Below are 142,473 nucleotides of genomic sequence, written 5' to 3' on the forward strand. Positions count from 1 at the left end.
TGAGCACAGACCCCGCCTCCAGAATCCTGGGACCAGGCTGCAGCCTCCTCCTGGGCAGGGCCGCGCCCTGCAGGCTGATAGGCCTGGGCAGTGGTCGGCTTCCCTCCCTGGAGGGCGTGGCCGGGCTGCTCTGTGTCCAGCACGGTCAGGGGACAGGGAGGGCGGCCTCACAGCTGCCCTCTGAGGCTGCAGAGGAGCCAGGAGCTCCCAGGAGAACGCGAGGATCCCCACCCCAGTCAGAGCTGGTCCTGGGGTCTTCCTGCCAAAGCTGGCCACTGGGGGGTCCCTCCATCCTTTCCTGGGACCCCAGGCTGCTGCCTGGCCAGTCTCTGCCTCCCGAGAATGGACCCAGGGACTTGTGGGAGGCAGCGGCTTTCACACCAATTGCCGTGTGTCCATCCCCGGGCACAGCCTGCTGTGTGGGAGCTCATGATGGCCCCTGAGGGTCCCGTGTCCCCTCCTGGGCCAGCTCAGTGCCCCCCGCTCAGCAGGCAGCACGGCCAGGGACAGCTGTTTTCCCCCAGCCCATGGAGCCCACAGCCAGGGCTGGCTGGGCCCGGCCTTTCTGGGGAGCATCGCGCTGGGCAGAGGGCAGTGGGGCTCTTCTGTGCATCCCTGCATTGTGTGGTTTCTCTTACTTATGCACCTGCAGGCCCCAAGCTGGACGCCATAGCCACTGCCCGAGCTGGGGACATCCCCGGTGACAATGAGGTCAGTCCCATGTCTTCATGCTAGGCCCTGCCGCAGGTGAATCCCTGGTTTGAGATGGGCTTGGGGTGGGGGCGGGGCTCCTTTGCATCCTCGGGGCCCCTCTCCTGGGTGGGCCCGGGGGATTTCCCCAACTCTGAGGGATCCTAGTCCAGGGCCCGCATGGCCCTGCCCGCTGCCCCTGTGCTGCTGGGCCCTCCCCCGGCGCCTCCCACCTCTATGCCGCTGGTGCAACCGCATCCGCAGCAGGAGACGATCACGGTGGGGCAGGTGTTTATGGGGGGCGGTGGCGGGGGTGGAGGCGGTGGGGGTGGCGGGAGTTCTTCTGGCTCCTAGAAACAGAAACACCAACGTGTACTCCTTGCCTGTTAGCCCCTGGCATCCAGGGACAGGGCGTCTTTGTCCCAGGGCCTGGCACAGGGCTGGCCGATCTGCTATGTTTTGGACTGAGTGGACAAATATGGGGAGAGCACGGAGGGAGTCATCTGGGGACGTCCCTGTGTGTCCCAGGCCCTGAGACCTCCCCCTCTCTGACCCTTGGGTGGGAGATGGTGAGCAGGGGCCTCAGGATGCCATGGGTGAGGGTCCCCGACCTCCCCAGGCAGGGGACGAACCAAGACCAAATCCACACTCACCTTTTCTGGAGGTGGCAGCGGTAGTGGCTCCTTAACTTTCTAGAATGGTAAAGATACAAACGGGGGCTGCATGGGACTGGGTGGGAGCCTGGTTTGGGGTAGCAGCACAGGGTGTGGCCTTGGGGGTGTACAACTGGCACCCCGTGCCTGTGGCGCTGTGCCCAGCAGGCCCCACCTCCCCTGGGGGCTCCTCATCCTCCCTGGCTGCCTCCCCCTCCATCTGGGGCCCAAGGCCTTCCCAGAGGACCCACAGAGGTCACCTCCTGGGCTCAGGGGCTGGGGTGTCCCCTCTCCAGGGACGAGGGTGGGTGTTGGGCCATAGCCCAGGTGTTCCAGACCAAACCCCTGGGACCAGCCTGAGGCAGGAGACCCTGAGGGAGGCCAGGCTGTGTCAGGTGCAGCAGCGCGAGAACAGGGTCTGGGACTCCATTGGCTCTTGTGATGACTGTGGAGCGGATGGGAAACTGGCCAGAGGCAGGTTCACGGGGCTGTCATGGGGGTATGTGCCTGGTCCCTGGGGCTGGCAGGAGCTGGCACTCACCCTCCGACAACACAGCCGCCAGCAACACCACAGCAGGCAGGGGATCAGCAGCAGGGCAGGCAGGAATGAAAAATAGATTGGGTTGCTGACAACACCAGCTCGCTGTGGGAGAAGAGGTAGCAGACAGCATCAAGGCCAAGGCCCGCAGAGGGCCTGTGTATGCTCCTCCCGGTGCCAGCTCCCTAGCATCCCATTGTCCACGCCCCTTCTCCCCAGGCTGCCTGTCCTCCTGCGGCTGGGAGACAGGCGGACCCCACCTCTGCCCCTGCTGTCGCAGTTCCCCTGGGCTGGGGGGAGGGGCCCTGTCCTCCTGCTCGTTCTTTCCTGATGGGGACCTGGAGCTGTAGTCGGGCACAGGCCCTTGGGTCCTCCACTATGCAAGTGCTGTGCTGAACCAAGGGCTGCGGGGGGGTGGGGGTGGGGTGGAAGCGGGGCAGAGAAACCAGTGAGCCTGGAAGAAAAGGGGAGGCCGCGGTGAGGATGACCAAGGTGCCCCCAGCTGGCTTGGAGCCACAGGGCTGCAGCTCCCGGGACTTTGTCTACAAACACCTGTTGCTATGATGACGGAAAAACTCTGAGATGTCCTCCATGTAATTAGAAGGGCTGGGAGGTGGAGGAGGGGGTGGCATGAAGGAAGTCCCTCTGTTACAGCCAGAAAAGATTGCATTTGTCGAAATCTTGGCTTAAATCTCACGCAGGGAGATAACCAGGGCTGCCCCGCCCCCATCACACACACACACACACACACACACACACACACTGCACTTCCTGCTGCCAACCTGGACCAGCCTGAGCAACCCTGACTTCTGCTTCTGCGCTGACTTCCTGGGCCTAAGCTCTCCCCACGCACCTAACCCCAGCCCTCCCGCCTGCTTTATCTGTGGACAATGCAGGCTCCTCCACGCCCTACATTTCCATAGTGACATAGTGACTGATACTCTCAGTTCTGGTCTGGGGGAGTGGGGTGGGGGGACCCGTGTTTAGCGCTGTGTAAGTTGCGGGAAGTGTCCCAGGACCTGGTTCCTTTTCTGGCTGGCACCTCTAACGCCTCAACCAGCCCTCTCATTTCAGGGGTCCTTGGCTCTAAGGGGCTTCTGTTCAACCTGAGGGTGGCGGTGAAGGGATCTGGTCTCCGATAGGGCACAAAGGGCCATGGCTCCCTCAGGTCCTTTCTTGATTAAACTTGTCAGGAAACAGGCCCACGATTTTGGGAGAGCATCAGTGGGGCCAGGAGGGGACACCTCTGCCTCTATTCCCAGGCCTTAGGGTCGAGCATCGCACACCGTGGCCCTCACACTTGGGCCTTGTGGGGCTCCCTCCTCGTCTCTGAGGATCCCTAAGTGGCTGCCCTGGGCGTCTGTCGTCTAAGGGACGATCTGGGAAACCAATGAGCTGAGGGGACGCCCTCATATTTGGCCAAGGGACGCCTTTCAATCTCTATGTTTTTCAGGGATGCCTCAAAGTGGGTATTACAATTTCTTAAAATGCAAACCCCACGCATTTACTGTTACTGTCTTTTTTTTCCTGGGTGGTTTGTCTGAAATACTTTGAGCTCATAGTGACATCATGTGGCCACTTCGTGTCACTGCAACTCAGATTCTGCTGGCTCTCAGAAAATACTCTTGTCAGACCAGGGTGAATTATAAAAATTCACTCTGGAAGCAAGAAACAAATTGCTCTTCCTGGCTCTCTTGGGGTTGTTTCCTGATGGCTGGATGCCTCACAGAAGTGCTGGGACACAGTCCGTGGTGAGTAGGGGTCCTATAGGGCCCCCAACAGGAGAGCGCACCCCGTTCCTGGGTCAGGTGGACACATCTGGCTCACCCAGAGCGTGCATACCGGGCATGGCTCTCCAAGGATCTCAAGTATCCAGATGCTGTGTGGGATTCGTGATCCCCCAGACGCCCAAAACAGCATCTGGTGGGTGACTGGTGACACCGTGGTGACATCCCACAGAACAGCCTACTTCCCAGGGAGGTGGGTGGGGGGACGGGGCCCTGGAGCAGCCCCTCTAAACGATGGGGAACGAAAGTCTTCAACCTCCCCCTGCCTCCTTGTCGGTCCAAGAGCAATGGGCCTGAAGGGCTCACACCTCATGAAAAGGGGTCACCCTGGCTGAGGAAGATGGCTCCAGCCATGTAGCAGAGTGGTTTGTTGCCATCTACGTTAGAACTCAAAGCTACTGGGCAGTTAGGACTGGAGGCTCCCTTCAAGGGGTGCACGGAAGCTGGCAGCTGGTGGGGTTTGCAGACGCAAAAAACACTTCCCTGTGCATCTGTCTTGCTAAAACAGTTAAGTGAAGCGAGAGGAGGCCGCACAGCGCTGGACGGCTCTGAAAGGGCCGTTCCTCCCCATGCTGACTCTCTCCCCTCCTTCAAACCCAGTTTTCAACTCTCCCTTCACTCCAGTATGCAGAGGACTAAGGCCAGCCTGGAACATTTGTATCAAGGCTGAAACCCTCACTCGCTCACACGGGCACAGACAATGCTTTCTGTGCGTGAAGTCCACCATGGCTCCTTGGGAGGGCATCTCCCGTGGGCACTGAGTCCTATAACAGAGAAAGGCCCACGAACTTAAAATCCACCCAACAAGCCTTACCTTGGACCATTTTGTCTTACCTGGGCTTTTTTTCGAGCCCCTCTGTGTCTCGGCAAATAATGGTGTTTAGATCTAAGTGCTGTGTCTCTGAGGTGTAAATTCTCTAGCTTTTTTCTCACCTACGAGTCAGATGGTTGGAAATGCAAAGTTAAGGTTGCCTAGCTTTGTCCATATTTTTCTGCATGTACGAGTACATATGTGTATTGTAGTCTATGTTTACATGGACGCTTGTGTCTATACATGTGGCTGAAAACATTTATTTTAAAGGCAGAGACAGAGACATACAACACAGAGAGAGAGAGAGGGAAAGAGGGAGAGAGAGGAAAAGAGGGAGAGAGAGAGAGAGAGGGAGAGAGCGAGCGCACTGAATCTCCCATCTGCGAGTTCACTCCCCAAATGCCTGCAACAGCCAGGAATATGTGGGGCAGAAGCTGAGAACGCAATCCAAGTCTCCTACGTGGGTGGTAGGGACCCAGCTGAGACAGCGAGGCAGAGAGGCAGGGAAGCTAGTTTTCCTGAGACCTACAGGGTAGGTGTTTAATTCTCCTTGTCCTGAATTACACAGACTCATTGCCTGGACCAGGCTCACTCCAGTTTAGGGGGCCAAAGCTGACCCAGGTGGATCTCCATGAAGTTCAATGGAAGACCTTAGCATGCTAATGTCCCACCTGGGTGTTGGATGACGGGAAACATCAGACCATATGTGGAACAAAAAGGGGCAGTAGATGCCGGGAAATTTCCGCTGACTTCCTAGGGAAATCGTGAATATTCCTCCTCCTCCTGGTTAGAATGAACATCCCCTTTCATTAAAGGACCCTTCTAACGTTAAACACGGTTCCGACACAGGGCCAGGGCCATTCCTCTCCAAGGCGGCCCCACGCCATGCAGTGTGGATCTTTGCTTTCCCAGTCAAATACTGGCGGCTCTCCACTCCCTCCTGAATCTCTTGCTGAAGAGAGGTCAAGAACCCGGCTCCCAGGCTTGCCACGGTGGCTCAGCCATCAGCCGCTGCCTCCAGGGCGGGCACTGGGAGGAAGCCGGGGAGGGAAGTGAGCCAGCACTTGAGACCAGGCCCTCCAACCATGGGATGCTGGTGTCCCAGGGCTGCATTTGTTCACTGTCTACACAGCACCACATTGACTTAGAAACCAGTGAGTGCCCATGAAGTAAGCAAAACGAAGGCCAAAGCTTCCTACAGTTTATATGACTTCAGAAAAATCCCAAGTAAGTCTCATTTAAGATTGCTGGTTTCCTGAAAAACTCCTGTTTTCTGAGTCATGAGATATCTGCAGTAGGGAGAGTGCTCGCTTAGGTGACAAGTGCTGTTAACGGGAATGACTTAGCTCTGCGCGGCGTGACGGCATGTCCATGAGCAGTTCAGACATAATTGTTCAGCATGAGTTCATTGAGTACATGCAGCTGGGTTAGACATTTGTCAGTGGGCTCTTCATAGTTTGAAAAGTCTCAGTACCTTGACATCTTAAGGTTCTGTTATATTAAGCCACATATTTGTTAGATGTTGAAGCCATTTCTCAACCACTTAACCGTCAATTATTAAGCAGGTTTAACATTTATATATTTAGGCGTTTTGCTTGTATGATATTAAATGTGCATATTTGAGTCTGCTAGTTAACGTGTCCAGTTTCCACATTTAAAAAATTGTGCTAAGAGAAGGCCTGCATTGAAGAAAGTTCCACAGTGGTGTTAGGGTACAGAATGCGGGATCACAGTTGCTAAGGATGGCAACCGAGAGCTAAGACAGAAGCTAAGGAGGAAGCGGCTGTGTGTGAGGAAGGCAAGACAGGGCTTACACAGGAAGTTATGAGGCTTTTTATAAAGGAAGCTATGAGGATTTTATAATGGATGTTATAGGGATTTTATAATGGAAGTTATGATGACGTACTTCTGTTGAGAGAAAATGAAAATAATTTTTTTTTTTTTTGTTCTAAAGGTGGCCGCTTGTTCCAAGATAGGAGGTGTGTTAGACAAAAACCCAGGGTCTGGGCAAGTTGTGAAAGCTTGAGGAATTCAGGGAAAGGAGTGGATCTTGCGGAAGTTTCTGTGTGATCGAGTTGGCCAAAGTGACAGTTTTCTGGGGGTTGAGCGCAGGCATCGAGGTCACCCGGGTGCGAAACTCAGCTCCGAGCTCTTGTGTTGCAACAGCGGTGTTCCCAGGAACCTCCACCTGCCTTCACCAGGGAACTCCAAGAGAGCTTTTCTCTACCTTTTTGGTAACTGGTATGGAAAACAAAGTTTCTGTAATCTCCTGTGCTTTTGGCCTTTAAAGTGTTTTGGTCACTTTGATTTTATTTCAAAATTATTCTATTTAAAAAAGCAAATTTTTGCTTATTTATCTGAGACACAGAGATAACCAGGAGGACAGAGAGATCCCATTCACCAACTCACTTCCCAAACGTCTGCAATGGCTGGGTCAGGGCCAAGGTCAACTCTGAAAGGAGCTGGGAACTCCATCCAGCTCTCCCACAGGAGTGGCAGGAGCCCAATCCCTGAGCCGTCACCGTTACTCCCAAGGTGTGCATTCACACGAGGCTGGAGTCGGGAGATGGAGCTGGGCATGGAAGCCAGGTATCCCAACACAGACGCTGGCGTCTCCACCAGCAGTCTCCCCGGAATGGTCCTATTTAACAAAGTGTTTTAAACCTTTGACAGACTTAAAAACGTCCTGAAACTAAATTCTAAAATTAGTTCTTTAGGGCCTAGAACTAGCTTTGACATTTCCAGGTAGCCCCGGAAGGAAAAAAAATAGATTTATGAGTATTTGATGTGAATTACATGGAAAGCATTATCAAATAAAAATGTTGTTTTTAAATCTTGTTTGAGTTATATTTGTATGAATGCATTAGTAATGTGTGTTCTGACACTGTAAGAGATTACTGGTAACCTAACGTGCGTTGGTCATAATTCTTTTAATTTTTTGTTTGTTTATTTTTTGACAGGTTGAGTTATAGAGAGTGAGAGAGAAATAGAGAGAAAGGTCTTCCTTCCATTGGTTCACTCCCCAAATGGCCGCCAGGGCTGGCGCGCTGTGCTGATCCCAAGCCAGGAGCCAGGCGCCCCTCCTGGTCTCCCATGCAGGTGCAGGGCCCAAGCACTTGGGCCATCCTCCACTGCCCTCCAGAGCTACAGTAGAGAGCTGGACTGGAAGAGGAGCAACCGGGACTAGTACCCAGCACCCCAACCGGGACTAGAACTCCGTGTGCCGGTGCCACAGGCGGAGGATTAGCCAAGTGAGCCGCGGCACAGGTCCACTCATAATTCTAATCTCAAGTTATTATCAAATTCCATTGTCAACTGTGAACGATCAGCCGGTCATTAACAATGGATGCTTTAGGTCTTGCCCACAGTTCTGTGCTTTATTCTGATGCTTTCCTGGGAGCCTCTTGCAAGCAACTAGGAGCCTACACTGTGTTATCTTTGAAGAGTTTCACAAGGGCTGAAAGGAGTGCTGACAGGCAGACGTGCGGGTTTCCAATCGCTTAGGACTGGGTAAGGATTTTCTAAGACTGATGAAGGAACTGAAGGGTGTACGGAATCATTCACCAAAATCAGGCAGCACAAGGGCCACAGGTGGAGGGGGCCACAGGTGGAGGGCGTTTGGCCGGTGCTCACGACTAGACCTGACACGGGAGTGCCTGAGTTCCACTCCCAGACCCAGTTCCTGGCTTCCACTTCCTGCTGACATGGGCCCTGAGAGGCAGTGCTGATGGCTCAAATAACTGGGCTCCTACCACTCACAGCAGGACCTGAATTCAGTTCCTGGCTCCTGGCTTCAGCCCCCTGCGTATTGTGGGCATTTGGGGAGTGAACTGGGGAATGACAGCTCTCTCCTTTTCTCTGATTTTGTCTCTGCCTCTTTAAATCACTTTTTTTTAAAAAAGAATTAATTGCAGGAGATTGGATAAATGAAGGAAAAAGAGTTATGGTTTCTGTGGCCGCCTTATTTCAACCGCAACTCACTCTGAGGTCCCTAGAAATGGGACAGAAGGGACTGGGAGGAACGAGGGGGCTGCTGCTCCTCCCTCCTCTGACTCCCTTGGGAGAAACGTGCACTTAGCTGCACTTGGCTTTTACCCCACCTGAACTCCTATCCTTGCTGTTCGCCCTGCCTCCAACCCTGGGCAGTCCCAGGGGCCTCCTCCCTCAGAGTACGAAACAATGGAGGCTGTGGGGAGTGAGGCGCGTCCTACCAAACTGCTTTCCAAGTCAGCCCCTTCCGCTGGGACGGCAGACTGCCACCCATTGCTTCCTGGTCAGTCCTCCTGCCCCCGCGTGTATCTGAGGCTGAGATTTTTTTTTTTCTACAAAAAACTTGGACCAGAGTGAGGTTTTCCTCTAAGGGGGGCATAGCTTTAATGCTGGGTTATATCTCCCCAGGCCAAAGTAATGGCAACGGGAGGAAAAAAAACAGTTTGTTTAGCTATTCTTTCTTTTGAAATGAACATGAGGTCTGTAATGGATGACCCCCTTGCTTGAACTCAAAGGCCTTTCTGGAGCTGCATAGGATCCTCTGGCACTGCCATACAAGAGACCTGGGCTGCCCCTCCCACCTTAGGCAGACTTGGGTAGGCCCTCCCCACCTTGGATAGACTCGGGCTGGCCCCTCCCCGCCCCTTGGGCAGACTTGGGCTGCCCCCCGCCTTGGGCAGACCTGGGCAGGCCCTCTCCACCTTGGGCAGACTTGGGCAGGCCCTCCCCACCTTGGATAGACTCGGGCTGGCCCCTTTCTGCCCCTTGGGCAGACTTGGGCTGGCTCCCCCCTTGGGCAGACTTGGGCTTCCCCCCCACCCCCTTGGGCAGACCTGGGCAGGCCCTCTCCACCTTGGGCAGACTTGGGCTGCCCCCCTCCTTGGGCTGGCCCCTCCCCCTTGGGCAGACTTGGGCTGTCCCCCCCCACCCCCTTGGGCAAACCTGGGCAGGCCCTCTCCACCTTGGGCAGACTTGGGCAGACTTGGGCTGGCCCCTCCCTTCCTTGGGCAGATCTGGGCTGGCCTTCCCACCTTGGACAGACTTGGGCTGGCCCCCTTTGAAATCACAGCAGAGAGCTGTCTGCATGTCTCTTACTTATTGTTACCTATTGTCAAGAGCTCACTGAGGCGGTTAACAAAAGCCACTCTTCAGTCCAGCCATGCCTTACAGGGCCTCCACCCCTCAGAGCCCAGCCTGGCAATCTCCACGAAACACATCCTTGGAAGATCCCAGTGGGGAAATCTTTTCCAGGCGCTTCCTGGGAATCCCTGGGAAGCCAAACATGCGGGAAAGAGGTCCCGGACCCACATTTCCCACCTGCAAAAAGACGAAGCCCCTTGGATGGCCCCATGCCCTTGTCACCAATGTCGAGTTTTGTCTGACCAGGAAGAGAAGTCCCTGGTGGAGTGAAGGAACTGCTTCCACCCAGAAGTCCAGCCCGGGCCCCTACAGACCTCCAGGGCTCCATCTTACACAGCTCTTATCCAGGTGTTACAGTTGCTATGGCGATTCTGCCTGTAGGCCTATTGTAGGCTATGCCAAGCTGGTCAGCTTTGTGTTTCATGTTGTTTACTCTTTTTTTTTTTCTTTTCTTTTCTTTTTTTTTTTTTTTTTGACAGGCAGAGTGGACAGTGAGAGAGAGAGACAGAGAGAAAGGTCTTCCTTTTTTTGCCATTGGTTCACCCTCCAATGGCCGCGGCGGCCGGCGCGCTGCGGCTGGCGCACCGCGCTGATCCGAAGCCAGGAGCCAGGTGCTTTTCCTGGTCTCCCATGGGGTGCAGGGTCCAAGCACCTGGGCCATCCTCCACTGCACTCCCTGGCCACAGCAGAGAGCTGGCCTGGAAGAGGGGCAACCGGGACAGAATCCGGTGCCCCGACCGGGACTAGAACCTGGTGTGCCGGCGCCGCAAGGCGGAAGATTAGCCTAGTGAGCCACGGCGCTGGCCTCATGTAGTTTACTCTAAGATCTGTGTTTGTCCAGGGGCAGGGACAGCCCTGCCCCGCCTCCTGCTCATTGCTAATAAAGCAGCTGCAGGTGCAGAATAGGAGGACACTGCCTCCCAGGACATTTGATTGTCCTCTCCCCTCTCTCACAAAAGTCCGGACTCCATCAAGCGGAGAAGCAAGAGGAGCACACTGGCAGATGTAACTCAGTTTCTCATGCGTAGTGTTGGACCGTACCTGACCAGGGATGTGACCAAAAATCTCTCTGTCACCATTTGTCAAATAGCAGAAGACACTGCCCAGGCTCTTGCTTCCCACGCAAGGTCAGCAGACTCTCTCGACTGGATTGCATGACACTTCAAAAGACTCAGCAAAGTGGAGGGAAAAGGTAAGTTAATCTGGGTGCAAACATTTGGAAGTCCATGCGTTGTCTTTCAGCACTGTCCATTTTCAGGAGTTTCTGAAGCCTCCTGGTGCAGGACAACAGAGCTGCTCTGGGGCAGGGAACGTCAGGCCGTGGGCCCTGTGAGGCATGCGACATCCTTTGGTCTGGCTCGAAATTCAATCTGTAGCAGGCTAATTTCTTAGGCTGACAATGCTGTATGGCCCGTGAATGATGTTTTTTATATATATATATATATGTATATATAAAACATCATTCACATATATATGTATATATAAAACATCATTATATACATATATATGTGTATATATGTATATATATGTATATATATAAAACATCATATATATGTATGTATACATATATACATATATATGTATATATAAAACATCATTCACATATATATGTATATATACATATATATGTATATATAATGATGTTTTATATATACATATATATATGTATATATGTATACATACATATATATATGATGTTTTATATATATACATATATACATATATATATATGTATATATGTATATTCAATGTCCCTTGGCAGAAAAAAATCCTCCCACCCCTGCTCGGTGATCTGTTAGCAGAAAAAGGACGAATATTCACAGTGGCTCACCCTGCTGGTTGCACCTGGATTAATACTTCAGGAGAATCATGGGAAGAATCAGCCAAAATGCCCGCTAACTACAAGATGGAAGAAAAACAGATCTTTGGGGCCTGTTTCATGGTGCAGCGAGCTAAGCTGCTATATGCAATGTCAGCATCCTACATTAGAATGCCTGATTGAGTCCTGGCTGCTCTGCTTCTGATCCAGCTCCCTACTAACGCACCTGGAAAAGCACAAGATGAGGGCTTGAGTGCCTGGGCTCCTGCGGGAGACCCGGATGGAGCTCTAGCCTCCTGGATTTGGCCTGGACCAATTCTGGCCATTATGGCTATTCGGGAGTGAACCAGCAGATGGATTATCTCTCTCTCTCTCTCTCTCTGTGTGTGTATGTGTGTGTGTGTGTGTGTTGTGTGTGTGACTCTCCCCTTCAAATAAATCTAAATAAATCTTCAGGTCTTTTGCATGATGTGTTCGGCTAGTTAGCAAATGGAACTGGCTCATTATTTAGAGAAGCATTGTAAGTGGATTTAATAATTCTACTTTGCATTGTTTTGGTGGCTGTAACCTTTCAATAGTGTACCCTTTGTGCTCCCCAACTGTATAAGTCGGTGGACTGAACTGCAGTCAACAATATCCTTGCTAACTGGCTTTCCGAAAGAAGCCACTTGCTAGGGGAAAAATTCCCTTAATATCCTTTAGTGTTTAGCTGGTTGCTCTCTGCCCCTCTCCACCACTCTCTTCTCACCAGTACTTGGGCCAATGCACATCTCACCACATTATCTAGAGTTTTTTCACCTCCATGGGACATGGCCACTAGGGATAAGCATTGCCAGTGATATGGGACACGCTCTGAATCTACCAGGACTAGTGGATTATGATAAAAACATAAAACAAAAAAAATGGGGCCAGGGTTGTGGCACAGTGGGCTAAGTCACTGCCTGCAATGCCAGCATCCCATATGGGCACAGTTCAAGTCCTAACTGCTCCACTTCCCATCCAGCTCCCTGCTAATGGCCTGGAAAAGCAGCAAAAGACTGCCCAAGTGTTTGGGTCTCTGCCACCCACACGGGAGATCCCAAGGAAGCTCCTGGCTTTGGCCTGGTCCAGCTTGGTGGTTGCAGCCATTTGGAGAGTGAACCAGCAGATGGAAGATCTCTCTCTCTCTTGCGCTCTCACTCTCTCACTCTCTCTCTGTAACTCTCATTTTCAAATGAACCAATAAATAAAAAAAACATAATATAAGCATTCATTGGCAATGCTTTCTCCCAAGATCTTGGTGAAAGAGAGAAATGAAAACAAAAAGGAATGTTCTTAGATGTGTTAAGTTGAATAACAAAGGCCTGTGGAAAAAGGCCAAGAAAGAAGTCAGAGAAGTAAATTAGTTAACAGCTGACAGCAAAAGCAGCAAAAAGACTGTTCGTGTGGAAACTTACACTGCAATCCCACCACAGCTGGCCACCAGGACCAGCACCCACTGTGTATACACAAAGAAGCCTTGGGACTGTGAACTCCAACCAACCCAGGGCAACGGGGACTGACAGGTGGCCCAGAGCTGTCTCTGCTTCCTGTAATCTGCACCTCTTCCCTGTAGGGCACGGAGGGTCCACGTCAACCACTTCTTCCTTTCTTCCCCCAGCTTTCCATTCTAAAACAATGCCCTGTTCTGGGGGATGCGTTTCCACCTGCTGCCGGTAGTTTCAGCAGCTGCCCAGGACCTGGTCCTTCTCCTGGCTAGCGTCTGGGATGGCTCATGAAACCTTTCTTCCCAAGATCCCCTCGGTCTCAAGAGAGATGGTGGACCTGCCACAAGGGCTGTCGGTGGGCGGGACTCCATGCATGCACATGTGAGTGCAGCTACTAATGCATGCGTGGATGGGTGGGGTCAGCCAGGCAGACACAGGGGAAGATTCAGGAAGCTCCTCCCATGCTGAGGGCAATGTGGAGCCCAAGCAGGCCTCCCTGCAACCCTGGCACGTGGTCTCATCACACTGCCCTGGGCCAAAGTGCCCGGAAGTTGTGGAGCTCAGAACAGCTACACCTCCACTCCCAGGTGCACCTTCCTGAGCTGAGCACTGGTCCGCACACCTGCCAGCTGCCCCACCACGTGCAGGAAAGAAACCACTGCAGCTCAGAGAGAGCATCAGAGGACACAGTTGGAGAGCACTAGAGAGGAGGAGAAGCAGGACGGGTGGAGAGAGCCACAGAATGACAGCCGGTGCTCGCTAGAGCGTGGCGAGGGCCACGTGAGTGGGTTTAGGGAGGGCTCAGGAGCTGGGCACCGATTCTGAGGCACACCATCCTGGCTACAGCCGGGCCAACCCTCCAGAACTCTGGGATGTCCCCAGAGGGGACTGAGCGCCACAGTAAGACCCTGCTCCCGGTAGACAGTGGCCTGCCCTCCCTACTCACCAAGGCGGAAACCCGGGAAGCAGCTGTAGGAGGAGCTTATCTGCCCACTCTTGGCCCTCTTGCCCTTCCGGCCTTCTCCCCCCACCCTCCGGTGTGCACACAGGGCAGCCCCACCCCGGTACTCACACAGTGGGTGCTGGTCATGTTGAGTTTATTCCCGATGAAGCTTTTGCCATTGGTCAGGCTGACTTCGAGAAAGATCAGCCTAATGCCCAGAAAGGAGAGACAGTGAGAAACAGCCCGGGAGATTCAGGTCTTGCCTTTGGCGGAACAACAGCCCCTGGCTCTCTTCATGGTCAGGTGCCCGAGAATGTGTCCTGAGCATTCATCCGCAAAGCACTGATGGCTCAGCTCTGCAGAAAGGACCAAGGGCCTGTGGATCAGGACGGGAGCTGCCCTCCTGGTGCCTGAAGCCACCCTAGCCATGGTTAAGGGCCAGGGAGGGTTGCTCAGTGCCACTGTCCTCACGCGTCTGTATTCCCCAGGTGTTCTGGCTTAGCTGCCGGTGGGACCAGAGCACAGGTGCCATTCCTTGGGCAACGATCTACATCCCAGCCCTCTCAGCACAGCCTGGGCCACTGCCCAGGACACCTTGGGAGCCACCCAGGAGAACAGGGAGAGTGCCTTTAGCCACCTGCAGACAGGCACTGCCTCTCCTGTTCTGTGCACCCAATGGAGACAAACACGGAACACGGGGCAAAGGACACGCAGGGGCACTTACTTGTTGGCCTCGTCTATGACTGGCACAGGGCAAGTTATCACATTCTCGTCCATACTGCTGGGTTTTTCATCTGAAACAAAATGACAGGAGAAGAATGGCAATGTGCGTGTCCCACCATGCAGTCACCCTGTGCTGCCCTGGGCAGGTGGAGTCACACGTGGCTGACGACCCACTTCTCTCTGCTTGCTACTGCTCACAGCGCCTGCTGGGTGCTGCGGGGGCCCTGGAGCTGGGCAGAGCTTCCTGTTTAACAGGGGCTGGCAGGAGGAGGCCCTGCTGTGCAGGGCGTCACCTGCTAGGGACTGAGGGTGACAGAGACAGGACAACAGAGCAACACAAATGCCCGAGAGTCAAACGCAGTGACAGGGATGAGCACAGGAAGGGACAGGGGACCCAGGGGTGGGGTGGGGGTGGGGGACGGCGGCGGCTGTTTAGTCATGGGTGATCTGTCCCATCTGTCACAGACATGTTTGTCTTGTAGAGAGACTGCAGGTCTGCCCGTGAGATGACGCGACCCCAAGGACTGGCTTCCCCACGCTGTGCAGGGGTGGCGTCAGGACACCGGCAGGGGCTGGTGACTGCAGGAAGCAGGTGATGGGTGTGTCACGGTCACCACGCACTTCCCGCTGCTGCTTTTGTGTACTGCTGACCACAGCCACTGCAAGGTGTCCTCTCTGAGGAGGGGAGGGTGCAGTGACACCACATGGGGCAGCGTGGGGGAGCGCTCTGGAGTGTGCAGCGGCCTGTGTCAAGGCCCTGGGGCAGTCATAGCTGGGCTTGCTGGGGAGGGAAGGAAGGGAGCCGGGAGAGGTGGGCGGGGCCTCCTGGGACCAGGTTGGACTCCAAGTTCAAGTTGGACTCCTGCAGAGGTGGCACAGGTGCTGGCCAGAGCTTGGACAAGAGGCAGCAGGACCCACAGGGAGCTAGGTGTGGGGATGAAGCTCAAGGCTGACATCCAGGACTCTGAGCAGAGCGAGTGGGGGGAGCTGTGCCACTGAGGAGATGGGGCAGCCGGGGGAGGAAAAGGGCTTTCCGTGCTTCTGTTCTGGTTCTGTTCCTTCCTCTGTGGGAGCTGGGGGGTCTCAGGAGATCCTTGACTTGTGGGCAGAGTCTCCTCAGTCCTGAGCCCACTCCCTTGTACCCCTGCGCTGTGCTGAGGAGCCGAGAGCCAGCTGTACACCTGTCTGGCTCTGGTGTCCTGGGGCCAGGGCTCCCCGCTGCAGATTGGAGTGCAGGCCGCAGAGGGCCCCGTGGGCCGGCCCCTGTGCCTGTGGGAGGACAGCCCCTGCCCTGTCTCCCTGCACCTCCCACGCTCCCTCAGGCTCTGCAGTGGCGCTGCCCCTACCCAGACGCCTGAGCTGCAGCTCTGCACTTGCTGATTCCCAGGGAAGACCCAGCAGGGAAGGCTCCTCTCTGGCCGCAGTTCCCCGGCTGGGGTCATCCTTTTTATAGGACAAGGGGTGCAGCTGCAGCGCACATGGCCATCTCCAAGAAGGTGCCACATCACACAGCGCCTGAGTAATGTGCGGCTCAGCACGTGTGGAGCGGTAGGATTCTCCAGGCCACCGGAACACAAGAAGGTACATTCACACCTGGCACCCAGAGCCCCAGTGAGGAGCACCCTGAGGATGTGATGATGGAACCTGTGGCCTACGACTGACGGCTCTGGCTCTTACAGCTGCCTGCTCGCCCTGGACATTCCAAAGTGACAAGCTCATACATTGTGATCAGGGGTCTTCTCCCCGTTCAAACCTACCTTAGCACAGTGCACATGCACGGCCCCCTCCCAAGACACAGGACAAACAGGCTGCTGCCCGCTGCCTGGGGAGACGACCCTCTTCTTAGAACCTCTGCCTGCTGTCCATGTGGGCTGCAACCTTAATTTTCCCCTACCAGGCTGTCCCATTGCCAATACAAGTCTCTTCTGCTTTTAAAAATAGCTGCTCCTCACCTTCTTAGAACCCTAAGAAGTCCTAAATGGGACAATGAGGAGCAGGCACGCTGAGCCTTCTGTGGCGTGGCAGGTCATCACCTGATGGCTGAGATGCTGCACTGCCTGATTTTGTAATGAAAATGAATAACTTACAAAGCACGGGCAGAGTTGAAAGCAACACCCAAGATTCTAATTGTCTAATGTAAGGACATTTTGCACAGAAAATTAACTTTCTTGGCTTTTGCTTTCTCATCGTAGCTCAGGGATGGAGTTCGCAAACTCACTAACTTCCATGTGGCTCAACTGCTGGCATTCTCCCCGTGTTACCCACGAGCTTCTGAACCCATTCACTGCTTCAGCGGCACTGGTCCTAAGCACTCACGGGAAAGCCCTCATTGCTCAGGGTGCAATGGTTGGGATGCACTGTGGCCAGACATCTCACTACACAGAACATGGACCATAGACTTCTGGGCAGGTGCACCTGGCACACTGAGGGCCCAGCAGTCAGGCAAAGCAGAGCAGAGTTTTTAAACCAAGATCAGCTGATGAAGCCCACTGCTTGGCCTGCCACAATAAACATCTTCCTCTGAAGTGATAAAACCCTGACAGAGGCAGAAGAGAGGTCATGAGGCCTGAGCGATTCCAGAAGCTCATGGAGAATGATGAAGGGTGACGAGCAGCTCCCGTGAGCTTCGGAGGGCTCCCTCCGACAGGAACACACGTTTTGAAATCTGCCTTCCTTCTCCTGCTTTCTGGTTTTCTCAAAAATGATACCTGAATGTTTTCCAGAGGATGTTTATTGAAATGAGCAAAACCATCCTTGTCCGTGCAGCTGAGCTCCTTGTAATGAACAGCTGAAAGTGGCCACCTTGGGCCCAGCTGCACGCCAGGAGAAGGTGGCCGTCTGTGGAGGCCCTGGCACTGCAGCCTGAGCTCTCCTGGGGGTCCCTGGGGTGGGCCCACCATGGAGAGAAAACCAGTGACTTCCAGATGCGGACCCAGCAGGCCCATGGGTCCCTAAGGGATCATCTGCAGGGAGCCTGTGGGTGTCGGCTGGGCCCCGCCTTTCCCAGAACCTGTCACCCTGGGGAGGCAGGGAGCCCTGACTGTACTGGCAGAGCCCTGGGTCTCTTCCCAGCTCCAGCTCCACCGCTGTGTCTGGCGCACACTCCTCCCTGGCCCCACCCCATCTCCACCCACACGGGAGTTCCAGGAGGGCTGCTGTGGGCTCCATGGGGACAGGGTGTGACAGGCTGGGGGGGCCTGGGGTAAGGAGGGCTCCATACTCATGAGCTCCCATAGGCAGGGGCCGCTCACTGTCTAAGCCACTCCAGAGCAGTGTGGGCCGAGGGACCCCCAGCTGCTGAGGCCGTGTGCACGGTGCTGCCCAGTGGGAGAGAGACAGTGACAGCCCCTGCACAGCCTGTGCACCCCTGGGGAGGAGGTGGCCCAGAGCCTCCTGGGGGGAGAGGTGTCTGCAAACAGAGTGTCCTCGAGTCAGGGGAAGGCAGCTGGGGGCCACGCTGGGGAGCTGAGGAGGGTGCAGCAAGTCCCCAGTGTCCCAGGCAGTCCCTGGGGAAGGCCACACCCACCTCAGCCCCAAGGACACCAAGTCCCCCTGACCTGTGCTTCCTGAAAACCACCGCAGAGGTGCTCGGAGCTGAGTGCCACTGGATCCTAGGCTCTGACCTGAGTTACTAAACCCCCCTCTGCACCACCACATGGGCTGCAGAGACTCCTGGCTCAGGCGGTGCAGCTGCCATACTGGCTCCACCCACAATAAAAGAACTAGGGCTGCCAGGGGAGCAGGTGTTTGGTCAAGGTCACACAGCCAGGGTGTGCCTGAGCTGGGATCCCAGTGCCCATGCCTGACTGTGGGTACCTCCCCAATCCAAGGTCTGTCCATACCCCTGTGCACCTGGCCAGGCTCAGAGACCTGGGGCTGCAGCTACTGCCCACCCAGAGAAGGGAGGGCTGAGGACAGAGTGGGGCAGACACTGCTTTAAGAGCAGAGTCAGCACCACGCCCAGCATGGCTCCCACAGGACTTGGGGTGCTGGGAGACTTGCTACTTCTCCCTTTGAAGATGCAAGAAAAGGTGGCTGGTGAGCCAGACAGGCCCCAGCTTCCAGTGTCCACACTGCCTCTCACCCACACAGCGTCCACTGGGAGCCACCAGCTGCGGCTGGCATCTTGGCTGGCTGCTGTGGTTTGACTGTCCTCTACAGCCTTTGGCCTCCAGCGAATTGTGTTAACAGTACTAAGAGAATGGGAACTTAATCAAATTGTGTATTTTTGAAGTGAGGGGCCTTTGGGTGGAGTCCCCAAGAGTAGATCTGGTGGCTCTGTGAGGCCCATCCAGAGAGCGGGCTCCCTGTCTTGCTGTGTGATGCCCAGTGTCACCCTGGGTCTCTGCCAGCACAATTGTTATCACCAGAGGCTGCCCCACTGGGGCCCGCTGGATCTGAGCTCAGATAAACCTCTTTGCACTAGCGAGACAGGCTGCCTCGGGTATTTCGCGATAGTAACGAAAGGCTAAGGAACGCACTCGCTGCAGGGAACTCAGACTTCCCAGGGGCTACTTACCCACAACCATGCTCTCTTCCACCGTGAATCTGCAGATGACCTGGTCCTGATCCTTTGCATTATGAAAGCCTTTTCCATTGATGACCACTTGGCTGGACTCTGTAACAGCGCCATTCAGATGTTTGAGTGAGGAAGAGCTAACACCGCACCCCTCAGATATCACCATTCCTAGTGGTCTCCTTCTAAAAACCCCTCCTGGGCAGCTCCCATGGCCAGCAGGTGCGTCTGAGACATCCGTGCCCACGGGCCTTGCAAATCCTCAGATGTCACAGGTGATCGGTGCTTAGGGTCGGGCTGGGACCTGCTCACTTGGAGGCTGTCCCTCTCAGGGTCTCACTCTACAAGCCTGCTTCGGTGCCCCCACCTGGGCCATCTCAGCCACCACCTTACAAGAACTTCCAGTTTTAAGGCCATCATGACCTGTGTTGGGGACGAAGGTGAGGCACCTTGCACCTGCTCACAGAATGCCTCACAGGAGGAGAATCCGGTCTGAGCTGCAGGTACTCAGACCATAGCCTGGTCCTCCTCCCCCGCTTCTTCCTGACCCTCAAGGACCACGCCCACCCAGCCTGGGGCTCAGCAAACCCTTTCCCCTGTGTGCTGTCTACCTGCCCCTGAGTCAAGGCCACAGGGGACACAGGGAGAGCAGGGACACAGCTGGCCCATGGTGACTGGGCAGAATGGCTGCAAATCGTCCAGCCACTGCCCCAACTCCCTTGCTTGCACTGCTACCTCCTGATCTAGCCCTGGTCCATTTCTATGCCCGGTGACGCCTGAGATGGTCCAAGGGACACTGATTCAATGTGGCCAAGGGACACCCCTGGCCCAGCAGTCCTTGCCTAGGCTGCTGGCACCCTGGGGTCTGAATGGCAGCCCGAGGAATCGGCTCCTGGTGATGGTTGGGGGTCAGGCTCTTGCCTTAGCCTTGCCCTCTCGTGGCTGGGACCCCCTGTGTGGCAGCTTTGGACAAGGCCCCCAGTTTCACAGTCAGGCCAGTGACAACACAGCCTGACAGGTAGAAGCCATGGGGGAGCTGGCAGCCGGGGGCACCTGTCACTTGGGCTCAGCACCCCAGGAAGGAGCCCTGACTCCCATCCTCCCTGCCGCCCCAGCGCCAAGGCCTGTGTGTACCAAGGGGCAGAATCCAAGCAGTGCAGGCCAGAAGCAGCAGCAGGACACCCCGAGGAGGCAGCCTCTCCCCACCCCCAGTACTGCGCTCACCCCCTACCCAACCTGTGTCCCACCCAGGGGTGTGCAGGGGAGCCCAGGGCCAGGGAAGGGCGGTGGGAGGACCAGGGGCAGTTCCAGGGGCCGGCACCCAGCAGCCTCTGCGTACCAAACCTCTCACTGCACACACCCATGGCTTCAGTCTCACAGCAGCACCCCGAGGGCCCCTGTGGACTGTAGGCAGGGCGGCAGCCCCCACACACTGGGCACTTGGTTCCCGTCGGGGGCACAGCCCTGTCTGTCCCCACAGCCCAGTGTCACAGAGCCTCACACATGGGAACCCGCAGGCCAGAACCCAGTGCCTGGGCCTGGATGCAGCCGGCTGGGCTGGGCGCCGTCCCCAGCGCGGGAGGACGCCCGTGGCTCCTTTCTCCCTGTGGACCGCAGTGGGCGAGTGGCAGCCGTGTGCCCCCAGCCTGCACAGAGCTCCTCAGGGCGACAGCCGCACCTGCCTGACCGCAGCGCCCTGGAGCAGGGGCCCAGGCTGGAGGCAGAGGGGCCTCCTTGTCAGCTTCCAGCCCTCAGGGACAGGTGCCGGCCCCTTGACCACTGGGGGAGGTGGCTCGGCTGTCTCTATGGGTGTCTCTGAGCTGCCTCTGTGTGTCACTAGCACACAGGTGTGAGAGACGGTGTGCCCATTCTCTGTCTCCACCCACTGAGGCCATGGCCTGGGTCTCTTCCCCACTTTGTTCTCAGACAAACTCCCCTGACACCTCCTGTGTCTGGCATGAGCCCTGACAGTACGGCACGCCCCTCCCTACCCTGTGTGTGATGCTCCATCCCCTTTCCTACTGCTTCCTTCAGTTTTTAAATACATATATTTTCCTAGGCTTATAGTGAAACTTTTGGTAACGAGATTAAAACAGCAGCTTTGCATGCCCACACCCATCCTGGTCACCTGCACCAGATCCTTCTGCATACTTGATACAAGGCCGGTGTAAGGCACACACATCTACTCACACCATGCACACTCAGCCATACACAATGCAAATCCGTATGCACCACATTCGTCCTAGTCACCGCTGTGCACATGCACGCCACAGGCAGCACACACACCACACACGCTATGCTCACCCCCAATTCCTTTCCTCATGCAGTACTTCCACCCTCACCTCCCATGCAACACACAACAGGAACACCTGCCCCTGCACATAGACACAACACACACACATGCCACACACCAGACAGCCTGCACACACACCATAGGCACACACGCCACGCCCAATGCATACACACCGTGCACTGCCATAGGCAAATAGCACACATACCTGGCATGTATGCACCACACACAAAGAACACATACTGCCACCCCCCACACACCTGCACACATATCTGCTACACGTGCTATGTATACGAACCACACACAGGTGTAACACACATTAAGAAGGACCCCAATGGCCACCCCCAACACCAGACACACAGGGCATACACAGAACTTGAGGAACATGCATATCCCACGCACATACGTGTTCCTGAGCCACACCCCTCTGTGCACAGCAGGGCTCCCAGCTCTCACCGCCTACACACACAGTGGAAGGTTCCATTGAGGTGACTTCAATGCAGGACTGGGTAGCCAACTGGAACAGAGAGGTTGGCAGGGGGCCGGGAGTGAGGACTGCGCACCAGTAAGAGGACCCTGCCTCTGCTCACTGCCTGCCCCACTCACCGAGTCCACAATGTCTTTCAAAGCTTTGAATCCGTTGTCTACCCCAAACGCGTAATCTGGTCTGTCTGCGATGGCCTCCAGCTACAGGAGACAGGAGGTGGCTGGACCTTCTCCAGCCAGGGGCCTGGGGAGGCAGCAGGGCCCCAGGCCTGGGACACAGTGCCCACCCTGCTGCCTGTGGTCAGCGATCGCAGGGCAGACCCTGGCTGGCGGCAGCAGCAAGCCCTCCCTGCTCGCCTCCCCGCTCACCTCCCAGCTGGGAGGTCTGAGCCAGACTAGTGCTGATCCCATCTGCAATGGCATCTCTCACTTGGCTGGAAGACCCCCCGAGCTGGGGGCCCCTGGGGAAGCCCCTTTGGACACCTTCCCCGACAGGACTCCACCTGCCGCCTGGTTACCTGCTCTGAGTTACCTGCTTTTTGTTATAGTCCTTCACGCCCACGGTGTAAATGACCGCCCCCATTTCCCGAGCCTTTGCAGCCTGAAAGAAAGAAGGCTTTCAGCATAAACCCCCACAGGACACGAAGGGACCTGAACCCGATGACCAGGGGCGGCACTCACTTCATCTTTAGACAACTCGAAGGGCATTGGCAACAGCGTCCCGTCCGTCATGGCGATGATCATGCTGGCAACCTTTTCGTCTGCAGAGAAGCAAGGAGCAGGTTGCTGGGCCCTGTGCCGGCCCCACGACTGCCCCAGGCTGCCAGGGCCACAGCACCCAGCATGCAGGCTGGAGAGGGGCTCCCGCACCTCGTCCTCCCGACAGAGCCGCTGAAACCCCACTCTCCCACACAGAGCCCCCACTGTGAGAAGGGACCCGAGACCCACCCCCCATGCAGAGCCCCCAGTGTGAGAAGGAGACCCGAGACCCCACCCACCATGCACAGCCCCCACCGTGAGTAGGGGCCTGGCCCAGCCCCTTCTGCAGAGGGGCTCCCTGAGGTGCAGCAGGCCCTTCACCCAAGGCGGCCTGAACCCCACTGTGCACCCCCACCCACAGCTGTAGGAGCTGGGTCCCAAGGGCAGCTCCCTCCACTCCCAGACAAGCACCAGCAGGTCATGGAGACAGCGTGGGGCAGCCAGACCCTCTCAAGGCCCAGGCAGGCCCGGCTCCTGCTCGAGGTGCAGCCTGGGGGCTCCTGCGGGCATCCCTGGGCCCAGCGGTTCAAGACCCTGGTCAGAGGCGCTTGGGCAGTGGACCCCGGGCTCCATCTGTCCATTCTGCCCCCTGCCCAGCCCCTTCTCCTTCTTGGCACCAGTGGCGACCCACAGGGGACAGGGAGGCAGCTCTGGCTGTGCACAGCCTTCCAGCCTGCCAGAGACCCGGGCCCAGGATGCAGGGGCACTGAGGAGGACGAGGCAGGGAGGAGGAGGAGGAGGAAGGCGTGGGCGCCAGGGGGCCGGGCTGTGTTTTCCACACGGGGTCCTCAGGCTGCTCAAGGCCCCCAGGGCTGTTCTGCTTTCCTCCCAGTGGGTCCCAGGGCAGGGCAGGCGTCTCATGCTGTCTCAGACCAACGGGTGCCCACGCTGGGTCCCAGTGATTCCCCCCAGGGCCATGCTGGGGGCAGAGCGGTCTGCTCTCTGCACAGTGTGGGGCCTGAGGCTGGGAGAGGGGGAGTGGCCTGCTCCAGGAGCCAGAGGCAGGAAAGGCCCAAGGGGGACGTGCACCCAGACCTCGGTGAGGCCAGGGTCCTGCTCTGTCCCCTGCCTCAGGACCCTTCGCGGCATGTGCCCAGGATGAAGACGCCGGGCGGCTTACCTCCAGAGTTGGCTTCTTCAATCTGCTCATTTGCCTGCAAGGGAAGGAGGAAATATTGGGGGAGGTCCATGAGGGGCCCAGGAAGGCTCTCAGAGCCTGAGTCAGGGGGACGTTCGGAGCTCTGAGCGGTTTGTACCTTTTTAAGTCCTTCGTGCATGTTTGTGTTTCCAGCAGGGATCACTTGCTGAAGCTTTTCAAGCCCCTCACGGATTTTATCTCTGGAAAAAAAGAAAATGAAACGGATGAATTGAGAGGTTGAGGGTAAAGCAGGCGGGGGCGCGGCGGGGAGGGTTGGAGTGGGCAGGGCTGGACTGGCAGGAAGGGACAGGCAGGGGTCCCTAGGATCAGGCTCATCTAAGGTGACAGCTGAGCGTGCACAGCAAGGCCAGCTGGGGCTTGGGGCCTGAGGGGGGCTTGCGACATAGGCAGAGACCCTGGCAGGGCTGAGTCCTATGCACAGGCCCTGGAGCCCCCACCTCCTCCCCGTGAGCTGCAGGTGCTGCCTCAAGCCTCCACCCTGGCTGCTCCCAACGCCCTTCACAGCAGTTCTGTGCCCCAAATCCCAGCAGCCAAGCGGGCCCTCGGCTCTGTTCTGGGCCCCTGGGTGGACTCCAGGAGCAGTGCCTAAACCTCCTTCAGCTTCCTGCCAACTGGAGGCAGCCCACCCTGGCCTGGTGTCCACCGTGTGGGCACCTGCAGCCTCCCTCACACCCAACCCAGCCTGAGGCTTGGGCCCTCCTGTGAGTCTTCCCACTTAGAAACCCTGCAGGGGCACCAGTTCCCTTTCCCCTGGGGAGATCCTGCCTCTGGCCCATGCACCAGAGCAGGGTGTGCTGAGCTCCCTACTGGGCCTCCACAGGCCGTGGTCATGTGGGGACCACCCATCTGCTCCATCGGCCTCCCTGAATCTCAGGGATCCTCCCTACTAGTTCCTAGGGGAGGAACCAAGACAGGGGAAGAGGGAATGGTGAGCTTTTGGAAGCACAGGGTAGGTCTTTGGGCAGTCATACATCCAGTGGCTAGTGGGGGCTGGCGAGCTGGGCTGGGGGTCAAGTTTGGCACAAAAGGTCCCTTGGTACCCTTGATGGGGCCCCATTGCTATAGTTTGTGTGTTCCCCAAAGGTCTCCAAAGTCTTGTTAATGACAATGTTAATGATTGATTGATTAAGGCGGAAGCTTGATCCATTATGGTGTTTAGGAGGTGGGCCTCATGGGAGGACGTTGGGTCACTGGGGGTGTGCTTGTGGAAGGCAAGCCTCCCAACACGATCAGCTACAGCAGCAGAGTTCAGCTCAGCCCCTCTCATGGCTTCCTGGCCTCACCCCCACCCCCCCACCCCCCACTGGATGCCAGACTGAGAGGGCTGCCCGATCTTGCACTGGGAACCTCCAAAGCCACAAGCTGAAATCCACCTTTGTCCTTCCTTCCCAAGTCGCTCCTCTCGTATGTTTGTTACGGTGAAGAAAAGCTGACAGACACACTCCCTGGGTTCTCATCAAACCCTGCGGCTCCCTGGTCCTGCCTCCGGGTTCAGAGTAGCACCTACCTGTCCGAGGTGAGTGGCATGAGGGTATAGGCATCTCCGGAGTAGAGAATGAAGGACATCCGCAATTTCGGGCTGGAGAGGAAACATGTGATCATGAGAAGCCAGGGCGCAGGTGGAACACGGCGGCCAGAGCCAGGGAGAGGGCCTGCCCATATCCCTCCTCCCTAACCAGTCCCCTCCTCCCTTCCCAATCCTCTCCTCCCTTCAGACACAAGGAATATGAGGGATTCACCAGGAATGAGGGATTTCAAGGCCTATGGAGGTGTGGGGTCCTGTGGAAGCAAGGGTGAATGGACCCCAAGAGACCTACAGGGACACACACACACTCACGCATACATAGACACACACACATACACACTCACTTATGTGTACACACACAGTACACTCATGCATACACATGTACACACACGTACACTACACAGAAAATACACACACTCATGCACACACACAAACTCATACGTACACACCCACACACTCATGCATGCATACACACACACTCCTTCACGACAGCGTGCCCCCAACTGGCTTCTATCCTATCCTCAACTTCTCTGCATCTCGCCCCCTGGCCTCCTCCCCACCCTCCTTCCAGCTCTGAGAAATCCTACTCTCTTGGCAGGCATTTGCACATGCGTGCACACACACACGAACACCTGCTGCACCTCCCCTGTTGACCCTGACCCTCAGTCTCCCCTGTGCACCTGCTGCCCCCACCCTGGCTCAGCCCCACTGCACCTGTTCTTGTGCCCACTCATTTGACCCCAGGTCGTCAGCCCTGTCTTCCTGGAGCTCCACCATCATGGTGCCACTCCCCCTACCCAGGAACCTTCTGTGGCTCCCTGCGGCCCCCATGGGAAATCCCTATCCCTGTGGTGTGGCTGCCAGCTGTCAGCCTCATCGCCCAGCCTCCCCTGGGCACCCCTATCCCCAGGGCACTGCAGCACCCATGATGGTAGCCACCGCCCCGTCTCCCCCCAGCCCTCCCACAGCCACACCACCTCTCCCCATCCCCTGCTCCTCTAGGAGTCCTTGCTGTTCCCCGACCCCTCCCTGGCAATGTCCCTCAGTTCCACGGATCCTGGTGGTCAGTCCCCGAGCCCCAGGCCTGCCTGTTGCAACGCCTACCACCTCGCCCAGCCCATGAGGTCCTGAAAGATTCACTGTTCCCCTGGCTCTCAGGACAGAGCCACCACACTGCAGCCACCCCAGGAGACCTGTGCTTTGCCCTCTTTTCCTGCAACAGTGCCCTGTGCTCCTCACCCCGGGAACTCCCACGACCATCACATCCTAATGCAGCGCCCCCTGCTGGCCAGAGGAAGCGCTCCCTGCAGCCCAGTGGAGCCTGCAGGGCCAAAGTCTTACTGCTGGAATCTCTCCACCAACTGCTCCACAAACACGTAAATGTCAATCCAGTTGTTGTTCACGCTGCCTGACCTGAGAAGAAAGAAGAGGAGAGGGATGTGGGGAATGCACGGAGGGGCAGGTGGCTGAGAGCCCCTGCCTTCCCCGCTGGGCAGCATCCCTCTAACCAGCCCAGCACAGCTGACCCCAAGAGTCAACCTGGGAGGGGATCTGCAGTGGGGTGAACTGTGGGCAGAGGGGGACCCAGCAGAGCTGAATGTCTGGGCCCGAGAGACTCCGGGGACAGGGATGCCTTGTGTCCACCCAGCAGGGCTGACCCTGCAGGGAGGTGCTGTGTGCAGGTGACATGGGGGAGGGCGTACAGGCTGCAAAGGCCCCAAGGGATGCTGACCTTGGCTCTTCTGGCCTCCCCGTGCCCTCAGGCTCACCCCTGCCCAGCTCCCTGTGATCCCTGGGTGACTCTGGCAGTCCTGGGCATCAGACATGTCCCTTAACTGGGGGATCCTTCTGTGCGCCTGACCCACACCCCTTCCTCACCACACCCCAACTCCACTCCCTGCCCCCATTCCACAGCCCTGCAGAGCCACGTGGAGACAGCCCCCGGGAGCCTGGGTCTCGGTGTGGCAGAAAGGGACCCTGGCTGCCTCCTCTGCCAGCCTTGGCACCAGCCTGCCCAGCTGGCCCCGCTGACCCGGAAAGCCTCTGCCAACAGGACTGCCGGATCCCAGAGCACAGTGCAAATTTTGAGACCCAGGTTCTCTGTTTCCAACCAAACTCTGCCAATGCACCCAGGAAGCATGATTACAGTTCCTGCCACCTCTCTGGGAGACCCAGATGGAGATCCTGGCTCCTGGTCTCAGCCTGGCCCAGTCCTAGACACTCTGGTCATTTGGGGAGTGAACCAGCGGATGGAAGTTCTCTGGCTCTCAAATAAATATATAAATCTTTAAAAATTATAAACGTGTGTCATTGGGCAAAGAACATGTAAAGATGTGTGACACTGACAACATACATGACACTCAGTGCTGTTCAGTGGTAGAGGTTTTGTGCGCAAATTGAAATTAAGTTGGTAGCGATTCAAGTGGACTGGCATAACTTTACATACACGTAATCCCCACAGAGTCATAAAGAAACTATCTATAATAGAATACACCCAGAAGGAAATGCTAGGGGAATCAAAACGCATCATCACAAAAAAAAAAAAAAAATTAACCGAACACAAAAGAATAGACATGGCGTGGTAGAAAAAAGCACACACAGGAAAAAACGGCAAAATGGAAAAAGCCAGTCCTTTCATAAAATGACCATTTAATTGTAAATGGATCAAACGGTCTAATACACACACACAGATCGGCAGACTGGATTTAAAACTAAAGGGGAAAGAAACCTACGATCTGACTAAATGCTGTGTACCAGACACTCATTTCAGATCTAAAGGCACAACTAGGTTTGATGCAGAAGGATGGGAAAGATGCTGTGTGCAAACAATGCACAAAGGGGCCTGGGGGGACGGCACTGACGTGAGACCAGATGGAAATGCCACAGAGAAACTGATACAAACACAGAAGGACGTTAGGTACTGTTGGGAGGGTCGATGTGCAAGGAAGATCAAACGATTACAAGCAAATATGAGCCAAAATTCATGAAACACACATGAACAGAATTGTTCTGATCATTGCAGGTCAGTTGAGGGACAACTTCAGTAAAGAAGTGACAGGAGCTCTGAGCAGCACAGACTCCAAAAGCCGCAAGAGAGAGAGGAGGGGCCTGCGCTGTGGTGTAGTAGGCAGTGCTGGCATCCCATACGGGCGCCATTTCAAGTCCTGGCTGCTCCACTTTCTATCCAGCTCTCTGCTATAGCCTGGGAGAGCAGTAGAAGATGGCCCAAGTCCTTGGGCCCCTGCACCCACATGGGAGACCTGGAAGAAGCTCCTGGCTTCGGATGGGTGCAGGTCTGGCTGTTGCGGCCATTTGGGGAGTGAACCGCAGATGGAAGACCTTTCTCTCTGTCTCTACTTCTGTCAGACTGTAACTCCTACCTCTCAAATAAATAAATAAATAAAAGTCTTGAGAGAGAGAGAGAGAGAGAGAGAGAGAGAGGCAAAGCACGCTGCAGCTACTACTCCAGCTCCCAGCCAGAGCAATGCCATCTTGCTGAGCAAATCGAAGAGGAAAGTTCTGGAACCCCTACCGTGGCTGCAGGCCACAGCCCTGACTTCAGGAGAAGACCACAGACTCACTGGCTTCAGATCCACTCTGGAAAGCTGACTGGGGTCTGCGCAATGACTTTGCTCAAAGCTCACAGCCAGCGGCAGCTATGTTCGACCCTAGAGGACCAGACTCGAGAAAGTCCCCTTCTGCATCATGGCTCAGGGTGGCCAAAGCACAACGCGCAGCATCACCCTTGCATACTCCACGAGAGCTGGGGCAATCCCTTCTGTGTCCTGCAGCTCTAGATGTGTGCATGTTGGTTCTACAATCCCCTGGGCACTCACCTGTGGGAACTGGAGCACCCCTGTCTGCATTTCTCTGCTTCAGGTTGAGGGCTTCCAGTCCACAAGCTCCAGCATAACCAGCCCTTGATCTGTAAGGTCTGGGTAAAGACCCCACTGCACCCTGGAGTTCTGGGACTGTGACTACTGGTTCTTTATGTCTCCTTGGGGCCTGGAGCAAGGCCCTGTCTGTATTCCTCTGCTCAAGGCCTCCACCTGCTAGTGCACAATACTCATATAATGTGCAATCACTATCCGGTACCTGGGTAGGGTAGCCTCCAAGCCCTGCGGCTCTGGATTGGCGACTTTGCTCTCCACGTGGCCATGGAGGACCCTACCAGCATCCCTCTGATCTAGGCCTGCAGTGGCTAGTGCACAATCCCCAGAAGAATCTGTGATCAATAGTTGGGACATGAGGCAGGTCCTCTCCAAGTCCTGCAGTTCTGAGACGGAGGTCACTGGAGCTAGATTCCAGAGGCCCCTGAGTTCTCCCCATGGGCCTGGGGAGGATCCTATCTGCACCCCGCTGCTACAGACCCATGCCTGCCAGTGCACAATGCCCAGCATGACCTGCACATGAAACAGGAGACCTGGGCAAGGTCTCCACTGCATCTCTGGGGCTGTGACTGGTTGCTCTTTAAGTCCTAGGAACAACTGTGCACGTCCTGTGGGAAGTGGGGAAGGCTCTGTCTTTGTTCCACTGTGTCAGGCCCATGGTTACAATTGTGCAATTTTCAGCACAACCTACACTTTCCCTGCGGGATCTGGACAAGGTGCCCTTCCTGTCCTGAAGCTCCAAGACTGTGACTACTGGTACTGCAATCCTTAAAGACACAGAAACCAACCCTGCAGGACCTAGAGAAGATCCTACCTGAATTCCACCACCTTAGGCCAGCAGACAATCTCCAGCGTAACCTGTATTTACCCCATGGTACCAAAAAACATCCCCGTCACTCCCCAAGTGTGCACTGGGGTTTCTGGTGCTATACGTCCCAGCATTATCAACTCCCATCCAGCAGGATCTAGGGAAGGTCCTATCATCACACAGACCCACTCACCAGCCACGTGGGCTTGGGTAGGCAGCCTCACCCTTCTCTTCCCCAATCACACAGACCCAAGGCCTCTGTTATCGGTGTCAAAAGCCCCCAGCGTCATTCAGGCTTGCCTAGTGGGACAAGGCAGCAGCCACCTCTGTGCCCCACAGAGCTAGGAACATGAGCACAGCCATCACAAACCCCAGTGTGATCGCACCCAGCTTTCCAGCCACTGAAGATACACACTTTTGGAATCCCATTTAAATATAATCTCAACAGGCTAGACCAACTTGAAGGAAGAATTTCGAATACTGAGGACAAGATTGTGAAATAACTCAGCCATACAACAATAAAGAGAAAAGAGTTTAAAAGAATGGCAGGAAACCTAGGAGACATATGAGACACCATTAAGTAAAGAAACAATCATTCTAGAGATCCTTGAAGGAGAAGAGAAGAAAACAAGGTATTGAGAATGAAATAAGGGTTGAAAAACCCCCAAGTGCTGAGAGAGATATGCACATTCAGATGAAGGACACACAAAGGATCCCAACCAAAAAGCCCCTCTCCAAGGCACATGATAGTCCAACTGTCAAAAAGTAAGGACACAGAATCCTAAAGACAGTGAGAGAAAAATGCTGAGTTACATACGAAGGAGGCCCCATTAGGTTTGTGGCAGCCTTTCCAGCAGGAACCTGGCAGGCTGGAGGAGAGAGAGACAATATACTCATAGTCTGAAAGAAAACAACGTCCAGCCAAGCATGTTACAGCCAGTGAAGCTGCCCTTGAGAAATGACGGAGACACGCAGAATTTCCTAGACACCTGCTGGGCCCTCCCCTTGTAGTGCAGGGAGCCGCCTTCTCTGATTCCCTCTTTGGAAGACCCCCGTTTCAGCACCACCCACCCCTGCTAGGATTGTCCCCAAGGATGCTCATTCCTCCCCACTGGACACAGTGCTTCCTCCTGTGATTGGCTGGTCACCTCTGTCCTAAACCGGAAGTCCCAGCATGGCAGGAGCTTTATCTACTGCTCTTCCCTGTGTCACCCCCACTGCTGGGCAGTGACTGGCACTGAGGAGCTGTCCAGAAAGCCTTCCTGAACAAAGAAATGAATCATGGTGGAATGAATGACCAAGGCCAGCTTTTCCCATGCATGCAAGATCCCAGAGGACCCTGGGGGTGCCTGGCCTGAGCCCCAGCCTAAATGCATTGAACCCCAACCGGGGCAGAGGCGTGTGTGAGGAGAGCCTAGAGCTGTCGCCTCTGAGCCAGCATCAGGGGTCCCTGCAGTGCAGGGAGCGCCGGCCAACGCTTCTCCTCACCTGGTAGTTTGCATCACACTCATTGCACCTGAGCCACAAGCTCTCCCTTCGTCTTTGTCACACCTGGCAAGGTGGGTCTGAAGGTACCCACCTGTCCGATGGGGACATTGGGGAAGAGAAGGGTGAGGCCGCCTGTCCCAGCCCACGTGGCTGGTGAGTGGAGTCTGGCCGACTCCAAACCCAGCTGCCATTCTTTTCCCAGGAGCCACAGAGCAGCCACGTTCTATATCCACATCTAGACTGCCCGGAAGGGGGTGCCTCACTCTCCAGTCCTGAGACATAGCCAGTTGGGGGGAGGCAGCTCCCTGGGATAAGGGTGGGCTACCTCTCTGGGGCTGAGGATGCTGCTGTGGTTTCCCACAAGACTTCCTTGGCCCCCTGTGGCCCACTCCAGCCTCTCACCTCTGACAGCCTGGGCTGGGGAGCAGGGATGGGAGGGAGCTCCCCTCTGTATCCTTAGCACCTCCTCCTACCACCCGTATCCAGCAGGCACCTGTCTGATGGGCAGGGATGGCAAATGTCAAAGCTGGCCCTGAGGGCTGAGGTGTGCCCTGTACAGCAGCCTCAGGCTTAGAGCCTGCTCTGGTGGACAGGGGACCTCCCAGCTCCAAAGCCAGGCCCCTTCCCTCATGTTGCACCCATAGCCATGCACAGCTGCAGGAGCCAGGCCTGGCACCCAGCATGGAGGAAGCCTAAGGATGCCTGCAGGGCTAGGGGTGATGAGTGGGGACCTCTGGCTCAGGAAAACATTTCTTGGTCCTTTCCCAATCCCTGACGTCATTATCCTTGGGAGAAAGAACAGGAGACCACCCTCCCACTTTCGGACTTTTGGCTGGAAGTTAGCTTTGACTGACCTTGGAGAGTTTCAATTTCACCAACCAGAAGGGTGAGATTGGAACTCTCTGCTGAGAGGTCTAAAATGCACAGTAGTGCCTCTGCACACAGCAAGTACTCAATGAATGCTGTTGTATACTGCACCAACTGTGCTTAGAACCCTTTCCCATGCAAAACAGGGCTGAGCTGGGCCTCAAAGAGGAGCCCTATGCAATGGGCGGAGGGTACCTGAGAGGACCCTCTCTGGAAGGGCTGGTCCAGCAAGGCTGTCAGTGCCCACAATGCCCATGCATCCTCCATCCCGGGTGCCCCTTGGCAGCCACCATCCCCCTGGCTGTGCTAAAGAGCAAGACCTGGGGAGGGGCTTCTCCTCCAGTGGGCAGGGGCTCCCATCACTGCTGGCTTTGCTTAGGAGCTGCTGGGCTGGGCCCACATCCCCCAGTCCTCCGTATCTGTGGAGAAAGAGGACGCCCAGAGGGACTCTGGTGTGGTCAGTAGCCCGAGCCGGGTCCGGAGCACAGCCTCAGGGCACGGCACCCAACCCCAGGAGCTCACAGATGGAAAAGTACCTTCTCTCCCCACACCCCGAGAGGGGCCAGAGGGCACCTGGTGTGGGGTAGAAGGACTCTGGGGACTGGGAAGTACTGTGTGAGCAGTGACACTGTCACGCCCAGTAGAGGAAGTGCAACTATCTCACTGGATGTGCAGGCAAAATCCCAGTGAGCTCCAGAGGGCAGCTCCCGGCAGCCACTTCTTTAAGGGAACTGGGATCCCAAGATCCAAGCCCCATGGGTGGTGGGCAGAGAACTACCTAGAATGTTTTCCCACCAAAACACAAGGACCAGGGAAGCGACGCCAGTGAATTCCTCCTGCCTCAGGAAACACACAGCCCAGTCTTGCTTCTCCCCTCGCAGAAGTCCTGTCTCTTTGTTTTCCGGCCACCATGATTGAGGGCCTGGGGACAGGCCAGGAAGGGGTACTCACTTGTCCAGGATTATGTAGAGGTCGAAGGATCCGTGGCACTCCTCCTCTGCTCGGCGCCACTGTGGCTTCCCGCCGGGGCCCTGGCGATGCTGGAAGAGTCTGGACCCTATGCCCAGGCGCTGGAAGACTTTCCAGCCAGGACCACGGTACGGGAGACTCCCTGCTCTAACAAGCGGTGGAAGCAGCAGCAGCAGCAGCAAGAAGAAGAAGAGGGGGAAGCCAGGTGCACAGGGACTATGGCCCCCCATTTTCTTGGCTGTCCCTGGGACCCCACTTGCTCTGCGTGCTGAGAGCCCTGGCTGCCTGTGGCCGTCTCAGCCACCTCCACCTGCTCCCCAGGGACCTGGCCCCCCCCTGCCTGGCACCAATGTGCTCTGCGTTCTCCTCGTGGCACCTGCTCAGAGCACAGGAACAGGGGCAGCCGCTGGCTCCCGGGCCACCTGCTGCCAGCTGCCGCACGGCCCTTGCCCCACCCAGCGGGCAGAACTCCCGGGGGGTTATGACTGATGGGGGGTTGACATGGTGACTTTGTGACCTGCGGCTCTGCTCAGGGCCCTGCACATGGCAATGGCAAGTGGGAGCTGTAGGGTCTTTGGAGGGGATGGGAGACCAGGTGCCCAGTGTCCCCACCCCAGCCCCTCTGGGGTGGCTCTCAGAACACTGAGAGGGAGCCAGGCTTTCACCGGCCATGAGAGGGCAGCTGGCTGGTAGTTGGGAGGGGGAGTGGCTGGCAGGAGAGTGGGCGGGGTCCCCGAGTTTTTTTTACAGGAGTGAGATACTCAAGATTATCCAAGTAAATCTAAAATAGATGTCTCAGAATACGCAGCACTACATGACATGGCTCGGCCAGCATCGGGCGCGGGCACTGGGAGTTTGGTGCTTGGCTTTCTGTGCTGTGCAGTGTCTGAAACCACGGCCTGTCTGCCGTCAGAGGCGTTCACCACTGAGGGGGTCCAGCCTCCTTCCCAGCAGCGCCAAGGGCTCTCGGCTCCGCCTCCTTCAGGACGCTTGGTCACGGTTTTCTGTCTGCGCCTAGTAATTTAATGTACGTTTTAAAAATAAAGGAAGGGAGGTAGAGCGAGATGGAAAGGGGTGGGACGGAGAGACCTACCTATTGGTTCACTCCCAAAATGGCCTCATAGGCTAGGCGGCAGCCGGGAGGTCCATCCGGGTCTGGGACGAGGGTGACAGGAGCGGAGCACTGGGGCCACCTTGGGCTGTTCTCCCAGGTGCATTCCTCAGGGAGGGGCCCGGGAGCACAGTATCCAGGACTCCAAGTGCTGCTACATCCTCACAGGTGGCCACACCAGGAAAGTTCTTAATTTAATGCAGCTGAACAGTGACAGGTGCTGAGGCAGCTTCCCTCCCAGCAGGGGCGGTGGGGACTGGACACCTGCCGGTCCTGGGCGGGGTGGGGGTCCTCGTGGCCTCGTGCTCTGCTGGGCAGGCAGGCAGGGGCCAGCTCCGGAGGGCTGCCAGCGCCCGGGCTCCGCCCACCCCGAGTCTGTCGCCAAGCCCGCCTCCCCAGGGGTCGCAGGTCAGGAGGCCCCGCCTCCGAGCCCAGAGTAGTCCAGGCCTGAGGGACCTGGCTGTCTGGGAGCCTCCTTCACCCGGGTCAAAGGTGCGGACCGAGAACAACCCCCGTGGGGAGTGGGCTGCAGGCGCCCCCTGGCCCGGGGCTGGCGTCCGGGCGGACGCTGGGAGCCCGGCACGCACCCACCCTCACCGCTTCGGGGGCTCTGGCGGGACTGACAGGAGCCGCTGCGGGGCCGCGCAGGCCAGGAGTCCTTGATCCCATGGACCTTCTCCGCACATGGCCTTACCAGGTGGGGTCCGTTCGGGTGGTCAGGGCCAGGGATCCTCCAGGCTGATGTCCTCTGAGCCGCCTGAACTGCCACTTCCTCTTCCGGTTCAGGGGTGGGGAGGACGAGGGAACCGGGTCACTGGGACCCTCGAGTGCCCTTGTTAAAGGCTACACGCGCTGCGCCACGCTCCTGCCTCAGAGACATGGACCGGCCTCTGAGGCCAGAACAGAGCCTGCAGCGAGGAGCCCGCGCCTCCCAGCGCTAGGGGGAGAGCAGCGCTTCCTCTGCCCGGTGCCTGCCCGGCCTGCTGCTTTCTGCGGGGAGACAGATGGCCCTGCTTTTCCTGCTGGCTCGGGTGCCCCGAGCATGGAGTCCCCAGTGTCACAGCCCTCTGTAAAGCTGCAGACGCCGCAGTGGCAGTGAGGTCGTCTGTGCTTGCCACTAGGGGTCAGGCCCGTGGGCGGAGGCAGGAGAGCCAGCAGGCAGTGCAGGGGCGGGCGTCCCTGTCCGCACCCCTTTCAGCCTCCTCTCCTCTGGGGCCACACCCGGGGCAGTGTGGATGGGAGCTTTCCCTCTCTGTCTCTCTGCCTTTAAATAAATAAACCAGAATTTAAAAATACTGTTGGAAGACTCATATAGATTGAGTAGAAGAAAGAATATGTGGGTGTCAGCATTGTGGCTTAGCAGGTAAAGCCATTGCCTGAAATGCCAGAATCCCATTTGGGTACCGGTTCAAGTCCCGGTTGCACCTCTACCTAGCCAGCTTCCTGCTAATGGCTTGAGAGAGCAGTAGAGGATTGTCCAAGTGCTTGGGCCGCTGCACCAATGTGGAAGACCCAAATGAAGCTCCAGCCTCCTGGCTCCAGCCTGGCCCAGCACTGACTGCTGAAGCCATCTGGGGAATGAACCAGCAGGTAGAAGATTTTCTCTCTCTCTGTTTCTCCCTCTCTCTTTCTGTAACTCTGACTTTCAGGTGCATAAATCTTAAAAAAAAAAAAAAGAATATTCGAAGTTGAAGAAGGATACTGTAGAATATTCCAGTCAGCCTTCCCCCTTGCAAAAAAAAAAAAAAAAAAAGCACACATAAACAACAAAAAATTAAGATGGTTTATGACAACACATTAGGGTATTAGGGTCACTATTCAATGAGCAAATAATTGAGTGTTGGGGGTCCCTGAAGGCTAAGAGGAGTGGAAAGGCATAGAACACTTATAAAGAGAAATAGTATCTGAAATCTCCCCCAATCCTGGGGAAGATGTGGGCAGGTCCCTCATCATGTCATACTAAAGGGAAATGGTCGAAAGTGTAGCATGAAGAGAGAAAACTAAAGTTTTAGGAGAAAAGAACCCAGACACCTTGAAGGGAAAACCCATCAGACTAATAGCAGATTTCTCAGCAGCAACCATATAGGCCAGGAGGAAATGGAATTCCAGAGTCTGAGTTCTGAATGGAAAAAACCTGGCCAACCAAGCATATGATCCCCAGCAAAGCTATGCTTCCGAAATGCAGGAGAAACACTGTCCCAGATAGTTGGGGTGAGGGAACTGCGTATCCGGAAGCCAAAGGTCGCTGCCATCTCAGGAAGGTGTGGAGTACAAAGCCCACTAGACGAGCAGATAGAGAAACAGAAAAAGAATCCACCCTTATCAATCCAGTAAGCCACAAAGATTTTAGCATTAAGACTGCTTCAGTAACAGCCTGAATGTAAAGAGACTAAATTCCAAGTTAAAAGATAAATGGGTAACCAGATTACAATGAAGACCCAAAGATAGGCTGCCTACAAGGAACTCACCTCGCCAGAAAAGACACAGTGACTGAGAGTGAACGATTTGAAAAGGTACTCCATGAGAATGGAGACCAACAGTGTGCAGGAGTGGATACACTTATATAGACAGAAAATAAAAACAAAACAAAACTCTGAGACAAAAGCTGTAAAGTGAATCTAAAGACCCTCACCATATATGATCAAAGGATCGATTCAAAGACAGAATGATTGAAATATATGTGACTCAATGCTAAAGCACCCAATTGTAGAAAATAAACACGATTAGAAATCCCATTAAGCTGGGTGGTACTAATGCCATCTTACATGTTAAAGTGATCATATTAAGTGTGCAATTGATCATATATTTAGGATTAAGTGTCAAAGGGGTCACATAAATAAGACCAAGTGTCTGGTAATAACAATAGATAGAATGAAAAGAAGAGAATGTTCCAACATGGGAAGCAGTCCACACAGCAGGCTCATAGAATGACAAATGCCCTAAATAGCACTCTGACCTCTGAATTAGCGCTTAAGACATTCTAATCTGGCTGAAAAGCCCATGAGAGAATTGCAGGCATGGAAAGCCAAGACTGGCAAAAAATGTTCTACATGAAGGAGCTCTGTGAGTGAGACCCCAGTGGAAAGAAGGGGCCACCAAAGAAGGATGTACCTTTCTCTGAAGGGAGGAGAGAACTTCCACTCTGCTTATGGCCCTGTCTGAATACTAATGGAGTTTGTGGACTCAAAAGGCTTCCATAGCCTTGGCAGCTCATGTTAAGAGCCTTGGGTGATCACTGATGTCATAAATAAGAGTGCTAATTGTTTAATCAACAATAGGAGTCACTGTGCACATAATAGCTACAAATAATAAAATACATATGCATAAATTTAATCTAAGGACTGAAAGGCCTTGACAATGGAAATTATTAAATATTGACAAAACTGAAGAAGACACATAAACATGGAAGACCTAATGTTTTTAAAATGTCTATACTTCCCTAAGAAATTCACAGAATCGATGGTTTCCCAACAACAAGTCAATGACATTTCTTCCCAAAACTAGAAAAAAAAAAATCCTGTTAGAAGACAAAAGACCTTGAAGAGCTGAAACAACCTTGAATCAAAGGAAGAAATCTGATGGCATCCTATACCTGATTTCAAGAGATACTACAGAGCTCTAGTAAAAGATCTTTAATTTGGCACCAAAATGTTTTGAAATCCATGCAAAGAATAGGCATATCCCATGAACATTTTTACCTCATGTGCATGGATTTCAAACATTTTTGCACCCAAAGAAACTTATCTTTGAATTCTGTTTTCCTTGACTGTTTTTCCAGTCTCCTAGTGTGATATGGCTGTACTGGACAAAGGGAGAATTACATCCCAGGAGAGAAGGAGCAGGAGGGTGCAAGATTTCATCACCACTACTCAGAAGGACACACGTTGCTAACTTACGAATTGCTTATTTCTAGAACATTCCATGTAATATTTTTAAGATTAATTGCAGTTGACCAGAAGTAACTGAAACGGAAACATGTAAGCCACAGATTAGGGGAGACCACTTTGTGGAAACTAGCGACCATCACCAATCTGGAGAGGTTTTTGGAAGAGAACGGAGGAAGGAAAATGAAGGAAGAAGACCTTAGAGTGTAGAGCAGTTCCAAGGAGTTTCACCTGCTGATGGGGAATGCATGGACTGTCAGGGGCCTGCCTTAATTTCCCTGCAGCACTCACCACTGGCTGGAAGAGGCCTGGCAGGGGTGCTGTATTGGTGGGGATGGAGTGGTGGAATGTAGGGGTGGGGCTACATTCCCAGAATAGCCCCCAATTTTACACCCCCTGTCCGTGGTGCAGGTCCATGGTACTCACGATGCAAAAGCCCTTAACTTCACAGTTAAAGGTCAGAGTTTTCAGTTCTTCAAACACAATCTGCTCAAATACTTTTCCAAGGAGTCCTGTGGAATAGAAGAGGGTGTGAAAACCTTGTTGAAGATATGTGAGGAAGGGCTGGGCAAAGAAAGAGGAAATTGGAGTCTTGACACAGGGAAAACCCCAGTGGAGTGGAAGAGGTTCAGTTCCTGGTGACAGAGGATCCTGTGACTCCCACTGGCTAGTCAATATGCAGGGCACTGAGCAGAGCTATAGGTCACAAAGTCACCATGTCAACCTTTGCATCAATCTCCACACCAGGGAGCTCTGCCCCTAAGGTGGGGGAAGGACTTGTGCAGGTAGCTGTCAGAAGCTCACCCCAGAGCCAGCTGCTCGCCCAAGTCCCCGCACTCTAAGCACATACCTGGTGCTGGTCGTAGGGCACATTGGTGACAGGGTAGGAGGGCCCAAGTCCCTGGGCACAGGTGGAGTTAGCTAAGAAAAAGACCAGCACTTTAGACCACCTGGGCCCTGAAGTGGCAACCAAAGAGCACGTGGGATCATAGGGATGGCCAAGAAAATGGGGAGCCACAGTGCCCATGTGCTCAGCTCCTCACTCTTCTTCCTGCTGCTGTTGCTGCTGCTCTGTCTGCCACAGTTCAGAGCTCAGAGCTTCCTGGACCTCGGCCCTCACTGGAGATTCTTACAGCCCCACAACCAGCACTCTATAAGTGTCCACTATGACCAGGACGATGACCGGGACCAGGACTCTGTAAGTGTCAGTAATTACCATGATGATGACCGTGACCAAGACTCCGTAAGCATCTATGGTAACCACAATGATGACCATAACCAGGGCCTTGCAAGTGTCCAAGATAACCACAACAATGACCGTGGCCAGGACTCTGTAAGTGTCAGTGATTACCAGGATGATGATCAGGACCGGGACCCTGCAAGTTTCCATGATAACCATAATGGTTACCGTGACCAGGACCCTGAAAATGTCCACTATAACGAGGACAGTTACCGTGGCCAGGACTCTGTAAGTGTCCGTGATTACCAGGATGATGATCAGGACTGGGACCCTGCAAGTTTCCATGATAACCACAATGGTTACCGTGACCGGGGCCCTGAAAATGTCCACTATAACCAGGACAGTTACCGTGGCCAGGACTCTGTAAGTGTCCGTGATTACCAGGATGATGATCAGGACTGGGACCCCGCAAGTTTCCATGATAACCACAATGGTTACCATGACCGTGACCCTGAAAATGTCCACTATAACCAGGACAGTTACCATGGCCAGGACTCTGTAAGTGACAGTGATTACCATGATGCTGACCATGACCCAGACTCCGTAAGCATCTATGGTAACCAGGATGCTGACCATGTCCAGGACTCCGTAAGCATCTATGGTAACCAGGATGCTGACCATGTCCAGGACTCCGTAAGCATCCATGATAACCAGGATGATGATGACCATGTCCAGGACTCTGTAAGTGTCAGCAATTACCATGATGATAACCATGTCCAGGACTTTGTAAGTGTCAGCAATTACGAGGATGATGACCGTGACCAGGACTTCGTAAGCATCCATGGTAACCACAGTGATGACCATCACCGGGACTTTGTAAGTGTCAGTGATTACCAGGATGGTGGTAATGGCCAGGGTGCTATTATACATGGCTACAATTACCAGGATGTGCTAGCAAGGTCGGGAATTTCAGATGAAGGAGAGCATATCATGGAGTACTGCGAAGGCACCTTTGACCTGTACTTCGTCTTTGACATGTGAGTGGCCCTGCCTGCCATGGCTCCAGAAACCCCCTGAAGCTCACATCCCCCAGGTCACTACAGGCTGGACATGGCCTGGAGGAGGGGAGGAGGGATGCCAACTACCGTCAGGAGAGATGTGGAACCGCTGTCTTCGCGCGAGGAAAACCGAGTCTTTGTGGCACTCTTGATTCCTGGAAGGAGGAAGAAAAATCCTCCCCAGGGGTTCTGAAAGGCACCCTGCCCAGCACCCATGGGGCTTGGATCTTGGGACCCCACTTCCCTTAAGAAGTGGCTGCCGGGAGCTTCCCTCTGGAGCTCACTGGGATTTTGCCCACATACCCGATGAGATAGTTGCACTTCCTCTTTTGGGCGTGAACAGCGTCATCACAGCCCCTGGCTTGGTGCTTCCTGGTGCCTGCTGCTGTGTCCTAAGTCCTGGGGAACGCATGAGGATCCCTGCTGTTTCAGGAATGCTGTGGTGTCTTGGTGTGGCTCTGGGGCAGCCAGGCAGGGCATGAGGCACCTTCTGGCTCTCAGAGAAGGAGAGAAGGCTAGAAGGCAAAGGGGCGGTCTCAGGCTTGGGGGGCATGCCTTGCTGCCACCCTCAGCTCCTCGTGGGCTGGGAGGAAGCTGTGACAGGGGTAGCACTGCCAGAGCATCGCGGCTGCATTTCCCGGTCCCCAGAGTCCTTCTACCCCACACCTGGTGCCCTCAGGCCCCTCCCGGAGTGTGGGGGAGAGAAGGTGCTTTTCCATCTGTGAGCTCCTGGGGTTGGGTGCCGTGTGCTGAGGCTGTACTAGGGACCAGGCTCAGGCTACTGTCCATGCCGGAGTCCCTCTGGGCGTCCTCTTTCTCCACGGATACGGAGGACTGGGGGATGTGGGCCCAGCCCAGCAGCACTTAAGCAAAGCCAAAGCCAGCAGTGATGGGAGCCCCTGCCCACTGGAGGAGAAGCCTCTCCCCAGGTCTTGCTCTTTAACACAGCCAGGGGGATGGTGGCTGCCAAGGGGCACCCGGGATGGAGGATGCATGGGCATTGTGGGCACTGACAGCCTTGCTGGACCAGCCCTTCCAGAGAGGGTCCTCTCAGCTGCCACCTGGTAACCCCTCCCACTGTCACTGTGCTAGGACTCCTGAGTGAGGCCCACAGGGACCCAGCCCAGCCCTGGGGTGGATGGGAAGGGTTAAGGGCTCAGGTGAGTGATGGCAAAGACGCAAATTGAGCACGTGAGATGTGCCAATCCCTGCTCCAGGGAGCTACCCACGGTGTTAGAGCCAGGTAGGCAGCGCAGGGGTATCCAGCCGATGCACAAGGGTCAGTGCCTGGTAAGCTCTGAGCTCTCCTGTCCCAGAAGCCTTGTGATCTGCCAGCACTCAGTGCAGACAAAGAAAAGATGGGGCATCTCGTCTTTCAGTTCTTGAAGCAAGGCATCGGGATCTTGATCCCACTCCACTGAAAGCTCTGCTCTTGAGAACTGATCTGGACACAGAACTCCTGGCACCCATCATGCAGGCAGTGCAGGGCTGCAAATCTCCACAATGATCTGCTAGGGCGTCTGAGGTGCTGGCCATTGTTTCTGCTGGTGATCCTGTCTTCCTCGTGAGGGCATGGGCGAGGTTCATTGTCCACAATACCGACGGGGACTTGCCACTCTGGCTCCATCGTCCGTGTATCCCACCCCTTCTTCAGATGGGCGTGGCTGTTGATTTCTGGAGGAAAGTTGTCTCCAGAATTGCTCAGGAGACATCAGTGAGTCACTATCCCACCCAAGCCTCACCATCCATTTGATGCTTGTTCGCCTTCAGTTCTGGCACAATCCGTGTTGCTCTGACGGGGGCTCTCCTTGCGTTGAGGTCTAACGCCTCTGAGTGCCTTAATCCAGCTCCCACCCCCATGTGTCAAGTCACTGCAAGGCAATTTTGCTGCAAGAAAGCTTTGAAATACATGCATACTTGTTTGAGAATATGCCCTTCCTGGGAACATTTGGACGACTCTGGCCTCTTCATCTCTTTATTGCTGTCTATTTTTATGACAGTACCACAGAGTTTTGGTCACTGTAGCTTTGTAATATATTTTGAAAACAGGAAATGTGAGTCTTCCAACTATGTCCCTTTTATTTAAGATTATTTGGGGTGTCGTATTTGGGTCCCTTGAGATTTCACATGGCTTTTAAGATGGAGTTTTCTATTTCTACCCAAAAATGCCCCTTCAATTTTTAAATAGTCTAAAATTGAAGCTGTGTATGGTTTTGGCTAGTACTGTCATTTTAACAAGATTGAGTCTTCTGGTCCTTAAGTATATGATGTGTTTTAATTTGTGTACCTTTACACTCTTCTAGCAGTGTTGTATAGTTTTTAGTACATGTTTTTTTGTCTCTTGGGTTAAATTTGTTCCCAAGTATTTTTTCAGTTGACGCCATTATAAATAAAACAGGTTTTTAAATTTCATTTTCGCAATGTTCCTTGTTAATACAAAGAAATTACAATAATTTTAAAAAAGATTTATTTATTTGAAAGTCAGAGTTAGAGAGAAGGAGAGGCAGAGAGAGAGAGAGGTCTTCCATCCACTGGTTCACTCCCCAGTTGGCCGCAACAGCCGGAGCTATGCCAATGTGAAGCCAGGAGCCAGGAGCTTCTTCTGGGTCTTCCATGTGGGTGCAGGGGCCCAAGGACTTGGACCATCTTCTACTGCTTTCCCAAGCTACAGCAGAGAGCTGGATCAGAAGTGGAGCAGCCGGGACTCGAACTGGTACCCATATGGGATGCCGGCACTGCGGGCGGCAGCTTTAGCTGCTGTGCCACAAGCACTGACCACTATCCATAAGATTATAACCTTTCATTTAAATGTTTGCTTGCAGCTATAACTATCTTGCTGAGCAGGGCTTTTACTGGCCCTCAGCTGTTTGATGTGCTTTTTTTTCCCACTTGATTCCGTGGCGATAGGAATTCCGTGGTCTGCGTGCGTCGGCAGCCTCCCATTGTTTCTATATAGCTTCCCTGACTTCACTGACTGCCTTGTCCTTGTTTTCACTCAAATCCACGAGCACACCCGCAATGGCTGTTCTACGCCTGGGCCAGTGTGCCTCTGAGGGGGCTTCTGTCCAGTTCTTTAGTTCCACTGAATGCTCCGTGGTTTTCTGTTCCTTTGGACTTCTTGTGATTTTCATCGTTAAGAATGTTACTGTTAGGTATTGTCATACAGGAAGTCAGAGGCCCACCCGTCCCATGGTGGGCACGTGTGTGCTGAGGGAGGAAGTATATGGCTGGCTCTGTTCCCTGCTTTCTCCCTCCTGGGACCCTCACCTTGGCACCTGAGTGCTGGCTTTCTTCCGTGTTCCGGAATCCAGAGCTTCCTTGAAAAGCATCTCAAACTGGAAGCACAACAGAGTTGGAGTCCATCAAAGATCTTTGTCCCCCATAAACCTCCCCTTGCACTCCAGGAAAGGACGTGACCAGAGTGCTGAGAAGGGAAGGGATCGTGGGGAAAAGGGGCACCACGTAATAACACAGCAGGGGGCCGGCCAGGGCAAAGTCCAGGATGGGAAGGGGTTTTCAATCTGGAGGTTTGCTCCTTAGCAATTCGCAGGCACCCCAGTGCCACCCGGAAGTGCCAGGCACAATGGGGAGTCATGTTATGGGCAGCTGGATCCATGTTCGGAACCAGGCTAGTTGGGAAAATTGTGACAAGCCTATTCACCATCAAGCCTCAGCTTTCTCATCTGTAGAATGGGAATAAAGGTGATGATATATGGAGACAGAGGGGCAGAGTTTACCTTGGGTACCTAGGTGTCACCACATACAAGCACGATGCATTTATGGACACAGGAATTGCTGGAAGGGACAAGAGGATGACAGGGACCGGCACCGTGGCTCACTAGGCTAATCCTCCGCCTAGCGGCGCCGGCACACGGGGTTCTAGTCCCGGTCGGGGCGCCGGATTCTGTCCTGGTTGCCCCTCTTCCAGGCCAGCTCTCTGCTGTGGCCAGGGAGTGCAGTGGAGGATGGCCCAGGTGCTTGGGCCCTGCACCCCATGGGAGACCAGGAAAAGCACCTGGCTCCTGGCTCCTGCCATCAGATCAGCGCGGTGCGCCGGCCGCAGCGCGCCGGCCGCGGCGGCCATTGGAGGGTGAACCAACGGCAAAGGAAGACCTTTCTCTCTGTTTCTCTCTCTCACTGTCCACTCTGCCTGTCAAAAAAAAAAAAAAAAAAAAAATTAAAAAAAAAAAAATTAAAAAAAAAAAAAAAAAAAAGAGGATGACAGGGAAGGTGCCTGGGACTCAGGCCACACAGGAAAGCCATGAAGCAACTATAATGCAGGCAAGGAGCCAGGAAGAGGGAGCAGCCTTTTTACCCGGCGCCATCTGCAGGATGGGACAGAACAGCTACCCTGAGCTTCCAGGCCCAACTCCTTCAGCCCCTCCCTCTCTCCAGGGGTGAGGAAGACAAAGCAGAAGTCATTGCCCAGCCCCCAGTCAGCTTTCCAGAGTGGATCTGAAGCCAGTGAGTCTGTGGTCTATCCTGAAGTCAGGGCTGTGGCCTGCAGCCACGGTAGGGGTTCCAGAACTTTCCTCTTCGATTTGCTCAGCAAGATGGCATTGCTCTGGCTGGGAGCTGGAGTAGTAGCTGCAGCGTGCTTTGTCTCTCTCTCTCTCTCTCTCTCTCTCTCTCTCTCGACTTTATTTATTTGAGAGGTAGGAGTTACAGTCTGACAGAAGTAGAGACAGAGAGAAAGGTCTTCCATCTGCGGTTCACTCCCCAAATGGCAGCAATAGCCGGACCTGCACCCATCCGAAGCCAGGAGCTTCTTCCAGGTCTCCCACGTGGGTGCAGGGGCCCAAGGACTTGGGCCATCTTCTACTGCTCTCCCAGGCTATAGCAGAGAGCTGGATAGAAAGTGGAGCAGCCAGGACTCAAACCGGCACCCGTATGGGATGCCAGCACTGCCTACTACACCACAGCGCAGGCCCCTCCTCTCTCTCTTGTGGCTTTTGGAGTCTGTGCTGCTCAGAGCTCCTGTCACTTCTTTACTGAAGTTGTCCCTCAACTGACCTGCAATGATCAGAACAATTCTGTTCATGTGTGTTTCATGAATTTTGGCTCATATTTGCTTGTAATCGTTTGATCTTCCTTGCACATCGACCCTCCCAACAGTACCTAACGTCCTTCTGTGTTTGTATCAGTTTCTCTGTGGCATTTCCATCTGGTCTCACGTCAGTGCCGTCCCCCCAGGCCCCTTTGTGCATTGTTTGCACACAGCATCTTTCCCATCCTTCTGCATCAAACCTAGTTGTGCCTTTAGATCTGAAATGAGTGTCTGGTACACAGCATTTAGTCAGATCGTAGGTTTCTTTCCCCTTTAGTTTTAAATCCAGTCTGCCGATCTGTGTGTGTGTGTGTGTGTTAGACCGTTTGATCCATTTACAATTAAATGGTCACTTTTATGAAAGGACTGGCTTTTTCCATTTTGCCGTTTTTTCCTGTGTGTGCTTTTTTCTACCACTCCATGTCTATTCTTTTGTGTTCGGTTGATTTTTTGTGTGTGTGATGATGCATTTTGATTCCCCTAGCATTTCCTTCTGGGTGTATTCTATTATAGATAGTTTCTTTATGACTCTGTGGGGATTACATGTATGTAAAGTTATGCCAATCCACTTGAATCACTACCAACTTAATTTCAACTTGCACACAAAACCTCTACCACTGGACAGCACTGAGTGTCATGTATGTTGTCAGTGTCACACATCTTTACATGTTCTTTGCCCAATGACACACGTTTATAATTTTTAAAGATTTATATATTTATTTGAGAGACAGAGAACTTCCATCCGCTGGTTCACTCCCCAAATGACCAGAGTGTCTAGGACTGGGCCAGGCTGAGACCAGGAGCCAGGATCTCCATCTGGGTCTCCCAGAGAGGTGGCAGGAACTGTAATCATGCTTCCTGGGTGCATTGGCAGAGTTTGGTTGGAAACAGAGAACCTGGGTCTCAAAATTTGCACTGTGCTCTGGGATCCGGCAGTCCTGTTGGCAGAGGCTTTCCGGGTCAGCGGGGCCAGCTGGGCAGGCTGGTGCCAAGGCTGGCAGAGGAGGCAGCCAGGGTCCCTTTCTGCCACACCGAGACCCAGGCTCCCGGGGGCTGTCTCCACGTGGCTCTGCAGGGCTGTGGAATGGGGGCAGGGAGTGGAGTTGGGGTGTGGTGAGGAAGGGGTGTGGGTCAGGCGCACAGAAGGATCCCCCAGTTAAGGGACATGTCTGATGCCCAGGACTGCCAGAGTCACCCAGGGATCACAGGGAGCTGGGCAGGGGTGAGCCTGAGGGCACGGGGAGGCCAGAAGAGCCAAGGTCAGCATCCCTTGGGGCCTTTGCAGCCTGTACGCCCTCCCCCATGTCACCTGCACACAGCACCTCCCTGCAGGGTCAGCCCTGCTGGGTGGACACAAGGCATCCCTGTCCCCGGAGTCTCTCGGGCCCAGACATTCAGCTCTGCTGGGTCCCCCTCTTACCACAGTTCACCCCGCTGCAGATCCCCTCCCGGGTTGACCCCTGGGGTCAGCTGTGCTGTGCTGGTTAGAAGGCTGATGCCTGGCTGGGCAAGGCAGGGACTCTGCCCTGGACAGACACACCACACACCCCTTTCCCATGCAAGTCTCCTTTGCTTTCAGATCCAACACCCTGGATGAATGGTCTGGCGTGCACTCGGCTTGGGAAGACATGATGGAGAAGTACCTGCAGTAGGTCCCCCTGGACAGCACGGAGCACCCCTCCGGCCAGCAGAGGGCGCTGCATTTAGATGTGTGGGTGTGGGAGTTTCTGGGTAGGGGGATCCAGAGCCCAGGTGACTGAGGCAGGAAAGGAGGGCAGAGCACTGGCTCCTGGGGGTCTCCCCCCGGAAGCAAAACCAGTTATAGGGGTGCTCTGCAACATCATGGTCAAGGGGTCTTTGTGAGGGGCAGGTCAGGAGCTCAGGGACTGCACACCCGGGAAAGGGAGCTGAGGGTCATCGCCAGTGAGGGGTTGGGGAAAGCAAGGGCTCCTGGAGAAGGGGATGGGACAGGTGGTGTGGGTCTGTGTGTGCTCACATGTTCTCTGCGTTGTGTATGTGTGTAGCACATCTGTATTACGTGTGTATTGTGTATGTGTGTACTATGTGTGTGTGGTATGTGCTGTGTGTGTTGGGTATGTGTATGTGTAGTATGTGTAATGAGTGTGTATGGTGTGTGGGGTGTGTGTGTGTAGTATGTATGTGTGGTATGTGATGTGTGTGGGGGGGTGTGTCTATATGTGGTATGTGGAATGAGTGTGTATGGTGTGTGTGTGTATATGTGTTTGTGGTATGTAGTAGGTATGTGTGGGGTATGTGTATGTGTGGTATGTGGAATGAGTGTGTGTGGTGTGCGGGGGGTGTGTGTGTAGTATGTGTGTGGTATGTGATATGTGTGTGGGGGGTATGTGTATATGTGGTATGTGGAATGAGTGTGTATGGTGTACAGTGTGTGTGTGTGTGTATGTCTGTGTGGTCTGTAGTAGGTGTGTGTGGAGTATGTGTATGTGTGGTATGTGGAATGAGTGTGTGGTGTGCAGGGTGTGTGTGTATACGTGTGTGTGGTCTGTAGTAGGTGTGTGTGTGTATACTTGTGTGTGTGGTCTGTAGTACGTGTGTGTATACTTGTGTGTGGTCTGTAGTAGGTGTGTGTGGAGTATGTGTATGTGTGGTATGTGGAATGAGTGTGTGTGGCGTGGAGGGTGTGTGTGTATATGTGTGTGTGTGCGGTGTGTGTGTGCTATGTCATGTGTATGTGGTATATGTATGTTGGTATGTGTAATGAGTGTATGGTGTGTGTATGTGTGTGTAGACGTGTGTGTGTGGTCTGTAGTAGGTGTGTGTGGGGTATGTGTATGTGTGGTATGTGGAATGAGTGTGTGTGGTGTGCAGGGCGTGTAGACGTGTGTGTGTGGTCTGTAGTAGGTGTGTGTGGTGTGCAAGGTGTGTGTGTATACGTGTGTGTGTGGTATTTAGTAGGTGTGGGGGGGTATGTGTGTGTATGTGGAATGAGTGTGTGTGGTCTGTAGTAGGTGTGTGTGTATATGTGTGTGTGTGGTCTGTAGTAGGTGTGTGTGTGTATACATGTGTGTGTGGTATGTAGTAGGTGTGTGTGTGCATACATGTGTGTGTGGTCTGTAGTAGGTGTGTGTATACATGTGTGCGTGGTCTGTAGAAAGCGTGTGTGTGTATACGTGTGTGTGGTCTGTAGTAGGTGTGTGTATACGTGTGTGCATGGTCTGTAGAAAGCGTGTGTGTGTGTATACATGTGTGTGTGGTCTGTAGTAGGTGTGTGTGTGTATACATGTTTGTGTGGTATGTAGTAGGTGTGTGTATACATGTTTGTGTGGTCTGTAGTAGGTGTGTGTGTGTATACGTATGTGTGTGGTCTGTAGAAGGCGTGTGTGCTGTGTGCTGCTGTGGGTGTCTTGGGGGCATCGTTGACACAGGGACAGGGGAGGATGCATTCAGGGCGCACTGTCCTCCATGGGCCCCATCTCGTAGGCCTCAGAATCCTCCAGTAATTCACCCAAAGTCCAGATGCTGCCAGGCACCGCGGAGCAGACCCGCCCGGGGACGCAGGGAAACGGCCGCCCCTGCAGGCAGGCCCCGGCCTCCGCGCAGGGGAGAGGGAGGCAGCTCTGGCTGTGCACAGCCTTCCAGCCTGCCAGAGTCCACGGCCCAGGACGCAGGGGCACTGAGGAGGACGAGGCAGGGAGGAGGAGGAGGAAGGCGTGGGCGCCAGGGGGCGCCGCCCCTCAGCTCGCTGCTTCCCCCCAGCCCTGCCCTGCGCATGTCCTACATCACCTACTCCACAACATCCCATGTCAGGATGCCGCTCACCGGGAACAGGTGAGTGCCGCTTCGCACTCCCAGGCAGGCCTGGGGTCCCCAAGGCATGGGTGGGGTCCCCATGCACACAGAGGGTGGCCTAGACGGGGGCCCCTCTAATTTCCACTCCCAAACCACGGCCCACGTCCTGGTCGTTGTCCCCCAGGACACCCTGGGGCCTGCAGCCGCAGCCCCCCCACCCCCGCCCTGCCCTCAACACCCACAGCTCCCATAGCTCCCAGGGGAGGAGGGGGAGGCTCCGGGGCCTGTGCACAGGACTCAGCCCTGCCGCGGTCTCTGCCCACGGCGCAAAGCCCCCCTCAGGCCTCTGTTGGCTTGGCTGTGCCTGCTCAGCTGTCACCTTGGACGAGCCTGATCCTAGGGACCCCTGCCTGTCCCATTCCTGCCAGTCCAGTCAGGCTGCTCGCCCTGCCCCCGGCCTGCTTTCTCAGCCCCAGCCAGGCCGCTCACCCCCAGCAGAGCGGCGCTAGGCTCCCTGGTGCTCGGCCTTCGGACCAGGCTCCTGACGTGGGTCTCCCTGTTTCAGCACAGGGGGTCCGGAGACCTGGCTCCCTCACGCAGACATTTGTGACTTCCTTTACCTGGCAATGCGGGGTTGGAATGGAGTCAGAGTCAGGGTTCTGTGGGGTGGGGGCAGTTGGGGGTGTGGCAGGAAGCCCTCAGCTGTGCCTGACCTGTGGCGGCAGAGAGCCCCCAGGACGGAGCCCCTAAGCTAGGGTCAGCATGAGGGTGAAGGACAGAGGCCCTGTGAGAGCGGCTGCCTCAGCTGCACCTTCATGGCTAGGGTTAGGGTCAGCATGGGGTGAGGATTTGGAATGCCTTTTATGCAGGGGTCAGTGGTGCAGTGGCAGCTCCACTGGGTGTCAGGACCATCCCCAAGGGCAGTCCAAGCAGGGCCTTTGGTGAGTTCCCAAGCCTGGAGTGTCCTGCTGAGGATACATTGAGATGGGCCAGGGAGGCCGCAGACAGCCAGCAATTGCGTCAGGTGGAGCTCCTGGGCCTGCTCCCTCTCCCATCCGGCCAGGAAACTGGGATCTTGTCACCTTCAATCTTCCTCACCTGTTTCCCCTGTTCTGCTTATTTTCAGAGGAAACTTCGCTCGAATTATGAATGAAATGAAAGGTTACTCAGTTTCGGGTACAGAGTCAAACTTGCAGGAGGGACTGAAACAGGTACAGGATCAGTGTGCTAGAACCTTCAGGGACAGGTCTGAGTGCTCCTGGGGCCTCTCACTGTCCCCCTCCATGTGTGATCACTTCCTCACAGGCTATTGAGCAGATGGAACGAGCCAATTCCGCTGGTAAGCTTCCTTGCCACTTCCTCCAGGTCAGGTGCTGGGAACAGAGCAGGACCGGGGCCTCCTGGTCTGGGTGCACATCCCACCTGGGGGACTTTCTTGTCTCTGGCATATGGAGCCACTCACTCATCCCCCCTGAGCCTCAGGCTCCACACTGTGCAGGGACCACAGTAGCCATGAATCCCAGCATCGCCCTGGGGGGGTGGGAAGCACCAGGACCCAGCGTGGGCACCCGTTGGTCTGAGTCAGCATGAGGCACCTGCCCTGCCCGGGGACCCACTGGGAGGAAAGCAGAACAGCTCTGGGGGCCTTGAGCAGCCTGAGGACCCCTTGTGGAAAACACAGCCCGGCCCCCTGGCGCCCACGCCTTCCTCCTCCTCCTCCTCCCTGCCTTGTCCTCCTCAGTGCCCCTGCGTCCTGGGCCCGGGTCTCTGGCAGGCTGGAAGGCTGTGCACAGCCAGAGCTGCCTCCCTGTCCCCCTGTGGGTCCCTGCTGGTGCCAAGAAGGAGAAGGGGCTGGGCAGGGGGCAGAATGGACAGATGGAGCCCGGAGTCCACTGCCCAAGCGCCTCTGACCAGGGTCTTGAACCGCTGGGCCCAGGGATGCCTGCAGGAGCCCCCAGGCTGCACCTCGAGCAGGAGCCAGGCCTGCCCTGGGCCTTGAGAGGGTCTGGCTGCCCCACACTGTCTCCATGACCTGCTGGTGCTTGTCTGGGAGTGGGGGGAGCTGCCCTTGGGACCCAGCTCCTACAGCTGTGTGTGTGGGTGCACAGTGGGGTTCAGGCCGCCTGGGGGGAAGGGCCTGCTGTGCCTCAGGGAGCCCCTCTGCAGAAGGGGCCGGGCCGGGCCCCTTCTCACGGTGGGGGCTGTGCATGGTGGGTGGGGTCTCGGGTCCCCTTCTCATGCTGGGGCTCTGCGTTGGGGGTGGGGTCCTGGGTCCCTTCTCACGCTGGGGCTCTGCGTGGGGGGTGGGGTCTTGGCGGCGCGGCCAGGAGGACGAGGTGTGGGAGCCCCACCCAGGCTGTATGTCGGGTGCTGTGACCCTGGCAGCCTTGGGCAGTCCTGGGGCTGGCACTGGGCCCAGCGGCCTGCTCCTTGTTTCTCTGCAGCAAAGGTTTTAAGTGTGATCATCGCGCTGGTCAGTGGACCGATCCCACAAGCTTCATTTGAGGAGGCTAAGGTGCAGGTGAGCGCAGTCCCCATCACCTGCACTTGGCTCCTTCTATTGTCTTTTGGCGATTTCTCCTCTTGGCCTTCTTTCTCCTAGGCTGCAAAGGCTCGGAGCCTGGGGGCATACATTTACGTGGTGGGTGTGATGACCTATGAGAAATACCAGGTACCTCGGGACATGAAACTGAAACTGGTGACATCTGGAGCCCCACTGGGGCTCCCAAGGCCACTGACCCACCCCAGGTGTTATGGGCCAGGTTTGCCACTGAACATGTTATTGGCACGGGATTGGTTCAGCCCTCCCAGTGGGAAGGTGAAGGGAGAGGGCTTCCTGCTGCCGCCAACCAGGGTCTGACCCTGAGATCTGACATTCCACTGTTCCCACGCAGGAGGGTTGACACTGTGTCCTGGGCCTGAGGCCCTGGTGCCTCCTTAAGTCCCTGGCTGGGGGGCTCAAGCCACCTGCTGTTTCTCTTAGCTGGAGGCCATTGCTGACAGCCCAGACCACATAGAGGTGGTGGAAGGTCCATCCACGCTCCTGCACGCACACGTGGACTGGGTGAGTGGGGCTGGGGTGGAGGGGGAGGGCCTTCTCTGGTGGACTGGGTGATTGGGGCTAGAGGTGGGGGAGGGAGCTTCTTGAAAGTGCACCCATAGTTCCTACTCTCCCCTCTCCCCCCGCTGCAGTTTTGTACAAGGGCCTGTCTGGAGTTAAGAGAAGTGGATCCTGATCCCGTGTGTGCTGGAGGTAGGAGCTGGGGGCACCGCTAGGGAGGGTGGGGGTGCAGGTGTGTGTCGGGGGAGGCCCTATGTGGTGAGTGTGCGTGGCATTTGTCTGTGCCTATGTGTAGTGTGTGCATGTCTATTGTGTGTATATACTTTTGTCTGTGAGATATGAGGTGTGTCTGGGACACATGGTGTCTATGTGTGAGTCATGTGTAATGCATGTGTGTTGAGCACCATGAATGGGGTATGTGTGTGCCATGTGCATCTGTGCCTGTGTTTTCAGGCAGCATCAGATGTCTGTGGGATGTACAGGCAGTGTGGATCTGTGTGTGATACATGTGGTGCTTGTGGTGTGTACTGTGTGTGTGCTGCCCCAGTGTGCAGCAGGTGTGGTGATGGGTACAGCATGCTTATGAATATATATGTGGTGACGGGTACAGATGCTTATGAATATGTATGCTGTATGTTACGGGAGCGTGTGGTATGTCTTTTAAGTGTGTTTGTGGTGGATGTGGAGTATGTGTGTGTGCCGTGTGTCTGGGCACTACGGCGTGTGATGTTTGGGTGTTATTTGTATGTATGTATGTGTAAACATGTGAGTCACATGTATGGATGGGGTTGGGTGGTGACTGTGCATGCATCAGGCATCATGCGAGTCTGGAGTTTGTGTATCTGATGGACTTGAGTGTGGTGTATATGTGTGGGGGGTGTGCATGGGTCAGGTGCCTGTGGAACAAGCATTGGGTGAACTTGTAATAGCGCGCTGAGGATACAAGTCTAGGGTGAGGGTATACGTGTGGCTACAGCTTTGTTCCTCTAATCTCATATCAGAAAGTATAATTGTAAAGCAATTAAACAATATGTGTCCCATAGTTTTAAAACTCTCAAAGGAACACTACCTATGGATGGACAACATAGAAAGAGGCCAGCACAGACAAGTCCCTTACTCCAAATGCTTTGGGATTAGAAGTATTTGAGATTGGCATTCTTCGGATTTTGCATATTCATATAGATTTGCATATATATGAGATAACATAATATAATGCTGTATGTACATATGGATTTGCATATACATAATGAGATATCATGGTGATCTAAGCCAAGGCTAAGATATTTCATTTATGTTTCATCTATACCTTGTTCCAAGATGCTGAAGGTGACTGTAGAGAATTCTTACTGCGCCTCTGATTTGGCTGTAACCTGCTGTATGGAACCAGGTGTGGAATTTTCCACGCCTGGTGTTATTTTGACACTCAGAAGGTGACAAATTTTGGAGCATTTCAGATGTTGTATAGTTGAATTCCAAAATACAACTTTTATGTCAAGAGTAACCAGGGCTCATCCCAGACACACAAGGCTGTGCCAGGACAGGAGGTGTTGGGGGAGTTTGTCTGAGAACAAAGTGGGGAAGAGACCCAGGCCATGGCCTCAGTGGGTGGAGACAGAGAATGGGCACACACGGCGTCTCACACCAGTGTGCTAGTGACACACAGAGGCAGCTCAGAAGCACCCACAGAGACAGCCGGGGCCGCCTCCACCAGTGGTCAAGGGGCCGGCACCTGTCCCCGAGGGCTGGAAGCTGACAAGGAGGCCCCTCTGCCTCCAGCCTGGGCCCCTGCCCCAGGGCGCTGCGGTCAGGCAGGTGCGGCTGTCGCCCTGAGGAGCTCTGTGCAGGCTGGGGGCACACAGCTGCCACTCGCCCACTGCGGTCCACAGGGAGAAAGGAGCCACGGGCGTCCTCCCGCGCTGGGGACGGCGCCCAGCCCAGCCGGCTGCATCCAGGCCCAGGCACTGGGTTCTGGCCTGCGGGTTCCCAGGTGTGAGGCTCTGTGACACTGGGCTGTGGGGACAGACAGGGCTGTGCACACAATGGGAGCCAAGTGCCCAGTGTGTGGGGGCTGCCGCCCTGCCTACTGTCCACAGGGGCCCTCGGGCCGCTGCTGTGAGACTGAAGCCATGGGTGTGTGCAGTGAGAGGTTTGGTACGCAGAGGCTGCTGGGTGCCGGCCCCTGGAACTGCCCCTGGTCCTCCCACTGCCCTTCCCTGGCCCTGGGCTCCCCTGCACGCCCCCGGGTGGGACACAGGTTGGGTAGGGGGTGAGCGCAGTACTGGGGGTGGGGAGAGGCCGCCTCCCCAGGGTGTCCTGCTGCTGCTTCTGGCCCTGCGCTGCTCAGATTCTGCCCCTTGGTACACACAGGCCTTGGCGCCAGGGCGGCAAGGAGGATGGGAGTCGGGGCTCCTTCCTGGGGCACTGAGCCCAGGTGACAGGTACCCCCGGCTGCCAGCTCCCCCATGGCTTCTGCCTGTCAGGCTGTGCTGTCACCGGCCTGACTGTGAAACTGGGGGCCTTGTCCAAAGCTGCCACACAGGGGGTCTCAGCCACGAGAGGGCAAGGCCGATGCAGGAGCCTGACCCCCAACCATCACCAGGAGCCGATTCCTCGGGCTGCCATCGAGCCTGGGCAAGGACTGTGGTAAGGGGTGCCCCTAGGTCCTGAGACATGAGCGTCTCCGGCGTCACTGGAAATGGACCAGGCCTGGGCAAGAAGGCAGCAGTGGGGAGGGGGAGTAGCTGGGTGTAACCGGAAGCCCTGGGCCATCCTGTCCAGCCCTGTGCCCTGCCTCTCTCTCAGGGGTTGGCTCAGGGGCAGGCAGATGGCACAGAGGGGAAGGGCTTGCTGAGCCCCAGGCTGGGTGGGCGTGGTCCTTGAGGGTCAGGAAGAAGCAGGGGAGGAGGACGGGGCTGTGGTCTGAGCACCTGCAGCTCACACCGGTCCTCCTCCTGTGAGGCATTCTGGGAGCAGGTGCAAGATGCCTCACTGGCCTCCTCTGATTCCATTACCTCTACCTTCCTGGTTGTGCTCCTGGGGGTTTCCAACCAAGAACCTCTGAAAGGCCTCTGCCAAGGGGCCACCCAGGGACAGTTTATGGGCTTTTTTTTCAGGCGAGCTGGGTTATATCCACGTGTACAACCCACCAGCATGGATTGAAAGTGACCAAGAACCTGGCCTGGAGAGCCCTCAGTGGGTGGACAAGACACAGCAGCGGGGGGAGGAGCCCTGGGATCCTGTTGGGGTGGACGTTCAGGAACCTTGAGATGTGAGACGCTGCCTGCAACGTTCCTCGCTCACACATTTGACCTTGCCCTTACAGATGACATTGTCAACTTCATTGGTTACGGCTTTCATAACGCCAAGACCGAGGACAACATAATCTGTAGGTTCAAGTTCAGTGACAGTGATGTGGTTGGTAAGTAGCCTGCCGGTGCCTCCGAGTCACCATGTCCCGGTCCCAGCATCAGCCAAGCTTCCCACTCGGGTGGGGCTTCCCAGTGGCTACTGACAGGATGGGCAATGGAGGATGGACCTGGACGCCCGTCTGGTTTCTATCCCTTAATCTGCAAGGCTGAGAAATCATAGTTTCAGCAGCACCCTGCTGACCAAGGGCCTCTGGGGGCAGGGCCCTGTCTGCCTGGCCAGGGCTCTGTCTGCCTGGCCAAGGTGGTGGTGGTGCAAGCCCTTACCACAGAGCTGCACCTGAACTTTAGAGCCCAGAACTTGAGTAGGCTGCTGTGTCTCGTCCACCCACTGAGGGCTCTCCAGAGGACATGGCAACAGCCCCAGAGCTCTGAGCCTGGCCAGTACACCGGGGTCTGGACTGACCTTGGACTGACAAGGCTGCCCACAGCCAGGCGTGGGCACTGGGATCCTGGCTCAGGCACACCCTGGCTGTGTGACCAAGCACTGTTCCCCTGGGAACACCTGTTCTCTTTACAGAGCCAGTATGGCAGCTACACTGCCTGAGTCAGGAGTCTCTGCAGCCCAGGTGGTGCAGAGGAGGGTGTAGTAACTCGGGTCAGAGCCTAGGTCTGGCAGCACTCAGCACCGCAGCTCTGGAAGTCACTGGTTTTCTCTCCATGATGGGCCTGCCCAGGAACCTCAGGGGAGCCCAGGCTGCAGTGCCGGGACCTCCACCACGGCCACCTGCTTGTCTTCTGGGGCTTGGCCTGAGGTGGCCACACTCAGCTCCTCATGGCTGCAGCTGAGATGATAGAGCAGGACGGATGACTTGTGCTGCTTTTGCTGACATTTTTCACTGTAGAACAGTGAGTATTAGGAATGGGAGAGGAGTACTAAGATCAATTGTAAAATGTGTTTCTATATATTTTATGCTTTTTTTTTTCTGCAGCCCTGGGTTTTTGTACTTAAAAGATTTTTGACTGTATTAGTTTTTTTTTTTAAAGATTTTTTAAAATTTATTTTACTTCAAAGTCAGAGTTACACAGAGAGAGAAGGAGAGGCAGAGAGAGAGAAAGAGGTCTTCCACTGGTTCCCTCCCCAGATGGCCACAACAGCCGGAGCTGCGCTGATCCGAAGCTGGGAGCCAGGAGCTTCTTCCAGGTCTCCCATGCGGGTGCAGGGGCCCAAGGATTTGGGCCATCTTCTACTGCTATCCTAGGCCATAGCAGAGAGCTGGAGCGGAAGAGGAGCAGCCGGGACTAGAACCCCGCGCCCATATAGGATGCCAGCGCTTCAGGCCACAGCGCCGGCCCCTTGACTGTATTAGTTTTAAACTGCTAATCTTGTTTTTTTTTTTTTTTTTTTTTTTCTGATAACCTTTCTGGTTAGTCTGGCGGTGCTGGGTGCCCTGCCCGTCCTGCGTTCAGCCACTGCCCCTGTGTGCCAGGTGCACCTGTCTTCCCATCCAGGAGCACCTCTCTGCTGTCACTCACGCCTCAGTGGGGCAGCTTTTTACAGTTCATCCCAACTACAGCACCCCCAGGGCAAACCATCTCAGCTGTCTGTGCTGATTGTCAAGGTCAGCCCCGAAATGGGGTTAAAGTACTTCCCGGGCTCCTGGGTGACGTGACCGTGTGCCCAGGGCCAGCAAAGTGGTGCAGGCAGAAATGTGGTGTTTCAGACAAGCAACCTTGACTCCAGAGGAAAAACAAAGACTAAGAGAAGATACTTGGAGGTATAAACTTGTTGCTATAGTTGCATCACTTTCTACTTCTGTATTCATGTTTTTAAAATACTTTAAATGTATCCCATATAAGTTGTTATGATAAAAATTATACAGCGGAAGACAGTGAACTTGAAAACAGACCGAGACTGCAAGCATGAGCCCTAGTCAAACAGTGAAGGGAGCCTGGGCATCATGATGTGATGTGCCCGGAATGGGATGAAGGAAAGAAGCTAGGGTGAGATTGTATGAATCGTGTCTCCCAGGCGGCTCTACCTGGCTCACATCAGCTCCTAGGAGATGCCCTGCCAGTGAACAGGAAGTAAGAGGAACAAAATCAGAGGCCACGGAAAGAAACAGGGATTTCCTGTGATTTCAGGATTTCCTGCGAGATTTCTGATGTGTGTTTCCAAGGCCAAGTGTCCAGGTGGTCACAGGCAGACTCCTGTCTTGCAAAATTTGGGAACGTTTCTAAACAGACAGGAAACCCATTTGTTAAAACAACAGCAACAACAACCTTCAAGCTGACTGCCTAGTGTTAGGGACAGGGCTCTGGAAGTGTTGCTGGACCCCAGGCAGCAGTGTCCTCCCAGTCCTGGGACTGTGGCCAGGGAGGGGCCTTCCCTGCTGGGTCTTCCCTGGGGCTCAGCAGGTGTAGAGTTGCAGCTCAGGTGTCTGGGCCGTGCCAGCTCCACTGGGGAGCCTGGGGGAGTGTGAGAGGTGCAGGGAGACAGGGCAGGGGCTGTCCTCCCACAGGCATAGGGGCCGACCCACAGGGCCCTCTGCGGCCTGCACTCCAATCTGCAGCGGGGAGCCCTGGCCCCAGGACGCCAGAGCCAGACAGGTGTACAGCTGGCTCTCAGCTCCTCAGCACAGCTCAGGGGTACAAGGGAGTGGGCTCAGGACTGAGGAGACTCCGCCCACAAGTCAAGGATCTCCTGAGACCCCCCAGCTCCCACAGAGGAAGGAACAGAACCAGAACAGAAGCACGGAAAGCCCTTTTCCTCCCCCGGCTGCCCCATCACCTTAGTGGCACAGCTCCCCCCACTCGCTCTGCTCAGAGTCCTGGATGTCAGCCTTGAACTTCATCCCCATACCCAGCCCCTGTGTGGGTCCTGCTGCCTCTTGTCCAAGCTCTGGCCAGCACCTGTGCCACCTCAGCAGGAGTCCAACTTCAACTTGGAGTCCAACCTGTTCCCAGGAGGCCCCGCCTACCTCTCCTGGCTCCCTTCTTTCCCTCTCCAGCAAGCCCAGCTATGACTGCCCCAGGGCCTTGACACAGGCCGCTGCACACTCCAGAGTGCTCCCCTGGGGTGCCCCATGTGGTGTCACTGCACCCTCCCCTCCTCAGAGAGGACGCCTTGCAGTGGCTGTGGTCAGCAGTACACAAAAGTGGCAGGAAGTGAATGATGACCCTGTCTCCTGTCACCCTCAGTCCCTGACAGGTGACTCCTTCCAAAGCAGGGCCTCCTCCTGTCATTCTTGTTAAAGGGAAAGCACTGCCCAGCCCAGGGGCCCCCATAGTGCCCAGCAGGTGCCTGTGAGCAGAGGCAGGCAGAGAGGAGAAGGGGTCATGGGCCAAGTGTGACTCTGCCTGCTCAGGGCAGCACAGGGTGACCAAGTGATGGGACACGTGCATTGACATTCTTCTCCTATCTTTTTTTTTTAGAGGAAAAAGCGGTACGTTTAGTAGGCAGGTTTAAGATACAGTGCCCTCTGCCCAAGAGAGCGAAACCTAATCAGTAAGTGTCCTGGCTGGGGCCCGTGGGCAGGAGAGCAGGTGCTCAGTGTGTGCCTGTCCCAGGTGCACAGTGTGGGACGCACCTGTCTGTGGGCGGGCCTAGGACGCCCTCTACCCCCCAGACCTTGTGAATGGCCCAAGGTGTTCAGGTTCCCGCAGTGGCCCAGGCTGGGGTAAGGACAGGATGTAGGAGGTGAGGGATTCCATGAATGGGGCAATTCCTCCAGCACCTCTTTGCAGCCAAGAAAAGGCCCCCTGCAGATACAGCAGTCAAGAGCAGGACACCAGGCAGCCCTCTCTGTCCCCTCAATCCAGGGCCATGATGGTGTCAGGTGCCATGAAATCCTCAGGGCCTGACCTGGATGCCCTTGGCTGTGGCTGCAGAGCTGAGAGCCTGGGAGCCAAGCACTCGTGACCTGGCCCATTCACTTTCTGCAGCCCTAACTACCCCCTCTGCAGGGTCCTAAGCACGGAGGGAGGGGCGCCAGGGGCTGGGGCCCACCGAGGGCAGGTCCTGGGTCTCCCCGCCCCGCAGCTCACCTCCTGCCCTCACTGTGCCCTAGGAGCATCATTGTGGAAGTCAGCCTGAACAAAGGGAGGAACTTCTTAGCCAATGATGTCAGCATGAATGTCGTGCACTGCGTGAGTACCCAGTGGGTTTGCAGTCCCCGTGGGAGGTCCAGAGCCTGTGCTGTGTGCACTTGCACCCTGGGGAGACCAGAAGGGCAGCAGGTCCCTGGGCTGACCCAGGAAGTAGCTCCTACACACAGGCACCTTGGGAGAGTTCCGTGCTGGCTTCCAGGAGGGTGGGTGGCGGGAGTTGCAGAGTGGGGAGGTTGTCTGTTAAGAGCAGGGTCCAGGATTTCGGGGGAAGCCAGCAGCCCTGAGGGTGTCCTAGACATAGAGCATCGGGACGGTTCCACCAGCTGCAGTCAGGACGTGTGTGCCTCTGACTCAGTGTCCTGCCGGTGACCCGGCCCCCAACCCACTAATGACCCAGGCCCTGTGGCTGTGCAGAATCTGCTGTCATATTGCAGCTGCCTGCAGCCTCCTCCCCGCCTTCCACCAGCCTCTGCCCGCAAGCACAGACTCCTTTCTGCAGCCTTGCCTCTGCCCCTCAGCTCCAGCTCCAGCTCCCTAGGTGGGAAGAATGAGCAGGAGGGCGGCGGGGGCCCTGCCCCATGGCCCACGTGACCTGACCTGGGCTCGCCCCTTCTCTCCCTGCACACTGCCACGCACCCACAGGGAGAGCTGATCCTATCCCTCAGCAAAACTAGAAACAGGCTCAGAGGGGTGCTCAGGCCAGGAAGTGTGGAGAGAAGGCCTTGGAATGTAGCCCCAGGTCTGCTGTCCCGCACTTGGGCCCACGCCTCTCGGGGGCCCAAAACTCAGCTGTGTGTGCTCCTGGGGCTGGTGGACCACACCAATCCCAGGAGAAGAGTGACAGCTAGGCGCTCCCACCCCGGGGACATGCCATGCCCTCACGAATCCGGGAAGACGTGGGAGAAAGGGGAGTGGGTGGTGGGGATGCCTATGGGGGGCTTCCAAGGAGAGCACAGCCTTCCCTGGGCCTCAGCCACAGCGGCCGTGAGCGCCGGCTGGCTGCATGGTGAGCTCTTTCTTGCAGCCTGTTCGGAGAACGACCACCGTGCCTACAACCATCAGAACCACGACTACTACGAAACCACCTCCGCCCCCGACGCCCCCACCGACTACAAAACCAACCACCATACCTACTACAAAGCTGACCACCACCACGACTCCTACCACCACGACAACGACCCCTCCCCCACCGCCTCCTCCTCCGCCTCCCCCTCCCCCTCCTCCACCTCCTCCTCCTCCCCCTCCCCCACAGACTACAGCACCCCCAAAGACGAAACCCCCCAAGACCCCTTATCCACCAGGCAGCACCGTAATCACCGTGCCTCACCCCAGCCTAGCTTTAGTGATCACCACATTCGCCCTGGCCTTGGCGCTGATCTCAGTGCTGCTGTGGTGGCTCTGGTGGCTGTGCTGCAGGGTGAGTGCCCCCTCCTGCCCAGCTGGGGGCCCAGGCCACACCCACTACAGGGACCTGCACCTGGCCCGGCCCCTGAGCCTGCCTCTGGCCAGTGTCCCAGCCACTCTGTGGTCATCTCATGAGCTGGTGCAGTCACAGATATTGTCTTCCCACTGTGGCTGCACCTGTCTCTGAGTCTGGCCTCACTCTGGCTTCCTGCCCAGGCTGGTCCCAGGAACTTGGCCTGGGACACCTGAACTCTGGACCAAGGTCTACTCTGGTCCATGAAGAAGGGCCACCCCAGTCCCTGAGACCAGGGCTAGCTCTCAGCAGCCAGTGGGTGACCCCTGTGGGTGTCCTGGGAAGTCCTGAGGGCCCCAGATGGAGGGGAAGGCAGGCCATGGAGGATGAGGAGCCCCCGGGGGAGGGGAGGCCTGACACTCCTGGAGGTGGAGCCTGCTGGGCACAGCGCCACAGGTACGGGGTGCCAGATGGACACCTCCAAGGCCATGCCCTGTGCTGCTGCCCCAGACAAGGCTCCCACCCATCGGCATGCCGCCCCCATTTTTGTCTCTAACATTCTAGAAAATCAGGAAGCCACTGCCGCCACCACCCCCAGAAAAGGTCAGTGTGGATTTGGTTTTCATTTGTTCCCTGCCTGGAGAGGACGGGGACCCTCACCCACAGCATCCTGAGGCCTGGGCCCAACATCTCCCTCCCAAGGGGCAAGGGGTGGCCCCAGGGTCTGGGATGCACAGTGATGTCCCCGGAAGACCCCTCCAGGCTCCCAGCATGCCCAGACAGGGCACAGAAGGAGCAGGGAGGCAGGAGCAGGACAGGGGGAGCTGCAGTGTGGGCTGGCAAAGGCTTGAGCCAGTGTCTGGGACCGCACAGCCTGTAGGCCAGGCCTCAGACAGCAAGGGCGGCCCCAGGACAGGCAAGAGTTTAGGAGCCGAGGCGCTGGCATCTGGGGAGAGGCCGTGGCAGTGCTGGAAGAAGGCTGTGGGAGGTCCTCACGTAGGGCTGTGCCCTGTGCTGGGTGCAGCTCCTCGTGCGACCTCCACTCAGCCCAAAATATAGAGGATCAGCCAGCCCTGTGCAGTCATGGGACTCCACGTCCCTGCTCCCCGACAGCCACGGGCAAGGAAGTAGACGGTTGCATTTCTCTTCTAGAAGCCCAAGAAAGTGCCTCCTCCACCGCCCCCGCCCCCGCCCCCGCCGCCCCCCGTGACCGTGTGTCCCACAGTGATTGTCTGCTGCTGTGCCTGCCAGGGGGTGTGGGTGAGCAGAGTGTCCCAGGTGAGGAGGGTCCTGCGGGAGGGACAGGACCCAGGTCTGGGGCTGCGTGCTTGCCCCTCACATAGGGAGATCGCTTTGTTCCCATGGAAACCGCCAGGCCCACCCAGGGGAGGGACCACAGGATGCTGAGGAGCTCTGCCCCCAGGGCTGTCCCAAACCAGAGCCTCCCCTCTGGCAGGGCCCAGGCTGTAGACACGGGGCTGACCTCGGTGTCACAGGGGATGTTGCCAGCTTGAGCAGCGGTTAGGTGTGCAGCCCTTTGCTAGCAGGTGTGTGCGTGAAGCTGTCCTGCTCACAGGCCGTGCAGGGAAGGGGTACATGTGAGGGCCTCACTGTGCGCTTCCAAGCCTGATGCTCGCCAGAAAGGCCGGGCCCTGCCAGCTCCGGCTGTAGGCTCCTTAGGCTGGGGGGAAACAGCTGTCCCTGGTCTTGATGCCTGCTGAGCCGGGGGCACTGAACTACACCAGTTGGAGGACACAGGACCCTAAAAGGCCATCACGAATACTGTGCATACAGGGATGGATACTTGGCAATAAGTGGGGTTCTGGCATACTCCTGGGAGCTCCCGGCTCCGCTGCCTGTCCCCTGACCATGCTGGACACAGACAGCCCAGCTACACCCACCGGGGAGGGAAGCCGACCACTGCCCAGGCCTATCAGCCTGCAGGGCGCGGCCCTGCCCTCCCCAGGGCCCCACAGGGCTCCTTCTGGCCTGGGCTCTGCTTCCTCCCCTCTTGCCCCAGCTGTCAGACACCTGCCTGTCCCCCCGGCATGCACAGGGCCCCTACCAGGCTCTCCCTGTGCCGACCCCAGATGCAGGCCTCCTCCCCCTTCCTCCCGCTCCTGCCCAGGCCCTGATGCGCACCACGTGCCCCCCGTCACCCACGTATCCCTCCACTGTGAACTTCCCCCTCAGGCCAGTCCTGAATTCCCTGCTTCCTGCTCCAAAGAGGCTGCTTTGTTCCAGACCCAAACTGCGTGACGGGCAGCCAGCACCCCATAAACACGCAGGCACCGGCCCCGCCCAGGAGGAGGCTTCAGCCTGGTCCCAGGATTCTGGAGGCGGGGTCCGTGCTCAGGGGGCTTGCTCATGGCCACGTCTGCTTTTCAGGGCACCCTGGACGGCTTCTACAACTACATCCAGCCCACCTGCCACCCTTCACCGATGATGTTGTGCCGGGCCAGGGGCCAGGTGAGCCGGGCTCAGGGATGCTCCCCGGGGCACAACAGCCACTGCTTTTGCCCTTGACACTTGCCCGCTGGGACCATGGCTCAGAGTCAGGGCTGGCAGGTGCCAAGAGGAATGCCCTGGACACAAAGCTGACAGCTCCTGCTCATTGCCCCATGCATGGCCGTGGCCAGTCCTTTGGGGCAGCAGTGCTGGGGACGTGGTAGCAGCTGCTTGTGGCCAGCACTGACCAGCCCAGGGCCCTCCCCCTCCCTCATGCCCAGATGCTGAAGGGGCGTGCCCACAGCTGGGAGGCACACAGCAGGGAGGCAGGAACCCCACACTCCAGAGCAGTGCGGGGGGCAGGCAGCACTGGGAGGGCCTGGAGGAAGGCAGTGCACCCAGCCCAGTGTCACCGTGAATAGAGCCAGGGACAGGTGTGTCACTGGGAGGCCCACCTGCTGTGGCTGCCTGTGCACCCCCCCCCCCTCCGCCTTTCAGTCCTGGAAGCCCCTGCAGGGTTTGGATGAGGGCGTGGGGGTCACTGTGTCTCTGCTCTCAGCTCTGACTCAAATGCAGCTGGGCCTCAGCTCTGCACTCAGCGCCCAGTGCCGGCCCCGCACGCCACAGGAGCCTCATCCTTTGCACCTGTCGGGGGCTTCGGCTCCTGCTCATCTGAAAAGCACTCACTGAGCAGAAATCAAGGAGCGCCCAGGGCTCAGCTCCCTGCCGAGGCTCTTGAACGTCCGGACCCCTCGCCTTCCCCAGTTCTAGAGCTCAGCCCCTCCTTCCTTGGATGCTGGCCCCTCTGTCCATCCACAGAGACAGCCATGCAGAGAATTCCCTGGTCTCCATGCCACACTGGTCCCAGGCTCTCTTCTCTCCTGTCCTCAAGCTTCCCTCTGCCTCCCCCTGATGGGGACTTCTGGTATTACATCAGCACGCCCACACAATCTGCTCCAGCAGCCCAGCCCAGGTTCCAGAGCCACAGGCACCAAGCACCTCCCGCCTGGCCAGGGACTTGGACACAGGTTCTCAGCATGATGGACGGGACATCGTTCTGAGCTTCTACTCAGCCTACCAGGAGGGACAGGTGTTTGGCACCTGTGCTCGGTCAGGAAGGAGGCCTCCAGGCTCGGGGACCACCAGCCCCGGGCCACCAGGGGCTTCACCAAGGTCCAAGCTCTGGGTCCTGATGCTCCTGCCCCATCCCTTTGACCCGCCCACCACTGCCTTCTGGCCCAGTGGATACGCCAGCCCCAGCCCCCTCTCTCTGTTCTCTTCCCTCCAGGAGAGGTGGCCCAACCTCGCCCTCATGAAGGCCCCCAGCAGCTCCAGCCTCTGCCTTCAACCCAGCCTGGAGAGTCTCCCCCTCATCTGGTGTCCCCAGTGCCACCACCTCCCAGACAGGTGCGCCAGGCCTTCCGCCAGGATGCTGCCGCTGCCCGCTCCCCAGAATCAGGCTCTCTGCAGGAGCACCTTGTCCCTGCCTCCCCTGTAGCCCGGCCTCTCGGCACCCACACCCCAGATGAAGAGGCTTTGCTTGCTGAGTGTGATGTGCGCACGAGTCTTGCTTTATGGGCAAAGCAGTAGAAGCTTGTTGCCAGTGGCCAGGGCTTGTCACCTGGGGAGATGCTGCACTGTGGGAGACGACCTCTGGGTGCACCTGCTGGGACAGGGCACCTAGTGTGGTGTGGCCTCAAAGCATGGGTGAGCCTCTGTCCCAGCAGCCCTGTCACCGAGGGCTGGGGACAGAGAGATGTGTGCTCCGATCTCTGTGAGAACAGTCCCCAAGCATCTGTGAGATATGAACTTGACCCTCATCTCCCACAACCCCTAATGTTCCAGAGAAGCCTTCGAATGCCTAGTGCTGGGTGCTTCATGGTAGGGTCTCATGGTATGGCCACATAAAACTCTGAGTCAAGGAGGCAGCGAGGCCACCTCCCTCAGGAAGCCAGACCTCCTTCCTGACCCCCACACTGTCCCCACATGCATGGGCACTCGGGATCTCGGGATTCCATCCGCTCAGAGAAGCCACACTGTGTCCTTCTTTCTTTTTTTTTAAAAAAAGCTTTATTATTTATTTGAATGGCAGAGGTAGAGAGGGACAGAGAAGTCTTCCATCTGCGGGCTCACTCCCAGGTGGCTGCATTGGCTAGAGCTGGGTCAATCCAAAGCCAGGAGCCAGGAGCGTCTCCCAAGTTTCTCATGCCTGTGCAGGGGCCCAGCCCCCGGGCTGTCCCCTGCTGCTTTCCCAGGCGCATTAGCAGGGAGCTGGAACTCTGGATCTCTCCTGGGTCTCCTCCCAGCTCTGGCTCCACAGCTGTGTCTGGGGCACACTCCTCCCTGGCCCCGCCCGTCTCCACCCACACGGGAGTTCCAGGAGGGCTGCTGTGGGCTCCATGTGGACAGGGTGTGACAGGCTGGGGGGGCCTGGGGTAAGGAGGGCTCCATACTCACGAGCTCCCATAGGCAGGGGCCGCTCACTGTCTAAGCCACTCCAGAGCAAGTGTGGGCCGAGGGACCCCCAGCTGCTGAGGCCGCGTGCACGGTGCTGCCCAGTGGCAGAGAGGCAGTGACAGCCCCTGCACAGCCTGTGCACCCCTGGGGAGGAGGTGGCCCAGAGCCTCCTGGGGGGAGGGGTGCCTGCAAACAGAGTGTCCTCGAGTCAGGGGAAGGCAGCTGGGGGCCACGTGGGGGAGCTGAGGAGGGTGCAGCAAGCGCCCAGTGTCCCAGGCAGTCCCTGGGGAAGGCCACGCCCACCTCAGCCCCAAGGACACAAAGTTGGCTTGGCTTGTGCTTCCTGAGCGCCACCACAGAGGTGCCCGGTGCTGAGTGCCGTCGGATCCTAGGCTCTGACCTGAGTTTCTAAGCTCTGCTCTGCACCACCCGGGCTGCAGAGACTCCTGGCTCAGGCGGTGCGGCTGCCATACTGGCTCTGTCCACAGTAAAGAGAACAGGGGCTGCCGGGGGAGCAGGTGTTTGGTCAAGGTCACACAGCCTGGGTGTGCCTGAGCCGGGATCCCCGTGTCCACGCCTGGCTGTGGGCATCTCTTAGTCCAAGGTCGGTCCACACCCCTGCGCACCTGGCCAGGCTCCGAGCACCGGGGCTGCTGCTGTGTCCATCTGCACACTCCAGAGTTCCTGTTCCCTGAGCCCACCCTGCATCTCACTGTGAGCCCATGTGGGACAGCTTAGGGCAGGGTAGCACACACACACCTGGTGCTGCGCCCAGAACTGATACCAATTTCTTCACCTCAGGGGCACCCAGGAAAGTTGGGTCTGTAATAGCATTTACGCCTTTTGTCGTGAGGATGAAATGAGAGGGTGCATGTAAATACTCAGATACTCAGAATCAGCGACAGGTGTGATGCTCTTGATGTAATCTGATCGAAACTGGTTTTCCGGGTTGGCCAGTGGAACTGGGGGTCTAATGGTGCTCATCGCCGAAACTATTGTCTGAAACAGAGTGAAGAAAAGAAAGATGGATAAACATAGTGCTTGGGCTCTATGGACGCTACTCTAAGATGTATTCACTTCTGTCTCCACAGTTTTAGGGTGCAGAGTGCTTCAACTTCCTAGGAAGCAACCATTACGAAAGGTGCTTACCACAATTGCGTCTTTAACATCTTTCTGGATGTCCAACATTGTCTGTTTCTTTTCCTTGAGTTGAAAGAGAATTGGTATTAATATAAATTTCCCCTTAGCACTGATCTGAATCAACTGAGTAGGATTTTAAGTTTCCCACTGTGGAGTGGGGCTAGACTGGTTCACAGATGGTTTCCACCACCCCAAGACAACAGCTGTGCAGTTTTTATCTGGGAAAGGAAAATACTGCCCCTTTCTAAACTGAACTCAAAACAAACTTCAATGTCTGCTTTCCAACAGTCATTTTATAATCGATAGCTTTAAATAAGTTACTTCAACTTTATGCAAGTTTCTTCAAAAGGCGGAAAAATTGCTAAGAATACTCCATATAAGTACAACTTCAGTTATATTTGTAAATACGTTTACTTCAATCTCTCCTGTATGTTGTTACATACACACTGAAGTAGACTCAAGCTAATGATATGATGGAGGAAAGTGTATATTGAGGTGCAGTCACTCTCCATGTCCACAGTCAGAACCTGTGGATCAAGAACATTTGGGGGAAAAACACTGGGTCTGTACTGAACCCGTACCACCTTTCCCCCTTGTCATCATTCCGTCCTCAGTAAGCAGCTACGCACAGGGCGTTTCCACTGTGTTAATACTGGACGTCATCCAGAGGTGCCTTCAAGTGGGCAGGAGGAGGCGCGTGGGTTCTGTTCAAACAGCGCAGTGTTTTACATAAGAAAATTCAGCAAACCCAGATCTGAGGGGTCCAGGAACCCATCGCCCATCAGCACTGGGGAAAAACTGCGTTCATGGTGGGCTCAGAGCAGTACCAGTATTGCAAACCAATAGCATAAGAATATCGAATATTTTGTTAGTCAAGATTTTTTTTTTTTTTTGGACAGGCAGAGTGGATAGTGAGAGAGAGAGAGAGAGACAGAAAGGTCTTCCTTTACCGTTGGTTCACCCCCCAGTGGCAGCTGCTGATCTGAAGCCACGAGCCAGGAGCTTCTCCTGGTCTCCCATGAGGGTACAGGGTCCAAGCACTTGGGCCATCCTCCACTGCACTCCTGGGCCAAAGCAGAGAGCTGGACTGGAAGAGGAGCGACCGGGACAGAATCCGGCGCCCTGACCAGGACTAGAACCCGGTGTGCTGGTGCCGCAGGCGGAGGATTAGCCTACTGAGCCGCAGCGCCAGCCAAGATACTTTTTTTAACCGAGATATTGTCAGAAGAGTTTGCCTGGGTACGTTAAATTCAGCAGCAGATTCGTATTCTCCCTCACCTACCCCCGCCCCATCCAATGAACTGTTCAGCCACATTGATATACAGGATCCTCATCTGTTTGATAGTGCTTTTCCTGGACTCACCAGCCCCTACAGACAGACAGACAGACAGAATGTTGTGATGTGCGTCCTGACATTGTTGCCCACCCTGCTCACCCTGAAACCTGACCAAGCGAGTTTTCCCCTAAACAGGGGGCTATCGCGTCCTCGCTGCTCCTGGCTGCAGGAGCTCAGCCCCGCACCGTTGGGGCTCGGCCGGCCCTGCCTGCTCTGCCCCGGCTCGTCCTGTTCCCAGCGGAGAGTTCTGGGGGGGCCGCGGGCTCCGCCGGGCTGCAGCCGCCTTGCGCCCTTACCCAGCAGCAGCAGGCGCTGAGTCGCTTTGTAAGCCAGGCGCTCTTTCTGCAACTGCTTCTCCATCTTTTTGTTGGCCTCGCATCGTTCTTTTTCATCGACACCCTGGTCTTCTGTCATCTTGCTGTTGCCCAATCACCCCATGCCTGCCCGCTGAGACTGACTTCCACACTGTTAGGAATGCGTTCAGAAAGCACCAGAGAGGCGCAGCGATTTGTGCATCTGGCACCGATTCGCTCCTCCTCGCTGCTGAAAGAACGGCCTCGTCTCTCGGTGTTCTCCGATGGAAACCGACGTTTCTTCTCCCACCCACGGCCCGCTGCAAACTCCCAAGTGAAAAGGATGCAAGGAAGACGCGCCGAGGGAAAAAATGCTTTTTAAAAGACTATTAAAAATCTGCAGGATAAACACTGTACAATGAGCGGAGCCGGAGAGGCGCGGGAGTCGGCTCCGTTGGCAATAGGCGTGCGGCACGGTGCCCTGGGTTTTTCCCGCTTCCCTGCGCCTCGCTCAGTATGGCCCAGTGGGGGGCAGTGCGCACGCTCAGAGGCTGGGTCCCCGCTAGGAACGTGTCCTAGCACAGCGCAGAAGGAAGGAGCGTGCCACCGGGTCCCACCGGGGTGACTACGGGCACCTGCAGGACCGGCTTATGTCCCGCTCGGCCTCTGCCATTGGACCCACGCTCCCTCCGGGGTCCGGGGCTTACACGGCGGAAGAAGGATAGGGGCTGGGGCTGCTCCGAGGCGGCCGCACCGCTAGTCCCGGGGCCCTCCGGCTCCCCAACAGAGCCAGGCGGGTAGAAAGAAGGACAAGGGGGGTGCTTACACGCTGCGCGCGTGGGGTCCCGAGCCCGCCGCCCGCTCCTGCAGCCGCGTGGCTCCCTCGCGCCGGGGAGAGTGCAGTGGGCGCGCGCTCATCGCCTTCGCCGGGGATCATGCACACTGTATCAGGGAGGAGGCTCCCAGAGGCGCCCCACTCGCACCGCCTTTGTTCCCTCGAGGATCACTGGAGACGCAGCAGCCCACCCACGCCGCTGCCTCCTTCGCCGCCTGTCTACCTCCAGCCCCTGTTCCTCCTCTGCAGCTCTTCCTGACACCTTCTCTAGAAGACACTGTGGCCTCGAGCTTAGCCTTGTGGCAGAGGAGCGAGCGAGGGCGGGAGACTGCCACCTGTTGGCCTTCCCTGTGGCTGAGGCCGAGACCCCTCCCTTCCTGGCAGGCAGGGCTGGCAAAGAGGTCCCTGGGCCCGCGTCCGGGCAGCGGTGGAGACCACGGTTCCCGCGCACTCAGCTGCTGCAAGGTCATGGTCTCTAGCTGGGCGGACCCTGTGCTCCAACCCCCACCCTCCACCCTGGCCTGGCTTTCTCATCCTTGGTTCAGTTGTATTTTTGAGGCCCCCACTTTTCTCTAAACTTTCATGTTCAGCCTCACTTGGCCTTCTCGCCCCCAGCGGCACTGCCCCACGCTTGGCTTCTCCGTCGCAGGTCACAGACTCCGGCCCTGCCTCCCCAGGACTCACCCCCTTCCCGCCCCTGCAGTTGTCTCCCATCGCCACCTCCTCCTTCAGCCTCTGTTCTTTCTACCGGCTTGGGTCTCTCACGAGTATAAACACATTCAATCCTGTCCCGTTTTAAGCCAACAAAACCTTCCCCCTCGGGCCGTGTCCGCTTCCTCCACGGTTGCCCTCCTGCCCACTGCGGTGCAGAGTTAAACAGGGCACCTGACGCTGCCTGGCCTGCACATCGTACTCCCTGTTCATACTTCAGCCCCCTACAGCCTGCCTTTGGCTCATGCCTCCCATAGAACATTCTTTCACCAGCGTCCTCCATGCCCTCCTAGGGCCTAAAAGGTCTTAAGGAATCTTGGTCTCCACTGCCATTGACTTCTCCCTGGGGGTTCAACTCCTTTTTGAGACTGGGTGCCTTTGGCTACCTCCACACTGCCCTTGGGGGCTCCTGGCTCACCTCTGGCTGGGGTAGCTCAGTGCCTGGGTCACCCAGCACAGCCTCTCTCCCCTGGCACATGTTCCGGGTGGGCTGACTGTACCCTCCACACCCTGACCACACAGGTCTAAACCATGGCCGCATCAGGTCACCAGCCCAACGCCCCCAAGGGGCCTCAACTTGCCAAGCATGGTTCCAGCCCTGTTGGAAGTACATGGGGAGTGAACCAGTGGCTGGAAGCTATCTACTTTTCTGACTCGCTCTGTCAAATAAATAAAATAATTTGAAAAAGTGGATGTTTTCATGGGATTTGTCTTGTCCTCTTCTTTCTGGCAATTTGTATAAATCACGGCATTGAAAAAAGGGACAGGTATTTGGTTTAGTGGTTAAGATGCCCTCAGTCCACAAAGGAGAACCTGGGTTCGCTACCGAACTCTAACCCTCGAGTCCCACTTCCTGCTAATGAAGTTCCTGAGAGGCAGTGGGGATGGCTTAAGTGGTGGCTCCCTGCCACCCACACGGGAGACCAAGGCTGAGTTCCTCCCTCCCAGCTTCAGCCTGGTCCAGGCCTGGACATTGCAATAACCCTAGAAAACAGGCACTATTATCACTATTATTTTAAGAGGTTGAGTTTGAGGGGTGTCTTTACATACACCCTTGCAATCTGGTTGTGACAATTGCACAGTACCTGCAGTGTGTACCTCAACATCCCACTCAACCCTAAAACATGAAAGTGCTTTCCAGGGCTGGAGTTTGGGCACAGAGAGTTAAGCCAGTGCCTGCAATACCAGCATCCCATAGCAAGTGCTGGTTTTAGTCCTTGCTGCTTTGCTCCGGATCCAGTTTACTGTTAATGTGCCTGGGAAAGCATCGGATGATGGCCCAAGCATTAGGGCCCCTGCCACCCACATGGGAGACCCGGATGAATTCCTGGCTCCTAGCTGTGGCCTGGCTTACCTCCAGCTATTGCAGCCATTGAGGGAGTGAACCAGATGATGGAAGATCTCTTTTTCTCCCTGTCTCCCTTACCCTCCATCATTCTGCCTTTCAAGTTAATCAGTCAACAAATCTTTTAAAAATGTGCTTTCCTTATATAGTGGGCTTCGAAGAGTTTAGGGAAAAAAGAAATCAAATGACAATTTGAATTTCCCATGAACTTTCTGAGGCCCCCTTGTATAATAATGAAAATACTTCTTATGGAAAAAGCAAAGTCAACCTTTTTCATTTTTAAAGTTTCTTTTATTTGTTTTTTATTGGAAAAGGAGAGAGAGACCATCCATCTGCTCCCCAAATGCCTGAAATACCCAGGGCTGGGTCAGGCTGAAGCCAGGAGCCCAGAATTCCATCCAGGTCTCCCACACTGGTGGCAGGGATTCAAGTACTTGAGCCAACATCTGGCCTCTCTGGGTGTGCATTAGCAGGAAGCTGGGTCAGAAGTGGAGCAAAGACTTGAACCCAGGTACGCGGATACAGGCACATACAGGCATCATGAGCAGTGTCTTAACTACTGTGCACAACGCAACTCAAGCCAGTGTTTATTATCAAGCAGGAACTCCAGACACTAAAAACATTTTTTTTTTAAAAACTCACTCACCTGCCCTTTTCTTAGAAGTCTGGTCTTAGAAAGAAAGTGATTCAGGGGTCGGTGCTGTGACTCAGTAGGTTAATCCACCTGTGGCGCCGGCATCCCATATGGGCACCCGTTCTAGTCCTGGCTGCTCCTCTTCCAATCCAGCTCTCTGCTATGGCCTAGGAAAGCAGTAGAAGATGACCCAAGCCCTTGGACCCCTGTACCCGCACTGGAGACCCGGAAGAAGCTCCTGGATCCTGGCTTCCAATCAGTGCAGCTCCAGCCATTGCAGCCATTTGGGGAGTGAACTAGCAGATGGACGATCTCTCTGTCTCCCCTTCCCACTGTCTGTAACGCTCTCTCTTAAATAAACAAAAATCTAAAAGAATTGTTAAAAAAGACTTATTTTAAAAAAAGAGAGAGAGAGAGAAAGACAGTGATTCTTATTGAGGCCGGTGTTGCAGTGCAGTGGGTAAAGCCATTGCCTGCAGTGCCGGCATCCCATATGGGTTCCGGTTCAAGTTCTGGGTGCTCCACTTCTGATCCAACTCCTTGCTAATATGCCTGGGAAAGCAGAAGAGGGTGGTCCAAAAACAGCAGAAGATGGTCCAAGTGCTTGGGCCCCTACACCCATGTGGGAGACCCTGGAGGAAGCTCCTGGTTCCTGGCTTCGGATTGGCCCAGCTCCAGCTGTTGTGGCCATTTGAAGAGTGAATCAGTGGATGGAATCTCTCTCTCTCTCTCTCTTTCTCTCTCTGTAACTCTGCTTTTTAAATAAATAAATATGAAAAAGTTATTTTTATTATATTGGGGGTGGGGGGTACAATGAGGAAGGAAGAACAGGTAGAAACTTCTCGACATTCTTGGGCTGTGGGCCCAGTGGCCACCTGAGGTTCTGCCCAAGGGTTGCCGAGTTAGGAGGCATTGTACTGGGTGCTCCCTTGATGTCTGAGAAGGACAGTGGCCCGGGGCTGCAGAGGGAATGCTCACCAGTCAGGAACCTGACCTGAGTCAAGCCGCCAACAGCCGTGTCTCTCCAGAAGGTGGGGTACCCGCCCCACTGGCCGCCCTTGCCTCCAAGCCCAGGTCCCAGGTCCCAGAAATGGGAAAGAAAGGCTGCTGTGGGACTCACTGAAGTGGGTCCTTCACTGTAGCTCTGGCCAGGGTTGAAGGAGGAGGTGTTCTGATCGCCAGTGTCCCAGGAGCCTGAACCAGGCCAGTCCTCCGGACCTGCTCCTCTGAACTGTGCGCTGGCCAAGGAGACAGGCCAGCCCTTTCGACTGGCCACGGGCAGCAGGAACATCATGCTGAAGTCTAGGAGGTCACTGAGCTCCCTGTCCAAGCCCACGGATGCTATTATCTGGGGCTCTTTCATTCTCCAGTGGTTGCAGTCAGTGCAGGGACCAGGGCAGGCTCCTTAGACCTGCAGGGCATTGTTGGGCTCCCAGCTCTTAGAGTGCAGCAGCATGTAGCAGGGCCTCCCAGGACAAAGTGGCAACGCAGCCGAGACCCCAAGAGTCACACGTGGGCAGCAGGGCCCGGGCCTTTTCCCCCATGTGGCCAGCTGGGGTGCTGTGCCAGTGGTGCCCACCACCTTGCATCAGGTCCATCCAGCTCCAACCTGCTAAGCCCGCGGCCACTAACACTGCTTCAGATTCCTGGTGTGGGAGCAGCCCCGAGCCACCTACCCAGGCCAGTCTAGCCTGTGCTTCTATGTCAAAAAGTAAGTAACAAAACCTGTCCCCAATACAATGCCATACAGTACTTCCCCTCAGGTTTTCTACAAGGAGTTAATATCCAGACTACACAATTATCTCAAAAAACCCAGGGCTAAAAAATACAAAACAAAACAAAACAAAACAGAAAAAAACAACAACTTTTCATCTAGGCTGAAGAACTTAACATACTCATCTCAAAGGAAGACATGCACATGTCCAATAGTTACATGAAAAATTCTCCACATCATTAATCAAGAGAAAAATGCAAGTTAAAACCAGAATAAGATTATCATCTCACTCCAGTTAGAATGACTACCATGGAGAAAACACAAAATAACAAAGGGTGGCATGGATTTCAAGACAGGTGAAATTTTTAGTGTATTTGTGGGAAGTCAAATTAGCACAACCATTATGGAAAATAGTATGGAAGTCTCTTTAGCAAAACAGAACCGAGTAAAATCCCCCAGTTCCATTACTGGGTATGTGTCCAAAGGATATGACATCAGTGCGTCAAAAGGATATCTCCATTCCATGTTGACGGCAGTGCTACTCACAACAGCTGAAATATGGAATCAGCCTATTACTGTGATTCAGCAACTGGATGTATAAAGTATGATATATCCACAAAAGGCATCAAGCAATGAAATGCCACCTAGAACATAATTACATGATTGTGAAGAGTGAAGAGCATCAATACCTCCAGATGGCCGCTCCTAAATGATTAAGTATTACAACTTCCTTTTCAAGAACTAGTCTTCTCTAACCTGAATGCCATCATGTTTCCTCAAGACTATTTTAGGTATATTTAGAAGTAGAATAAATTAGGTAATTTTGTCTCCACTTTCATATGCAAATGTAATTTTAACTAAATTTAAAAAATTAGTCAGCATTATCATTAAGTCTTAATGCTAAAGTTGAGTAAAATAGGAATGAATATGGCTTACATTGGAAAAATCATTTACTGTGTGATAGAAGCACCAAAACCATTTGTAAATTCAATCTGCCCAAGCTGGAAACAAGGAGTAACGCAGGAGGACTGTTATCCATCATTTAATAATAGATTCCTAACATGTCATCATCAACCAATGCTTCGATGGAAATGCAAGTAAGAAAAAATGTTAAAATAGAAATTCTGGAGCCAGTGACATGGCATAGTTGGTAGGGCTGCCACCTACAGTGCCGCCATCTCATATGGATGCTGGTTTGAGTCCTGGTTGCTCCACTTCTGATTCAGCTCTCTGCTATGGCCAGGGGAAGCAGAAGAGGATGGTCCAAGTCCTTGGGTCCCTATACCCACCTGGGAGACCTGAAGGAAGCTCCTGGCTCCAAACAGATGCAGCTCCAGCTGTTGTGGCCATGTGGAGAGTGAACCAGCAGATGCAAGACTTCTCTCTTTCTCTGACTCGCTGTAACTCTGCCTTTCAAATAAATAAATTAATAAATATTGAAAAATAAAAGCCTGGAATTCTTATTCTCCATGATATTCATAGACTTTTTGCCTTACAAAGCCTACTGTTTGAGTTATCCTACTATGCATATGTGTGTTGTCTCCCTGAAATTGAGTGTAAGCCAACCTACTTGAGGATTAAGGCCAACTCTCAAAAGACCACACCTTCCATTTTCTAAACCAATACAAATTTAAATATTAAAGTAATTTAAAATATACAATGGCTACCCTTAATTCAAGCAAGCTAACAGTATACACATTATGTACCTCTCAATGCATACTAACCTCTGTATCTATGGTTTCAAAATTATCACAATCGCTTAAATATAATTTTATGACATCAGGCCCATAGCAAAAAAAACTCAAGATGTTTTAATCATTTAAGTAAATATTTATCTTTGCCCTTAATATGCTTTCTTTCTAATGCTTCTACAACAGGTAAATCTTTAAAAGGGACTCTATGCCAATGGTTTTCATTCTATTTCAAATTGTATCTCCAGGGTAAAACTCCAAATGAGATATATTTTCTATCCCAGCAGCGGAGTCTGGAACTGTTCTGTATACAGCAAGCGAACTAAATGTTTTCCAGTAGTGACTGGAAATCTGTGACAGATATCAATGCAGACCAGACAACCCAGAATGAACAAGAATGGTATGGCAAAACTCTTGGTAGTTATTCAGACAACCTAACTCAGTGCTACAAATGAGGGAAATGAGCCATAGTAGGTCTACCTTACTTAGCTGCAGTAAGAAGAGGCTTCATGACTGTCACCCAAGGTTTACTGCACTTTGTGAGAAAGAAGGAAGCAGTTTCAAAATCAGAGCCATTAATCTACATTTTCTCCAAGTGAAATACCATGTTGATATTTTAGAACCTAAAGTTATTTAGTTACACAATTCTGACATCAAACACCATGAAGTTTGATTTGAATTTAATACATGACTACATTCCTTAATTGACTCATTTAAGCACATATTCAGGCCTATCATGCCACTACCTTTAGCAGGCAAGAGAGATTCGAAGATAAATCTGACACGTGGTCCTTGCCCAAAATGCTTACTTTGCAGTACACTGAAAAAGCATAGAGGCAAATTCAATACTCTCTGTTAACCGATGCTCTTGAAAGTTGTGTTTTTAATTAAGAGTGCTATTTTAAATCTCATGCATGATGTAGCTCACCAACATCCATGCTTAGTTTCATTACTTAGAAGTATGTAGTTTAAACAGGTCTGCTTCCTCCGAGTTTTTAAAAACTGATCCATATCTCCTCCCATACTTCCTTAAAAAAAACAAAAACAACTTCTCCAAAGGCTTCCTGATATTCATTATATACAGCAGTCTCCCATAAACAAGTCCTGAATGCAGCTTGTGCAGAAAAAACAATCCATGGGGGAGCAAACATATCTGACTTCTCCTCAGAAACCACACAAGGAAAAACTGAGTGGAGAAAAATATTTTAAGCATGGAGAGAAAAAACTACCAACCTGAAATTTGGTACCCTGAGACTTGTCTTTCTAAAGTGAAGAAGAAATAAATGTTTGGCAAGCAAAAATTGTACATTTTGTTGCCAGAAGACTACTTGCAAGAAATGCTAACAGTTTTCTGGAGAGGAAGAAAACTTGGATCTACGTAAAAATGAAGAACATGAGAGAAGAAAAGAAAAATAGCAGTAAAACATAAATTTTATTTTTCTTATTCTTAATTTACTAATAGGATTGCTGAAAATAATGATAGCAATACATTAGATTATATATGTTTTAAGCTATATATATGTAATCAACACACAAAAATGTCATACATAATATTCATATTTATATTACATGTGTATATATTTTTCTGTCACTGCAAGGAAAATACGCATGAGGGTTGAAGGAATGGGAGGAGATGGGGAATATTTTGTTATTATGAGACACTCACAGCATCTAGGAAGCAGAATATTTGAAAATGGACTGAGATTAACTGTAAATGCATGTTGCAAACTCCATGGCAACTACTAAACAAACAACATTTAAAATGTTACAAAATGGAGCAGGCATATAGTCCAGTGGTTGGGACACGAGCATTCTGAATACCTGAGTTTAATCCTGGCCTGCAGCTCCTGAATCTGATCTCTCTTTTTTAAAATGATTTCTTTGAAAAGAGGGGTGGCAGACACAGGGAGAGAGAGAGAAAGAGAGAGCGAGAGAGACATTCCATCACTGGTTCTTCCATCTGCTGGTGAGGCTGAGGCCGAGGCTGGGCTGCAGAGTCTGAAGGAAAGTATGTCTAATGAGGTGGAACAGATGTAAAGTGAGGGCAATATGGAGTCCAAGGAGAGGGAGGCCAGGATCGAAGCCTCCAAGGTGGTTGAGTCTGGTGTACTGCCCAGCAGGGAAGGTGAGGCCATGGTGAAGAGTTGGCAGGTGAGGCACAGGTGGAGGACTCAAAGGAGGGTAAGGCTGCAGTGGAGAAACAGGACAAGAAGACTGGTGTAGAGGACTAGGAGGGACGTGAGGCTATTACTGAGGTCCAAAGGAAAGGCTTGGGTTGAGAACCAGATGAAGGCTAGGCTTAGGTGGATGACTATAGACAGGGTAGAAACTGGACTGAAGACCAGAGAAAAAGTGATCCTTAGGTGGGGGATCACCAGAAGGGTTATCCCAGGGATGAGCCACAAAAGGAAGGTGAGGACAGTGTCAAGGAATAGAAAGAATGCGAGGCTGGCATAGAAAATGAGGAGGGTGAGGGTGGCATTGACGATGAGAAGGAGGGAGAGGCTGGCACTGAGGATGAGAAGGAAGCTGGAACTCACAGCAGCGTATAAGCAGCGCACAGCCAGGATGGAGGCCCACCAGGAAGATGAAGCTGGTGTAGAGTACCACAGAAAGTTGGAGTTATGGCAGATTTGGTGGACGAAACCCATGTGAAGGGCTAGAAGAGTGGGGCTATAGTGGACTAACAGAAGGAGAGTAAGATTGGAGTGGCATGGAGGACCAGGAGGAGGGTGAGGTTGGTACTGAGGTCCAGGGGAGGGTGAGGTTGGTACCGAGGACAAAGGGAAGGTGAGGCTGGTACCGAGGACCAGGGGAGGGTGAGGCTGGTTTTCAGAGCCAGGAGAGTGAGAGTTGGCTGGAGGGTCAGAAAGAAAGTGATTCTGGTAGGGTGGCCAGAAAGAAGCTGAACCCAGTGTGAATTACAAAGGGTGGGAGGCCAGGATGTAGGCCCCACAAAGAGGTCAAGGCTGGTGTAGAGTCCCACAGACAGGTTGAGGATATGGTAGAAAACTGTAAGGATGAAACGGATGTGGAAGTCTAGAAGAAGGGTGAAGTTGTGGTGGGGAAACAAGGGAAAGGCAACGGAGGTGGAAGATGAGGATAAGGTGTGGTTGTTTTTGTGGACCAGAGGTAGAGTGAGGCTGGCCTTGACAAGTGGGTGAGGCTGGTGTGCAGGACCAACTGGGATGATGAGACTGGTATGGCGGTGGGGAGGAAAGTGAGTCCAATGTGGTGGGCCAGAAGGAATGGGACGATACAGAGAGGACAGAGTGGGAGGCAAGTATGTAGGCCCTCAAGTAGGTTGGAGCTAACAAAGAGTAGGAGGGATGGTGGTGCAATATTGGAAACCGGGTGGATGAGGGTCCTGTAGATGACTAGAAATGTAAGGCTGCAATGGAGAAAACAGAAGGAGAATGAAGGCATATGCAGATTACAACATTTTTAATGACAATGAGAGTAAGTGATGCAGTTGGGAACCAAACCCTGGTTTAAAATCCAAATTCCATACCTTACCAAGCACCACTTTTTTTTTTTATATGACAGATAAGTTAGACAATGAGAGAGAGAGAGACAGAAGGAAAGGTCTTCCTTCTGTTGGTTCACTTCCCAAATGGCTGCCATGGCTGGCCCTGCGCCAATCCAAGGCCAGGAGCTAGGTGCTTCTTCCTGGTCACTCATGTGGGTACAGGGGCCCAAGCACGTGGGCCATCCTCCACTGCCCTCCTGGGCCACAGCAGAGAGCTGGACTGGAAGAGGAGCAACCGGGACTAAACCTGGTGCCATATGGGATGCCAGCACCGCTGTCAGAGGATTAGCCATGTGAGGCACAGAGCCAGCCATCAAGCACCGCTTTTGATTGAATTTCCTGCTAATGCACACACATGGAGGCAGTAGATGTTGACTCAATCATCTGGTTCCCTTCCTCCAACGTGGGAGGCTTGGACTGAGTTCCCGGCTCCTAGCTTTGGCCTGGCCCAGCCCCAGCAGTTGCAGGCAGTCGAGCAGTGAAGCAGCAGAGGAAAGGAACTCTGTTGGGATTGCTTTAACAAGCAGGGCTGACCGAAGTGATTTTCCCAAAAGATCTCCAATGTTTTAGAAATGCACCTGATAGGAGCTGGCACTATGGCACGGTCAGTTAAGCTGCAGCCCACAATGCCAGCATCCCATGTGAGCACAGGTTCGAGTCCCAATGCTCCACTTCATTCCATCTCCCTGCTAATCTGCCTGTGAAAGCAGCTGATGAAGGCCCAAGTGCTTGGGTCCATGCACCACTTTGGGAGACCCGGATGCAGTTCCAGGCTTCTGCCTTTAGCCTGGCCTAACCCTTTCCATTGTGGACATTTGGGGAGTGAAATAGCAGATGGAAGATCTCCCTGTCAACTCTGCCTTTCAACTAAACAAATTTTTAATAAGATGGACCTACAAGACCTTGTTCCCTGGGACCAAAAGTTTTACGAGAGGCCAGTTTCAGTATTTCCCGATACCGATCAGCAAGTAAGTGGTATGTATGTTGAGGAAGTATTTTGTTCTGTTTAATCACCTCCTTTCCGAGAATTTCATTAACAACGACTTATACTATATCCTTCTAATAATACAAATAAAGAGAAGTTTTGTGCCAGCAGCAACTTAGATGTTACCAAATCAGTATTTACACATCCTTGAGCCTCCAGCATTCACTTATGTGAATTTGACTGCTATTGGCTTTATTTCTTTGACTGCTTCTAGTTTATGTGGAGTACAATCTTACTATGAAGTAGAACAGACTATAATTACATAAAACATAAAGTTATCAAGACTGTGTAGCAGTTGAATAGTTAATTTACAAGAGTGGAAATACAGTAAAACATTGAAAACCAAAGCAGTTTTTTCAAAAACATCTAACATATGTTGTCAAGTTTGAATCCTCACATGCTATCTATTCCTACAAACACGTTAACTATTCTGTTTTTAAAAACAAAGTATGAAACATCTGATATACATAGAGTCGATTCGTTATCTCAACTTCCAAACAAATTCTCAGCTTTCCCAAATCTGTGTTACTTCCATGGGCCTTTTACTCACGACTGGGATTGTTGTCACTTCCCAGAGTTCATGACTGACATGAACAAGAAGCCCCATGACGTGGAATCTGGGAAGTCAGAAGCTGTCCTTTACAACTGTTTCCATAATGAAAGCAAGGTTTGGTTGCCCCACTGAAGGATCTTAAAGAGACCATCACTCTTTTCAGGCTCCTGATTCCATCCACGTCTCCACTAATGGACAATGACAATATAATACTTGGAATGACTCCAGCATCACGAATTGTCACGAAATTTGAGTTACTAGGTTTTATAAAATACTGATTCTAAATGCTGTGTATTCTCACGAGTACTTTTCCCATCAGCAACACTGAAATGACTGAATGTTACTTTCAAAGCCTACACTAAGACCCTGCAGTCACATTTTTCTACCACTTCTTGTGGTAAGTTCCCACATGTGAATCTCTAGAGACAACTGTATCTGAGTACTCTGGTTGTGTTCTATCAAAAGACTGTAATGCTCTTCATTCCACATTGGAAATACTATTCACAAGGCACCCATGGTGACCTGTGTGTACACAATTATCATTTAGATTCCTACCACTCCTCATGAACCTGGCCACAACAATGACTCTGGTCTGCTCATCCTCCTTGATGGTAACTCTCTTTAAAGGCAAAAACTGTGGGTCAACATAGATACTGGGTGGAACGTATGGGGAGATGGGAATAAGAACATTCACTGAGAAAGACTGAAAACGACTACAGCATTTAAAAGAACGAGGCGGGAGGAACAGAAATCACATCCTTGGTCTGAAAAACATTCACGACCAGGTGCAGAAATGTCGGTCTTCATCTCCTATAATATTCCCAGCACACCTTAAACATTTTGGAAGTCTATCTTCTTCAAAACTGGAAAACAACATCATCTATCTCCTTGCCATTGTTAAGAATCTTGCACTTGAATGCTCTTATGCTTTTTAAAACCTTTCATGGTTCCCTCATAATATGCCAAGAAGAAGGTGGAACACTGATGGTTATGGGATCAGATGATTTACATGGTAGTATTAGAAATGAAAACAGTCCTTTGATTTTTATTTCGGTGAGCCTCTTCTGACACTGCATCATTACAGAAGAATGTAGAGATAACAAGAAAAAAGATAAAAACAAAATAATGCTCAACAATCAGAATGCCTTGCTAAGATCAAGTGAAATGAAGAGAAGGCAGATCTATTACTACCTGAAATAACCTCAGGACAAACAGAACTGATGCTTCAGCGTAAGATTAGGAAATGATCCCAAAAGCAATCTCCAAATTCTTCACTTTCACATATCCAGAAGCCAATCAACACGGACCCTGGCTTCATAAGAACAATAGGTACAGGTTCTAACTTTGAAAGCCTTTACACGGTTTGGCTTCCAAGAAACTGGCATTGATTCAGAAAACTCATTCAACATTGCATCAGATGGCTAACAGGATGAATCTGGAGTGGTAGCAGAATTCATTGCAAAGAAGTAGAATTTTCTTCAGGCTCACTGATGAGTACACTTCTAGCATTAAAGAACAGAGATCTAAATATCAGTAAGGACTGATGTGTAATAAATTTATCTAATAGTAAACTTCAAGTCAGTCAGTAAAAGGCCAAAGACAAGAAGGATCATCTCCTTACATTCCTGAGACTTAAGACCAACCAATCACTGGTTCACTCTGCTTTTAGAGTTATTCAGTGGTCAAAATGACCAAAAATTACAACATTCCAAATACAATTAATTAGTTTGATTATATCAGCTTCCATGTTCCTTTTACAAGGAGTCTCAAAATGTTCCACCAAAACATGCCTAATGGCAGAATAATCTAACGATGCAATTTGAATGGGCTTATTCATTATTATGGGTGAGAAACTGAACCTGAAATGGCCCAGATGTGTCAAAGAGAACTGGTGTATGGTGAAGTCAGGGCTTGCCCAAGGCAACCTAACCAGACACACCGTTTCACTCTTAATTACCGTTCAACACTATCTGCTCCATATTTTCCATGGCATTCTGTTCAGAAGGTCACTTTGTCAATAACATCATGAGTTTAACATCCTGTGAGTAGATGAATCCTTTCCTTCCTGGAACATGCATAAATGATCTTAAGGCTTCTAAGGCAGCAAGACAGCTGCCACCTGGGCCTCTCCTAACACTGGCTCTATGGGGATCCAGCTATGGTGTAAGAAATCACTCCTACCGCCCATGTTGTGAGGAAGCAGAAGTGAGCCAAGTGGAGACACCACCTGGAGGAAGAAATGGTTACTTTCTGCCAGCTTTCAACAGCCTCACGATGAAGGAACCATCAGCCCAGCCACCACCAGACTATACACACAAGAACTCCAAGTAAGAACCACCCAGCCATCCCCCAAATACTGGGAAATTAATAAGTACCATTTAAACCACAACGTCTGGGATGACTTGTTACACGAGATTAGAAAATTGGAACAAATTTCTTTCTGCACCTAGGACTGCACTGTTTTTCAATATAGAACCATCTAACTAACTGTGTTTAACGCGAGGCTTGGGGCTAATTCTGTGTTTCAATAAAGCTGACAGATGTTTATGAGCACACACTATGTGCTAGGCACTTCTAACACCCTGTTGAACAAAACAAAATGTTCTGCCTTCTCAGAGAGCTTATGTTCCAACAAAGATTAAAACAATTAAAAGTACAAGAGTATTTGCTGAAGTTTGTGGAAAATGACATTTACATATTTACTTTGGTGCACTTTTTTTTTCACATATTGAAATATATTGCATGCTTCTGGTTTCATTCCTGAGCAATTCACCTTTTTGTTAATCAGTTTTGGACTATGACTTGAGCTTAAATTGAGTCTTTTTCTTAACTTGATTCTCTTGGGAGTTGATGTACGGCTGTTGGTGATGACATTTTGATTCAAACTTATATCTTGACTCTCCTGGTTGTTGCCAATCAGGTCATCACTTGGGGCCACTTGCAGGTGCAATTTATTTTTTAAATCCATGCATGTGAACTTCAGAAAGCTCATGGAAAAGCCCCTCATGAAAAACCATTGCCAACAGACAACATGGAATCGTTACTCCGTAACACATGGGCATAGCTGTTGTCTGCTAATTCTACTTTCTTGCAGGATATAAATTATGGACCTGAGAAACAATCTTCTGATCCCTTGGCTCAATCTTCCTTTTGCACCTTGCATTCTTGAGATCTATTTCCATATTGCTTTCCAAACACCAATTTATCAGCATTCGCTGAGACATTACTAGTGCAAATGTTGTGTGAAAAGGAGATTAATGATCAGTAATACAAAGTAGATTCTGTCTGATACTGGATAAATCTGAGTGGATCTGGAGGTGTGGTTCAGAGGGTTAAGCTGCATTTGGGACACCAGCTTCCCATATGGGACTTAAGGTTTTGAATCCTGGCTCTTTGGCTTCTGATTCAGCTCCCTGCTAATGCAACTGGGAGGGCAGAAGACAACCCCAGTGCTTGGACTCCTGCCATCCATGTGGGAGATCTGGATTGGGTTCTTGGCTCCTAGCTTTGGCCTGGCCATTGTGGTCATCCAGCGAGTCAATCAGTGGATAAAAACCTTGCTCTATTATTCATACGCACACACACACACACACACACACACACACACACACGTAATTCAAGAAACCATTCCCGGGGCCCGCGCTGTTTCAAAACTGGTAAAGCCGCCGCCTGCAGTGTTGGTTTGAGTCCGGGCTGTCCCACTTCCAATCAAGCTCTATGCTATGACCTGGAAAAGCGGTATAAGATGGCTAAAATCCTCAGGGCCCTGCATCCACACGGGAGACCAGAAGAAACCCTGGATCCCAGCTTTGGACCGGCACAGCTCTGGCCACTGCAGCCCTTTGGGGAATGAACCAGCGTTCTCAATCTCTCTGCCTCTCTGTAATCCTCCCTTTCAAATGAATAAATCTTTTTTTTTTTAATTTTGTGACAGGCAGAATGGACAGAGAGAGAGAGAGACAGAGAGAAAGGTCTTCCTTTGCCGTTGGTTCACCCTCCAATGGCTGCCGCGGCCGGCGTGCTGCGGCTAGCGCATCGCGCTGATCCGATGGCAGGAGCCAGGTACTTATCCTGGTCTCCCATGGGGTGTAGGGCCCAAGTACTTTGGGCCATCCTCCACTGCACTCCATGGCCACAGCAGAGAGCTGGCCTGGAAGAGGGGCAACCAGGATGGAATCCGGCGCCCCGACCGGGACTAGAACCTGGTGTGCCAGCGCCACAAGGCGGAGGATTAGCCTAGTGAGCCGCGGCACCAGCCAAAATGAATAAAATTTTAACAACAACAAGGAAGCCATTCTTCAGGCATGTCCCCACATATAGCTTCAGTCAATGAGTGACAAAAAGTTACAAACACTTATGCAAACACAGAGGCAGGACACATAAAGCTTCGTAAGCAAAAAATGAAACCAAGTACATTAGAAAGTTTATTGTACTTGTAAGAAAAATGCAGATCAAGTAAAAGTCAATATAAAAGCTTTATATTACATATTTATTATATAAAGACTTTGACCAATGGGCAGAGATCTCTGTGCCATCTAAAGATGTGACTATTTTTCAAAACTTTCAGTTTTCACAATTAAATTTCATTTTATCAGAGATAAAAAAGAATATGATAATTGGGAAAAGCCATGAAATTAGATTTAACGAAAGTAGATCTGGGCTTAAATAGGAGACAAATTAAAACCTAAATTACATTTAGGCTTGGGTAGCAAAATGACAACTCTGTGTGAGAATCTATGCACTGTGAACAAAATAGCAAAGCTTAAAAATTTACATGCGGGCATGTATAAAACTAGTCCAGATCCAACTAAATGGGACATTTGGAGGGCTAAAATATTAACTAAAGTCATACACACTCTATTTAAAAACTATGTGAAACTTAAATCAATAATCCTAGAGCTTTAAAAAGGGAAATTGCGTGCATGAACACTCGGTAGCCTTTGTCAATTCAGTGTCTCATGATAACAGATTCAGGTACTTGTGTATTCAGCCTTAAACACAAATGCTTTTGATTATCCAAGGGCCAAGAGACAGCAGGAACAGAAACCAGCAGAAAACCTCAGGAGAAGGCAGAAGGTCACAGAGAACCCTACTCCTTTCAACTTACCTCACTCTACATTCCTACTTCCCTAGCCATCCCAAACCAGAATGCATCTCTTCACAATCAACAGGTAGATACTTCCATGAACCCGGAAACTGTCTGCAAACCTGCTCCTCACTTGGGCTAGCACTGAGGCACAGCAGATGAACCGCCGCCTGTGAGGCCAGCATCCCATAAGGGCACTGGTTCGAGTCCCAGCTGTTCCACTGCTGATCCAGCCTCCAGCTAATGTGCCCAGCAAGGCAGCAGATGTCTCAATAGTCGAGCTCTCCCACCAACACGGAAGACCTCAATGGAATTCCAGGCTCAAGGTTTTTGCTCTGGCGAGCCCTGGCAATGGCAATCATTTAGGGAGCGAACCAGTGGATGGAAGAACCCCAGGCCCCCGTCACTCTGTCACTATCTGTACTGTGCCTTTATGTCTTTTAAATAAATAAAACCAAAAAACCATTTTTCAAAACCCAACCATTAAGTGCAAAAAATTTTTTTCATCACTTTGCATCCTATCCAAAACACCCCAGAGAAACATATTTTTACTAGTATTAGTCTGCTTTTTGACTATCAGCACCGCCCCCCCTCCCCCACACACCAAACAGACTGCAGAACAGGCCAGAACCTTGCAGAAGCTGCCAAGCGTCAGGTTGTTTCTGACATATTGTCATACAAACATTGAAGTAAAGACTAAACAGAGCAGTGCCTCCTCACATTGGGCACCAAATGCAGGGGAAAGGGTGCAGATCCACAGCAGTCACAATACAAACTCACAGCCAGATCAAACTTAGTCAAAGAAAAGAAACTCCCAGAGTTGGACCAACTGCCAGCGAGCACACAGACTGAACACGTGGCAGACGGCCCAGACCCCAGTAGGAAGGGCCTTTTTAAATCTTAGGTGGGCTAATGGTGGGTGTGGGTGGTAGCAGGTGGAGACGAGCATCTCTATACAGGTTCTTCAAGTTTGGCCTCCTGGCTTCCAAACCTGGGGAGAATGCAGGCGGTGGGGGGTGGAGGGGAGAACAACAGGATGTGAGATGAAACTGGTCTCTTGAAAGAAGGCATGAGTAACCAGGAGTTTTTTAAAATGGCTGAGACATCTGTCCTTGTTCCATCAATCCTGATTTTGAGTATAGATAAGGAAGCGGGGCGCTGGTTTCTTTCTGGCTACTTCCTGCTGATACGGGGTGTAGACGTGGGGCAGGGTATCTATACGCTGGATCAGATTGATTGGAGAAGGAGAGAGCAAGCAGCCTTGTATTGCTCCTGCGTGACGGCTCGAGCTACAGCAGTCACAGCCTCCTGTAAGGGCTTCTGAAACATGTACATGTTGTACATGGTAGGAATAGCAGCTAACGATTACGAGGATAAAAAGACAAATCAGAAACATTGCCCATGGTGGGAACGATGCCAAAATGAGGACAATGGGGGATATAGGAAAGAAAGAGTCCTGTCCAGTTAATGCAAAGACAGGTTTATGCCTGACCACTCCATGTGTAGGGTGTCTAACAAGCAGATTAGAAACACAAGGTGTAAGCCACAGGACACAGTCATTGTTACAGGATCTAAGAAAGGAGGGAGTTTTCCTACTGAGATGCAAATGGAAACTGACAGAAGGGGTTCAGTAATAAGCAGGTGTGTTTTAAGGCATGGCCAAGGAATCTGTGAGGTCCAGACCTGCCTGTCTCTTCACATGTAGCCCTGGATGAGACATAGCAAGGGAGATGTGAACCCCCTTGGGGAAGACACCCCGTTGACTTCCATTACCTTGTTGGCCGGGGAGGAGGGCTGGCCTGAATAGGAAGTTAGTATTGAGGAGGTGGCATCTGCCTTGATTGGTGCTGACCCGAGGCTGTCCTCCTGATGGCGGTGGTTACTTTGGGAGCTGGGCAGAGGGAAACGCTTTTTAGCCTGGGGCCAACAGGGTCTGCGGTTCTGACCCAGGAGTCCTTCAACCCCGAGGGCAGTTCCGTTTTCCAGTGGCCTGGCTCTTGTCACAGCCGACAGGGCTCTTCATGACAGCTACTTGCCCAATGCCCTGACCCCTCATTTCCTAAACAGGTGCCATTCAAGGGTGGACTGGCCTGGCTGGGTCTCCTTGATGGCAGATCATGGTGTAAAGTGGCCATTAACTGGCCTGCCACCTAACTTTACATTGCTATTGCTGCCTCACTCGCTCCTCTTTCTCCTGGTCTCTGTTAAAGTAGAACCCAGAAGCAGCCTTTAGGAATGGCAGCCAAGGGGGCACTCAATCCCGTCGCTAATCTTTGGTGGCCTGAGCTAGCAATCTACGGTCACAGGCATGTTACGACAATATTCTTCCTGTGAGGTAAGATGATGCCAATGAGGAGAGCTATGTTCTTCTATGTAAGATCAAAACCTTGAGACCACCCTATCGAAACTGTCTAATATAAGGTCTGAAGATCAAACTGTACACCCTGATGGGGAGTCCTGCAGAATAGAATCAGTTCCCCATCTTGAAGAGACTAGAGAAATGAGGGAACAAGTCAGATTTCCAGACTGCTTACTGTCAATAACTTAAAATCCCGTGAAAACTTAGCAAACATTTCAGCTGTCAAACAACTTATGAAAACATTTACCGAAAGGTCCAATGCCTTCAACCAATGTTAAGAGTACATATAGGGGCGCCGGATTCTGTCCCGGTTGCCCCTCTTCCAGGCCAGCCCTCTGCTGTGGCCAGGGAGTGCAGTGGAGGATGGCCCAGGTGCTTGGGCCCTGCACCCCATGGGAGACCAGGAAAAGCACCTGGCTCCTGGCTCCTGCCATCGGATCAGCGCGGTGCGCCGGCCGCAGCGCGCCGGCCGCGGCGGCCATTGGAGGGTGAACCAACGGCAAAGGAAGACATTTCTCTCTGTCTCTCTCTCTCACTGTCCACTCTGCCTGCCAAAAAAAAAAAAAAAAAAAAAAAAAAAAAAAAAAAAGAGTACATATAGTTGGAAATACTTCTCAAATGTCTAACACAAGTGTAACCCAATTGAAACAGAGAGCTGTTAATAAATTTTCCCATGTGGACATACAATACATGCACACATATGACACAGTACAGGAGAGTGACAGAACAGTTTGTTACTAGCAGAGAGATTTTTGTCTGCCACTAGACAAGGGAGGGGAAAAGATGGAAGGCGACTAGGCATGGAGCATTCTTTGGAACACAGTTGCTCAGGACTCACCCCTGCTCCTCAGTTTTTTGGTTTTTTTGTTTGTTTGTTTGTTTGTTTTGTTTTTTTGATAGCTCTGCGAAACATATTATTAGAGATGGCTGGAAAAGAGGTTCTGTCTTTGTGCAAGAGAGAATTTAGATGTGAGAGGAGCAGTGTGAGATGCAGCTCCATTACATTAAGTTTCAGGATTTTCGGGTTCATAGGAGGAGGGAAGCGACGGGTAGAGAAGACTATTTTAATTAGGACAGAAAGGGGGGGACCGTAAAGAGAGCAGGGGCTTAGCTTGTGGGACAGAGGGTGGCATGTGGGAGTGTGGGTGGTGGTGCTGAAGTCAGGCTTCATTGCATCTGAGCAGCAGGCAGAGTCCTTTCTTAAGCTCTTGTTGGGGGAGGTGCTGAGCACCACATGGACCCTGAGAAGGTGGGCACACGTGAGAAAGGCTCCTAGTTGAAGTTTACAGTGCATTGTCTTTGGAGCTTGGCATGTCTCAGGTGCAGAGCTTTCCAGAGCCAATACACATTCTGCTAGCCTTTACACTATCTTTCTACATCCAGGGGGAGGGACTGGCAGAGGAGACTGGAGAGGAGAGGTCAGAAAGAGAGGAAAGAGCCAGTTTTGGCTGCCAGTGACAGGAGTGGGGAAGAGCCAGAGAGGGGGAAGGGTGACGAGAGGGTCATGGTCCAGAGGCTGCAGCATCCCTGAGAGAACAGTGGAAGGGAAAGTCGAGGGTTCTAGGGGAGATTCCAAGTGTTTCTCTGGTTTTTGGGCTTGGAATGAGAAAAGCTGACCTCAGGGGGGCTTAATGAAGGGGAATCAGGTGGGTTGGCCAGACAGGAATCACCAGATGGACGCTTGGGAGGACCCTGGGGTGGGCAGGGAGGAGGGTCACACTCCCAGGCCAGGATCTCAGACAGGATGATATGAGGGAGGGACGGAGAGCTTACAGAGAGTTTGATCTCCCTCAGGAAGAGCAGGATAAAGAGAATTTCGGGGAGAAGAGGCTGGAAGGGTGCTAACTTTCCTTGTTGCCAGTGGAGAGGGAAAAGGAGGCACCAGAGAAAGAGGGGGAATGGAGTGCGTAAAGGGTTGTGTTCCTGAAAGGCCAGCTTCTCAGGTGTGGGAGAAAGGAGGGGTGGGCAGGCTGACGATTTAAGGGGTGGCTCCAGGCCTTCTTCCTCCATGAGAAATTAGAGTGAGCAACGTTGACCCCAATGGAGGAAAAAGGCTTGGAATAGGGGCTTCTGACCATTTGCCTTTTCTCTGTGTGAAGTTATTAACATCTTGGAGAATTTTGAGACAAAAAAAAAACAAAAAACAAAAAACAAAACAAAAAAAAAAACACCAAATTCGTGCTGAGGTGGAATAATCGCTTTGGCTTTGTCTCCCCCTTCAGGCCCAGCTTGTGCAAGTCTGCAGAGGCAGGCCAGAGGGGAGCTGAAATTTGGAACCCATGGATTAAGCAAACTACGGTCTGAGGGAAGAGGTTCTTCTAGCAGGGTTTCCCTGGGAAAAAAATCACCTCAACCGAGCACCTAAGTCCTGAGTCCTCTAACAGGAGGCAGCGATAGAAACCAACTAAACACCCAGGCCCTCCGAGGGGGGATGAACTGGTCACGAGCATCGCCCCAGCATGCCTGAGGTGAGAGTGACCTCTCTTACCAATCTGATGGGCTGAGAACTAGGTCCGATGTGGGCATGCAGCGATGAGATCAGGCAAAGGCTCTGGCTGTGAATTCGCTCCAAATGAGAAGTGCAAGCGGGAGTGAGAAAATGTTCTGGAGAGGCGTCTCTCAGGGCCTTCCAGGTCAGAAGGGAAAAAGGAGATTGTAGGAAAGAGAAGGTTAGGGGTGGGTGGAGACACTAAAAAGGGGAAGGATTTGTCCAGATGAAGGGTGGGGGGGTCACAGCTCTCACCCAGAGAATACGAGATCGGCAGATTGGGACAAGATGCTGGCCCTTCCCTCTATTTCTCACACGGGGCACCAAATATAAGCAAAAGGGTGCAGATCAGAGAAAAGACAGAATACGAACTCACAGCCAGACAAAGCTTATCCAAAGAAAACAAATCCGCAGAGATGGGTGACCAACAGCTAGCACACAAGCACAAGCGCGCGCACACACACACACACACATAACACACACACACACACACACACACAATACACAGCAGAGTGCCCAGACCCCAATAGGCTGGACCTTTTTATATCTTAGGTGCACTAGGGGTGGGGGGGGGGCAATAAACAGAGGTAACCTTCTCCATACAAGTTTTTCAAGTTTTGGCCCCCTGGCTTCCAAACATGGGGAATAATGCAGGGGGTGGGGTGGAGAACACCACATTGAGAGACTCAATTGGTCCCTTGAGAGAAGGTAAGGGTCACAGAAACCTGAAGTGCCTGAGGCGCCTGTCCTTGTTCCATCACTACCTACCTATGTCAAATGTACACACACTGAATGTCTTGCTAACAGCAGGTAGAACCGTCTCTGCTGTCAAGCGTTAGTTCTACTGCTGGGCATTAGATGGCTGGGCCCCAGGGTGTTAACTCGACTACTTAATGTATATGCAAATCACACTACTTGTGGGTCTAGGGAGATGATGGTGAAGAAAACTAAGGTAGGAATTCAAGCCGGGTATACCACATATGTGGAAGTGATCCAACCTCACCCAGCATATGGGAGTGGAACCAGATCTTGCAAAATAGGCATTCCAGTATTCCAAGATTGGGTGCCAGTGTCCCAAATAATGACAAATGACTGCTCCTTGACACTGCACATCCAGTTGAGTAAGAGTATATCTAATAATTTATGGCATTAATGACCAAGCATTTAACTAACTGCTTTAAAAGTATTATATATACAGGATGTCAGTCAAATCTGTAACACTCCCAAGAAAACATATACAAAAACGCAGGAGTGTGCCCAGTGTCGTCCAAGTACAGGTACTCAAACTTAAACCTAACTAAAAGATTACATCACATATTAGTTAAGGGTAAAGGTAAGTATTACTCGTCCCTGAACACTAAAAGTACTCCTGGTCAGTCCTCTCAGACTGACACTGTCAACATCAACCTTCTGCTGAATCCACTATGTAAATACTAAATACAAGTGTATAAAACAAGTTTTATAAAGTGATCTGGAAAGGTTTTATACAACCCTAGTACTTCATGGCATAAAAATTTCCTCCTAGGGAAAAGTAGCAATTGACTCAATGACCGGATTTGATGTAATTTGATTTTTCCTCCATTCCCTGTATTGTCCAAGTCTTCTATAATGAATGTGCACTTACAAAGAATAAAATTAAAACGAGCTGCACCCTATAACTCAAGGTCCCATCAATCCCGACCTTGCTTTGCATAAATAGAGTAGAGCAGAAATGAGGCACATGAAACTTTTTTTTATAGAACTACAAGGGAGTGGCTGATCTAGATAGTATACTCCAGCACTGTACTGGCCCAGCAGGTGGCCACTACCAATCCTGGGTGACATGCTGGACACACTACACGTGACTAGTCCAAGCTGAAATGGGCTGTAAATGCAAAATATACATTGGATTTTAAACACTTTGGTCCAAAAAAACTAAAGAAATCTCTTAACAGTTTTCAGCATATCAATTAAATGTTGAAATGATAGTACTTTGGGTATATTAGGCTAAAAAAACACTGAGGTTGATTTCACATCATTGTCAAATGAGGCTACCAGAAATGAACTCACAGTTTACACTAATTCGTATATTCAAACAAAGCCAGCAGCATGGCCGTCACCTGGGATCTTGTTCAAAGGCAGAGTTTTGGGCCCCAGCCCTGGAGTGCTAAGCAGAATATGCATTTTAACAAGACCCTCAGTTGATCGACATACACATTGAATACTGAGATGCACAGTTAAAGAAAACTTGTATTTTCCCTAAGCGTGACAATCTCTCACTTTTCTTCAATTTACCCAATCATTAAAATGCTACAAGGCTTTTGTGACAATTCTAGACAACAAGAACCTAAGGTGCATAAAAAATGCAAAAGCGTATTTCACTACCTGTTTTGGTGGTTTCTATTCCACAGAAGATAACAAATTGAAAAATAACAATCCAGTTCTACTATGAACGCTTGTTTTTAAAAATGCAAATTTGCGCAAAAACAACTGATGCATCATGGACTTTCAAACCAACCTATTAATGCACCAAGAACATATCATAGTGTCTGTGCAAAACTGCCAGTGTCAATAGAAAAAAAGACTGAAAATCAATTAAAATACCATAGAGTGTCTATGGAGCCACAAGATGTTAGGAAAATCTAAAGGTGTCCACTTAATAATTTCACCAAAATAAGGAACTTAAAGAATACTAAAAAAATACAAGAAACATTTCAATTTAAAATGTAGCACGAATAGAAAAAAACAGCATATGACAAAAGTAGTGTAAACTTAGTGCACAAGAATACTGTGCTGATACAAACAATGAACTCATTTAGAGGAAGACGCCGTTCTGGTCTCCAAAGTCCTTTCCTGTATGCCACTGCACCTGTTGATTCTACAGAGATGCATTACTCAAAACTAAAGCAAGCAGTTGCTTACGTCCCCATGCTTCTGACTGATTATAATTTAATAAAATTCTGACTGATCATAATTTAATAAAAGGAAATGCGCCCACAGGAAACCGAAAAAGAATTGATTCTCTCTGCTCCACACTCCCACTTAGTTATCTGCCACCCAAGAGAATTTACACAGAGAATCCATACTTATTCACAAGACTATACCAAAAACATCGTTTTGTGTGATTCACCTCCAAAAATGTGAATTTCTGAAGAGCTACTAGTGGAAGTGGGGTACTTAGGCCCTCAAAGATTTGCTGAATAAACGATAACGAGCCTGTGAGTTCACACATTGAAAGGAAAGCTTTATCTGATGAAATTCAGTGTAGGAAGTGCTGGTTTCCTTTTTTTAAATGAAATAAAAAATACAGCTAGTTTGAAGAATAGCTTGATGGTAAATCAGATTTTTTTAAATTTTTCAAATGCTGTTTGAATATCCTCTGTGTTTCTCCCCCATTTTTCACTGTCAAGAAGTAAGGTATAGACAAAGGGATCTGTAAGTTACATACAGGCCTTAATACTAAAGGTATACAAATACTAACACACTTTGAAAAAATAACCTCATTTCCAAGAAAATACAGAACAGATCCAACATGGCTGAATAGGGTATAGCAACAATAATATGTTGCACGTTGCGGCCATCTGGGGAGTGAACCCGGGAAAGGAAGACCTTTCTCTCTGTCTCTCCCTCTCACTGTCTGTAACTCTACCTCTCAAATAAGTAAAATCTTGAAAGAAAATTCATATGGAATCACAAAAGGCCACAAACAGTTGGAGTGATCTGGAACAAGAAAACCCAACCTGGATGAATCATAATGCTCGATTTCAAAGTATTCTACAAAGTTACAGTAATTAACACAGCTTAGTAATGGCATAAAACCCAACGCGTAGCTCAATGGGACAGACGAGAGAGCCCAGAATTTAATCTGCATACAGACAGCCAGCTGACTTCTGACAAAAGTGCCCAGACCACACAGTGGCGTTAAGGATAATATTTTCAAAATGGCGCTGGCAAAACTGAATGCATATACGTAGAAGAACCAAAGTAGATCCATATCTCTCTTCACATACAAAAATCAACTGAAGATACATCAAGGACCCAATTTAAGACCTGACATTATGGACATTATGAGGCTGCTAGAAGAAAACGTGGGGAAACACTCAAAGACGATGGTGTGGGAACAACTTCTTGGATGGGAACCCCCGAAGCACAGGCAGCAAAAGCAAAACTAAGGAAACAGGACTATATCAAACTCAGAAACAAAGCACATGACAATTAGAGTGGAGAGACGTACAGCAGAATGGAAAAAAATAGTTGCAGGGGATTAATATCCCAAATACACATGCAACTTAAAAAAGTCAACAACAACAAAATCAATCCAGTTCGGAAATGGAAAAGGACTTCAAGAGACAATTCTCAGAAAGAAGAAATACAAATACAAATGGCAAACAACCATACGAAAAAATGCTCAACATCTCCAGGCTTCAGGGAAACTCAAATCAAAACCACAATGAGGTATCTCCTTACCCCTATTAGAATGGCTGAAATCCAAACAACAGAGGAACAAGTGCTGGCATGGATGTGGGGAAAGGGGAACACTTAGACACTGCTGGGAGGAATCTCAGGGAATCAAACAGAAAGAAAATGTTTGTGTGTATCAGTACTGATGCGAATACAGTTTGTAAAACTTTGTTTTATGCCTTTGTGAAACCGATGGTTAAAAATGTTATCCTACCACAGTTTCAATGATCTACAGCTACTTAAAGATTTACCACAGAGGGATGAAACGCTCATTTCTCCATTCAATTACTGTTTACACTCGGTGTCTATAGTCTCACTAAACTGGTATAATTTTGTTTTTTACTCGCTAAACTTATCTAGTGAAGTATTAAGCCTTTTTACTGTAATGTAATTTGAAAATTGGCTCAAAATCTAAACCAAAGACAGAAAGAAAAAGGAGAAGGAAACACAGTGGAAAGGAGAAAGGGGGAGGGAGGAAGGCAATATCATGGTGTTCTTACAGCTGTGTCTACAAAACACACTGAGTCTGCTAAACACTAATTAAAAGAAAAAAAGAAAAGACATACAAAGAAAACCGACGCACATCCATTTGTTCCCCACATCACCGCTTACCCATTTGCCAAACAAACTGCAAAAACGCAGTACAGAACTAAGAAAATAAGGTACATTCAATAAGTAAGAATTATTGAAATGTATTAACTATAAACAGGATATGGTAAAAAAAAGCTACATCACGAAGCTCCACAGAGTACCAAAGTATTTACATAAAATGTGTGTACACATGAAAAAGATAAAGAGTATATGCAGAGAAATAAATATATGAAGGAAATGAAATTAAAACACATTGTAAGTTCTTAATTTCCTTTTAAAACTGTTGCTAAACTGTCATGGTTTTTCGAATTCAGAGGGACAAGGATTTGAAATCTTGGTTACCAAGCCAATTAAGGTCACCTGCATCCCAACCCTGAAGAACCCGGGTTCAGCATCCACCTCCGGCTCCTGACTCTAGCTTCCTGTTAAGGTGGATGGGGAAGGCAGTTGTGATGGCTCAAGAAATCGGGGAGCTGTTTCTGGCTCCTGCGTCTACCTTCCTGTAATGTGGACCTGGAGGGCAGTGGATAGGACTCAGGCATTTGGGTACCCGTCACCCTTGCTGGGAACACGGAATGAGTTCTCCAGTCCTCAACTCAGCCAGGCTCAGGCCCAGTAGTTGTGGGAATTGGGAAGTCAACCAGCAGATGAGAATCCTCTTTATGGCTGTTTCTTGCCCTATGTCTGTGTGTGTGTGTGTGTGTGTGTGCGTGTGTGCGTGTGTGCATGTACATGCATAGGTATGAGTATCTGCCTCTGAAATAAATCTTAAGAATACATAGAAACCACCCACTTTGGAAGAATTTTAACTTTAGTTGGTTAAGAGGCAAAGAGACGGAGCTCTCCCATTTACTCCCTCACTCCTTACATGCCTGTAGCAGCTAGGACTGGGTCAGGCTGAAGTTAAGAGCCAGGAACTCAGTCTCCCATGGGGCTGACAAGTACCCAGACACTTCCCATCACCTGCTGTCTCCCCAGGACACACCTCAGCAGGAAAGCTGGAACTGGAAACGATCCAGAGTTCCAATCCAGACGCTGGAACACAGGCCACAGACATCCCAAGCAGAAACTGAACTCCCACATCAAACGTGCGCCCCCAAGCATCTGACAAATGACGCCCACAGGCTGTGAGCCTGAAGCCAGGGTGAGGGGCACTCTCCAAGCTAGAGAAAACCCCCTCGCAACTGCCTGCCTAGCTTCCTTCCCGGCCGCCCAACGCTGCTGACCCCCGGACTCTGCACCAGAGCGGCCCCACCGCGTCTTTCCGTGCCGCCGCCGCTGCCCCCCACCGACCTGCGCCGTCCAGAGCACCACGTCCCACGGGACGCCCACACGACAGCAGCCGCTTCCTGGCCTCCTGGTTCACCGCGGCTGCTGCCGCCGCCAGCGAAGCCTGAGTCTTCCCGCCTAGGAAGTCCCAGGCTTCAGTGAGGCTGAGGCACAGCCGCACTTCCCACCCAGGACGTCCGACACGGAGCCGCCACCGCCGCCTCTATCCCCGCCACCCCGCACCGCCGCTGCCGCCGCCTCCTTCGCCGCACTTCCCAGGGCTACACTCACGCCGTCCCCACCTACCTCTGCTTCGTCGCCGGCCCCCGACTTCTCCCACCACTGCTGCTGCATCCTTCCTCACGACTGCCGCCCATGAACTGCGCTGCCCCGCCCACGACGTCGAACGCGACCCCAACGCTACGCACGCTGACGCCGACGCCGACACCGACGCCGTACACGACGTTACAACGCAGACGCTGTCACAGATGCAGAGTCAGTGAGCGTCAGCGTCAAAGCGTCCTGTACGGCGTCGGCGTCGGCGTCAGCGTGCGTAGCGTCGGCGTCAGCGTCGGCGTCAGCGTGCGTAGCGTCGGGGTCGCGTTCGGCATCGTGGGCGGGGCGGCTAACTTCATCGGCGGCAGCAGTGAGGAAGGAAGTAGCGGCGGCGGTCTGAGAAGTCGGGGGCCGGCGACGAAGCAGAGGTAGGTGGGGACGGCGTGAGTGTAGCCCTGGGAAGTGCGGCGAAGGAGGCGGCGGCAGCGGCGGTGCGGGGTGGCGGGGATAGAGGCGGCGGTGGCGGCTCCGTGTCGGACGTCCTGGGTGGGAAGTGCGGCTGTGCCTCAGCCTCACTGAAGCCTGGGACTTCCTAGGCGGGAAGACTCAGGCTTCGCTGGCGGCGGCAGCAGCCGCGGTGAACCAGGAGGCCAGGAAGCGGCTGCTGTCGTGTGGGCGTCCCGTGGGACGTGGTGCTCTGGACGGCGCAGGTCGGTGGGGGGCAGCGGCGGCGGCACGGAAAGACGCGGTGGGGCCGCTCTGGTGCAGAGTCCGGGGGTCAGCAGCGTTGGGCGGCCGGGAAGGAAGCTAGGCAGGCAGTTGCGAGGGGGTTTTCTCTAGCTTGGAGAGTGCCCCTCACCCTGGCTTCAGGCTCACAGCCTGTGGGCGTCATTTGTCAGATGCTTGGGGGCGCACGTTTGATGTGGGAGTTCAGTTTCTGCTTGGGATGTCTGTGGCCTGTGTTCCAGCGTCTGGATTGGAACTCTGGATCGTTTCCAGTTCCAGCTTTCCTGCTGAGGTGTGTCCTGGGGAGACAGCAGGTGATGGGAAGTGTCTGGGTACTTGTCAGCCCCATGGGAGACTGAGTTCCTGGCTCTTAACTTCAGCCTGACCCAGTCCTAGCTGCTACAGGCATGTAAGGAGTGAGGGAGTAAATGGGAGAGCTCCGTCTCTTTGCCTCTTAACCAACTAAAGTTAAAATTCTTCCAAAGTGGGTGGTTTCTATGTATTCTTAAGATTTATTTCAGAGGCAGATACTCATACCTATGCATGTACATGCACACACGCACACACGCACACACACACACACACACACAGACATAGGGCAAGAAACAGCCATAAAGAGGATTCTCATCTGCTGGTTGACTTCCCAATTCCCACAACTACTGGGCCTGAGCCTGGCTGAGTTGAGGACTGGAGAACTCATTCCGTGTTCCCAGCAAGGGTGACGGGTACCCAAATGCCTGAGTCCTATCCACTGCCCTCCAGGTCCACATTACAGGAAGGTAGACGCAGGAGCCAGAAACAGCTCCCCGATTTCTTGAGCCATCACAACTGCCTTCCCCATCCACCTTAACAGGAAGCTAGAGTCAGGAGCCGGAGGTGGATGCTGAACCCGGGTTCTTCAGGGTTGGGATGCAGGTGACCTTAATTGGCTTGGTAACCAAGATTTCAAATCCTTGTCCCTCTGAATTCGAAAAACCATGACAGTTTAGCAACAGTTTTAAAAGGAAATTAAGAACTTACAATGTGTTTTAATTTCATTTCCTTCATATATTTATTTCTCTGCATATACTCTTTATCTTTTTCATGTGTACACACATTTTATGTAAATACTTTGGTACTCTGTGGAGCTTCGTGATGTAGCTTTTTTTTACCATATCCTGTTTATAGTTAATACATTTCAATAATTCTTACTTATTGAATGTACCTTATTTTCTTAGTTCTGTACTGCGTTTTTGCAGTTTGTTTGGCAAATGGGTAAGCGGTGATGTGGGGAACAAATGGATGTGCGTCGGTTTTCTTTGTATGTCTTTTCTTTTTTTCTTTTAATTAGTGTTTAGCAGACTCAGTGTGTTTTGTAGACACAGCTGTAAGAACACCATGATATTGCCTTCCTCCCTCCCCCTTTCTCCTTTCCACTGTGTTTCCTTCTCCTTTTTCTTTCTGTCTTTGGTTTAGATTTTGAGCCAATTTTCAAATTACATTACAGTAAAAAGGCTTAATACTTCACTAGATAAGTTTAGCGAGTAAAAAACAAAATTATACCAGTTTAGTGAGACTATAGACACCGAGTGTAAACAGTAATTGAATGGAGAAATGAGCGTTTCATCCCTCTGTGGTAAATCTTTAAGTAGCTGTAGATCATTGAAACTGTGGTAGGATAACATTTTTAACCATCGGTTTCACAAAGGCATAAAACAAAGTTTTACAAACTGTATTCGCATCAGTACTGATACACACAAACATTTTCTTTCTGTTTGATTCCCTGAGATTCCTCCCAGCAGTGTCTAAGTGTTCCCCTTTCCCCACATCCATGCCAGCACTTGTTCCTCTGTTGTTTGGATTTCAGCCATTCTAATAGGGGTAAGGAGATACCTCATTGTGGTTTTGATTTGAGTTTCCCTGAAGCCTGGAGATGTTGAGCATTTTTTCGTATGGTTGTTTGCCATTTGTATTTGTATTTCTTCTTTCTGAGAATTGTCTCTTGAAGTCCTTTTCCATTTCCGAACTGGATTGATTTTGTTGTTGTTGACTTTTTTAAGTTGCATGTGTATTTGGGATATTAATCCCCTGCAACTATTTTTTTCCATTCTGCTGTACGTCTCTCCACTCTAATTGTCATGTGCTTTGTTTCTGAGTTTGATATAGTCCTGTTTCCTTAGTTTTGCTTTTGCTGCCTGTGCTTCGGGGGTTCCCATCCAAGAAGTTGTTCCCACACCATCGTCTTTGAGTGTTTCCCCACGTTTTCTTCTAGCAGCCTCATAATGTCCATAATGTCAGGTCTTAAATTGGGTCCTTGATGTATCTTCAGTTGATTTTTGTATGTGAAGAGAGATATGGATCTACTTTGGTTCTTCTACGTATATGCATTCAGTTTTGCCAGCGCCATTTTGAAAATATTATCCTTAACGCCACTGTGTGGTCTGGGCACTTTTGTCAGAAGTCAGCTGGCTGTCTGTATGCAGATTAAATTCTGGGCTCTCTCGTCTGTCCCATTGAGCTACGCGTTGGGTTTTATGCCATTACTAAGCTGTGTTAATTACTGTAACTTTGTAGAATACTTTGAAATCGAGCATTATGATTCATCCAGGTTGGGTTTTCTTGTTCCAGATCACTCCAACTGTTTGTGGCCTTTTGTGATTCCATATGAATTTTCTTTCAAGATTTTACTTATTTGAGAGGTAGAGTTACAGACAGTGAGAGGGAGAGACAGAGAGAAAGGTCTTCCTTTCCCGGGTTCACTCCCCAGATGGCCGCAACGTGCAACATATTATTGTTGCTATACCCTATTCAGCCATGTTGGATCTGTTCTGTATTTTCTTGGAAATGAGGTTATTTTTTCAAAGTGTGTTAGTATTTGTATACCTTTAGTATTAAGGCCTGTATGTAACTTACAGATCCCTTTGTCTATACCTTACTTCTTGACAGTGAAAAATGGGGGAGAAACACAGAGGATATTCAAACAGCATTTGAAAAATTTAAAAAAATCTGATTTACCATCAAGCTATTCTTCAAACTAGCTGTATTTTTTATTTCATTTAAAAAAAGGAAACCAGCACTTCCTACACTGAATTTCATCAGATAAAGCTTTCCTTTCAATGTGTGAACTCACAGGCTCGTTATCGTTTATTCAGCAAATCTTTGAGGGCCTAAGTACCCCACTTCCACTAGTAGCTCTTCAGAAATTCACATTTTTGGAGGTGAATCACACAAAACGATGTTTTTGGTATAGTCTTGTGAATAAGTATGGATTCTCTGTGTAAATTCTCTTGGGTGGCAGATAACTAAGTGGGAGTGTGGAGCAGAGAGAATCAATTCTTTTTCGGTTTCCTGTGGGCGCATTTCCTTTTATTAAATTATGATCAGTCAGAATTTTATTAAATTATAATCAGTCAGAAGCATGGGGACGTAAGCAACTGCTTGCTTTAGTTTTGAGTAATGCATCTCTGTAGAATCAACAGGTGCAGTGGCATACAGGAAAGGACTTTGGAGACCAGAACGGCGTCTTCCTCTAAATGAGTTCATTGTTTGTATCAGCACAGTATTCTTGTGCACTAAGTTTACACTACTTTTGTCATATGCTGTTTTTTTCTATTCGTGCTACATTTTAAATTGAAATGTTTCTTGTATTTTTTTAGTATTCTTTAAGTTCCTTATTTTGGTGAAATTATTAAGTGGACACCTTTAGATTTTCCTAACATCTTGTGGCTCCATAGACACTCTATGGTATTTTAATTGATTTTCAGTCTTTTTTTCTATTGACACTGGCAGTTTTGCACAGACACTATGATATGTTCTTGGTGCATTAATAGGTTGGTTTGAAAGTCCATGATGCATCAGTTGTTTTTGCGCAAATTTGCATTTTTAAAAACAAGCGTTCATAGTAGAACTGGATTGTTATTTTTCAATTTGTTATCTTCTGTGGAATAGAAACCACCAAAACAGGTAGTGAAATACGCTTTTGCATTTTTTATGCACCTTAGGTTCTTGTTGTCTAGAATTGTCACAAAAGCCTTGTAGCATTTTAATGATTGGGTAAATTGAAGAAAAGTGAGAGATTGTCACGCTTAGGGAAAATACAAGTTTTCTTTAACTGTGCATCTCAGTATTCAATGTGTATGTCGATCAACTGAGGGTCTTGTTAAAATGCATATTCTGCTTAGCACTCCAGGGCTGGGGCCCAAAACTCTGCCTTTGAACAAGATCCCAGGTGACGGCCATGCTGCTGGCTTTGTTTGAATATACGAATTAGTGTAAACTGTGAGTTCATTTCTGGTAGCCTCATTTGACAATGATGTGAAATCAACCTCAGTGTTTTTTTAGCCTAATATACCCAAAGTACTATTATTTCAACATTTAATTGATATGCTGAAAACTGTTAAGAGATTTCTTTAGTTTTTTTGGACCAAAGTGTTTAAAATCCAATGTATATTTTGCATTTACAGCCCATTTCAGCTTGGACTAGTCACGTGTAGTGTGTCCAGCATGTCACCCAGGATTGGTAGTGGCCACCTGCTGGGCCAGTACAGTGCTGGAGTATACTATCTAGATCAGCCACTCCCTTGTAGTTCTATAAAAAAAAGTTTCATGTGCCTCATTTCTGCTCTACTCTATTTATGCAAAGCAAGGTCGGGATTGATGGGACCTTGAGTTATAGGGTGCAGCTCGTTTTAATTTTATTCTTTGTAAGTGCACATTCATTATAGAAGACTTGGACAATACAGGGAATGGAGGAAAAATCAAATTACATCAAATCCGGTCATTGAGTCAATTGCTACTTTTCCCTAGGAGGAAATTTTTATGCCATGAAGTACTAGGGTTGTATAAAACCTTTCCAGATCACTTTATAAAACTTGTTTTATACACTTGTATTTAGTATTTACATAGTGGATTCAGCAGAAGGTTGATGTTGACAGTGTCAGTCTGAGAGGACTGACCAGGAGTACTTTTAGTGTTCAGGGACGAGTAATACTTACCTTTACCCTTAACTAATATGTGATGTAATCTTTTAGTTAGGTTTAAGTTTGAGTACCTGTACTTGGACGACACTGGGCACACTCCTGCGTTTTTGTATATGTTTTCTTGGGAGTGTTACAGATTTGACTGACATCCTGTATATATAATACTTTTAAAGCAGTTAGTTAAATGCTTGGTCATTAATGCCATAAATTATTAGATATACTCTTACTCAACTGGATGTGCAGTGTCAAGGAGCAGTCATTTGTCATTATTTGGGACACTGGCACCCAATCTTGGAATACTGGAATGCCTATTTTGCAAGATCTGGTTCCACTCCCATATGCTGGGTGAGGTTGGATCACTTCCACATATGTGGTATACCCGGCTTGAATTCCTACCTTAGTTTTCTTCACCATCATCTCCCTAGACCCACAAGTAGTGTGATTTGCATATACATTAAGTAGTCGAGTTAACACCCTGGGGCCCAGCCATCTAATGCCCAGCAGTAGAACTAACGCTTGACAGCAGAGACGGTTCTACCTGCTGTTAGCAAGACATTCAGTGTGTGTACATTTGACATAGGTAGGTAGTGATGGAACAAGGACAGGCGCCTCAGGCACTTCAGGTTTCTGTGACCCTTACCTTCTCTCAAGGGACCAATTGAGTCTCTCAATGTGGTGTTCTCCACCCCACCCCCTGCATTATTCCCCATGTTTGGAAGCCAGGGGGCCAAAACTTGAAAAACTTGTATGGAGAAGGTTACCTCTGTTTATTGCCCCCCCCCCCACCCCTAGTGCACCTAAGATATAAAAAGGTCCAGCCTATTGGGGTCTGGGCACTCTGCTGTGTATTGTGTGTGTGTGTGTGTGTGTGTGTTATGTGTGTGTGTGTGTGTGCGCGCGCTTGTGCTTGTGTGCTAGCTGTTGGTCACCCATCTCTGCGGATTTGTTTTCTTTGGATAAGCTTTGTCTGGCTGTGAGTTCGTATTCTGTCTTTTCTCTGATCTGCACCCTTTTGCTTATATTTGGTGCCCCGTGTGAGAAATAGAGGGAAGGGCCAGCATCTTGTCCCAATCTGCCGATCTCGTATTCTCTGGGTGAGAGCTGTGACCCCCCCACCCTTCATCTGGACAAATCCTTCCCCTTTTTAGTGTCTCCACCCACCCCTAACCTTCTCTTTCCTACAATCTCCTTTTTCCCTTCTGACCTGGAAGGCCCTGAGAGACGCCTCTCCAGAACATTTTCTCACTCCCGCTTGCACTTCTCATTTGGAGCGAATTCACAGCCAGAGCCTTTGCCTGATCTCATCGCTGCATGCCCACATCGGACCTAGTTCTCAGCCCATCAGATTGGTAAGAGAGGTCACTCTCACCTCAGGCATGCTGGGGCGATGCTCGTGACCAGTTCATCCCCCCTCGGAGGGCCTGGGTGTTTAGTTGGTTTCTATCGCTGCCTCCTGTTAGAGGACTCAGGACTTAGGTGCTCGGTTGAGGTGATTTTTTTCCCAGGGAAACCCTGCTAGAAGAACCTCTTCCCTCAGACCGTAGTTTGCTTAATCCATGGGTTCCAAATTTCAGCTCCCCTCTGGCCTGCCTCTGCAGACTTGCACAAGCTGGGCCTGAAGGGGGAGACAAAGCCAAAGCGATTATTCCACCTCAGCACGAATTTGGTGTTTTTTTTTTTGTTTTGTTTTTTGTTTTTTGTTTTTTTTTTGTCTCAAAATTCTCCAAGATGTTAATAACTTCACACAGAGAAAAGGCAAATGGTCAGAAGCCCCTATTCCAAGCCTTTTTCCTCCATTGGGGTCAACGTTGCTCACTCTAATTTCTCATGGAGGAAGAAGGCCTGGAGCCACCCCTTAAATCGTCAGCCTGCCCACCCCTCCTTTCTCCCACACCTGAGAAGCTGGCCTTTCAGGAACACAACCCTTTACGCACTCCATTCCCCCTCTTTCTCTGGTGCCTCCTTTTCCCTCTCCACTGGCAACAAGGAAAGTTAGCACCCTTCCAGCCTCTTCTCCCCGAAATTCTCTTTATCCTGCTCTTCCTGAGGGAGATCAAACTCTCTGTAAGCTCTCCGTCCCTCCCTCATATCATCCTGTCTGAGATCCTGGCCTGGGAGTGTGACCCTCCTCCCTGCCCACCCCAGGGTCCTCCCAAGCGTCCATCTGGTGATTCCTGTCTGGCCAACCCACCTGATTCCCCTTCATTAAGCCCCCCTGAGGTCAGCTTTTCTCATTCCAAGCCCAAAAACCAGAGAAACACTTGGAATCTCCCCTAGAACCCTCGACTTTCCCTTCCACTGTTCTCTCAGGGATGCTGCAGCCTCTGGACCATGACCCTCTCGTCACCCTTCCCCCTCTCTGGCTCTTCCCCACTCCTGTCACTGGCAGCCAAAACTGGCTCTTTCCTCTCTTTCTGACCTCTCCTCTCCAGTCTCCTCTGCCAGTCCCTCCCCCTGGATGTAGAAAGATAGTGTAAAGGCTAGCAGAATGTGTATTGGCTCTGGAAAGCTCTGCACCTGAGACATGCCAAGCTCCAAAGACAATGCACTGTAAACTTCAACTAGGAGCCTTTCTCACGTGTGCCCACCTTCTCAGGGTCCATGTGGTGCTCAGCACCTCCCCCAACAAGAGCTTAAGAAAGGACTCTGCCTGCTGCTCAGATGCAATGAAGCCTGACTTCAGCACCACCACCCACACTCCCACATGCCACCCTCTGTCCCACAAGCTAAGCCCCTGCTCTCTTTACGGTCCCCCCCTTTCTGTCCTAATTAAAATAGTCTTCTCTACCCGTCGCTTCCCTCCTCCTATGAACCCGAAAATCCTGAAACTTAATGTAATGGAGCTGCATCTCACACTGCTCCTCTCACATCTAAATTCTCTCTTGCACAAAGACAGAACCTCTTTTCCAGCCATCTCTAATAATATGTTTCGCAGAGCTATCAAAAAAACAAAACAAACAAACAAACAAACAAAAAAACCAAAAAACTGAGGAGCAGGGGTGAGTCCTGAGCAACTGTGTTCCAAAGAATGCTCCATGCCTAGTCGCCTTCCATCTTTTCCCCTCCCTTGTCTAGTGGCAGACAAAAATCTCTCTGCTAGTAACAAACTGTTCTGTCACTCTCCTGTACTGTGTCATATGTGTGCATGTATTGTATGTCCACATGGGAAAATTTATTAACAGCTCTCTGTTTCAATTGGGTTACACTTGTGTTAGACATTTGAGAAGTATTTCCAACTATATGTACTCTTTTTTTTTTTTTTTTTTTTTTTTTTTTTTTTTTTTTTTTGGCAGGCAGAGTGGACAGTGAGAGAGAGAGACAGAGAGAAATGTCTTCCTTTGCCGTTGGTTCACCCTCCAATGGCCGCCGCGGCCGGCGCGCTGCGGCCGGCGCACCGCGCTGATCCGATGGCAGGAGCCAGGAGCCAGGTGCTTTTCCTGGTCTCCCATGGGGTGCAGGGCCCAAGCACCTGGGCCATCCTCCACTGCACTCCCTGGCCACAGCAGAGGGCTGGCCTGGAAGAGGGGCAACCGGGACAGAATCCGGCGCCCCTATATGTACTCTTAACATTGGTTGAAGGCATTGGACCTTTCGGTAAATGTTTTCATAAGTTGTTTGACAGCTGAAATGTTTGCTAAGTTTTCACGGGATTTTAAGTTATTGACAGTAAGCAGTCTGGAAATCTGACTTGTTCCCTCATTTCTCTAGTCTCTTCAAGATGGGGAACTGATTCTATTCTGCAGGACTCCCCATCAGGGTGTACAGTTTGATCTTCAGACCTTATATTAGACAGTTTCGATAGGGTGGTCTCAAGGTTTTGATCTTACATAGAAGAACATAGCTCTCCTCATTGGCATCATCTTACCTCACAGGAAGAATATTGTCGTAACATGCCTGTGACCGTAGATTGCTAGCTCAGGCCACCAAAGATTAGCGACGGGATTGAGTGCCCCCTTGGCTGCCATTCCTAAAGGCTGCTTCTGGGTTCTACTTTAACAGAGACCAGGAGAAAGAGGAGCGAGTGAGGCAGCAATAGCAATGTAAAGTTAGGTGGCAGGCCAGTTAATGGCCACTTTACACCATGATCTGCCATCAAGGAGACCCAGCCAGGCCAGTCCACCCTTGAATGGCACCTGTTTAGGAAATGAGGGGTCAGGGCATTGGGCAAGTAGCTGTCATGAAGAGCCCTGTCGGCTGTGACAAGAGCCAGGCCACTGGAAAACGGAACTGCCCTCGGGGTTGAAGGACTCCTGGGTCAGAACCGCAGACCCTGTTGGCCCCAGGCTAAAAAGCGTTTCCCTCTGCCCAGCTCCCAAAGTAACCACCGCCATCAGGAGGACAGCCTCGGGTCAGCACCAATCAAGGCAGATGCCACCTCCTCAATACTAACTTCCTATTCAGGCCAGCCCTCCTCCCCGGCCAACAAGGTAATGGAAGTCAACGGGGTGTCTTCCCCAAGGGGGTTCACATCTCCCTTGCTATGTCTCATCCAGGGCTACATGTGAAGAGACAGGCAGGTCTGGACCTCACAGATTCCTTGGCCATGCCTTAAAACACACCTGCTTATTACTGAACCCCTTCTGTCAGTTTCCATTTGCATCTCAGTAGGAAAACTCCCTCCTTTCTTAGATCCTGTAACAATGACTGTGTCCTGTGGCTTACACCTTGTGTTTCTAATCTGCTTGTTAGACACCCTACACATGGAGTGGTCAGGCATAAACCTGTCTTTGCATTAACTGGACAGGACTCTTTCTTTCCTATATCCCCCATTGTCCTCATTTTGGCATCGTTCCCACCATGGGCAATGTTTCTGATTTGTCTTTTTATCCTCGTAATCGTTAGCTGCTATTCCTACCATGTACAACATGTACATGTTTCAGAAGCCCTTACAGGAGGCTGTGACTGCTGTAGCTCGAGCCGTCACGCAGGAGCAATACAAGGCTGCTTGCTCTCTCCTTCTCCAATCAATCTGATCCAGCGTATAGATACCCTGCCCCACGTCTACACCCCGTATCAGCAGGAAGTAGCCAGAAAGAAACCAGCGCCCCGCTTCCTTATCTATACTCAAAATCAGGATTGATGGAACAAGGACAGATGTCTCAGCCATTTTAAAAAACTCCTGGTTACTCATGCCTTCTTTCAAGAGACCAGTTTCATCTCACATCCTGTTGTTCTCCCCTCCACCCCCCACCGCCTGCATTCTCCCCAGGTTTGGAAGCCAGGAGGCCAAACTTGAAGAACCTGTATAGAGATGCTCGTCTCCACCTGCTACCACCCACACCCACCATTAGCCCACCTAAGATTTAAAAAGGCCCTTCCTACTGGGGTCTGGGCCGTCTGCCACGTGTTCAGTCTGTGTGCTCGCTGGCAGTTGGTCCAACTCTGGGAGTTTCTTTTCTTTGACTAAGTTTGATCTGGCTGTGAGTTTGTATTGTGACTGCTGTGGATCTGCACCCTTTCCCCTGCATTTGGTGCCCAATGTGAGGAGGCACTGCTCTGTTTAGTCTTTACTTCAATGTTTGTATGACAATATGTCAGAAACAACCTGACGCTTGGCAGCTTCTGCAAGGTTCTGGCCTGTTCTGCAGTCTGTTTGGTGTGTGGGGGAGGGGGGGCGGTGCTGATAGTCAAAAAGCAGACTAATACTAGTAAAAATATGTTTCTCTGGGGTGTTTTGGATAGGATGCAAAGTGATGAAAAAAATTTTTTGCACTTAATGGTTGGGTTTTGAAAAATGGTTTTTTGGTTTTATTTATTTAAAAGACATAAAGGCACAGTACAGATAGTGACAGAGTGACGGGGGCCTGGGGTTCTTCCATCCACTGGTTCGCTCCCTAAATGATTGCCATTGCCAGGGCTCGCCAGAGCAAAAACCTTGAGCCTGGAATTCCATTGAGGTCTTCCGTGTTGGTGGGAGAGCTCGACTATTGAGACATCTGCTGCCTTGCTGGGCACATTAGCTGGAGGCTGGATCAGCAGTGGAACAGCTGGGACTCGAACCAGTGCCCGTATGGGATGCTGGCCTCACAGGTGGCGGTTCATCTGCTGTGCCTCAGTGCTAGCCCAAGTGAGGAGCAGGTTTGCAGACAGTTTCCGGGTTCATGGAAGTATCTACCTGTTGATTGTGAAGAGATGCATTCTGGTTTGGGATGGCTAGGGAAGTAGGAATGTAGAGTGAGGTAAGTTGAAAGGAGTAGGGTTCTCTGTGACCTTCTGCCTTCTCCTGAGGTTTTCTGCTGGTTTCTGTTCCTGCTGTCTCTTGGCCCTTGGATAATCAAAAGCATTTGTGTTTAAGGCTGAATACACAAGTACCTGAATCTGTTATCATGAGACACTGAATTGACAAAGGCTACCGAGTGTTCATGCACGCAATTTCCCTTTTTAAAGCTCTAGGATTATTGATTTAAGTTTCACATGGTTTTTAAATAGAGTGTGTATGACTTTAGTTAATATTTTAGCCCTCCAAATGTCCCATTTAGTTGGATCTGGACTAGTTTTATACATGCCCGCATGTAAATTTTTAAGCTTTGCTATTTTGTTCACAGTGCATAGATTCTCACACAGAGTTGTCATTTTGTTACCCAAGCCTAAATGTAATTTAGGTTTTAATTTGTCTCCTATTTAAGCCCAGATCTACTTTCGTTAAATCTAATTTCATGGCTTTTCCCAATTATCATATTCTTTTTTATCTCTGATAAAATGAAATTTAATTGTGAAAACTGAAAGTTTTGAAAAATAGTCACATCTTTAGATGGCACAGAGATCTCTGCCCATTGGTCAAAGTCTTTATATAATAAATATGTAATATAAAGCTTTTATATTGACTTTTACTTGATCTGCATTTTTCTTACAAGTACAATAAACTTTCTAATGTACTTGGTTTCATTTTTTGCTTACGAAGCTTTATGTGTCCTGCCTCTGTGTTTGCATAAGTGTTTGTAACTTTTTGTCACTCATTGACTGAAGCTATATGTGGGGACATGCCTGAAGAATGGCTTCCTTGTTGTTGTTAAAATTTTATTCATTTTGGCTGGTGCCGCGGCTCACTAGGCTAATCCTCCGCCTTGTGGCGCTGGCACACCAGGTTCTAGTCCCGGTCGGGGCGCCGGATTCCATCCTGGTTGCCCCTCTTCCAGGCCAGCTCTCTGCTGTGGCCATGGAGTGCAGTGGAGGATGGCCCAAAGTACTTGGGCCCTACACCCCATGGGAGACCAGGATAAGTACCTGGCTCCTGCCATCGGATCAGCGCGATGCGCTAGCCGCAGCACGCCGGCCGCGGCAGCCATTGGAGGGTGAACCAACGGCAAAGGAAGACCTTTCTCTCTGTCTCTCTCTCTCTCTGTCCATTCTGCCTGTCACAAAATTAAAAAAAAAAAGATTTATTCATTTGAAAGGGAGGATTACAGAGAGGCAGAGAGATTGAGAACGCTGGTTCATTCCCCAAAGGGCTGCAGTGGCCAGAGCTGTGCCGGTCCAAAGCTGGGATCCAGGGTTTCTTCTGGTCTCCCGTGTGGATGCAGGGCCCTGAGGATTTTAGCCATCTTATACCGCTTTTCCAGGTCATAGCATAGAGCTTGATTGGAAGTGGGACAGCCCGGACTCAAACCAACACTGCAGGCGGCGGCTTTACCAGTTTTGAAACAGCGCGGGCCCCGGGAATGGTTTCTTGAATTACGTGTGTGTGTGTGTGTGTGTGTGTGTGTGTGCGTATGAATAATAGAGCAAGGTTTTTATCCACTGATTGACTCGCTGGATGACCACAATGGCCAGGCCAAAGCTAGGAGCCAAGAACCCAATCCAGATCTCCCACATGGATGGCAGGAGTCCAAGCACTGGGGTTGTCTTCTGCCCTCCCAGTTGCATTAGCAGGGAGCTGAATCAGAAGCCAAAGAGCCAGGATTCAAAACCTTAAGTCCCATATGGGAAGCTGGTGTCCCAAATGCAGCTTAACCCTCTGAACCACACCTCCAGATCCACTCAGATTTATCCAGTATCAGACAGAATCTACTTTGTATTACTGATCATTAATCTCCTTTTCACACAACATTTGCACTAGTAATGTCTCAGCGAATGCTGATAAATTGGTGTTTGGAAAGCAATATGGAAATAGATCTCAAGAATGCAAGGTGCAAAAGGAAGATTGAGCCAAGGGATCAGAAGATTGTTTCTCAGGTCCATAATTTATATCCTGCAAGAAAGTAGAATTAGCAGACAACAGCTATGCCCATGTGTTACGGAGTAACGATTCCATGTTGTCTGTTGGCAATGGTTTTTCATGAGGGGCTTTTCCATGAGCTTTCTGAAGTTCACATGCATGGATTTAAAAAATAAATTGCACCTGCAAGTGGCCCCAAGTGATGACCTGATTGGCAACAACCAGGAGAGTCAAGATATAAGTTTGAATCAAAATGTCATCACCAACAGCCGTACATCAACTCCCAAGAGAATCAAGTTAAGAAAAAGACTCAATTTAAGCTCAAGTCATAGTCCAAAACTGATTAACAAAAAGGTGAATTGCTCAGGAATGAAACCAGAAGCATGCAATATATTTCAATATGTGAAAAAAAAAGTGCACCAAAGTAAATATGTAAATGTCATTTTCCACAAACTTCAGCAAATACTCTTGTACTTTTAATTGTTTTAATCTTTGTTGGAACATAAGCTCTCTGAGAAGGCAGAACATTTTGTTTTGTTCAACAGGGTGTTAGAAGTGCCTAGCACATAGTGTGTGCTCATAAACATCTGTCAGCTTTATTGAAACACAGAATTAGCCCCAAGCCTCGCGTTAAACACAGTTAGTTAGATGGTTCTATATTGAAAAACAGTGCAGTCCTAGGTGCAGAAAGAAATTTGTTCCAATTTTCTAATCTCGTGTAACAAGTCATCCCAGACGTTGTGGTTTAAATGGTACTTATTAATTTCCCAGTATTTGGGGGATGGCTGGGTGGTTCTTACTTGGAGTTCTTGTGTGTATAGTCTGGTGGTGGCTGGGCTGATGGTTCCTTCATCGTGAGGCTGTTGAAAGCTGGCAGAAAGTAACCATTTCTTCCTCCAGGTGGTGTCTCCACTTGGCTCACTTCTGCTTCCTCACAACATGGGCGGTAGGAGTGATTTCTTACACCATAGCTGGATCCCCATAGAGCCAGTGTTAGGAGAGGCCCAGGTGGCAGCTGTCTTGCTGCCTTAGAAGCCTTAAGATCATTTATGCATGTTCCAGGAAGGAAAGGATTCATCTACTCACAGGATATTAAACTCATGATGGTATTGACAAAGTGACCTTCTGAACAGAATGCCATGGAAAATATGGAGCAGATAGTGTTGAACGGTAATTAAGAGTGAAACGGTGTGTCTGGTTAGGTTGCCTTGGGCAAGCCCTGACTTCACCATACACCAGTTCTCTTTGACACATCTGGGCCATTTCAGGTTCAGTTTCTCACCCATAATAATGAATAAGCCCATTCAAATTGCATCGTTAGATTATTCTGCCATTAGGCATGTTTTGGTGGAACATTTTGAGACTCCTTGTAAAAGGAACATGGAAGCTAACATAATCAAACTAATTTGGAATATTGTTTTTCTTGTCACTTTGACCACTAAATAACTCTAAAAGTGGAATGAACCAGTGATTGGTTGGTCTTAAGTTTTAGGAATGTAGGGAGATGATCCTTCTTGTCTTTGGCCTTGGGTGCATGCAGTACGGTGCAAAAATGCTGCAAAATCATCCCATCCCTGACTTTCTTGAAGTTTACTATTAGATAAATTTATTACACATCAGTCCTTACTGATATTTAGATCTCTGTTCTTTAATGCTAGAAGTGTACTCCTCAGTGAGCCTGAAGAAAATTCTACTTCTTTGCAATGAATTCTGCTACCACTCCAGATTCATCCTGTTAGCCATCTGATGCAATGTTGAATGAGTTTTCTGAATCAATGCTGGTTTCTTGGAAGCTGAACCATGTAAAGGCTTTCAAAGTTAGAACCTGTACCTGTTGTTCTTATGAAGCCAGGAAGGGTCCGTTGATTGGCTTCTGGATATGTGAAAGTGAAGAATTTGGAGATTGCTTTTGGGATCATTTCCTAATCTTATGCTGAAGCATCAGTTCTGTTTGTCCTAAGGTTATTTTAGGTAGTTAATAGATCTGCCTTCTCTTCATTTCACTTGATCTTAGACAGCAAGGCATTCTGATTGTTGAGCGTTACTGTGTTTTTATCTTTTTTCTTGTTATCTCTACATTCTTCTGTAATGATGGAGTGTCAGAAGAGGCTCACCGAAATAAAAATCAAAGGACTGTTTTCATTTTCTAGTACTACCTTGTAGATCGTCTGTTCACATAACCATCAGTATTCCACCTTCTTCTTGGCATATTATGAAGGAACCATGAAAGGTTTTAAAAACTCATAAGAGCATTCAAGTGCAAGTCATTCTTAACAATGGCAAGGAGATAGATGTTGTTGTTTTCCAGTTCTGAAGAAGGTAGACTTCCAAAATGTTTAAGGTGTGCTGGGAATATTATAGGAGATGAAGATCGACTTTTCTGCACCTGGTCGTGAATGTTTTTCAGACCAAGGATGTGATTTCTGTTCCTCCCGCCTCGTTCTTTTAAATGCTGTAGTCGTTTTCAGTCTTTCTCAGTGAATGTTCTTACTCCCATCTCCCCATACGTTCCACCCAGTATCCGTGTTGACCCACAGTTTTTGCCTTTAAAGAGAGTTACCATCAAGGAGGATGAGCAGACCAGAGTCAGTGTTGTGGCCAGATTCATGAGGAGTGGTAGGAATCTAAATGATAATTGTGTACACACAGGTCACCATGGGTGCCTTGTGAATAGTATTTCCAATGTGGAATGAAGAGCATTACAGTCTTTTGATAGAACACAACCAGAGTACTCAGATACAGTTGTCTCTAGAGATTCACATGTGGGAACTTACCACAAGAAGTGGTAGAAAAATGTGACTGTAAGATCTTAGTGTAGGCTTTGAAAGTAACGTTCACAGTCATTTCAGTGTTGCTGATGGGAAAATTACTCATGAGGATACGCAGCATTTAGAATGAGTATTTTATAAAACCTAGTAACTCAAATTTCGAGACAATTCGTGATGTAGGAGTCATTCCAAGTATTATATTGTCGTTGTCCATTCATGGAGACGTGCATGGAATCAGGAGCCTGAAAAGAGTGATGGTCTCTTTAAGATCCTTCAGTGGGGCAACCAAACTTTGCTTTCATTATGGAAACAGTTGTAAAGGACAGTTTCTTACTTCCCAAATTTCGTGTCATGGGGCTTCTTATTCATGTCAGTCATGAACTCTGGGAAGGGACAACAATCCCAGTTGTGAGTAAAAGGCCCATGGAAGTGACACAGATTTGGGAAAGCCGAGAATTTGTTTGGAAGTTGAGATAAAGAATGGACTCTGGGTATATCAGATGTTTCATACTTTGTTTTTAAAAACAGAATAGTTAACGTGTTTGTAGGAATAGATAGCATGTGAGGATTCAAACTTGACAACATACGTTCGATGTTTTTGTAAAAGCTGCTTTGGTTTTCAGTCGTTTACTCTATTTCACTGCCTTTCCACTCTTGTAAATTAACTATTCAACTGCTACACAGTCTTTATAACTTTATGTTTTACATAATTATAGTCTGTGCTGCTTCATAGTAAGACTGTACTCCACCCAAATTAGAAGAAGTCGAAGAAATTAATTCAATAGCAGTCAAATTCACGTAAGTGAATGCTGGAGGCTCAAGGATGTGTAAGTACTGATTTGGCAACATCTAATGCTGGAGGCTCAAGGATGTGTAAGTACTGATTTTGTGCTGCTCGCACAAAACTTCTCTTTATTTGTATTATTAGAAGGATATAGTATAAGTCTTTGTCAATGAAATCCTCAGAAAGGAGGTGATTAAGTAGAACTAAGTACTTCCTCAACATACATACCACTTACTTGCTGATCGGTATCGGGAAATACTGGAACTGGCTTCTCATGAAACTTTTGGTCCCGGGGAACAAGGTCTCGTAGGTCCATCTTATTAAAGATTTGTTTAGTTGAAAGGCAGAGTTGACAGGGAGATCTTCCATCTGCTATTTCACTCCCCAAATGTCCACAATGGAGAGCGTTAGGCCAGGCCAAAGGCAGAAGCCTGGAACTGCATCCGGGTCTCCCAAAGCGGTGCATGGACCCAAACACTTAGGCCTCATCAACTGCTTTCACCGGCAGATTAGCAGGGAGATGGAATGAAGTGGAGCATTGGGACTCGAACCTGTGCTCACATGGGATGCTGGCATTGTGGGCTGCGGCTTAACTGACCGTGCCATAGTGCCAGGTCGTATCAGGCCCATTTCTAAAACATTGGAGATCTTTTGGGAAGATCACTTCGGTCAGACCTGCTCGGTAAAGCAATCCCAACAGAGTTCCTTTCCTCTGCTGCTTCACTGCTCGACTGCCTGCAACTGCTGGGGCTGGGCCAGGCCAAAGCTAGGAGCCGGGAACTCAGTCCAAGCCTCCCACGTTGGAGGAAGGGAACCAGATGATTGAGTCAACATCTACTGCCTCCGTGTGTGTGCATTAGCAGGAAATTGAATCGAAACTGGTGCTTGGTCATGTATGGAATTTGGATTTCAAACCAGGATTTGGTTCCCAACTGCATCACGTACTCTAATCTGTCATTAAAAATGTTGTAATCTGTGTATGCCTTCATTCTCCTTCTGTTTTCCCGTTGCAGCCTTACACTTCTAGTCATCTACGAGACCCTCATCCACCCAGTTTCCACCATTGCACCACCATCCCTCCTACTCTATGTTAGCTTCAACCTACTTGAGAGCCTACATACTTGCCTCCCACTCTGTCCTCTCTGTATATCCTCCCATTCCTTCTGGCCCACCACGTTGGACTCACTTTCCTCGTAACCTCGAACCCTTGGGGAGAGCCTCAGGTGGCCACTGGGCTCACAGCCCAAGAATGTCCAGAAGATTCTACTTGTTCTTCCTTCCTCATTGTACCCCCCACCCCATCCCAGCTTAGGTGGCAACTAAGGCAGGGATGCCTGTGCCTACCCATCTGCCAAGACTCCCTGTAGCACCTGCTCCTCAGCTGTCTACCTGGCCAGCCTGCACCCTTCCTTGGAGCTCTAGAGCCCCTCAGACCAGGATGGTTTCAGGCCCTTGCTGGGTGGGAGCTCATCCACCTACCCCTCTGGATGGGCAGTGGTTGTAGGTTTTGAGGCCACAGTGCATTTGGTATTATGTACTAGGAGCATAAGGACTACTAGCTGCATGGAGCTGAGGTCAACAGTGGGCTCCCAGCCATGTCCACCTTCTCAGTGGCCCCATAGCCGTGTATGGTGGCATCTCCAGCAATACACCGCCCCTCCCATCAGTGAGCAGACAGCCTCATGGGCTCCTGAGGGACCACGGCCACCAGCAGGTATGGTCTCTTATGTTTATTTATTTATCTCTCTCTCTGTGTGTGTGTGTGTGTGTGTGATTTTTTAAAAATAAGCATTAGTTGATGTTAAAACAGAGAAGGGAATGGTTGTTTTTCTGTCTTAAAAACTGTTCAAAAGAGAAAGAAGAAAACAGGCATGTACCAGTTCAAACAAGAACAGATCCCATAGATGGATCAATCCCTGTATTCCTGCAACTCCTGGAACATGACCAGGCTGAATCTGAGAACCAAGGCTTTGAAGCACAGTTCAGGTCTCCCAAGTGGGCAGATGTGAGATAACTACTGGAATCAGCATCAGCTGTCTCACTGGAACCATGTTTGTAGGAAGCTGGAATCCCAGGATGAAACCCAGAATTAAACCCAGGCACTGTCTTATTGGACCTACATAGGCCTCTTCCTAGCCTCTTAACTGTTTGGCTAACCGCTGCAAGGATGGTTCCCCTCTTCTTTGTCCCCTTAGTGCATGCCTGTAAGGAATGAGTTCCTTACATTTTCATCCTGTAGTTACTAACTCAGTAATGTGCCAAGTACTTTACTGCTGTATTCTATCATTCTAATAATTGTCAAGATTTCTTCCATAAAAAAGGTTAAAAAGTGGAAGAAAGGAATCAGTTAAGGTTTTAAAATTTAATAAAAGAAGAAAAGTGTGACTCCACTGAACATTTGGCCAAATATATGATTCCAAGGTGAATGTGGATGCCTTTCTTGTCCTAATGAAACTGAAACAGTTAGGGCTGTCCTTTTGTTTGTACAACTTAGATTTGAGAGGCTGATGCCTGTGTCCTCAAAGTATGACATTTCAGTTGTCAAATGTAGATACGCAAAGATTTCAGAAAATGATAACCTCGGGGAGTAGTAAATATGTGTGTCCCTGACAGCGGTTTCGTTTAGTTGTGTTTTGATGAGTGGAAACCATACATGAAAATTGATTGCAGGAAATAACTTATGATATCCTTGCTTTTAGTAACATACATATAAAGTAATGGAGATTTGATTTATGGTAACGATTCTACAATCATATATGTGGGCCTGACCTCTTTGATTTAAGCAGCTGCTGCATAGAGATGCAAGCACCTTCATTGAAGCATTGAAGTTAAAAGTCATGTTAGTATTCTTGTCTGCCACTTCTTAAATATATTCCTTTCTCTGTTGTGCCTGTGTAGTTATTGCACAGAGTGGGAGAAAATGATTTAGAAAGTGTTTCTTTTAGTTTCTGAAAGACAGTGTGTATAATTGTTGTCATTTCTTTGAATATTTGGCATAATTCACCTCTAAAACCATCAGGGAGTAGAGAGCTATCTTTCAGAAGATTTTGCCAAACTAAAAATTCTATTGCTTTGATATTTATAAGAATCATTAATTCATTTCATCTTGTTTAAGCTTATAGTTTATAGCCTTCAGGGAAATGTATTATTTCAGATAAAGTGTTAAGTACATAAAGCTCAGCAGAATTTTAGCTCACTGTCTTTCTTAAAAATATTTATTTATTTATTTATTAGCAAGTCAGAGTTACAGAGAGATCTTCCATCTGCTGGTTTACTCACCAGATGGCCACAACGGCCAGGGCTGGACCAGGCTTGAGCCAGGAGCTTCCTCTGGGTCTCCCACGTGGGTGCAGAGGTGCAAGCACTTGGGCCATCTTCCACTGCTTTCCCAGGCCATAGCAGAGAGCTGGATCAGAAGAGGAGCAGCTGGGACCCAAACCATCACCTATATGGGATGCCAGTGTTGCAGGCAGCTTTACCTGCTACACCACAGCACTGGCCCCACTTACTATCCTTCTAATGTATATGTGGTGTGTGGCACCTCCATAATTTGTCTTCTCTTTTTCTTTATCATTGCAATAAAGATATATCAGTTTTGCTGACGCAGTTTTTGTGTTCACTAGTTTTTTGTTTTGTTTTCAATTTTAATCTGTTTCACTCTTTGACTTATTAGTTGCTCCCTTATGCTTGGCTTAGTTTATTTTGCTGTTCTTTGTTATTTTTTTAAACTAAAAATTATTGTTGAATAGATATCTTTCTTCTCTTCTAATAAATGCCTTTATTGCTATGAATTTTACTCCAAATACTGCTTAAGTTGCATCTGTATAACTCTGATACATCTGCATTTTAAATTTTTTAAAGTTATATCCTTTTCTAATTTATCTTGAGACTTCCTCTTTGACTTAGGGATTTAGAAGTGTATCGTGGGGCCAGCACTGTGGCCTAGCATGTAAGGCTGCCACCTGCAATGCCAGCATCCTATATGGGCACCGCTTTGAGTCCCGATTGCTCCTTTTCGTATCCAGCTTTCTGGCCTGGGAAAACAGTAAAGATGGGCTATGTCCTTGGGCCCCTGCACCGCGTGGGAGACCTGGCTCCTGGCTTCAGATTGGCTCAGCTCTGGCTGTTGCTGCCAATAGGGGAGTGAACCAGCAGATGGAAGACCTCTCTCTCTCTCTCTCTCTCTCTGCCTCTCCTTCTCTCTCTATGTAGCTCTGCCTTTCAAATAAAATAAATAAATCTTAAAAAAAAAAAAGGAAGTGTGTTGTTTTACACCAAGATTGGAAGTTTTCCAGCTATCTTTGTAGTATTAATTTATAAATTAAATAAATTTACATCTAATAACATTCTTTATAGCATTTAGTTTCTTTTAAAAAAATTTGAAAGTGTTTTATGATGAAGAAATGGGCTACATTGGTGAATTTCCTTACGGACTTAAAAAATGGGTCTTCTGTTATTTTTGGGTGCAGTATTCTAAAAACATCAATTATACCCATTTGATTGAAAGTTTGATGCAATTCTTCAATATCCTTAACTGATTGTCTTCTAGTCCTATCTGTTACTAACTGATGCGTCAACAATTACAAATAAAATTGTAAATATTTCTATTTCTCTTTCGATTTTCGTCAACTTTGCATAGTGAAGTTATGTTGCTATGTAATATGCATGTAGAATCATTTTATTGTTTTTTTTTAATTGCACCTTTGGGCAACATGCCATGACCCTTCTAACTCCTTCTAATTTTCTCTGCTCCAAATTGTACTTTCTCTAGTATAATACAGTCGTTCAAATTTTTTGGATTAATGTTGCACAGGATGTATTTATTTACCCCTTTTACTACTTTATCTATTTCGATGTATTTGAAGTAAGTTTGTCATAGACAGCATCAGGAGGGGTCATTTAAAATAAAATCCTTTCTGAAAATTTCTCTCCTTCACTTGCTGTGTTTAGGCCAGCTGCATTCAACATACTCATTGATAGTTTTGGATTTAGCCCAATTTCATCATCTGTTTTTTGACATTGAACTCCTTTATTTCAGTTTCTCCTTTCTTGCTGTCAGGTGACTTGCATGGTTTTTCATTCCATTTTAATTTATCAGTTGTGATGTATACATTATCTGTTTCTATAGATTGTTAGTGACTGCCCTCAGAATTATAACACACACTTTCTTTTTCATAGGCTCGTAACAGTTTTGCCGTATCAGGGAGAAATTTTACCATCAGGTAGGTCCTTTCTTTTCTCTTCTATGTCATAGTTTTCTTACATATTCCACATATCCCAACAATCCACATTAAAAATTCATCAGGTGAATGTTATAATTTTTGGTTCAATCATTGAATCAATTTTGTTTTAAAAGATTTATTTATTTTACTTGAAAGTCACAGTTACACAGAGGGAGAGAAGGAGAGATCAGAGAGAGAGAGAGAGAGAGAGAGAGAGGTCTTCCATCCTTCCATCCCCTGGTTCACTCCCCGAGGGCTGCAATGGCCAGAGCTGCCCCAATCTGAAGCCAAGAGCCAGGAGCTTCTTCCAGGTCCCCCATGTGGGTGCCGGGGCCCAAGGACTTGAGCCATCTTCTACAGCTTTCCCAGGTCATAGTAGAAAGCTGGTCGGAAGTGGAACAACCGGGTCTCAAACCAGTGCCCATATGGGATGCGGGCACTGTAGGAGGCAGCTTTATCTGCTATGCCACAGTACCGGCCCTCATTGAATCCATTTTAAAAACCTATTGGGGCCGGCACTGTGGTGCAGTGGGTTAAGTCTCAGAGAATGTGGCGGTGAGATGGTGTCACTAGTCAGGGTTAGGGCCTGGAACTCTTCCTCTCCTGCAGTGGAAGGCTGTGTCTTTAACTGTCAGTGTGATGACATCCGCCTTCCCAGAATGCACCTGTCACATCCAGGTCCAGGATGCGTGCTCGCACCCCAACACATTCGTGGAGCTACTCGGAGGGCGCGCCAGCCGGAAGGAGCTGCACCTCCAGTGTGAATGAAGGCTGCCGTTTTCTCTCTTTCTCCGCGGAGCGCTGCACACCGGGAGCCAGGGACCACTTGTGCGTGCTATTCCCCGTGCAGAGCCGTCCACCTTGGTGCTTTCCTGCTCTCTATCTCCGACGTGTGCACGGACTACCCCAACCATAGGTACCATTTTCGTTTTTTTCTCTTTCTCTTGTCCACGGGCAGTTCTTTGGCCCGCTCTTGTTGAGCATTTCTCTGTGCGGGGCAGCCCATCCTGGGCCTGAATGTGTGTGTGTGTTTCCTGGGTGCTACATAACCTCCTTCCTATTTGCACGTGGGGCCGGTCTGCATTTTGTGTTTCTGTCTTGGAAGGAGACAAGAGCCTGCACCAAATTTAATATAATCTGGGTTCTGGTTCGAGTCTCGGCTGCTCCACTTCCTATCCAGCTCCTGCTAGTGCCCCTGGGAAAGCAGCGGAGGATGGCCCCAGTACCTGGGCCACTACACCCACATAGGAGACAGGGGTAGAGACAGGCTCCTGGCTTCGCCCTTGCCCCTGGCCTGGACATTCTGGCCATCTGGGGAGTGAACCAGCAGGTGGAAGACCTTTCTCTCAGTCTCTCCCTCTCTAACCATGACTTTCAAATAAGTAAATAAATAAATCTTCAAAATCATTAATATGTTCATGGCCCACATAGTAGAACTCTGGGAAGTAAGCTCATGAAGAGTGAGGAGACTTTCCCCATCCCGCTCCTCTCCATAGCCCCTGATGGAGGTTGGGATTCTCTGCCCCTGCTGCTTTGTCTAAAATTTTGGTCCGGAGTGATTTACCCTGTGAGCTCTTTTCTCCAACCAGGCTAGGAAAAGTTTTTGTTTTTGTTTTGAGTTTGTCCAGTGTTTTTCACTTGTTATGCATATGAACTGATGATCTACAAGCTCCTTAGTGTGCTGGACTAGATGCCAGCGAGGTTATTTTATGTTCATGCCTGGTAACATCTTATTGAAAGTTGGACATTGTATTAAAAACTTATGAAGGCTCAGAATGATAATCTCATTGCCCAGAGATAATTCACTCTATCATAGACCAGGCAAATAGCATGAGGGTCATAACTCAATCTTTTGGGGTGGCCCTGGCTCGAGTCTGCATTTCCTTCCTTAGAAGAGTCTGGCTTCGTCTCCACCCCTAGGCTGTGGACCTCCAGGGATCCCAAGTGAAAATCAGTGATGTTTACCAACGCCTCCTGATGGCTGATTCTCAGAACCGTAAGTTGGCCTCTTACTAAAATGACCAAAACCTGCACTCCTCTTTCCCATTCTTTCTTCCCTCTACTTCTTAGTCTGTTAACCTAATGTTGTAGTAGGAAAACTGGCATCTGGTCTGCTTGTGTTTTACTGTGACCTGCTGTTCTCCGGGATTTTGGTCCCTCAAGGTCTAGATGCTGGAAACTGGCAGTTAGCCTAGTGGCTCAAATGCCCACATCCCATGTCACGGTATCTAGTTTTGATTGCTGGCTCTGGCTCCTGGCTTCAGCTTCCTTTCAAGGCATACCCAGGGAGGCAGTGATAATGGCTCAAATAATTGTTTTTTTTTTTTTTTTCTACTCACAAGGGAGACTTGGATGGAGATACTGGTTCCCAGCTTCATCCTTGGCTGCTGTGGACATTTGGTGAATAAACCAATGGATGGGAGTTCTCCCAGCTCCCTGAAATAAGTAAACATCACCATTGAAAAGATCTGGATGTTTTCATTGGCCCAAACTCCACCTTTTGTTCCCCTGGTTCTGATATGTGGAAAGCTCTGCCTGGGTAATGATCTTCCCTTGGCTTCTGGTCCATTCTCTGGCTGGCTTCTCAGCTCCTTGCTTCAGACCAAAGTGGCTACTGCCAGTGGGAAGCACCTCACACCATTCTCCATGGGACTGTGGCCCTCAACTCCTGGATCTTTCAGTAGCTCCCAAATAACCTGCAACCAGATGCTTTTGTTTCATGCAGTTTTTCTGGTTGTTGTTCTTGGAAATGTTGGTCTTAGTAGAAAGGGAAGACCTGGGACAACTTATGAGAAGTAAAGTTGCAGACAGGTGCTCCTAGCAACTGTGAGATAAACAGAAGTGGTATAAAGAGCCCAGAGGGCAGTGTTGGCCATCCAAGTAATGAGATGACCCCTGGCTATAATTGAGGCTCCAGTCTGTCCCACAGCTCCATGACTGAGTCACATCCTGAATGTCATTTGAGTGCAGTAACACAGAGTAGGTGCCCCAGGGACTGGGTTTTATCAGTCAGCATGGGTCTCTGGAGATTCCTATAGGCCACTGTGCGTACACATAGTTCCTGTAGGTCACCGTGTGTACCCATAGTTCCTATAGGTCACTGTGTATTCATAGTTCCTGTAGGTCAGTGTGTGTAACTATAGTTCCTATAGGTCACTGTGCATACCCATAGTTCCTGTAGGTCACTGTGCATACCCATAGTTCCTGTAGGTCACTGTGCATACCCATAGTTCCTATAGGTCACTGTGCATACCCATAGTTCCTGTAGGTCACTGTGCATATCCATATTTCCTATAGGTCACCGTGTGTACCCATAGTTCCTGTAGGTCCCTGTGTGTACCCATAGTTCCTATAGGTCCCTGTGTGTATCCATAGTTCCTATAGGTCACTGTGTATCCATAGTTTCTATATGTCACTGTGCATACCCATAGTTACTATAGGTCACTGTGTGTACCCATAGTTCCATCCTTTGTATTAACATCCGTGGGATGGATGGTCTGGTATTGCCCACTAAGGTCCATCAGGGTTGATTCCAGTTCTTGCCTATTAAAAATTAAGCTGCTGTAGACATGAAGTATTTTACATGAATGTAGGAATTAATTTTTGAGGGATAAAAACCTCTGGCACTTTAATTTAATTTATTATTAATTTAGTGTTGAGAGACTACCAAGCTGGTTGCCCGTGTAGCTGTACCATTTCATAGCCTCATTAGCAAGGTAGGGTTGATCCAGTTTCTCCACATCCTTGCTAGCATTGCATATTTTAAGTGATTTTTATTTGAGCCAATTTGATAGGTCTATACTGACATCCCAGGGTGGTTTGTACTTGCATTTCCCTCATGGGTAATGACATGGAACATCTTTTCATGGGCATATATGCCGACTGCATACTTCTTAGGTGGAATGTGTGTTTTCTAACTGGATTGCTATTTTACTGTTCAGTTGTGAGAGTCTTTTACATTTTCTAGATACTAGTCCTTTGTCATCTGTGTTGTTTGTAAATACATGTCTTAAAGTATTTACCTCATTCTTTTTTTAAATTTTTTAAAATTTATTTGACGGGTAGAGTTATAGACAGTGAGTGAGACAGACAGAGAGAAAGATCCTCCTTCCGTTGGTTCACTCCCCAAATGGCCACTATGGCCGGCGCTGCACCAATCCGAAGCCAGGAGCCAGGTGCTTCCTCCTGGTCTCCCATGCGGGTGCAGGGCCCAAGCACTTAGGCCATCCTCCACTGCACTCCCAGGCCACCGCAGAGAGCTGGACTGGAAGAGGAGCAACCGGGACTGGAACCCGGCACCCATACAGGATGCCGGTGCTGCAGGCAGAGGATTAACCAAGTGAGCCATGGTGCCGGCCCCTACCTCATTCTTTACTGCTTTATAGTTTTCTGGACATTTTGTCATTTTATATTTAAGTTTGTGATTCATTTTGAGCTCCGTTTTAAACAAGCTGTGAGACTTAGGTTGAGTTTAATTGTTTTCCTCTGGGTAGCCTGTTGCTCCAGGACTATTTGTTAAAAATCTTACCTTTATCGCTTCTTGGCCTTTTCACTGAGATCAAGTGTAAAAAGTCTACCTTTCTGCTGTCGACTTGCTCTTCACTTTTGTCAAAATAAGTTGAACATCTTTGCTTTATTTCTTAGTTCCCTATTCTCTTCTCATCGTCTATCCACGTACCCATCTACATACACCACACAGTTTTCTTACTTTAGCTGTTTCTTGAAACCAGATTTATTTATTTATTTATTTGTTTGTTTGTTTTGAAAGATTTATTTGAGAGGCAGAGTTTCAGACAGAGAGGTCCTCCATCTGCTGGTTCACTCCCCAAATGGCCTCAACGGGTGGAGCTGGGCTGATCAGAAGGCAGAAGCCAGGAGCTTCCTCTGGGTCTCCCATGTGGGTGTAGGGACCCAAACACCTGGGATATCTTCTACTGCTTTCCTAGGTCATCAGCAGGGAGCTGGGTCAGAAGTGGAGCAGCTGAGACTCGAACTGGTGCCCATACGGGATGTGGGCACTGCATCCTGAACCAGGCTGCATTAGGAAGCTGGACTGGAGGTGCAGGTGGCAGAACGCAAGCCTGCCCTCTTATATGGGGTGGCTGTGTCCCTAGTGTGCCTTAACCCACTGTGCGATAAACGTGCCCTGGATTATGAAATCCTCTGTGTGGTTGACCTCTCTGCTCTGGTCGGAAAAGGTGTAGATGCTGCCTGGTTACTGCTACATAAGGGGTAGAGGTGCACATTCCCTGCTCAGCCTCCATTGAGATCCAAAATTGGTGAATTCTTTGTTACTTGTGCTTGGACATGGAAGTTCCAGCTCCTCCCTGGGTCCTAACGGACACCACGATGTGGGGCAGGGGGAGGGGGGTTGCTCATTACCCCTGATGGGTAGTCATAAAAGTCTGGTTTCCCACCACGATGCCTCTGACGCTGCCCTGGCAGTTATGGATGGAGAGGGCTGATTTTCATCCTTCCCTTCTCTGTGAGCGCCCTAGTTGGAGACAAGCCTCACTTGAGTGCCACAAAGGTGGACGTCTAAGCTTGCCTCTTGGTTTTTGTTGGTGCAGGTGAGGGTGGGCCATGGTCCTTTCTCTGTCATTTTTGCCGTAGTGAAACAGTTATTACCCAGTTTTCTGTCTTGCAAGACTGCATGTTTCCTAGTACTTTGGATACAGAGAATAGTACTCTGCTGGAGGGGCTGCTCTGTGCCCCTTGGTGTTGCCCAGTTGTGTGCTTCTTCAGCTCCGAGTCCAGGATATAAGAGAGAAATAGAAAACCTGGGGGGTTCATCTGACATGTGTTCCTCACAGCCTAAGGTCCAGCCAGTCTCCTTCCATCTCTCCACCTTCCAGAGTCTTCTATTTTCCCTATGTGATATCCAGGGCTCCAAGTTGTCATTGGGGGGCGGGAAGGCACATCTGCTCTGCCATGTAGAAGCCAAAGTCCTGGCTCAAGTCGTTTTATTCCAGATCCATTACACAGAAATAAACCACATTGAAATTATAGCTTCTGTATAATTTGCTTGTCTTCCCAGATCTGCCAGTGACTTGCATCTGCATTCTCTCTCTCTCTCTCTCTCTCTGTGTGTGTGTGTGTGTGTGTGTGTGTGTGTGTGTCCTTGCAGTATGGGAGACGTCTCTCGCAGGAGCTAAAGCCACAGCTCATATTGAATAATAGATTCTATTCAGTTCTGCTTCCCTGGGAGCATTGGAACACATTAATTATATGTACTCTCTCTTATCCATAGCTTCATCCTGTTAACTAGATTTTCCCTTTGGCTTTTAAAATTGTGTTCAAGCTCTTCCATTAAGTACAAGTCAAATCCTAGCCACAAATTCCTTCTAGCAATTGCGGTGTCTCCCTGCTTCGTTCGTTGAACTTCTCAAAATGTTCTCATTTGTTCATCCCCCATTCATTCCTGAACTACTCCAGTGTGGTTTTGGTTCCCATAATTTCACATCCAGTTAACTCTGCTGAAGAGAGATATTTCTTAGTGCCCTCTTTCTTCTATTAAATGTTAAAAATGTAGATTTTCCATCTGCTGGTTCACTTTCCTAAATATCTACAACAGCCAGGGCTGGGGCTGGGTCAGGCCAAGTCCAGGATCCAGGGACTCCCTCTGGGTCTCCCTTGCGGGGGGTAGCAGGGGCTCAAGTACATGACCCATCATGTGCCACATCCCAGGGTGTGGGTGTGTGTTAGCAGGGAGCTGGGTGGGACGTGGAATCGTCAGACTTGCAGCAGGCACTCGGATACGGCACACAGGAGCCTGAAGAAGTGCCTTGACCCGCCCATCGAACGCCCACCCGCTCTGCTTCTCAAACTCTCAGCAACATCTTTGGTATAATGGTCACTCGTGGTTCTCGAAGCACTCTTCCCTTGGCTTCCACACGACAGCATTTTCCTGGCGTTTCCTCTACTTCTCTGGACATGTCTTCTCTGTTTATTCTCTGAACTCCTTCTTTCTACACAGCAAGCGGACGTTGGCGTTCTCAGAATTCAGTCACAGGCTCTCATTTCTCAACTCACTCAGATTTTTCTTCCTGGACATTCTCTTACACAACATGACTTTTGGTTATCATCAATAGGCAGACAGCATACATCTCTCCTCTGAGTTTCAGACTTGCAATACGTATCTCCTCTTAGAAGCCTGCAAGTCCCTGCAAACCAATCTGTCCATAACTAAGATCAAGATCTCCTGAGTAGACCTCCACCCTCCTCTCCATCACATACCCTTCCCCTGCTCTCTGAGTCAGTGAATGGCCGCATCACCCACTGAATTACGAGAGGAAGAATCTGTGTGGGGATCTGATTCAAGGTCCTCCTCTCCATTGTCTCCCGTGGTCAACACATCAGCACACGGCTGACTTTATCTTCTAAATAACTTACCGTCCTGTTGCCTTGTCTCTCGTCCAAGCACACTGACTCAAGAGATCATCCCCCTCTCCTACCATGGACATTGGCATAGCTGTCTCAGCCTCCCCTGCCCCTGCCCTTGCTTCTCGCCAAGCTGGCTGCCACTCTGCAGCCAAAATATTTTTTTTTTTCAGAATTCAGATCTCTCTCTCTCCCCTCTTTCCCTCTCTTTCTGCCTTGCCAATATTCTTAAAAAAGAGGCAGTTCCTTTTGTATTTGGCTCTAAATTCCCAGTCTCATTTTGTACAATTTCACTGCAGTTTCTGCTTCAGCCACTCTGGCCTTTCAGTGACCATGATGCCCTGTGATACTCCTGCTCCAGGGCAGGGTTCTCTGTGAGACCCGAGTCTCAAACCGGTGCCCATATGGGATGCTGGCACTGCAGGTGGCAACTTTACCTGCTATGCCACAGCTCCAGCCCCCATTGAATCCATTTTATAAACCTCTTGGGGCCGGCACTGTGGTGCAATGGGTTAAGTCTCTGCCTGAGGCGCTGGCATCCCATATGGGTGCCAGTTTGAGTCCTGGCTGCTCCACTTCCGGTCCAGCTCTCTGCTGTGTCCTGGGAAAGCAGAAGATGACCCAGGTGCCTTGGCCCCTGCACCCGTGTGGGAGACCTGGAAGAAGCTCCTGGCTCCTGGCTTCAGATCAGTACAGCTCTGGCTATTGTGGCCATTTGAGGAGTTAACCAGAGGATGGAAGACCTTCCTCTCTGTCTCTTCATCTCACTGTCTGTAACTCTAACTCTCAAATAAATAAATAAATCTTGTAAAATAAAAACCTGTTATATTTGTCAGTTGTCTATTCCTAGAATTCTAGTGGCCTGAATTCTTCATTGTGGTCACGCAGATCACCAAAACTCTGTTCATCTTTTCCTCCCACTCTTTTTTTTTCTTTTCTTTTCTCTCTGTTATCATTCTCTGCTTCATCCAATGAATTTTACATTTTGGTTGTTAATTTTTTTTCAGTTCCAAAACTCCTATTTGATTCTTCCTACACATTCTTATTTGCTAGCCTTCTGATTTGTCATTTTTTTTTCAAGAGTGTTTACTGTTGCTTGTTGGGCCATTTGCACAATAGCTGTGCCACTGTCTCTACCAAGTCATTTTAACATCTGTGTTATCTTGGCGTCTGTGCCTGTTAATAATGGTCTTCCCACTCAGGTTGAGAGTTTCCTGATTCTCCAGTGCTGCATAATCCAGGATTGTTTCCTGAATATTACAAATATTATATTTTGTACTCTGGGTCGTTTTTAAAGGCGGATAACCAGGCTGCATTTCTACCACAAGCTTCAACTCATTTTCTTTGGACTGTGATTCAGATTTAGCCCACATGTGTGCCACCTTGTGGTCAGTCTGAGACTTGGGCAATGATTCGTTGGTTGATTTAGTTCTAAATCTCTTGTACACTCAGCAGAATCAGATCCCTTCATGGCCAGCTTGAAGGTGAGTCCATGAGTTGTTGAATACTTTTATGGAGTTTCTTTTCTTCCTATTTGCTCAATTCATGGTCTGTCAGATACAGTATATACATTTTTAAATTCATTTATTTTACTTATTTGTGAGAGAGGGAGGGAGAGAGAGAGGAGAGAAACAGGCAGACACAGAGAAAAAGCTCCCGTCTGCTGCTTCACTCCCCAAATGTCCACAGCAGCCAGGGCTGTGCCAGCCTGAAGCTGGGGCTGGGAACCCCATCCAGGTCAGCCGCATCGGTGGCAGGGACCCAGTTGCTTTGAGCCACCACCCGCTCCCTTCAGGATGGACATCAGCGAGGAACTGGCATTGGAGTAGAACTTGCACTCAGACCCAGGCACTCTGACTAGGGGTGTGGACATCCCAAGCAGCATCTTCACCTTTGTACCAATAGTGCACTTCCGTTTTGCATTTTTAAAACTTTTTAAAATTTTGAGCTAATTTAAAACCCACTAAAGAGGCAAAAATCACATAGGAATTTTACATGTGTGCCTCACACAGCTTTTCCCAGCAACACCTTATATCCCTGAGCGTATTTTCGAAGTCAGGAAATTGGCAGTGGTACAATACTATTGGTTAAACTGTGGCACTTGTTTAGTTTTCATCAGTTTTTGTTGTTGCTGCTGCTGGTATGTAATACTGTGGGGTTTCTCCACAGGTGTAAATCAGTGTTGAGACCTCCACAATCAAGACACAAAACTCTCCATCACTGCAAAGGAACTCGTTCAATCAACCTCTGTATAATGACACCTTTCCCCTGACCCTAACTCTGGCAACCACTGGTCTGTTCTCCATCATTAAAATTTTGTCATTTCAAGTTTGTTCTAAAATTGGAATCGCACAGTGGATCCATTAGTTTTGAACAGAACCCAGTTTTTGGCCCCATGCGTTTTGTTGTTGTATGGCATTCAGACACCTAGCCAACATGCCTTTGCTGGAACAAAACTGTGAAATGCTGTCCCTCCCCTCCAGTTCTTTGAACAAATGCAAACATTTTTTTTTTATTTGACAGAGTTAGACAGTGAGAGAGACAGAGATAAAGGTCTTCCTTCCGTTGGTTCACCCCCCCAAATGGCCACCACGGCCGGCACACTGTGCCGATCCGAAGCCAGGAGCCAGGTGCTTCCTCCCGGTCTCCCATGCAGGTGCAGGGGCCCAAGCACTTGGGCCATCCTCCGCAGCCCTCCCGGATCATAGCAGAGAGCTGGACTGGAAGAGGAGCAACTGGGACTAGAACCCGGCGCCCATATGGAATGCTGGCACTGTAGGCAGAGGATTAACCAAGTGAGCCATGGTGCTGGCCAGCAAATGCATACATTTTAAAAAGAGGCATTATACATACATTTAAATAATGTATACATTATGCATGCATTTAAAAAGAGCCAGGGTGGCATGGGGTGGTATGACTCCTTCAGTTAGGAAAACTCAACTCTGAATTCCAGATCTTCTGAAATGAGATGCTGTAGTTGTGAGAGAGGCTGGGGGCTGATAACAGGAGGTCAAAGGAACTTTACATTCATTGATTATCTGTGTGTGCCAGCACTGATCTGGGCCTTGAGGACTAGCAGACTGGACTTTACAGTGTGGTGTAAGAAACACAGAAGGCTAGCATTGTGGCACCGGGGTTTAAACCACCTTCTGCAGTGCCAGTATCCCATAAGGGCACCGGTTCGAGTCCCGGCTGCTTCACCTCCCATCCAGCTCCCTGCTAGTGTGCCTGGAAAGGCAGAGGGGATGGCCCAAACGCTTGCACCCCTGCACCCATGTGGGAGACCCTGAAGAAGCCCCTGGCTCCTGGCTTCAGCCTGGCTCAGCCCTGGCTGTCTTGGCTGTTTAGGGAGTGAACCAGCAGATGGACTCTCTCTCTCTGTCGTTCCCCCTCTATCTGTAATTCTGAGTTTCAAATAAATAAGTAAATCTTTTTTTAAAAAATTATTTGAGTTATACAGATTTTGTGTATTTCCTAGATACAGATTTAGGAACGTAGTGACACTGCGCCCCCTACCTTCCTCTTGCCTGTGCTCCAACTCTTCCTTCTCACATTCCCACTCTTAATTTTTACAAAGATCTATTTTCAGTTTACTTAATTATTAAACAAAGAAACATTGGTATCTTTTAAAATTTTTTAAAAGATTTATTTGTTTACTTGAAGGCCAGAAGGCCAGAGTTACAGAGAAGGAGAGAGAGAGAGAGAGTTTTACATCCACTGGTTCACTCCCCAGATGGTCGCAACAGCCAGAGCTGCCCCAGTGTGTAGCAAGGAACCAGGAGCTTCTTCTGGGTCTCCCACGTGGGCGCAGGGGCACAAGGATTTGGACCACAGCAGAGAGCTGGATCGGAAGTGGAGCAGCTGGGACTTCAACTGGCGCCCATTTGGGATGCTGGTACTGCAGGCAGTGGCTTTACCCACTACACCATAGCACCGGCTCCATAATGTTTTTTTTTTTTTTAATTAGGAAACAAAAAGAATTCAGAAGGAGCAAATCAGGGCTATTTTCCACTGAACCTCTCACAAAATCGCCTTCTTTGATGAGAGGCATGAGTAGGAGCTTTGTCGTCGTGGAAGATTCTCTTGTAAAGCTTCCTGGGCATTTTTCTGCTAAGCTTTTGGGTGACTTTCTCGAAACAGCCTCGTAAGAAGCAGATGTCACCCCGCTTTATTCCCCAAAAAGTCAACAGCACAGTGCCTTGAGCACCTCCAATACTGTTGCCATGATCTTTGCTTTTGATCAGTCCACTTGTTTTTCTGAATTTCATGTTTTTAATATTTACTTTTTAGCCTTCTTTCTATAGGAAGTAATGTTCCATTGGTGCAGAATTACTTTGAGTTATATAATGTATTCAAGTGTCTATGTATTTTAAATATCATATTTATGTTCTTAGATTTAATCTTTTCAACATTTTTCCATGTTCACTTCGTATGTAGAGATCATACACATGCCTACTATTTTTCTTGAAAACAAAGATCACATGATGTAGGATTCATAACAGTTGTCACAAGTGAAGAAATAATGGTCTATTATTTCTTTTTTTAAAAAGATTTATTTATTTACTTGAAATATGGAGAGGCAAAGAGAGAGAGAGAGAGAGAGAGAGAGAGAGAGAGAGAAATCTTCTATCTGCAGGTTTACTCCCCAGATGGCCACAATGGCTGAAGCTGTGCCGATCCAAAGCCAGGAGCCAGGAGCTTCCTCCAGGTCTCCCATTGGGTGCAGGGGCCCAAGGACTTAAGCCATCTTCTGCTGCTTTCCCAGGACATAGCAGAGAGCTGGATCAGAAGTGGAGCAGCTGGGACTCAGACCAGCTGGCACTGCAGGTGGCGGGTTTAACTGCTGCACCACAGCTCCAGCCCCAGTAATGGTATATTATTAAATTGTAGAGGTTGAATTCAATGGAGATAATATTTATAACTATGGACCAAACAATATGATACCCAGTTTTAATTGTTTCTTTCTCCTATGTGTGTGTGTGTGTGTGTGTGTGTGTGTATTAACCTCTACATAGGAGAGGAAACGTGATATTTGTCTTTCTGCATCTGCATTATTTCCTTAACATAATGATCTCCAGTTCCACCCAGAAGTCGGCATATGAAAGAGACTCTTGCACTCCCATGTTAATTGCAGATCAGTTCACAATAGCAAAGAAATGGACTCAACCAAGATGTCCATCAGCTGATGACTGGAAATAGAAAACGTGGTCATATGCAAGGTGGACTGTTAGATGCAGAACACAGTGGTTTCTTTGGCTTTGACTGGACCACGTCCACCTCTTGGTAGCCACTTCTCTAGCTGTGCTTTGTCTTCAGAGTCCTTCAGGTAAAGCCAGGTTTCATCTCCTGTTATAACTCTTCAAAGAAATGCTTCAGAATCTTGGTGTCGCTTATTTAAAGTTTCCACTGAAAGTTCCGCTTTTGTCTGCAGCCGAGTTGGATGCCACATTCTGGCACCTGTTGAGTGGAAAGTTTGCTGCACTTTCTTTTTGGGGCCAGAGCTGTTTAAGCTGAACGAGTTGAGGTGTCTGCAGTGGTGGCTGCTGGTTCTACTGTCAGTTGTGAGTCTTCGTCAAGTAGGGCTTGAATAAGTTTAATTGCTTCCTTGCAGATTGATGTGTGTAGTCTTCTGCTGTGGGCTTATCTTCAACATCCTCTTGTCCCTTTTTGAAATAATTTACCATTTGTAAATTGCTAATTCCACTGGAGCATTGTCTTAATTTCACCATTCTCCCCAACCTTCATAAACTTGGCATTTGTTCTTGCCTCAATTTTAGCAGAATCCATGCTGCTCTGATTCGGTGCCTGATTCAAATGATGTTTGATCTTTCCTAGGGCCTCAAACTAGGTTGTACTCAGGCACAGTATAATAAGTTAGTATGAATTTATTTTGGTGCAAATAAATTTTGCAGCTTAGGCACAGTTTTTTTTTAGAAACTTACTTTCCATGAAAATTTTGAAGACCCCTTGAATATCTCACTAGAGACCACTGGGCAGTTACTTAAGTCCGTGCCTCAGTCGGCTTCCCTTGAATTGCATCACTGGTAGTCCCTATGGAGTGTGTGCTGGCTGGGGGTCCTCCTTGCTGGTTCTGCTGCTCACTGCCTATACGGACTGCTTTCTCCAAGTTCATGGCCCTGGGAGTGCATAGCACAGAAAAGAAACAGAACAGGAGAGCTGCCTCTAGCTGTTCCTGCCTCCTAGGCTTGCCTCTCTCTGAGGTGGTAAGGGGCACATACTCCAGCCTCATGAGGACAGTTGTGCTTCATTTCTGGGCATGGGGCCTTTCTTTACCCTTCTCCCTCTGGTGTGAGACTCCCTTCTCTTGGAGTCTGAAAATCCCAGGCAGCCAAGATGTTCTCAACTCACTCTAACTAATGCTGTATCAGCCATGTGATGCCCCTGTGGAGATGCAGGCGTGCCTCTTTATTTTCCCCTCAGTGACAATAAGGTGTAGCTTGTAAATCTCTCAAGTTGATTTTTCACTTTTGATTGCAACCCAGGGCTGATGAAAATTTTCTGCATGTTTATGACCCATCAGTCCTTCTAATGGAGAGAAAGGCATTCGACCCCTGTGCTCAAGTCAGTAGCCTACTCAAAGTCCTATGCATGACAGAATTTTGTTATGCATTTTAAATGATATGGAGCTCATATACACCCTAGATAAAACTTGATGTCTCTGGTTAAGTCTTCCTGTTTAAATTTATCTGTCTTCCCAGAGATGGCTCCACTGAACCCTGAAGCTTGAGGAAAGCAGCAGAGCACTTTCCCTGGGAAAGCAGGGGTGATGCCCTAGCGTTCACCTTCCCCTGACCTAACTCTGGACCTGCCCCATGGTGTCCAGCAGCTGTCTGCCGTGGGCATCACTCCTGATGGTCACACACTTGGGACATCTGTACCTGTGCAGCCACTCAGCCACTCCAGCCACTCTCCAGGGCTGGAGAGTGTAAATTCTGTGAATACAGGTACGGGCACAGCTAGTCTGCTGCTGCCTCTCTCATAGTCACATCCGTGTTGAGCACATGATGAACCCTCAGTATTTCCCAAAAATGAATGATTGCAATGAGTAGTGGAGATTTTGTCTACACAACTACCACACGCTGTAGCAAATATTTAAATATAACTAAGTAAGATAAATTTATAAATAACTATATAAAGAAATAAGCAGTTTAAATTAAGAAACTTCTGGGGCTGGTGTTGTGGTATGGTGTATTAAGCCATTGCCTGCAATGCTGGCATCATATATGGATGCCAGTTCAAGTCCTGGATGCTCTGTTTCCCATCTGGTTTCCTCTTTCTTTTTTTTTAATTTATTGTATTTATTTGAGAGGTAGAGTTACAGTGAGAGGGAGAGATATCCGCGGGTTCACTCCCCAAATGGTCGCAACCGCCGGAGCTGCGCCCATCTGAAGCCAGGAGCTTCTTCCCGGTCTCCCACGTGGGTGCAGGGGCCCAAGCACTTGAGCCATCTTCTACTGCTTTCCCAGGCCATCGCAGAGAGCTGGTTTGGAAGAGGAGCAGCCGGGACTAGAACTGGTGCCCATATGGGATGCTGGCGCCAGAGGTGGAGGAGTAATCTACTGGGCCACGGCACTGGCCCCTAGTTTCCTGTTAATATGCCTGGGATAGAGTGGAAGACATCCCAAGTCCTTGGGCCACTGCACCCCTGTAGGAGACCCAGATATTATTCCAGACTCCTGGCTTTGGTCTGGCCCAGTCTAAACCATTTACCTTCATGTGTAATTAAATTTGAAACAGAATAGCTAAATGGAGTCCAGAAATATCCTACTGGCAAATTAGAGGGTGGACTCATTTACCCAGATAAGGATTCTTAACATTACAAAGGGGAAAAAAGGTCCCTTGAAGTAGCACTTATTTAAGTGTTTGTTTACACATCATTACTTGCTTAACAGAGGACGAAACTAAAAGTTCAGTTGTTCCAAGCTATTGCTGATTAAACAGCAATCAGAAATGAAGATAAAGTGTAAGATTGTAATAACAAATGGACACTTATACATCCATTATAAAAAATCTCATTTTATATAACCCAAAGGGAAAATTCCAGAATCTCCAGGTCTCTGCAGGACACCCAGCCTCTTATTCAAACCACATTTAGCTCACACAAGTAACTGCATAGCTCTGAGCACCTGGGAAGTACGAGGAAGAGACAAGGGATTCTCATTCTTGGATTCTTGGCTCCACATTGCTGTGTCATTAATTCTCCCACTCTTTTGGCCAGAGGAGTCAGAAGGGAGGAGAAATGCCAGGAACTTCAGCAGTCCGTGTAAAGGATCCCAATCACAGGAATCTTGATTCTGTGAATGGGAAAATGGGGTGACTGGGCAGGCCCATTGCTAAGGCCCCATCCAAGCCACTCTGTGTTTTCTCTTGCAATTCTGTGGCAGCAGCAGTTTTCCCTCTGTATGTCAGTAAAAGAAACCTGGCTTCCAAAAAGGAAAGGCAATTTATTCAAGTTTGCTAAGCACGCAAATGAAGGTCCAACTCCATTGGGCTCCCAAGCCTATGACTTCCCCCTTACACATTCTGCCTCTGCAGACATAGCCCAAGGTGACAGGTGATGAAGATGTTACAGGCCTAGGTCTCTTAATCTTTATTCCAGTTTCTTGACCCTACAGAGATAAGGACTCAAGTGTCATAAAGAGCCATATATACAGTGCCCCAGTGAGAGCAGGATTCCTTTAACAGAGAGAGTGCGTGCATTCACAGGTGAGTGTGGTTACTCCACACAGATACCTGTCACGCAGAGAGCTGCCTATGAGGAGAGAGGGCGGGAGGAGTTCAGAGAGGACACAGGGGCACGGTCAAAGGCCTAACAGCAGCCCTCTCAGCAGTGTTTTTCCCAAGATCGGGCTGGTGGAATTTAGCTTGAGTGAGGCTCTCTGGGAGTTTGCTGGCACCTCCACATGTAGGTTAACTTCCACCTGGTCATCATAGTGTCTTCTTCCTGGTTCTGGATGGGACACAGGTGCATCCTGAGAAAGTGGGGTACAAGATTGACAGGGAAGGGATGGAGTTAGAGTGCAGGGCTGGCAGAAAGCCCCACTCACATATTTCTCCATAATCTTCCTGCCTAGTTCCCCCAAATCACAAATAGAAAACGAGCAGATCCGCCTCTGTAAACATGATTTGAGGGCTCAGACTAGGTAGTAACAAATCCATGATTTGGATTAAAAAGTTCTTAGGTGCTTTAACCCTGTTCCTTCTATATTCACAGACAGAATTGGTATTGGTCCTACTAGTTAATTATCAGGATTATCCTTAGAGGTCTGACTTAAGGTTCAGATGAAGCAGAGAGAAGTCAGACTTAAGCAGCCTGTGTTCACCCCAAGACCAAGATGGAACTGGGTACCGTTGATTGCTAGAATTTCCTACTACCCTGAACTCAGATTTTAGCTTTAGGAGATCACAAGTTGTAAAATCTATTCAAATGAATAGATTTCAAAATAATTACTGCCTGATGAATACTGAGATATTCATCATTTAAGCTCAGTCTTATCACATACTTCACCTGACATTAACCAGGCACACCATAAGTATGCCTGAAATTAATACAGTTGGTCTCTAGGCAACTCCAGTCTTTCCCCCACAACCCCATGGGTTCCATGAAACCATCAGTCACGTACTTAGCACTCTCTGACTTTTTAAATAATTAAAACCCTTACAGTCAGGTTTGTTGCATTTGTATTCATTTCCCTCACTCTCTTGAGGGATTTCTTTGGGTAGCTTTAAAAAAGATATTTTATTTATTTGTTTATTTGAAATTCAGTGTGACAGAGATAGGAGAGACAGACAGAAAAAGGGGTCTGATTAACTCCCCAAATGGCCACAGCCACCAGGTTTGAGCCAGGCCGAAACCAGGGGTGAGGAACTCCACCTGGGTCTTTCACGTGGGTGGCAGGGACTGAAGTACTTGGGACATCTTCACAGCTTTTCCAGGCACATTAGCGGGGAGCTAGATCAGAAGCAGGCCAGCCAGGTTGGAACCAGAACTCCAATATGGGATGTGACATCGCAAGCCGTGGCTTCACCCTTGGTGCCATTATTTACCTTTTTTGAAGTTTATATAAGGGTTCAGCATTTATTGAATGATTTCTATGTGGCAAATAAATTCTCAGAAAGTATTTACTGATTTTAATATTTGAATGCAAAATGATATATTTGGTGACAGCAGGATTTCAGCATAATTGCAAACCACTCGTACCTTCATTCAGTCATTCAGCAAATGTTTGCGTTCGCTGTTTGTGTCACACTAGGAATGCAAATACAGAGGTGATTGGCAAGCTTTCTGTCCCTTATAAACCTTCTAATAGGGTGTGAGAAAATGAGAAATTATTGATTATAAGAGAAGAAAATAGAAAGTGCATTGCTGTTGGCAAAGTCTAGGGAAGAATACACAAAGACAGAACCGAACATGAATGGCAGAAGGAGGTGAGAGAATGGAGAGGCTTTGCATGGGAATTGTGTGAGAAGTGACTTGGAATCAGCCAGGTGGACCAAGAAGAAAGGAAGGTAAAAGCACAAGCTTCTGAGACTTGATATTCCAGGGGCCAAGGAGAGTCTCAAGTATGACTGAGTGACACCTGGAAATGAATCAGGAGACGGAGGTGGAAAGTGCGCCTTTCCCTGTGCCTCTGTCTGTGCCCACATGCGCTGAGCACACAGGGCCTGAGCAGCAGGGAACTGTGATATGCAGCACGGCCCTGGCGGAGCAGCAGAGCTGAGAGGTGCTGGCTCCTGTGTGAAGGACAGCACTGCTCTGCAAGGTGAGGCCGAGCTTGCAGGAAGCCAACCCCGGTAGCTGGCCTGAGAGACAGGCCAGAGGGGGCAGTGCAGAACCCCAAGGCATCTGCCATCCATGGCTCACAGTGTGACTCGGGGACTAGATTCTCCTTGATTGCCACCATGATCAGGAGGCCCAACTGAGATGAAGAGGAAACTGGGATGAGGCCTCATCCAGTGCAGCCCAATGGCCAAAGAAAACGGAGACAAATCTAACAGCTGTGGCCTTGTTCCTGTGCAACCTTCAGGCCCCGTGGGGTCCTGAGGACCTGCATAGAAACCGAAGCTCGCTTCCTTTTTGAGACACAGGCACTGGGGTTGGACATTTGAAGGGACAAAGGCTAGACTTTGGGGATGAATAAATCTGGCCCAGAACATGGCTCCAGAAAAAAGAAACCTGAGCTATTTTTAGCAGAACGTCTAGTCTCAGTTTTCCAAGCTGCATACCAACCCCTATTGACCTCTGACCTGTTCCCACATTCATTTTCCTTTCCTGACCTGGAGTGTCTGACCTCTGGAAGAGAGTAGATAATGGAACTCTAGGAGGCTCCAGGCCAGTTCAGCAAAGGCCAGATGAAAAAAAGTCCATGGAAGATCAGTTGAAGGGATATGAGGGCAGCCAGGACAAAGCAGAGAGGGAGCTATGAAGAGTAGGTTCCATTTCAGAGGAAGATCAGGCAGGACACAGTTATAAAATATTTTAGGCTTTTGAGAGCCACATTCTATCTGCATCGCTTATTGTTATTTTGGTTTTCTTTTAAAAAGATTTTTATTATTTATTTATTTGAAAGGCAGAGTTAGAAAGAATCTTGCATTTGCTGGCTCATCCCCCAAATGGCTGCCAAGGCCCAAGGCTGGGCCAGGCCAAAGGCAGGATCCTGGATGCCATTCAGGTCTTCCCGTGGGTGCAGGGGCCCGAGCACTTGGGCCATCTTCCAATGCTTTCCCACGTGCATTAGCAGGGAGCTGGGTTGGAAGTGGAGCAGCAAAGCTTGAGCTGGCACCCACATGGGATGCTGTGGCCGTAGGTGGCAGCTTACCCCGCTATGCCACAACTGTGGCCCCCAGATGTACATTTAAAGCCTGTGTTGTGTGCTGCATTAAATGAGACCACAGCAGGCCCTGTCTAGGGAATGTACCAGAAGAGCAGTCAGCCCGGGTTTGATTGTGCTTTCCCCCAAGTGTTCATGTGTTAGGAGCTTAGCTCCCAGGGTACGATGGAATTTTAACAGGTGAGGCTACATGGAAGGGCCTGAGGATGCTGGATTTCTGGAGTGAGTCCTTGTGAGAATGAGTTGTCATTAAAGCCTGACATGACCTCTGACTCTCTCTCAGGCTTCCTGTCTCCTGATGTGGTTTCTCCCTCTGCCAAGCATCCCTGCATTGTGATGCCATCTGCCACGAGACTCCCTGAAGCAAAGCCAGTGCTGTCACCGCCCCCTGGAACCTCAGAACCGTGAGTGCTTCTCTGTTCTCTGTAAGGTTCCTCAACCTCAGTGGTTCAGTATAGCAATGAGAAATGGGCTAATAGACAACTGAATGTTGTTAAGAATTTGGAAAGTTAAGGACCATGTATGTCACAGTCAGTTTGCTTCGTGATCATCAGAATTCGGATCAACGTAACTGCAGTTTTGTTCACATGGTCAAGAACCGAATCCACAGGGGGATAGTAGGTTCCTGTTGCCCCACGGGTTTCCTTCCTTGCTCCTTCCCTGACCCTCTTCACGTTTCCCCACCCTGGGCCCCTTCTGTTCTTCCCCTTTTAAGCTCAGTTGTGTCTCCCTGGGACATCTTCCTGCTGCATTTGTTCAAGGCCAAGGTGATGGGAACCAACTGAAAGCTTTCCTCTTACCTATTTCTCCATCAAAGGATGTCAGTCACTTTGCTTGACAGCTGATGCTGCAGGTAGAAAGCCCTGACTTCCCTTCCTCCTAGGTCAGTGGCACAAAAGCAGAGCCTCCTAACATCTGGAAATGGGAAAACTTTTCAAAAATGACTCAGCAGTTGCCGTAGGTGAGGGATTGCCTGGTAATGATGCCTGGGGGAGTGACAGAGCAGATGTACCACACCTCCCCTAAGTCTCCTAACAAAGGATCCCGTTGCCTTCTCTCTGAGAGGGAAGAAGTGGAATAAGGAGGGAAACGGAACTCCGGCCCTTGCTGATACCATGGAGTGGGGCTCACGGAGTCCAAATCCTCTTGGAAGCCTGTATTTTCACTCTTTATTCCAACTGTCATTTCACAGTTGGCTTTCTGGGTAAAGAATGGTTCTGCACATCTGCAAGACAATCTCTCTGCATATCTGTGCAGGAATCTTCTTCATCTGCAGCCTTGCGTATTCATGAGCTCATTTGATCCTTACAGCTGTCATACGTAATCTTTGCCATGATGATAAAAATCATTTAATTCTTACTCTGTTCCACCGAGTATCCTAAGGGTTTTAGGCTGCCTAACTTGATCCATACAAACCCTAGGATGGAGATATCTGATTGTTCCCATTTTGCAGATGCACAAGCTTAAAAGCTGGATAGTTTATCTCCCTTAGACAAAGATGGTCAACTTTTCAAGGTCGTGTAGCTTTTTGATTACAGAGCTGGCATCAAGTGAGGTGTGCTCTTAGCATCTCCCCAGTGTTTGTGTTAGGATGTTAGGTTGTTACACACTTATCTCGCTGAGCAGTGTTTCTGAAACTGTAGTTTTTTTAGGAAAAGATTTATTATTTATTTGAAGGGCAGAGTGATAGGATATTAAAGAGAAAGAGAGAGGGAGAGAGAGAGAGAGAGAGATAAAGACATGTCTTCCATCTGCTGATTCACTCCCCAAATCGCCACAACACCCAAGGCTGGGCCAGGCTAAAACTAGGAGCCTGGAACTCCATCTGTGTCTCCCACATGGATGAAAGGGGCTCAAGGACTTGGGCCATTCTCCACTGCCACCCCAGGCACATTAGCAGGAGCTAGAGTGGAAGCAGAGCAGCAGCGTTCTAACCGGCACTCTAATATAGGATGCAGGTGTCAAAGGCTTAACCCTCTGTGCCTTACCGCCACCTCCTTTGTTTCTCAGACTTCAATGTGTGCAGATTCACCTGTGAAGCTTGTTAAATGCAGATTCATGCAGTAGGTCTGGGGTGAGGCCCATGAACTTGCATTTCAGTAGCTCCTGGGTGATATTGATGCCATGGACCCAGGCTTGACACTTCATATATTTTAACTTTTAGGACATCACTTGGAGGTGCAACCCTTGTCTCATCAGTGTCCATTTTGAGATTAAAGACCACTTTCAATAGAAGGTTTGTGTCACTGCCTCATCTTGGTAGCTCTGAACATGCTGCAAGCTAGTGCTTTGAGTGAACAGGTGAGCTGACCATGTGAAGGCAGAGAGCAATCCCTGAGCCAGGTCCTGGAGAACCTCAGAGAAGCCACATCATAGGGCCTCTAAATGCCTTTTTCTGAGAGCTGGGGAAAGCGTTGGCTGCAGAGGAAAGTCCACTCGGTGTGAGAGATGCACCAGGGGAGAGAGACCCATGCCTTGTTCCAAAGGATGCATGCTTTCCCCTCGGGTTATCAAAGCATTGCACTTCCTTTACAGATCATGTGCAAGGTATATAAAATAACGGAAGAGCTTCTCAACTCACCAAACGCTCAGAATCTAGCAAGAACCACTGTTTACAACTTTTAGGTATCTCCAATGAGTTTTTAAGTGAGATGAAGACATCAACTGGGAGATAAAACAGTTGAGATCTCTGTGTGCTTTTAGATTCATGTCCTGGGATTTGTTTAAAATTCCATCAGCAACATCTTCCTGTGTTGTTAAAGATTCTTTGTAAACGTCATTTTTGATGGGGCCATAGTTTTTCAATCATTTATCCCCATTGTAATTTCTTTAACTATTCCCACATCGCTGTCCTTTCTAGTTACTTTCTGAGGTTTCACTGTTAAGATCAATGTTGAAATACATCTCTGTTTATGAGTTTTGTGATTTCCTTTCAGTAAGTCCTCAGCAGTGAAGTTAGGGGAGCAGTGGTTCCAGACATGTTTGAGAATTACTCCCTGCTGCCAACTTGCCTTCCAGAACAGCTCTTCTCTGGAAAGGACATTTATGGGCATCTTCTCCAACATGTGGTCCTGGGTCCTGAGGCAGAACACATGCTCTGGGCCTTCCTCCTCAGGGAACTTCAAAG

General features: G+C 50.4%; 2 protein-coding genes across 2 annotated transcripts; one reads left to right on the forward strand and one right to left on the reverse strand.

The window, feature by feature from the left end:
• Window positions 1-854: 854 nt before the first annotated feature.
• ANTXRL (ANTXR like) lies at window positions 855-30,058 on the reverse strand. The gene is made up of 15 exons (XM_089313632.1): window positions 30,054-30,058; window positions 26,637-26,708; window positions 25,278-25,349; window positions 23,868-23,949; window positions 23,732-23,765; window positions 22,534-22,613; window positions 22,385-22,453; window positions 21,973-22,053; window positions 21,823-21,883; window positions 19,080-19,178; window positions 14,562-14,631; window positions 13,967-14,045; window positions 1,885-1,986; window positions 1,344-1,382; window positions 855-1,040 (listed from the first exon to the last, which is right to left on the reverse strand). Exons 1-15 carry the CDS (start codon window positions 30,056-30,058, stop codon window positions 855-857), a joined length of 1,131 nt encoding a protein of 376 aa, XP_089169758.1.
• Window positions 30,059-34,745: 4,687 nt separating this feature from the next.
• On the forward strand, window positions 34,746-67,222 carry LOC103351332 (uncharacterized). The gene is made up of 17 exons (XM_089313633.1): window positions 34,746-35,125; window positions 47,177-47,245; window positions 49,336-49,407; window positions 50,495-50,579; window positions 50,674-50,707; window positions 51,813-51,889; window positions 51,971-52,039; window positions 52,352-52,432; window positions 52,561-52,621; window positions 55,752-55,847; window positions 59,230-59,302; window positions 59,865-59,943; window positions 60,929-61,321; window positions 61,886-61,924; window positions 62,474-62,599; window positions 63,710-63,790; window positions 65,058-67,222. Exons 2-17 carry the CDS (start codon window positions 47,226-47,228, stop codon window positions 65,265-65,267), a joined length of 1,596 nt encoding a protein of 531 aa, XP_089169759.1. The 5' UTR covers window positions 34,746-35,125; window positions 47,177-47,225; the 3' UTR covers window positions 65,268-67,222.
• The last annotated feature ends 75,251 nt before the right edge of the window (window positions 67,223-142,473 follow it).

Source organism: Oryctolagus cuniculus, chromosome 15 (assembly GCF_051225735.1).
Source record: "Oryctolagus cuniculus isolate XC-2025 breed Fujian yellow rabbit chromosome 15, ASM5122573v1, whole genome shotgun sequence".
Classification (NCBI taxonomy): domain Eukaryota; kingdom Metazoa; phylum Chordata; class Mammalia; order Lagomorpha; family Leporidae; genus Oryctolagus; species Oryctolagus cuniculus.

Excerpts from the sequence above, each read along its gene's own strand:
- LOC103351332 (XM_089313633.1), top strand. The coding sequence starts at position 47,226 with ATGATGGAGAAGTACCTGCA. Across the intron at positions 52,433-52,560 it reads TGCACGCACACGTGGACTGG|TTTTGTACAAGGGCCTGTCT; the intron begins GTGAGTGGGGCT and ends CCCCCGCTGCAG. Across the intron at positions 52,622-55,751 it reads TGATCCCGTGTGTGCTGGAG|ATGACATTGTCAACTTCATT; the intron begins GTAGGAGCTGGG and ends TTGCCCTTACAG.
- ANTXRL (XM_089313632.1), bottom strand. Across the intron at positions 23,950-25,277 it reads ATGCCACTCACCTCGGACAG|AGATAAAATCCGTGAGGGGC; the intron begins GTAGGTGCTACT and ends CTTTTTTTCCAG. Across the intron at positions 1,987-13,966 it reads ACATGACCAGCACCCACTGT|CGAGCTGGTGTTGTCAGCAA; the intron begins GTGAGTACCGGG and ends CTTCTCCCACAG.